General features: G+C 36.3%; 1 long non-coding RNA gene and 1 pseudogene across 3 annotated transcripts; one reads left to right on the top strand and one right to left on the bottom strand.

Moving 5' to 3' along the window:
• Nucleotides 1–5,766: 5,766 nt before the first annotated feature.
• On the bottom strand, nucleotides 5,767–6,356 carry LOC147917413 (transforming acidic coiled-coil-containing protein 3 pseudogene; annotated as a pseudogene).
• Nucleotides 6,357–45,082: 38,726 nt separating this feature from the next.
• Nucleotides 45,083–128,171, top strand: LOC147917412 (uncharacterized). Of its 3 annotated transcripts, XR_015549615.1 has the most exons (4): nucleotides 45,083–45,293; nucleotides 66,875–66,970; nucleotides 126,397–126,570; nucleotides 126,677–128,171. It is a non-coding gene; the product is annotated as an uncharacterized LOC147917412 (long non-coding RNA). The 3 variants fall into 3 exon arrangements; XR_015549618.1 differs by lacking the exons at nucleotides 45,083–45,293; nucleotides 66,875–66,970 and adding an exon at nucleotides 99,979–100,266 and having other exon boundaries at nucleotides 126,366–126,570; XR_015549616.1 differs by lacking the exons at nucleotides 45,083–45,293; nucleotides 66,875–66,970 and adding an exon at nucleotides 99,985–100,266.
• The last annotated feature ends 16,008 nt before the right edge of the window (nucleotides 128,172–144,179 follow it).

Raw genomic sequence — 144,179 nt, 5'->3', positions numbered from 1 at the left:
TGATTACTATCGCTTTGTAGTATGTTTTGAAGTCAGGGATTGTGATGCCTCCAGCTTTGTTCTTTTTTCTTAGGATTGCTTTGGCTATTCGGGGTCTTTTGTTGCCCCACATGAATTTTAGGATTCTTGGTTCTATTTCCGCGAAGAATGTCATTGAGATTCTGATTGGGATTGCATTGCATGTGTAGATTGCTTTAGGTAGTACGGACATTTTAACTATGTTTATTCTTCCAATCCATGTACATGGGATATGTTTCCATTTCTTTATGTCATCATCGATTTCTTTCAATAATGTCTTAGAGTTTTCATTGTTTAGGTCTTTCACCTCCTTGGTTAAATTTATTCCTAGATATTTTATTCTTTTTGTTGTGATTGTAAATGGGATTGTATTCTTGAATTCTCTTTCTGTTAGTTCGTCATTAGAGTGTAGAAGTGGAACTGATTTTTGTAAGTTGATTTTGTACCCTGCAACTTTGCTGTAGTTGTTGATTATTTCTAATAGTTTTCTGATGGATTCTTTAGGGTTTTCTATATATAAAATCACGTCATCTGCAAACAGCGAGAATTTCACTTCTTCATTGCCTATTTGGATTCTTTTTATTCCTTTTTCTTGCCTAATTGCTCTGGCCAGAAATTTGAACACTATGTTGAATAACAGTGGCGAGAGTGGGCACCCTTGTCTTGCTCCTGTTCTCAGAGGATGGCTTTCAGTTTTTCCCCATTGAGTATGATGTTGGCTGTGGGTTTGTCATATATGGCCTTTATCATGTTGAGGTACTTTCCTTCTATACCCGTTTTGTTGAGAGTTTTTGTCATAAATGGATGTTGGATTTTGTCAAATGCTGTCTCTCCATCTATTGAGATGATCATGTGGTTTTTATTCCTCATTTTGTTAGTGTGGTGTATCACATTGATTGATTTGCCGATGTTGAACCTTCCTTGTGTCCCTGGTATAAATCCCACTTGATCGTGGTGTACGATCTTTCTAACGTATTGCTGTATTCGGTTTGCCAATATTTTGTTGAGGATTTTAGCATCTATGTTCATCAGGGATATTGGCCTGTAATATTCCTTCTTAGTATTGTCCTTGTCTGGCTTTGGTATCAGGGTGATGTTGGCCTTGTAGAATGTGTTAGGAAGCGTTCCATCTTCCTCTATTTTTTGGAATAGCTTAAGAAGGATAGGTATTAAATCTTCTTTGAATGTTTGGTAAAATTCTCCAAAGAAGCCATCCGGTCCTGGACTTTTATTTTTTGGGAGGTTTTTGATTACTGTTTCTATCTCTTTACTTGTGATTGGTCTATTCATGTTCTCTATTTCTTCCTGATTCAGTTTTGGGAGGTTGTATGAGTCTAAGAATTTATCAATTTCTTCTAGATTGTCCAATTTGTTGTAATATAGTTTTTCATAGTATTCTCTTATAATCCTTTGTATTTCTGTGATATCTGTTGTGATTTCTCCTCTTTCTTTTCTAATTTTACTTATTTGAGCCTTCTCTCTTTTTTTCTTGGTGAGTCTGGCTAAGGGTATGTGAATCTTGTTTATCTTCTCAAAGAACCAACTTTTTCTTTCATTGATCCTTTCTACCATTTTTTTTTGTTTCAATTTCATTTATTTCTGCTCTAATTTTTATTATTTCCCTCCTTCTGCTGACTTTGGGCTTTGTTTTTTCTTCTTTTTCTAATTCTGTGAGGTGTAGTTTAAGACTGCTTATTTGGGATTTTTCTTGTTTGTTAAGGTGGGCCTGTATTGCTATGAATTTCCCTCTCAGGACTGCTTTTGCTGCATTCCATATGAGTTGGTATGGTATATTTTCATTTTCATTTGTCACCAGATATTCTTTGATTTCTCCTTTAAGTTCTTCAACGATCCATTGATTGTTCAGTAGCATGTTGTTTAGTCTCCACATCTTTGTCACTTTCCTAGCTTTTTTCTTGTAGTTGACTTCGAGTTTCATAGCATTATGGTGGGAAAAGATGCTTATTATGATTTCAATCTTCTTAAATTTATAGAGGGTTGCCTTGTTTCCCAACACATGGTTTATCCTTGAGAACGTTCCATGTGCACTTGAGAAGAATGTGTAATCTGTTCTTTTTGGATGGAGTGCTCTATATATATCTATTAAGTCTATCTGGTCTAGTTTTTCATTTAAGTCCACTATTTCCTTATTGACTATCTGTCTGAATGATCTATCCATTGATGTAAGTGGGGTGATAAGGTCCCCTACTATTATCATGTTGTTGATACTTCCTTTTAGGTTTGTTAATAGTTGCTTTATGTACTTTGGTGCTCCTGTGTTGGGTGCAAATATATTTATAAGTGTTATGTCTTCTTTGTGGAGAATCCCCTTTATCATTATATATTGCCTCCTTTGTCTCTCATTACCTTTTTTATCTTGAAGTCTACTTTGTCTGATATAAGTATGGCAACATCTACTTTCTTTTGTTTGCCATTAGCTTGGAGTATCATCTTCCATCCCTTCACTCTGAGCCTGTGTTTGTCTTTAGAGCTGAGATGTGTTTCCTGGAGGCAGCAAGTTGTTCGGTCTTGTTTTTAAATCTATCCAGCCCCTCTGTGTCTTTTGATTGGGGAATTCAATCCATTTACATTTAGAGTGATTATTGATATATGAGGGCTTAATGCTGCCATTTTATCTCTTGTTTTTCAGTTATGTATTTCCCTTGTTTCTCATCCCATGTATTTTGGACTGCTAATTCAGTTTTGTGGCTCTCTATGATGGTTTTCTCATTATTTATCATTTATGTCTTTGTTCTGATTTTTTGTTTTGTGGTTACCATGTGGTTTGTATAAAAGATCTTGTAGATGAGATAGTCCATTCCCTGATAGATTCTTCCTCCCTTAGTCTAAGCAGGTTTCATCCCTTTCCTCTTCCCCTTCTAAGTTGTTGTTGTCACAGCTTATTCTGTTATGTGTTGTGAATTTGTGGTTAAAATGAAGTGATAATATTTATTTTTGATGTTTTCTTTTCCTTTATCTTTAGAGTTAGTTATAATTGTTTGCTAATCTATTCTGATAGAGAGTTGCAATTTCTGATTTTGTCTGCCTATTTATCTGCTTGCTCAAGGCTTTGCAAACCCTTTTTTTCTTTTTTTTTTTCAGGTATGAGGGCTTTCTTGATCAAATATTGTAAGGGGGGCTCTTGTGGCAATGAACTCCCTCAGCTTTTGTTTATCTAGGAAAGTTTTCATTTCTCCATCATATCTGAAGGATATTTTCACAGGATATAGTATTCTTGGCTGAAAGTTTGTCTTTCAAAATTTTGAATATATCATTCCACTCTCTCCTAGCCTGTAAGGTTTCTGCTGAAAAATCTGCTAAAAGCCTAATAGGGCTTCCTTTATTATTCTCTTCTGCCTTGCTGCCCTTAATATTTTTTCTTTATGGTTGGCTTTTACTGGCTTTACTAATATATGCCTTGGAGAAGGTCTTTTTACATTGATGTAATTAGGAGTCTTGTTGCCTTCTTTTACATGTAATTCCAGCTCTGTCTCCAGGTTTGGGAAGTTCTAAGTTATTATTTCTTTGAACAAGCTCTCTGCTCCTGTTTCCCTCTCTTCTCCCTCTGGAATACCTATGATCTTTATGTTGCATTTCCTAATTGAGTCAGATATTTCTCAGAGAATTTCTTCATTTCTTTTTAGCCAAAGTTCTCTCTCCTCCTCCATCTGAAGCATTTATGTGTTCCTATCCTCCAGATTGCTAATTTTATCTTCCATATTATCAGCCCTGTTGTTTAAGGACTCCAGATTTTTCTTTATCTCATCCATTGTGTTTTTCATCTCTAACAATTCTGTTTGGTTTTTCTTTATAGTTTTGATATCTTTTGTGAAGAATTATCTCTGTTCAGTAATTTGGTTCCTGATTTTATTGAACTATCTTTCAGAATTCTCTTGTAGTTCATCAAGTTTTCTTATGATGGCTGTCTTGAATACTTTGTTATTTAGATAATAGATTTCTATGCCTTCAGGATTGGTCTCTGGGTATTTGTCTTTTTCCTTCTGGTCTGGAATATTAATAAATTTCTTTACCGTTTGATGGAATGGATTTGTACCAGCACATAGTGATAGTTTCTGAATGCAGGGTCTGCCTGCTGCCACTTGGGGGGGCGAGGAGAACAGGAGCTGTGCAATCTGAGCCCACTGCCATGATCCCTGTCAGCTGTGCCTGTCCAAGCCTGGGTCACTCCTTGGGATCGCAGTGGCCCTTTGGGGTCTCCCACCAAATGGGAAAGTAGTCACGTGGGAGGCTCAGGGCCACTGCCGCCTGCTCCCACAGACCCTGAGGGTTGTGCTCCCTGCTTCTGGGCCACAGTGGTACTATGAGTGTCCACGGCAGCTGGGAGCTTGTTTGCCTGGACTGGGATCTCAGCCACCCTCTGCTCCTAGGTCGCACCAGCCGTTGTGCTTGGTGGGCCGGAGCTCCCCTCTGGGACCAAACCAAAGCCACTCCTTTGGACCACAGTGGGGTTGTGGTCTCTCCTACTAGATGAAAGAATGATTACATGGCGGCTCGGGGCCACTGCTGCCCGCTCTCACAGTCTTGCTGAGACACACTTCCTCCCTTTGGGGCCGCAGCAGTACTATGGGTGTTCACGGCAGACAGGAGCTTGCTTGCCTGAGCAGCAGCTCAGCTGCCCTCTGCTCCTAGGTGGCACTGGCCTTTGTACTTGGTGGGTGGGGCTTCCCCACTGGGTCCAAGCCTGTGCCGCTCTCTGTGGGCTGCATGGCTCTGAAGGCTCCCCCACTAGACGGGGAAGTGATCACACGGGGGGCTCAGGGCTACTGTCACTTGTTTCCATAGTCACACTGAGGTATGCCCCCACCCTTGGGGCCACAGCAGTGCTATGATCACTCCAGCCAGGAAAAGAGTCACACACTTGCGCTGGGCTGTCTGAAGTCCAGAGGGTGCTCACCTATCTCCACCACCTCCTGGGGGTAGGGCAGTCCCTCCACTTTCAGATATACAGTTGCTCGGGTCTCTCAGGCATCCTGGTGTGCTGTGTGGGTATCCTCCACTGATCGATGAATGTCCTTTTATTTGTAGTTTGAAGGGGGAGAGACATGGAACAGCTCACTCCACCACGTTGCTGATGTCACTCCCCGTCAGCTTTTTAATTGCATTTGGATCTCGGCAAATAGCTTAACTTTGTGAAGGTTCATTTTATGAAAAAATGTCTCTTTTAAATGCTTATGGAACAAATGAGTAAGCCCCTCACCTGAGATTGTTTTAAACTTAGTTCAGATTAGTAGAATTATGCTGTATTCCCCCGAACCTCTAAAGTCATTAATGATATATTGCCCATACGTAACAAATTTAAATTCTAGACTTAAACTTGTTTTCTCAGTTCTACATTTGTTCTCCTTTTTATTACTTAGAGAATTTTATTTCGAGATTTTTATTATATCTGTATTTGTTTGCATCATCCCTTCTCTTACTCTTTCATTTTAAAATTAGTATAAAGAAAATTGTCAAAATATTAGGATCTTGGTCTATCACTGCCAAGGGCAAGCTTTTTTATTATTTTAAGTTTTAATACTAAAATTCTGCCTCACACCCTGACTTACGTAGTAATATAAAGCAGAGTTCATGAGATCTAGATCTCAGCATTTCTCTGATATTTACAATAACCATAATAAGTCATAAAAGGCCAAGAAGGATATACTCTTTTAGTTAAATATAAATACAGTCATACTTTTTATGTCTCTACATGCACAGATTATAGTATGGAGTTGAGTTTTGCTCTTCTTTCCCAGTTTCCTGACTTCCACGTCAGATCGCCTCCATCTTGGAAGTGAAGTCGTCACAGTTTATGGTTAGTGTTTTCTTTAGTCTACTGCTTGGTGGTCTTCTCCAGTTTGTGGATGCGCATCTGGTCCTAACTCAGTCTTGCTTGGAAGGCCAAGGCCTCCTCTTGAGCCTGGCTCCAGACCTGGGCCACCTCCTCCTTTGCCAGCTTGACTTCTCTTCTGCCTTCCTTTTCAATACTTACTAGGTAATCCTCAACACCTCTTCACCGTTCTTGATTCATGTGGTAGCCTTGGATTACCTTCTGTTTCTCAAACCGCTTGAAGAGAAAGATTTTTCCATGGAGTTGAGGTCTGCTGTAAGTTGGTCTTTTTCTTTCAGAACCTCTGGATTTCTTTGGCCAGTTTCTTCCGTTTCTGAGCCTCCTCCATCGCCCTGTACATGATCCCCTCAAACCCGTCTGTGACGTTCCCAATCTCCAGGTTCTCCTCCTGGAGCTCCTCACACCTGCTCTTCACCAACGGGTTCTCCTCTTGTGTCGCTTCCACTGCCATGTGTCTGTCCTTCCTGCAGTCCTGCAGCACGTCCATGACCGGCCCCACGGGCAGCAGCTGACCCCCAGGCCGAGGTCACATGGGGGCAGCCGAGCTCCTAGGAAATCGAGTTCCTCCAGCTTCCTCGGGCGGACTTCGGAGGAAGGGGCCTCGCATCAGGCACAGGGCTTGGCTCAGGGGCCAGGGGCTCGGTCTCTGCGGGCCGTCCTTTAGGAGCTGGGCGAACTCGAGGCGTAAGGACCGTGTCCTCGAGGCCGACTCCTTCAAGAGGAAGCCCCAGACTGCTCCAGGTACCCCACCTGGCCGGGCCGAGAGCTCTGCCGGTCCCGGAGGCCTCGCTCCCTGAGGTGGGAGGCAGGCTCGCCCCGCTTGGGGGGCGGCTCACTCCCTGGACTGCGGGCGGGAGCCCCGGCTCGGGACAGTGCACGGTCCCCTCCTCACCCCCTCTCGGGCTCCTGCGGCCCCACGGGGCCGCCGCACAGGAGTGTCCCGTGAGGCTGGCGGCGCCCGGGCTCAGAGGTGAGTTCTCGGGGCGCAGGCCCGCCTGCTCCGGGGCGTCTGGGGGCCGGCCTCCGCCACCTCCAGGCTGTAAGTCCAGACGCAGGTTGTGAGACCCCAGGGAACGGGGATCGGCCCCGCCCTCGCCCGCCTCCAGGGCCGTCTCCTGCGGCGCCTCCCGCCTCCTGCAGCGGGGGTCGAGGCGGGGTCTCTCCCCAGCGACCTCGGTGGAGGTCACGTCTCAGCCTCCAGGGCCCACTCCTCCAGGGGCCGGCGTTTGGCCTCTTCCTTCCGAGGACTCGGGCACGCGGCCCCTCCCGCCTTCAGAGGGCGGCGGCGGCGGTGTGCTCGGACCACGAGCGTCCCGGGGCCCGGGGCCTCGCCAGGGGGGATGTGAGGGCGGGAGCTCGGACCACGAGCGTCCCGGGGCCCGGGGCCTCGCCAGGGGGGGTGTGAGGGCGGGAGCTCGGACCACGAGCGTCCCGGGGCCCGGGGCCTCGCCAGGGGGGATGTGAGGGCGGGAGCTCGGACCACGAGCGTCCCGGGGCCCGGGGCCTCGCCAGGGGGGGTGTGAGGGCGGGAGCTCGGACCACGAGCGTCCCGGGGCCCGGGGCCTCGCCAGGGGGGGTGTGAGGGCGGGAGCTCGGACCACGAGCGTCCCGGGGCCCGGGGCCTCGCCAGGGGGGTGTGAGGGCCGGGAGCTGCAGGGGCCCGGCCGGGAAGCGGGCAGCGCGGGCGAGCCCCTCCTTCGCTCTGTGCGGTCCTCTGTGAGCCGGCCGGGAGGGGTTTCTAGGATCCCGGAGGTGGGCCTAAGGCTTTCTCTCAGGGATAAGAGCTGATGTTTCCTCTCCGGCTTGCTCAGGGCTGTCAGACCTTCCTCCCGGAGATGCCGCTTGCTTTTCAGGACTTCCCGGGGTCTGGGGAGAGCTGGAGGGATCTAGGGATTTCTTCAATTCCTATACAGTTTTCTCTAAGCCCTACTTTACCTGCCTTTTGCAAATTTCAGTAAGTTGTGTTTTAATTTTCATTCGGTTAAAATATTTTTAAATTTTTCTTGAGGCTTTTTCTTTAACCCATGAGTTATTAAGAAATGTGCTGTTTAATTTCTGAATTTGGGGGGATTTTCATTTATCTATTATTGATTTCTAAATTAATTCCATTGCAGACTGAAAATACACTTTATATAATTTCTGTTCTTTCAAAATTAAGGTATGTTTTATGGCCTGGAATGTAGTCTGTCTCAGTGAATATCAATGTACGCTTGAGAAACATAGGGATTCTGCTGTTGTTGAGTGGAGTAGTCTATAGATGCCAGTTATATCAAGTTTATTGCTATTCAGGTCATGCAAATCCCTACTGAATTGACCTATTAACTACTGACAGAGGGATGTTGATGTCTCTGACTATGATAATGAACTTGTCTATTTCTCTCTTTAGTTCTTTCAGTTTTTTTTCCTCCGGTATTTTGATCTTCCATTGTTAGATGCATATGTATTTAGGATTTTTATGTCTTTTGGAGAAATGACCCTTTTATCATTATGCAGTGTCCTTCTTTGTCCCTGGTAATGTTCCTTCTTCTGAATATGCTTCATGTGAAATTAATATAGCTACTCCAGCCTTCCTTGGATTGGTGTTAGCATATCTTTCTCCATCCTTTTACTTTTCACCTATATATGTAGTCTTTCTTGTAGACAACATATCTTTGAGTCTTGTTTTATTTTTAACCCACTTTGACAATTTCTCTTTTTCAATTGATATTTTCAGACCATTCAGAACATTTAAAGTGATTATTGTTGTAGACCAGACAAGTTATATTGGGTAATAGGAACTGAAGTAAATAGGCTTTTAGTATGAGAATTTATGTTAATCTGGCTAGGAGTTGGGTTGTGTTTAATGTTTACTGTAGCTGCCAGGGGCTTCAAATTCCTCTAATGTCCTTGTTTTTATCGCCCCTCTTGACTTTGGGGCTTCTCTATACTGCTACTCACCAAGTATGCAGTTCTTTCAGTTATGACCTACTGGAGCAGCCTTAGTGTGGTGACAGAGTGTAGGGGAGAGGGAGCATTCTATAATCCAATTAAGTGTCAGTCTTTCAGTGGGCCTGTGTCTCAGGCCTTCAGAAGTGTTTCTGTCCCCCAAAGCCTACTCACTTCCCTGACTGCAAGGTTCACGAGCTATTTCCTTGACATCTTGAACCATTCTAACTACTTTTTCCCCTTAGGTGAGATGATAAGTCTAGGGGGGACAGTAGTTGGGAGGAATCCTTTTCCCCAGTTTGGGTGAGGGTTCAAAATTGTCCTCTGACAGAGTACTATCCCACGGAGAGTAGACCTTTGTTATGGAGAATGCTCTGGACATGTTTCACAATGTTACTCTTCCTCCTCCCCCTGCCTTGGTGCAGTGGATCTTTCTCAGATCCTCACCATAAGAACCTGGTGGGGTTCCTGGAAGGAAAGCTCATGAAAGTATGGTCCCCGTAATCCTGAGGCCACCAGGAGTTTCTCACTTTCGTGTTAGTCCACACTTGATGTGTAACAATTCATCAAAATTACCATTTAAGCACGCCTATCAGTTCCTATCAGCTCTAGTAGCTTCTGCTCCAGGAAGGCATATCTCTGCTGTGATTTCTCTGGATTCACCTTTCTCTCCAGATTTAGGAGTGGTGGTTTGCCCTGAGACCTCAGATCTCTAATGGATACAAGAAACATCACTGATTTTCAGCTTGTTCCGGTTTTTCCTCATTGTAAGGATGAAAGTGACCACTTCTAAGCTCTTTATGTTTTGGAACTGAAAGTAGAAGTCCCACCATACCTCTTTTTCTAAAATTTTTTTCTTGATTTTAAGTAGTCTAAATGTCTAAGCATTGTCATCTCAACTAATTTGAGTTCAGAATATCTAAGCAGTATCAAGAATGCTGTAGCAATCTAATTTTTGCATTAAATATTTTGGGGCATGCTTCTGCTAACATTTGAATGGAATCTTAAATAGAAATTCATGCTAAAAAGTTCAAGGATATCTATTGAATGTTTTAAAGTCTTCCACAAATATAATAGATATATATGCAAAAACATGCTTGGTTTAGTGCATTGAACACACTTTTACGGAATGTGCTATAGCAATTAGCTGTGATTTCCTTTATACAGATTTATTAAATACTCAAGGACTTCTCTATCACTGGCTTTGCTGAAGTGTTATTATCCCTTTTCCAAATATGGGCTAAGTGAATGTGGTTTGAAATGCTGGTAGTCTAAGGCAGCTGAGGCATTTGAAGTTTGCTGGCTCTGCTACTTTGGAGAGAGCATCTACATGTCCCAGTAGTACTCTAGGCATTGACCACAAGAGAAAGACAACTTATTTTCTTTTCATTTTAAGGGTTTTGCTAACATTAAGAATATAAATTTCATGTTACAGGGTAAGATAAATCATTGTGACACTATAACTGATTCTGCAGCAAATTCTATTCATTCTGCTACTGTACAAGTTGGAGACCTCCTAGGATGAATTAGAGATGCTGACTCTATAGGTTTCACAAGTAAAAATGGGAGCCAAAAATAGAATCACACACAAGCCAGTAGAGAATTACAGCAGCATCTTATAATGTTGATTTTTTGATATTTTAACAAATAGATTTTAAATTATATTAAAGATTTGAGAGATTTTCCACATAGGTACTATAAATAATCTGATGCATACATACACACACATTTAAAAACATATCTTAAATCATGTGGAATAATTGCATTATCAAGTGATATTTTTCCTGCTTTTATATATTACCTCGTCTACATTTCAATTTCATTTTCATATGACTTTAGTTTAGAGATATAGTAATTCAAATGTAATTTTCAAAATGACCCTACTTTAAAATCCAATTTCCTTTTGACAGTGTATTATGCTCAGTGTCTGACATGTTTCCAGTAAATTCAGAACCAAAAACGGCTAGGTTTCTTTAGCCTAAATTGCTAATTTGTCCATAAAATTAAATCACATTCAAGTACCTTAAGAAAAAAATCCTGGTGGAAACTCAATTACTATTAAAATAATAAACAATTATTATTAAATTAATTAAATGTTAAATCAACCAAAAGCAAAACCCCTAGCCACTTATTACTTTGACAGAAATTTTATAATTTCTTGGATTATCTTAGTTTTAGTAATGCCACCGAATTTTTATAGAGAAGCACATGTGCTTTGATATATGACTCAGATTGTAGATATATTTAAGAAAACATTGTTCGCTCAGATTAAAAAAAAAACACCACAGGAAAGATACAATAAGTTTTATGTGCTGTAGTAACTAGAAAATTATGACTAAGTTGATGCATACATGTGACCACTTTCCACCTAAGAACTCAGGATGCATGAGCCTCGTTTCACAGGGACCAACACTTCATCATTTTCAGGCTTGGCAATGAGAGTCTCCCCAAAGAAGCAAGAAGTGTCTTGTTTGCCCAGTTCTAGAATTATGTTTGACTGGTGCTGTTTCTCAAAGTCACATCTTAATTTGTTTCCTAGGCTTCACTGGAATTGCCGGGTGCACCGTTGCATGGATGTTTGCATTGAAAGTGTGTCTTTCCAGAATAAGAAGACTGGAGAGAGCTTTTAAAAAGGATTTAAAAATGAAAATGTATGAGAAAGATAAAAATCATGGAGGAAAATAATTTTCAACAAATTTGAACTCACACGATGTGTAATGACTTTGGGAAACAGTAATGCAATGTTATTTACGCTGTTCCATGCTCAGTAGAGGTTTACATTCAAATCATTTTAGTTCACGGCAGAGTTTAGTAATGTTTTAATGAATTTAGTAAAAATAAATTTTTATATGTAATAAAATAGAGGCACAGTAGAAGAAGAGGATATCTCTGTCTGAACTTACTTTTAGCACTCTGTATGAAGTGGCAACTGAGCCCTGACTTCAAAGTTTCATGTAGGCAGGGATAAAGGAAGCATTAGAGGCTGAGAGCACATCATGAGCAATAGCACATAGCATAAGAATGTGGAAGATATTCCCCATGATAGAGAAGACCTCACTTTTGCTTCAGTGGAAGATGCATGGTCACTAGAATTTAGAATTGGAACTTGGATATGGCCAGTTTGTTGAAGACATGGCTTCAGAATTTAGAAACATTCTAGAAGCCTTTCTGGCTTAGAAGCAGTAAGGAGGTAATTACAGTTGTCCAGACAACAGGAAAATATTTTTTGGCAATATAAATAAAAAAATAGAAGATTGAGATAGGTAGAGATAGAATTAATATTGTTTGGTAACTGATTAAAAACGAAAGTGAGAAAAGAGTCAAAGATAACTGGCTTCAAACTTAGATCACTTGGGGCTGTTATGCCTTCACAAAACGGGAGAAAAATGAAGCACAGATTTTAAAGAAAGAATTATTGTTTGTTTTGGATATCCCAGTTTTTAGGTGTTGGTGTCTATCAGAGAATCCTTGCATTTATCCGGATAATTTGCCTATATTATAGATGATAAATTATGTCTAAAAGAGACTAAGGTCACATAATCTGTGAATTACTCAGCAGATATTTAAACTCAAGAATTTCGTCTACAACAAGAGTTCTTTTCTATCATCTACACTTCTGCTTCTCTTTTTGTAAATCTAAGTATGGCAGGTCGTATCCATAAAGGACTGGAGAATGTGCTAAGGGGATAGACAGGCCAGGGTGCATGCTCTCACTGCCACTTCCCAGTTCTGTTACCTGCAACATTTTACTCAACCATAGTGAGTTTCAGTTTGTTCACATGTAAAAATATGGATAACAACACCCACCCATAAGCTTGTTGAAAGGATTATATGCAATAATGTTGTAATAATTAAAGTAATATAAAAATAGGAGAAATTTATATAATAAGACTGGAAAATCAGTGGAACCTATCAACAGGCCATAAATATCAAAGATTTTTTGCAGAGTGGGTGTACATGGCATGACATTGAAGGGTGACATCAACCATCGATTCACAACTCATCTTCCTAAAAATGTGAAAACAAAATTAGACCCTGTTACATCTGTTTGGAGGCAACAGAGGTGAAAACAGTGATACCATAGGACAGATTGGGAAATCCAATGTTGGCCTTTTTGCACTCTGCTGTATTGATTGTTTTGAAAATGAACTGCTGTTTACATGTATGGCAGTCAAATACCTGAGAAGCTATTTGATAGCTGATAATCACACCATGTATTTAGAAGATGTGGACCAAAGGTACATGTTTCAATAAAGATAGAAATTGTGACCTCCCCCTGATGTGAGTCTTTGTTGGTACAACAGGGCTAATACATATTTCAGCAGCTCCAGGAAAGAAGTTGAACATGGTCTCATTATATTTGTGTCATGGAAGCTGGCCCTAGTGCATGGTACTCTTTAGAGACAGGGGAGAGACAACTCAGAGAAAACAGTTACCTACTGGGACAGCCCATGTCCTGTCAAGAGGCTGGGTTACTTAACGGGTAGTATAAGCTGGCATCATCTCCCAATATGGCAAACATAGACCTCCCATTTTAGGGATAAAAGAGACAAGAAGAAAACTTAACGGACTTAGTCTTTGTTCCTAGGGCTTACTCAATAATCTTCTTGGCCTTACTTCTCCCAAGAAGAAGAAACACCTCTGCTTATAGGAGAATAGTGATGATCTTTTTAGTCTCTCGTGATATTATGTGGTAGGAATAATCATAGCCCTTCGTGTCAGACAAACCTGCATGTGGATCTCTGATCTGCCACTAATTTGTAGGTGTTTGACTTTGGGTAAGATATTTAAGTTCACTAAGCTTCAATTTACTTATCTGTTAAAGAGGAATAATAAAAATAATATAAAAATAACACTTACTTCATGGGTTGCTCTATAGAATAAATAGGGTATTCACGTAAGCAATTGGTATATAGCTTGGCACATAATGAACAGTTACTGAATGTTAGTTCATATATCAAGATTATTATCCATGGAAAAGTGAATTTTATTCCCTATGGGAAGAGCTATCAAAGGGCTGAAAAATTCAGCATAATTCTCAATATCTCTCTCTTCCTGTTGTGGTTTTCTCTTCCAGTTATTTATTTTTGTCTTAACAAACTACCTCAAAACTTATTAGTTTAAAACAACATTTTAAAACTGATCATCTCTCACAGGTCTATTGGTTGACTGCACTCAGCTAGGTGGCCCTCTGTTGGAGTCTCTTGTGTGGTTGCAGTCAGACATCGGCAGGGGCTGAGTCTGCTGAAGCCTTGACTGGGCTGGATGTCCCACACGGCTCACTCACATGGCTGGCAGTTGATGCTGGCAGTGGGTGGGGAAATCAGACTCTCCATGTGGCCTACACGCGGCCTTTCTGTGTACCTAGGGCTTCTCAGAGAATGACAGCTAAGCTCCAAAAAAGATTGTCCCAAGAATATTTCAAGGAAAGAAAGAAGTAGAAGCTTCCAGATAAGTTGGGAGTTATGTTCAGAACTGACACAGCATTTCTTCAGCCAGATTCTGTTGATCAAGGCAGTTGCGAGTCCTGCTTATATTCAAGGGTGTGGAGAAATACACTCCACCTTTTTGGTGGAGTGAGAAGTGCGCATTGCGGAAGAGCATGCGGAATGGGAAATATTGTAGCTTTTTTTGGAAAATGCAATAGGTTACAGTCTGCTTTCTTACCAAAATAATCCACATCCCTCCCACAAACAGAATACGCTCACCTCCTCCCTTAACTCCACTAAAGTTTCCTAATTAAGGCATCAAAGCCATGAATGCAGGATCTCACATCTAAACCAGGATCATGTGCCTATTCCTCCGGAATGGTTTCTCAAGTATTTCCTCTTGATCAAAAAGCTATAAAAAATGTGGTTTATCCCCTACAGACCCAGCATACAGTATACATAGGATATCCACAATAGATCGTCCTGTTCAAAAATGGGCATGAAATAGGAGGCTTATGAGCAGTCACTTATCTATAGCAGTATTGGGACCCAGCACAGCACGTCACCACTTCTTCCATTAGGGCCCCGTCCTGCTCTCTGGGCAGCAGTGCTCAGGGGACCTTGGCTCTGTCCTTTGAGTTATACTTCATTCTCCATATGAAATGGTCCGTGTTTGGAGTGGAAACATGAGGGCCCAGAGACCTCTTCATAATGAACTGTCTCTGTCATTTTTAGTCTGAGCTGATATAATTCCTTTTAAAACTCGATGGGTTTCTTACATATGGAAGTAGAATCAGTTTCATTAGACAGAATGCACAACTACATTTTTTTCCAAGCCAAACTCCTTTCTACTTTGGCCTGACTGTAAAGCTACATGGGACAAATATCCTTAAGATTCTTAGAAACTTTTTTGGCTAGTTCAAAGAGTCTATGAGGCAGCACCTTAAATTTCTGAAGTCTCAAAAAAGGGGCTAAAATTCATACCCTTGATGTTAATTTTACTCTGAGACCATGTTTTATCGCCAGTCCCCTGGATTTGTTTCCCCCAAGTCCATTTCTTACTTTGAGAACTTTTTGCTGTTTGGAAACACTGAGGATGAGAAACTTCTATTTTATTCCTTCTAAATTCTGCTCAAAATCTAAATAGTCCCTTCTTTAAATCTTCTATAAATTGATTATCTATATTTTAATTATATTTAATACAGGATTAAATTATATTTAATTCTATCTCTAAATTATCATATGAAGCTAAAAGAAATCAGGTGCCTGAAAATGTCCTTCTCTAGAGCCATGGATTTATTAGGTACATTTTCTTTATTCCATGTTGCCACAGACAACAATTTTACTAAACTTCCTACCACTATGTACATGACTCATCTTTTCTCCATCATCCGATAACAATTTCCTCACTGTCATTTCAATCACATGCATAGTCCTCTTGTGGCCTTCAAGCCCCTGCTCACTGCCCAGTGCCAAAGCCAATGCCATATATTTTAACTTTTTGTTGTAGCAGTACTCCACTTCTAGGTACCAAATTCTGTTCTAGTTATACATTGGTGGGTAATAAACTACCACAAAGCATAGTGCTTTTAAACAACAATTTATGATTATTTCTCACAACTCTGTGGTTTGCCTGGTCTCTGCTAGGTGGCTCTCCTCTGGGGTCTTGCTTATAGTTGCAGTCAGATGTTGGCTAGGGTTGACGTCAGGTGAAGTTTTGACTGGGCTGCACATCCCAGATGATTCTCTCACGTGGCTGGCAGTTGATGTTGGCTGAAAGCTAAACTGGGCCTGTTGACTGACGCAAAGCTTCTTCATGTCACTTTGGCTTTTCACAATATGGCGACTGGGTTGTGAGAGGGAGCATCCCAAAAGTGTGCAAGAAGTGTCAGGAAGCAGGAGCTGCCAGACCTGATAAGGGCTGTGCCTAGAATTGGTATAATGTCACTTCTGCCATATTCTATTAGTCAAAGCAGTTATAGGGCTTACCCAAATTCAAGGTGGTGGAGAAATAGACTTCACATCTTGTTTGGAGAGTGGCAGGGTCACATTGGAGAAGATCATAGACACTGAGAGATTTTATTGCAGTTCTGTTTGGAAAATACATCTCCATAGATGGTAAGCAGGCCAGGGCTGCTTGTTAAAGTGAGTCCTTCTCTCTGTCAGTCTGTCTTCTTCTTACCCTCTTCCTCTGTGTTCACCTTTATTGTCGCCTCATTTTCCATTTTGTTCTCATGTAATAGCCTTGTCAAAAGTTGTTGCTACAGTTTAGGAATCAATGGGTGGGAGATTCTAGACCTTGGGGATGAACTTTGTTTCCTACAGTGTCTCTCTAGGTAAATTTTCTTAAGTGCTGGTACATCTCATCTCAACGGAATTGTAAATTTTGATATTTGCGTGGCTTAGGGCAAATAGGTCATTTTATTTACTTTGGCTTTGGGTACTACTCTACCACAAATGAGACAAAAGAGTGTTCTATATACGTTATATGTCAGATCATTTACATCAGTAGTGCACTGCATAGTGGTTTGGGACCAAAGGTAAAGTTATAATTAATATACTATTTTGATTCCTTTACTTCTTGGTGTGTATTTCTCTGTTTGAGTCCTCTTGGGAAATAATGTGATAGCCCGGACCAAGTCAGCACCCAGGTTAGTATGGATTTCCTGGTCAAAGACCTGATGACATCTCATGAAGATCATATGAATATATTCACATGACTTTTAAAAAACTTAGTACAAGGTACAAAGAAAAGGAACTAATCTCTGTATTGGGACAAAGTCATGGCCCTTTGAAACAGTGTTCTGTAAGAAACAGGAGAAATTTATGTCTTCAACTCGTATATTTAATAAAATTCAAAAGGACATTTGATGAGATTAAATAGGTTAAAAGGATAGTCATGAGAAAAAGTATAAGAAAGATTATTGTAGAAGGAAAACATGATTGACTATTTTTGTTTAAAAAGCACACTGGAGGGAGTAAATATAAGATAGGGTAATAGGAAAACCAATTTGTGAAATAGAGGACAGAGTTAGGAAATTGATGAATCATGAAAGCAAAATATGAAAGACACAGAGAATAGGTCTCAGATATCCAATATAGTCTCATTTAATTAATCTTTTCACATATTTAGTGAGCATCTATTATTATTTTATATCCAGCAGTGTCCTAATTGCTTGGGACACTGTCCTTTTTCTGAAAGAGATTAAAGTCAAGCAAATGAAACAGAAAATTAAGTAATTATGGTAAAACATGATGAATTATCTGATTGAGGAAGTACAGGTTGCTAAGAAGAGAGTGAATAATGGCTATATGAAAGTACTCTTAATAGGGTCAGAAAGTCTTCTTAGAGGAAGTTTAAATGAGCTCTGAAAATGAGCTCTGAAATATGAGTAATAGGTAAAGAAGGCAGTGATATGGAGAGAGAATTTCAAAGGAAATACCGTAGATATACCCAATTAGGCCCATGTAGAGGAGAGAACATGGCACATTCAAAGAAATGAAAGAATTTCTGTTGATAGTTGAACAGTTGATCCATTTCATTCAGCTCTGTGATTCACTGGGTTAAGCTGAGTTAGGCCAGATACTTGCAAACTCTGAGTCAAGCCCCAAACTAAGAACCAACAGCAAGGCCCAGTGTCTAGAGACCTGCATTTCTTAGTATGACAGCACAAGAGTTGAGTGCATACAGTCAACAGAAAATTCTTAGATTTCACAGGGTTTGCCCACAGCATTAGAATGGCCATATAGCTTGTTGCTACTTATTTTTGACCATAGGTCTCATATTCTTGGATCTATGGACATCCTCTATTACTTTGATTAGAATAAATTCAAAACAAATGCTTTCCAAAATTAACTTTAAATTAATTTAAAATTTTCTGTTAGATATCTGTATATCAAATATATCCTTTTGCTCTGAGCCTTGAACATTATATTTTCCATTTTTTACTTTACCAAGTACTATAATATTAATAATAACAACAACAACAACTAATATTTAGTGAATGTGTCAGGTACCATTTTAAGCATCTTATATGTAATAAATAAATTAATCTTCACAATAACCCTGTAAAGTAGGTGCTTTTTTTTTTCATCATTAATGCTTTACAAATGAGAAAACTAAGACACAGCAAGCTTGAGTTACTTGCCTCAAGTCACCATAGCTAGAATACGGTGGGGCATTTAGTCTGAGCACAGAGCCATGTTTTTAATCATTATATTAAAAAGCCTATCTTGGGGCCGGCCTGGTGGCATAGTGATTAAGTTCGCATGCTCGGCTTCGCGGCCTGGGTTTTGCAGGCCTGGATCCCTGGCACGGACCTACGCACTACTGCTTATCAAGCCATGCTGCGGCAGGCATCCCACATAAAATAGAGGAACGTGGGCATGGATGTTAGCCCCGGGCCAATCTTCCTCAGCAAAAAGAGGGAGGAGGATTGGCAACAGATGTTAGCCCAGGGCTAATCCTGCTCACACACATACAAAAAAAAGCCTATCTTTTTGTAGAAACTTTTTTTTTTTACAGTAGTATCATTGCTGATTTAGGAAATGCAGAGGAAGGATAAAAACAAAGAAGATAAGGAGAAACTAGTGAAGAAGAAAACAGAAGAAATTTCTCTGAGCTAAAGAAACAAGTGAAGCTTGGGGTTGGCCCAGTGGCATAGTGGTTAAGTGCCTGCGCTCTGCCTCGGCTGCCTGAGGGTTCGCAGGTTCCGATCCCAGGTGGGCACCGAGACACCGCTTGTCAAGCCATGCTGTGGCAGAGTCACATATAAAAGTAAAGGAAGATGGGCACGGATGTTAGCCCAGGGCCGGTCTTCCTCGGCAAAAAGAGGAGGATTAGCATCATATGTTAGCTCAGGCTGATCTTCCTCACCAAAAAAAAAAAAAAGAAGTGAGGCTTGAAATTTCTTACCAAGTGTCACCCTAAATTTATAGTGAAATGTGTGTAGTTTATGAGAATATTAAAAAGAGAATGTCTCTTTTAAGCATCTAGACCAAAAATATACAAATTATATTTAAAAAAGAAGTAGATTGATAACAGGTTTTTCTATTGCCATAAATTTACTGAGGCAATGCTTGCATATTTTAATTTAAATTATAGCAATCTGGGAATTTTGTACACAGAAAATACATTAGTCTTGTGTAAGACACATATGTCATGAAAGAGTTTAGAAATTGTACTACTAACCTACGCTTCATGAAAAATGTCTCAGGAAAAAGAAGGCAAACGAATAGAGTGAGAGCTAATTAGATGAAGCTCATTGTCCCTATAGTGGTAGAAGTATTGTGAAGGGAGTAATTGAAAGGCAGCCAGGATGGCTGGAGCCAGGCGAGAAGGAAATGATATGGCAAGAAATAGACCTGAAGAGATGGAAATGGTAAATTAGAGCAGACAGGGTCTTGTAAGCCAAGTTAAGTGGTCTTGCCTTTTATTAAAAATAGTGGGATGGCTTTAGAAGATATTAAGCAAAATCAGATTTAGGTTTCAAAATAATCTGTTTTCATTGTGGAGAATGGAAGGGAAGGTACTAAATGAATGAGCAGAGAGAAGTCAAGATGTTACTAGTAATATAGATGGCTTGGACTGCAATGTTTGTGGTGAAGATAGGTAAAGAGATTTGCGCATGGGTTGAATATGTTTAGTCACTGTATTGAACACAAAATTTAGGTGCCTTTTCAAATTCCTTACCAATGCCAACTCCCTCTGGGACAAGACTACTGACGTCTAAGTGAACTTGCTCTGAGATATCCTGGTCCTTCTAAATGACTGCTGATGCAGCCATCCGACCAGCCATGTACCTGGAGTTTCTCAGAGATGTCAGAACTTTCTTGGTATAATATTAAAAAAGTGATTGGAAAATTCAAGGAGGTTGGAGTGTTAGAATTGATTTATTATTTACGGCTTGAGAATCCACCAGATTCCCTTAGTAGATACTTCTTTACTAAGGCAATAAAGGATGCAATAGTTTAGGGGACACTAGCACCCTCTCCAGACAAGGATTGATGGTGGAGAGGTTGCCATTAATCTGGGATAATATTGTGAACAAATAATATTGTTATTATTACCTTAGAGTGGCAAATCCTAATAGCATTGCAATTGTCAGAGGTGACATGAACTGTGATTACTGAAATTGTCAGCAGGGCCAGAGTAGCAATCAAGATGATTAGATCTACAGAGACCTGTGAAATAGCCAGTAGAGCATGATGTTCTTATGGCAAGGTAGACAGAAAACCAACTGGATTTTTATTCAGTTTGTATAATCAGAAAAACTCAGAGTTGGAAAACAGGTCTACATCAGCTGCTACAATGGAGAATATCATCTTTGTAACCAGTTTCCATATTTACGCTAGTTTACAGACCCACTGTTCATTGATTGAAAGGGAGGTCAGATCTTCTTAAAGGACCCTACAACTCCATCAAACACACACGCAGTAAATACTCCTCTGAACTTTCCCCTAAGGTGTCTGAGGGCATTAACCAAGGTAAATCCATATTGGGAAAAGGAGGAAAACTCAGGTTTTCCTGTGTCTATTAGATATGGCATCTGACACTAAATCTAGATTACCAAAAATGCCGTATGGAGACCAAGTGATAAATGGAGTTTTGGCATTAGTTTATCTCACAGTGGGTTCAATAGGTCTGCAGACTCACTTTGTCATTATTTGCCTGTTTCTAATTTTTTGAATGAGATAGCTCTACCTAGCCTCTGGAAGAAGCCTCACAGTGATACTTTAATCATTGAAATAGGGCATATTATGGCAAGAAGGGCCAGGTGGAAGACCCTAAAACTGCAATTCTTTCCCTGCTAACAGGGTAGTAAATCAGAAGCGATACCACATTCCTGGAAGAATTGCAGATATTGCCTTTAAAGATTGAAAAGGTTCAGGGATGGTGGAACTTATCTTTTTCCCATCTTCAGACATAGAGTGAGAAAAACAAGGGTAGACAATAAATCTGATTTGGGAGCATAGACTGAAAATTACCAACAATATTTATCAAATAACTACTATATCTAGCTTAAATGCTACACTGAGAAATCTAAAACAATTACTAGCATTATGTCTATACTTCATCTTAGTGAGAGACTAGAGCATCATTGAGTGAAATAATTATGTCTTCATATAAAATAATTCCTAAAAAGTAGAGGATGAACAATAATGTATTCATTACAAAAATATTATTTGTATGCTAATATTTTTTGCAATTTGATTAAATGCTATCTATGACTGTTTTGTTTATTAAAGGAATAGAAACTTTAGTTATTTTTCTCTAAAATGCTTAATTATGTTTATATCTGTTCCATAAATATCAATTAGCTCATTTTGGTTAATAAGTTGCTCACATGTTCTATATCTTTACTTGTTTTATTTCCCAAATATCCTATTAATTATCAAAAGAGACAGATTAAAATTTCCAAACATTACTTTGGATTTGTCTATTTCTCCCTTCATTTTTCTCGATTTTTGTTTCATGTATTTCAAAGCTCAGTTACTAGGCACATACAGATTTATGACTGTTATGTCTTCCTGACGAATTGACCTTGTTACCATTTTGAAATGTCCCACTTTATCTCTAGTAATAATCCTTTTCTTGGAGTCTTATTTTGGTTGATATTAAAGTAGTCTCTCCAGCTTTCTATGGTTTCTCTTTACTTGTATGTATTTTGTATCTTTTTACTTTCAAGAGATAGGCATCTTTCTATTTAAAGTTCATCTCTTATAGACAATGCATGGTTAGATCTTGCTGTCTGAAAATCAAAGCCTTTAGATTGGAGAGTTTAGGACATTTATATTTAATATTTTTTTGTTTTGTTTGCACTTATGTCTGCTAATTTACTAATTACCTTCTATTTGTAACATCATTTTTGTTTTTTTTTTGTTCTTGTGTATTTTTCCTTTCTTGACCTTTTTGGACTGATTGTTTCTCAATATTCCATTTTAATTTCTCTACTGGCTTTTGAGCTACAGTTTTTTGCATTAGTTTTTGAGTAGTTGCTCTAGGCAGGATTATAATACTTAGAGTCCTTAACATAGAGTCCTTGAACATAATTGTAATTGTAAGTTTGAAGCTTTTTCTGATAGTTCCAACATCATGATTATCTTTAGATTTGTTTCTATTGGAACTGTTATTTTCTTACAATGCAAAGTTTCCTCTCTCCCACCCTCAAGAAAATGCTAATTAACAACAACCAAAAAAAAAAAAAAAAGAAGAATAAGAAACTGAGAATAAAATAGGAAAATGATACACATTTTCTAAAAATTAACCCAAAGTTTCCAGCTCAGATAACTTTAAAGGCAATTTTCATCACCTTTAAAGTACAAATAATTCTTCAAATAATCCAGCTCTTCCATAATATAGAGAATTGTGGAAACTTTATAATTCTAGCAGACTATGATTTACACAATGAAGCTAACAAATGAAGGTTTTAGCATCTTGAATTAGAAAAGTTAGTCATATTTTCATATCACAACAAATAATCTCTAACAGTCACCATCATAGTTAATGGTAAAACATGATAGTCAAGTTGTTCTGGAATAATTCAAGGGTGCCTGATATCACCATTTTTATTTGCTATTATTCATATAATTCTATCTAGTGCAAAAATAAGAGAAATATTTTAAAATTAAAATAATATTGGAAAAGTGACAATAAAATCCTCATTTTTCTATAATCATATGATTATTTTCTGGATAAATCCAACAAATGAACTTAAATATTATTATCCTAAATTAAATTTCAATGAGATCATAACTTAGAAATAGATATACTTTGTTTAGAGTGAACTAAGCAAAGCTTTTTTACCTCACATCTGTCATAAAAATATATTCCAGATAAACATATGTTAAAAGAAAAAATTGTTTGTAGAAGAATGTACCTGCCAATATTTAACAAACTTTATATGTATTTGAAATGCCTTTTTCTTGTACAAAACTAAAGGCAGAACCATAGAGGAAAGTAATTATGTAGTTGATAACAAAACAATGAAATATTTATAAAAAAAGAAAAAACTAAAACAAAAACCACCATTGCTAAAGAAAAGTTTGGGGTCATCTCCATGAAGGTGCTAGGGCAATCTGTGAGCGTTTATGGAGCTGTGGAAAAAAGGAAGACAGTCTCTGAGTGGATCATTGAAATTATATACAAGGAGAACAGAATAAACGAGAGCAGCTGGCTATGGAGACAAAGAAGATGCAGTCCAAGAGATGGGAGGATAAACAGCATCACAGAACTCAAGGGATTGGAATTTCAGCGGGAAAATGTGTTCAAGTGATTTGAAGGCTGAGGAGAACTTCAAGAAAAAGTTTGCAGAATTTGTTGTTGAGAAGTCATTGAGGACATGTAATTATATAGTATATTTGGAGATATTTAACTAAACTAAGTAAAATAGATTATTAATTATGTCAATCAACCAAAGTAAACATATTATCAAATTTTATGGTATTTCTAGTTCAATAACACTTGATGAGTATCTTTTCACTGACACTTGATAAGCCAAATCAAATGACAAGTAAAAACCTTGAATTATGGACGTAATTGCAAAAAAGAAAGAACAAGATCAAGGCACATGAGTTTTCATTACATTCTTTAATTTACTTACAATAACTTTATCATTAGCTTTTCTTTATAAAATGGAGTTCTGTCTGTTTTACATCCTCTAAGAGAAGTTTTAAAAAATAAATCATGGTTGTGAAAATACATTAAAATATTTTTAAGAACTCTGTAAGTATATGGTATCCCTCATATACCTCCAGTTTCTGATTGCTGTGAACCCAGAATGGAATAGAAAATTCCCAAATCTCTAAAAACTGTCAATGGGAGATTTTTGTAGTCCTTACACTGAAATGCTATGTAAAACTTAAATTGTTATGTAAATTTACAGTAAATAAACAAAAGCGATTAAGTCAGAGTTTGAAGAAATAACCACAGACGAAAATAAATTTGGCTAATGTTCCATTCTCCTCCTTTTTTCATACTATGGCCTAAATTTTCTTTCTCTTTACTGTACTGAAGAGATAACGAATATGAAAAGTAATATATCAGCTACACTTTTTCCCCTAAATTTGCTTGTCTTTGCCTGTCTTGGGAAAGTTAAGCCCACTGACTGGATTGCAGGTTGAGCTAGATAAATAAATTGAACGAGAACTAGGTGGTAATTCTGTTATTAAAGGAATAAACGAGTCTATTTACTGCACTTAAATATGCTAATTAACATTTTAGGACAATATAGGTTACTATGGTGGAAAAATTGTTAGTTTCTCTAAACCTCAAGTTCCTATCAGTAATTCGGGTATTATCTAAGTTACTGTATTGTTATAACTTTTAAATGAGATAATATATTCATGTTACTAGGGACTAGCACAATGCTTGGCAAAGATTAGATACTCAATAAGTGAGAGCTGCTGGTATTTTTATTGTTCTGTTTTGTTGATCGTAAATTGAAAATTACTAGTAGTTACATTTAGTTTAATAAAAGCAGCTATTTCCCAAAACTTACAAACACCTCTGCTGAGATACAGACTAATGACATTTTTGTTCCTTGGATATCAGTTTCTTCATTCTTTGAGAATAAAGGGTATTTGCAAATTGTACCAGCTTTTGCAAATTCCAAATAAAGTCCTAGTTTAAAATATGGCTTTCTTTTGTTCTCCTTGGGAACGTGGCTCGGTTCTACATCACTATCTGCCCTTTCAAATCTCACCCATAAATATACAATAAATACTGCTATCTTCATTTAGAAAAAGTATTATCCTGAATATTGTTATTTTGAGAAATGATTATTTTTAAAACTATGACTCCTTTCTACTGACTGAGTTTGTTGACTGCATATCCAAATATACCTCATGCTATTCTTAGAAGATATTTAAATAGTCAACAATATATTTTATTCATCTGAATTGAAATGAGGTTATGTCATATTTGTAGTGAAGTAGGTCTCATATTTAGGAAAAATAAACTTAAGATTTGTTGTTAGATTTATGGTATCTATTTTACATCCACAAATGTAAGCAATAAATGTATTCCAAAATCTTTTTTTTTAAAGGATAAATCAGTGAAAAAAGAGGTTGGTTGATTTGGTCAAAGCATCTAGATGATCTGTTTAATTTTTTATTTATTCAAGTGATTTTTGTCACATGACTTAAGCCCAATCATCATTTCGTGTATTAATTTGCATTTTATCTCTTATAAGAATGTATCCATTTTCATATTTCATATGCTTCGTATTTCTGTAATACATTTTATACACTCTAGATTATTTTCTATAAAATTTTAGTCTATGCTGTTATTTCTAGAGCAAGATATTTCAAACTACTTATCTTGCTGTTATAGTCATCCTAGTGTCTTAATATCGATTGCTTATACAGAAGATGAAAGAGGTTATTTTCAGGGTGTCATTGTTTTAGTGGCCTTGTTAAAACTGCTCAGCAAAAAAGGCCAATCTGAGTGCCGTTTACTGCATTATAAATTGCCTATGTCTTCTATATTGGCATTAGGGACAGACTGAAAAATGGATACTCTAAGGTGGAACTTCTTAAAACTGTAAATTTCTGAGATCCCAGAACATCACACACCCTGGAGAGATCTGTTTTGCCTTGGAATGTAATTTAAAGACTCTGTTGATAATATTGTAGGAATTTCTTCTGCCAAACATTTGTATGAGAAAGAAGGAAATCCCTTTATATTCTTTATGAAATTCAGATGGGAAAGTTGAAGCTAAATCTGAGATACAAAAGCTATAGTTAACCTTTATAAAATATATATATATTATATAAAAGATATTTTTACAAAAATTGGCAACAAAATGTTAAAACTTATTTTACTCTTGATTATAAAATTCGAATAAAGCTGCATTGCAGAGAGGGATAAGATTATTTTTCTCTTTTTGTATATTGATGCATATCTTTGATATGTCATATTTTTGTATCTCTGGCAGTTGATTATCTTCCTTTCAGAAAGACAAGAAAAAAAATATTTTGTCGAAATTTACTAAATGTCGCCTCCTCTGTGGAAGAACTAGTGTTTAGTGACTCAATTGAATATGTTGAAGTTAACTTTCAGAGAGTTATGAATAAAATATTGATCCACAAATTGTCTGTGAAAAATTCATTTTATAACATTTTACATAAGCCATATTCGGTGTATTATTTCTTGATGAAAGTCTTCATGTATCTAGCATTAATTTAATGCAAACTTTTGATCTTGATGGTGGGGAACAAAGTTTGTGTTCTAGAACATTTTATTTCTATTATCTTAGTTGTGTTTCCCTGATTCCTACAAGGTAGTTTAGAGAAACTGTATTATTGTCCCAATTTTACATATTGGGAAACTGAGCTAAGGACCGTCAAGTAACGGACCCAAGCTCATTAAACTCTGTTGGCATAATTCTCTATCAGTTATATAACTGATACTGGAAACTCTTGCTTCTTTTCCCACAGAGAAAATAAGTAATATGCATTTATTTTAAAATGATAATAGTGAGATGCTCCAAAAGCTAAATCCACATCCTGTATATGTTTGTTAATTGTGCTATTTTGTTGGACCCTAATGTTTGTGAGTCCCTTTAGCATCAACTAAAATGATTAAGAAAATAAAATGTTTTAATGGTAAAACAATCCCTATTTCTGTTTGTTCACTGATGTGGATGGAACTGCATCTTTTGCCTTAGAGGTCATGACAGTGTTATGTTAAGGATTATTAAGTATGGAAAATTTTCGAAGGAAGAAAGAGATTGAAAAATATCCCTTGTCCAAATCTCTTCTCTTGTAATAGATGTCTATTGTTTTTGATACCCAGCATCTGTTTAGCTTTCTGAAAACCAGCACTCTGACTTTTTATGTGGGAAATTACCCTTCTCCCATTAGATCTAGTGATAGAGTTTGTCCATGCCTTATCTCAGCTAAGGAATGGGAATGAGACCTAAGCTGGACCAAACCGACTTTCTTCCCTGGGAATTTGAACTTTGAGCAAACTGAATGTAAAAACACTGAGCAAGATTGGAACTTATTCATCTACACTAATTCTTGGTACCTTGAAGACTTACATTGGTTCCCACTACCTACTGAATTACCCTTGGTGTTGTACAGTATTTGTCTTTCTCTGTTTGACTTATTTCACTTAGCATAATACCCTCAAGGTCCATCCATGTTGTCACAAATGGCAAGATATCCTCCTTTTTTATGGCTGAATAATATTCCATTGTGTATTTATACTATATTTTCCTTATCCATTCACCTATTGATGGGCACTTAGGTTGCTTCCATGTCTTAGCTATTTTAAACAAAGCTGCAGTGAATGTGAGGTGCAGATATCTTTTTGAGTTAGTGTTTTCATTTCTTTCAGATAAATACCCAGAACTAGAATTGCTGGATCATACGGTAGTTCTATTTTTAATTTTCTGAGGAACCTCCACACTGTTTTCCATCGTGGCTATACCGATTTACATTCCCACCAACAGTACACAAGTGTTCCCTTTTCTCTTCATTCTCGCCAAACACTTGTTATTATCTTTTGGATAATAGCCATTCTAACAGGTATGAGGTGATACCCTATTGTGGTTTTGATTTGAGTTTACCTTAGATTAGTGATGTTGAATGCCTTTTCATGCCTCTGTTGCCCATCTGTATGTCTTCTTTGGAAAAATGTCTATTCAGATCCTCTGCCCATTTTTTAATTGAATTGTTTTTTTGCTATTGAGTTGTATGAGTTCTTTATATATTTTGGATATTAACCCCTTATCAGATATATGATTTGCAAATATTTTCTCCCATTTGGTAGCTTGCCTTTTCATTTTGTTGATGGTTTCCTTTGCTGTGCAGAAGCTTTTTAGTTTGATGTAGTCCCACTTGTTTACTTTCACTTTTGTTGCTTTTGCTTTTGGTGTCAAACGAGAAGAATATTTCTGAAAAACCCAAGCAGACTTGCAGTTTCTGGTCTGTTATATAAAAATCTTGGAAATCACTACTCCATCCTAACAACAAATAAAACGCTGAACAAAATAAAATATCAGCGACTCTTCTTAGATCCATAAGAGAAGTGAAGTCACAGGGCAAACTGCTGCCCCCAAAATTGGAGAGACTGACAGGCCGATACAGAGAATCATAACTCACTGGAGCCAAACTCACTAACTGAAGCTTCCGCGGAAACCAGTGCCAGAGTAGGGAAGCCTGAACTGTGATGAATTTCAGGAGGCTCAGTGTGAAAAGCGGGAGATAAAAAACTCTAACGGGACCCAGTCATCGGGGTGGACCCCACAGTTTTGTGAGTTTTGCCTCCTTGAGCTCTGTGAGATTCTCAAAGTGAATATCAGAGAAGGGTCCCCTCATGCTTCCAGGGGGAAGAGGGGAAAAAGGAGCCATTTGGAAATACGCCAGATCATTCTGTTCTTCTTAATGAGGTTTGCCCTTGGGAGAAACTGTTTGACCAGAGCCTGACTGCTGGGGTTTTCTCAGGGCCTAGCTGACCTGAGGGAAGGGAAATACCCAAATCTAGCTGGCTCTTGGCCTTCAAGCCCACTCCAGCCATCCTGTCACACCTAAGGAGAGGAGGGACTAAGAAGCACCTGTGAAGTTCATAGTCCAGAGGCATGGGCTCACAAAAAGACTGGGACCTAATTATAGGACTATAGAATGCTTCCCATCCCGCCACAGCTTACCACCACATTACTAAAGCCCTATTTATAGTAATGCCCGAGTAGTACCTTTTACCTAGTACATCATGGGCAGCTATCAAGAAAAAAATCACAAGACATACTAAAAGTGAAAAAACCACCACAGTTCAAAGGGACAGAGCAAGCTTCAGAGTGAGACATGGCAGTGATGTTGGAATTATCAGACCAGGAATTTAAAACAACTATGATTAAGATGCTAAGGGCTCTAATGGGTAAAGTAGACAGCTTACAAGAATAGATGGGCAATGTAAGCAGAGAACTGGAAATTCTAAGAAAGAGCCAAAAAGAAATGCTGCAGATCAAAAACATTGGATGTTTTTTTTCACAGAAATGAAGAATGCCTTTGATGATTATCAAATGGCCTTTGACGCACATGACTGAGGAAGGAGTCTCTGAGCTTGAGGTTATCTCAATAGAAATCTCCAAAACTGAAAAGCAAACAGAAAAAAGACACTGAAAACCAGAACCGAATATCCACGGACTGCGGGACAACTACAAAAGGTATAATATATGCATAATGAAATTGGTATAATTTCTTCCTTAAATACATAATTATCTATACAGACAACCTAAAAGAATCACCAAAAAAACTTCTGCAACTATAAGTGATTACAGCGAGATTGCAGGATACGAACTTAGTTAGCAAAAGTCAATCACTTTCCTATAAGCCAGCAATGAGCAAGTGGAATTTGAAATTAAAAATTCACTATCATTTACATTGGAACTACCCCAAATAAAATATTTAGGTATAAATCTAACAAAAGAGGTCTAAGATTTATTTATTTATTTTTTTATTATTTTATTTATTTTTTTCCCCCAAAGCCCCAGTAGATAGTTGTACGTCATAGTTGCACATCCTTCTAGTTGCTGTATGTGGGACGCAGCCTCAGCATGGCCGGAGAAGCAGTGCGTCGGTGCGCGCCTGGGATCTGAACCCAGACTGCCAGCAGCGGAGCGCGCGCACTTAGCCGCTAAGCCACGGGGCCGGCCCCGAGGTATAAGATTTGTATGAGGGAAGCTACAAAACTCTGATGAATGAACTCAAAGAAGAACTAAATAAATAGAAAGGTATTCTCTGTTCATGGATAGGAAGACTCAATATTGTCAAGATGTCAGCTCTTCTCAACTTGACCTATAGATTCAGTGCAATCCCAATCAAAATCCCAGGAAGTTATTTTGTGGATATCAATAAACTGATTCTAAATGAAAAGGCAAAAGACCCAGAATAGCCAACACTGTATTGAAGGAGAAGTAGAACGTCAAAGGACTGACAGTACCCAATGTCAAGACTTACTCTGATGCCACTATAATCAAGACAGTGTAGAGTTGATAAAAGAATGTACAAGTAGATCAGTGGAACAGAATAGAGAGCCTGAAATAGACCCACATGAATGTAGTCAACTGATCTTTGATAAAGGAACAAAGACAATCCAATGAAGCAGAGGTATTTTTTTCAACAAATGGTGCTGGAACAACTGGATATCCATGTGCAAAAATATGAGTCTAGATACAGACCTTTCACCCTTCACAAATATTAACTCAAAATGGATCACAGACCTAAATGTAAAATGCAAAACTATAAATCTCCTAGAAGAAAACATCCGCAAAAACTTAGATGACTTTGGATATGGTGATGACTTTTTATATATAACACCAAAGACATGATCCAGGAAAGAAATAATTGATAAGCTGGATTTCATAAAAATTAAAAATTTCTGCTTTGTGAAAGACAACGTCAAGAGAATGAGAAGACAAGCCACAGACTGGAAGAAAATATTTGCAAAAGACACATCTGATAAAGGACTGTTATCTGAATATACAAAGAATCCATACAACTCAATAATAAGAAAACAAACAACCTGATCAAAAAAGGGGTCAAAGACTTTAATAGACATCTCACCAAAGAAGATATACAGATCCAAATCATATGTCATAAGAGAAATGCAAATTAAAGTGACAGTGAGATACTACTGCATACCTGTGGGAATGCCCAAAATCTAGAACACTGACAACACTAAATACTAGTGAGGATGTGGAGCAAAAGGAACTTCTAGTCATTGCTGGTGGGAATGCAAAATGGTACAGCCATTTAGGAAGACAGTTTGACAGTTTCTTATAAAACTAAACATATTCTTACTATACCATCCATCAGTCATGGTCCTTGGTATTTACCCAAAGGATTTGAAAACTTATGTCCACACAAAAACCTGCACATGGATGTTTATAGCAGCTTTATTCATAGTTGCCAAAGCGTGGAAGCATGGCCTTTAGTAGGTGAGTAGATAAATAAACTGTGGTACATTCAGACAGTGGAATTTTATTCAGCCCTAAAAAGAAATGAACTATCAAGTCACGAAAAGACATAGAGGAACCTTCAATGCATGTTACTATGTGAAGAAAGCAATCATACATACTATAAAAGACGTACCACTGTATGATTCCAACTATATGACATTCCAGAAAAGGCAAAACTGTGGAAACAGTGAAAAGATCAGTGGTTGCCAGGAGTTAGTGGGGATGGGGGTGGTGTTTGGGAGGGATTTTTAGGGCACTGAAACTTGTATGATACTATAATGGTGAATACGTGTCATTATGCATTTGTCCAAATCGATAGAATGTACAACACAAAGAGTGAACCCTAATATAAACTATGGACTCTGGACGATAATGATGTGTCGTTGCAGGTTCATCAGTTGTAACAAATGTTCCACTCTGGTGAGGGATGTTGATAATGGGGAAGCTGTGAGGGGCCAGGAAGGACAGGGGGAGTATGAGAACTCTCTGTACCTTCTACTCAATTTTACTGTGAACCTAAAACTTCTCTAAAAACAAAGTCTATTTAAAAAAAAGCCCTCAAATAGACTACCCCTTATGTCATATTGTCTACTCCAAGCTGTAAGTGCAGTGGGAAAAGGTTTGGAATTTTCAGCCTCTAAAATGGGAGGAGGCTCTGCCAGCACAGAAGTGTATCTGTTTTATTCATGTTATCATAAAGTCCTTCCTGGTATATTCCCTCCATCAAATCAGGTGATCAGTACTTGGTAGTAGGACTGTGGGAAGTAATATTTTATTGTGAAAAAGAACTAAGGTTTTAGTCAGAAGTCATTGGATCAAGTCCTCTCTCTGTAACATACAAGGCATGTGACATTGCATAAGTCGGGTAAGTTCTCTAAATCTCTTCATGCTCATTTACAGTATGAGGTGATCTATAACACATGCATTTATGGCACTCGAAAGAGAGAATGCTTATAACTGCTTTTATGTTGAAAATGTTGCATAGGTACCACTTTTATTATTTATTTTTTATTCATTCATTTTTTTAGTAGATGTTTGTTGAATAACCACAGTTTACCAGGTGCTGTTCTAGGTTCTAGGGATACAGCAGTGACAAAATGATATCACTGCTTGCATGGAACTTACTTTCTGAGGGGTGTGTGTGTGGCAGAAGATGGGCAATAAAAAATAAATATATCTCATCTGATATTAAATCAAAATATAAGCTTTATGAGAACAGGGATTTTTGTCTGCTTTGCTTAGCCATTAAAACATCATCTGACACACAGTAGGCGCTTAATACGTAAATGGTGATAAAAGTTATCAAAATAAGTATACCGTGATAAGGTGATAGTGACAAGTGGGTGCTACTTAAGCTGTGGTGGTTGATTTAGTGTCACCTCTTGGGTGAGATGACATTTCAGCAAAGACTTGAATGCACTGAGGATATCTGGGAGAACATTCCAGGAGAGGGACTAGCATGTGCAAATTTTCAATGTAGGGAGTGTGCTTGGCACATTTGAGGAACGGTAAGAAACCCAGTGTGGCTGGAAGAAGGGAGACAGTGGTAGCAGTTGAGACCAGATCATGTAGGTCTTCATAAGTCATAGAGAGGACTTGAATTTTATTAACAGTGATGAGTGGATAACTTGAGATGTGTCATGATCTGATACATATTTTTAAATATCATTCTGGTTGATCTCTTGAGCAAAGGCTGTAGAGGGGTAAGAATGAAAATAGAGAAACCAGTTCTTATGCTATGATTATCATTAATATCACACTGTTTATTTTATTTTTAACTTTTTTTGTCTTATTGAAAAATACTATTCTTTAAAAAATGTCTTCACCCTATGTTCTCTGGGTCTACCAATTTCAAAGGAAGAAAACATGTATTTTTAACCATACCAAAAGCTTTTGCTTTCAATAACCTCAAGCTAATGGGAGGTAAAGAAGTCACTTTGTTTAAAATGAATTTTATTCCCAGAGCCCCTGTTAAATAAAGTATTACTTAATATTGCTTTTGAAATAAAATTACGCTATAAACCTAGGGTGAGGGCCAAATTTTATTTCCAGCAGAACAAGTATTTTATAACAATGGCTGCATGAACATATGAACATATTTTTAGACAAAAACTGTTTACTAAATCATGTAAAAGTCTTAAAACTACTTTTCAGAAGGACTAGTTCAGAAGTGACTACTTATGTAGTGCAAAAGCTATCCAGTTTTATTTTATGGTCATCGAAATCAAAGACAGAAATGAATTTCTGGTTAAGTTTTTAGTTCTTTACTGTGTTAATAAATTGAATATGCTAACACTCATTCTATAGAGCACTAAAAAAGAACAAAATATTCTAAATATTCACTAATGAAAGAAGTCAAATATAACTACTTCTTGACAACTGTCACATGAATATTTAATATGAAAACTATCAGACTAAGAAAAATCACATAAAAATTAGAATGGCTTTAGTTACGTATTTTTACTTTAACATACATTTATAGGATTTATTTTGTTATTTAAGTGGTATGGGGACTAAGTTGGTTACCATGCTATATAAATTAACAGGTTTTTTAATGTAAGATTTTTAACTGATAGCCATTCATGAAGACTGTGATGCATGGAGCATACGGTAATAAAATATGTGTTCTTGCTAATTCGACCATGAACTTTTCTCTACTACTTTTGAGAAGATAGTACTGATAATGAAAGTTATGCAGTTGTAAAGTGATTAAATGGAGGTTATTACAAGACTAACGTATATTTAACTAGTACTTGCCAAGTGTTGGCTTTATAAATGGAGATGACGTGAGCTAAATATGTTTGTGTTTATAAGCACCTTCTTTTCAAATGAAAGTAGTCCTATAACTTTTTGTGAATGTGTTTAATCAGATTTCCTTATAGCAATGACATCAGCAGCACTCTGAAAATAGAAATTTTCAGCTGGAGAAAGGGGAGCAGGAGGATGGTTCTTGATTGTGATTAAAATGTCTGAAATCCTGCTCATTATATGCAGATTTAAAGGCTAGAAAAAATAAATATTCTGTTAAATGAACAGTTGGGCTCTTGGGAGATAAATGGGAAATTATTTGAAACAGACACAGAAAATACCAGAAACTTGATGCTGGCTTTCTTGGTGGAGTGAGTTCCATTTCACTGCCCTGGGAATTGAGTTATTAAAACATCCATGAGGCAGGACATTCCCTCTAATATGAAAATGACATTCCCTCTTAAAGCCACAAAAAGCTAAGATCCTGCAAGTTCTGCACACATAATAAAAGGATATGTGTTCCTCCCCCTCCCCCCCACACACACCAAAGAAATCTTTCAGCCATAGAAGATTTCAAATGAAGAAAACTTTTCTGTGAGAATTGTTACCCATAGCTACATTTCAAATGTGTTAGTGTTGAAATTTTTGGTATATACATTGTCTTAAATCCGCCAAAGAAGAATTCCGAAAAGTTCTCAGCTATTATATCAACAGTAATTTTTACTAGTTCGCTAGAATTTTTTTCCTGTAGCTTCTTTTGGATTTTACTCTTCTATCGTCCATTTATCTTAAGTTCGTAAACAGTTTTCGTTTCTGCTATACAAGATCCCCAAATATAATGTTTTACTAAAGATTAACTCCTATTTAATTACATACATATTAGAAAACAATGTACTAAGAGTGAAAGTAAGCGTGATTACAAAAGAAAAAATAGACAAATATTTTTCAAACCATTTATATGTTAAAGTCAAGAGGAAAGAAAACACATAAAAGTTCAGATCTGGAAAAGAACTAAATGGAACGTCGAGAAATAATTAAAAAAAAAACTACTATTAACAAAAACTTAGTGCATCAATTAAACAATAGATTGGACACAGCTGAGAACAGAGTATGTTAACTGGAAGTTTATCTGAGATAATGAACTAAAATGCTGTTTGAAGAAATACAGAGGTGGAAAGTAAGGGAGAAATTAAGAGAGATGGAAGATAGGTTGGCAAGGTCCAAACACCATCTCAGAGGAAGTAATAGAATTAGTGAAAGTAAATGTATATTGGCATAGAAGCTGAGAATTTTCTGAAGAATAAAAAGTTAGCATGTTTACAATCAACAAACACAGGAAATCCTTAGCAGAACAATTTAAACATGAAACCATCCTATAAAATTGTAGTGAAATTGCAGAACACAAAAATAAAATACAATGTTACCAAAGATAGTGAGAAAAGACATACTACTTATAAATTAATCTGACAACAGATATATCAACAGCAAAAATAGAGTCCAGAATTTAAAGGAGTAACAACTTCAAAATGCTGAAAATGCTAAGATAAAATAACTGTCAACCTAGAACTCTGTACTCAGTTAAATTGTGATTTAAGATTGAGAGTGAAATAAACCTATTTCCATTAAATCAAGACTGAGAGTCTGTCGCTTGCGCGGCATCCCTGAAACAATTATTTGAGAGGAAGGAAGTTGAATACCAAAGGAAGAATGAGATGCAAGTAGGAAAGGTGAGCAAATAAATTAGTAAACCTAAAACTACATGAGAAAAGATGAAAATAGTGACTCATTTGAGGAGTGAAAACAAAGTGAAATAAAAGTAATGGGAAAAGAAGACATGAAGTGAAAATTGTAGTTTTAAAAAAAAAATCCTTATCACTTCTCACTTCTCCATAAGAGAGATAATTTAGTAAGGAGTAATATCTGCTTAGTCTAGTTGATGTAGAAAGATTGCTGTTTAAGTTGCCAGATTTTTCATAGAATATTACTAGGAAGGAGATCTCCTACAGTCTCTAAAGGATCACTTGAATGACCCTCTCAGTTATATAAATATAAGATCTGAAAGCAGTCATTGTACTGGGAGAGAGGTATGACAAAATCTTGTGTGTTAACAAAAATGCTACCACTCATAACACTACCTGGTCTCCCGAAAAGGATTAAAAACATATCTGCCTAGGTGCCCACTGGCAGGAGAGAGTTGGCGAGTAGGAACCCCTTGGTGAGGTTCAATATTATTAGAAACTCTCTCATGGATGTGGTCATCCAGAATGTAGTTCTATGGCCTCAAAATGGAAACTTATTTTGGGCATAATTGGAGTGAATCTGGGCCCAATTGAATCCCAAGTAGTTGTGTGTGTGTAGGGTCAGTGGATGAAAGCAGGTAGAGTAGCACTGAGTCTGGTATTGCTTGTGACTGAGTGGAGAAGTGAGTGATATTTCCAGTTGAAAGTAAACTTCAGATTTATTAACTTAGGGAACCAGTCAGATAGGCACTGTTGGTTGAATGCAAGACAGGAACTATATAACCTTCAGAGACTTGGGCAAACAAGAGCAACAACTTAGTGGTGAAGGATGCACTGAGTTGTTCAAAAACTATTTTCCACAGCAAAACTTGTATGAGAGAAGAAATAGCAGCCCAAAATGTTTCATTCTCTAGTTTTCTCTTTGGCATGAATTTGGAAAGGGGATTAGTTCCTTTGGATTTTTATAAGGACAAAAATGAGGTGAGAGGTTCCAAAAGAAAGAAATTGGATGTTCTATTAATATTAGCGGATGAGGGCCCCAGAATTTAATGTAAATATTAAGAAGAGAGGTGATTGAATTATTCCCGAGGCTAGTGAGTTGGAACCTACCGGTAGTACTGGAATTGTCTACATTTGTGTATATAATTCCTCTTTATTTAAAGCTATGAGTCTAAATAATTATTAAATTCTTCAATAAAAGGTGGGAAAAATCGAGTTTAGGAGATTTGTTTGCATAACACATTAGCAGGCTACTTGGAAATACATATCACCATTTAGCCTTTGAGAGCTAGAATTTCACCCTCCCTTTGGTTTTAGTTTGGAGGAGGTTATTTGGAAGCATAATTTATAAGCTGTGTGAACTGCGGGTTTTTCTTTGTCTCTCTCTCTGAGCTTTAGTCACCACCCTGGGACTGATATGAGATTGTATAACATCATGTTTATGGAAATGCTCAAAACCAAACTGGTTCATTTTGAATTACTATGAGCAAAGGGTATTTTCCATAATGCATTATGTAAGAAAGCTGATAGCTAAAGAATTGAAATGAGATCAGGAAAGTTCAAAACAAAAATACGTATTATTTCTTTGTCGTGTGAACTTGTTACCATGTTATCTCTCCTTTGTATTTTACCTGAATGACAATCTCATGGCAGGGGGAGGAGAGGGCATCATCCGTGATAGTGATGGTTGTCTTATCTTTTCTTAACTCACATTTTCTTCAGTATTCTTATTCATTTCATTTTCTTATTCGTCTGCTGTTACCAGCATTTTCTAATTGTAGAAATTTGAGGAGCACATATCAAATGTATATGAAAAATGGAAACTCTAAAAAGAAAAAAAAAAACGAGGTGCACTTTCAGCCAGTTATCCACCCACCTCATATTACTAACAGTGCAGAACACTCAATTTTAAATGTAACTCTCCAATTCCACAGCACAGAAAATGAGCCCATGTATATCATTACAATCCCCAGTAGAGATAATGAGAGCATATGCACAGCTACAGCTATCTATTGAGATAATGAGATTATAAATACTATACTCCTACTGCTTCCAGGTATAATGAGAAGCTACCATTTTATGGTCAGATTTGTGCAATCATCCTTGAGACCAGGAGACAGCAAATTCAGAGATAACCTAATGAGGAATAGAAACAGATAACCATTTATCACAGCCTTTCCAAAAATCGGCTCCTGAAGAAAGGCACACATGGCAACAAAGTTCCTGAATACATCACTGGTTAACTAATATCTGCTGTTCTTAAAACACCATGAAAGATGAAGGCATTATTAAAGAGGCAATGACCTGAAATACTCCTTTACAGGGTTAAAGGTCATACCAACAGCTCTCGAAAAAGTGGGGCACAATGAAGAACCTTCTGGAAATACTCATTTAATGTATTTCTATTCTCTTTTAAATTAAAGAAAAATCAGTGTCTAACACATTATCAATAAATTATGTTTTTGGCAGTAGCATTGATTTTCTGCAGCCAGAGGGTATTTATATCCTCTGGTACATCCACTTTCTTGGAGATATTTATTTGTGTTCAAGAAAGTTATGTGGAGAGAAAGAGCTCCAGGCTCAGTTTGGGGATGAGGCAGAGGATTAATTGCCATTTATTCCAAATTGGAAAAATTTTTATGTACTTCTGCTTAGTTTTGATACTTGTAATCTAATTCCCCATAGTAAAACATCCCTGCATGTAAGAAAAGGTGACGCTAGTTTCAGGATGAGGGAAGTAAAATTTCCACCCTCTCCTGCATGTATTAAGTTGCAAATTTTTAATCTCTGATTATTTTGAGCCTTTGCTAGAATTTTTGAAGTAAAATCTAGATTCTGAATGGTCCACAAAATTATTTCTGCCTACCTAAAAATTTCATGATGCACCACTCACTCCCCTCTCTTTAAGATCCAAGCACAGTGGTTTCTTTACTATTTGTCCAATATGCCAAAATCTTTTCTAGGCTTTGTTCACAAAGGGCTTGACTCTACTTCCCCAGCTAAAAATAACTTCTTACTTCCTTTAGGTACCTAAGCAAGAGAGGTTGTTATTTCTAATCATCTTATTTGAGAAGACACTATTTCTCCCTATCAACCCAGTCAGGTTACTGTCTCATGACACATTTTCATTTTGTTTTCAGTAATTATTACAATCGGAAGATATATTTTATTTGTAATATTTAATAACTGTCTCCCCTACATGAACATAAGAGTCAGGAGGAAAGAAGACTTTTCTGTATCGTGTATGGTTATAAAACCAATATAACACATTCCTGGGACATTATAGATATAGATGAAAGATAGGTAGATAGGTAGGTAGATAGGTAGATAGAGTGAACAACTATGTATCATTGACCATAAAGACTTTAAAATAAAAAGAATCGAGGCTATGCTTACCTTATGTTGGATGTGTATTTCTAGATACCTAAAGTGATGTATATATAATCAAAATCTGGGCATTTGGTGTGCTCATTGCTCATTGCTACTAGGGAGTTTTTGCTTCTAGGCCCTCTCTTCAGACAGAACTAGGAAATATATGCATGTATTCTAATTAATAAACACGTGGACGTCTATATTTATTTCTGTGTCTATCTGAATGCATATAGCTTTAACAAAAACATAAATTTATATTGCTACCTCTAATTCAATCTGACTCTACTAGGTTCATTTTAGCCTTCCACCCATCTTTACTTGTAACTTTTTTCTCTGACAATGAGAAACCTTTCTCACTTTCTTTTTCTGTAATATTTATTTGCCAATCCTAGTACATATCTAAAGTAGCTTCAGAGTTACTAATCTATAACCCATGAAAATGTGCTAGCTTTAATTAGAGAAGCATTCATAATTCTAAAACAAAGATAATGAAAGTAGGTATTTGACCTTCTTCAAACTGAGAAATTAGTTTTTAAAAAGATTTTGGAGGAAGCCCATTGTTTACCAAAGTGTTCTTCAACAAACCCCCCTTGCTTGCTGCTAACTTCGTCTTTAGCTTTCTTGATTCATTGATGAACATTTCCAATCTAAATCTTCACTTCATCTCTTTATCTAACTTTATGGAATCACAACCTTTTTCCGTAGTTGCATTGTACTTGGACATCTCTATAGCACCCAATTTACCATCTTTGGTAACAGGTTCATTTTAGAGCAATAGCTAGTAAGAGTTATTCCTGCTCCTGATTTAACATTTAAGGAATCAATCCCAAACCAAATGGAGGGGGTAGCAGAAGCCTTTTTAATCCTTAATCCTTTTATCTTCTTACTTCCACCATTCTCAGCCTCATTCAAGCCAATTATTCTTTAGTATTCCCTCTTTCCCTTGATGACGTAGCTAACTCATTTCACCATCTTTATTCAGGCTAAAACTTTAGAGACATTGTTGATTCTGCCTTTGCTTTGTTTTTAAATCAAATTAATGGCTTCACAGTTTAAATTTTAAGTTATCTTTCTCACCTATGACTTTTTTCATGTTTTTATGCCCACGAGAGGCTTTTGTAATAGCACAAACCAGCAGTATGTCCTGCATCGGAAATTGCAATTAGTTGGCCCTGTGCCCCAAAGTATTCTTCATACTGCTAAAAACAACCTTATTAAAATAGCTGATCATATGTTTTCTAGGGCCAAGTAGATCATATTAGAATTAAGTACAATTCCTTAGTCAAATATTCAAGTCTTTTGCTGTGATTTCAGCCAGCGTTTCTGGAGGCGACCTTTGCCCTTTCTCTTGACCTACACACCACTCAAGTCAAAACAGAAAACTCTACGTTCCCTGGACCTTCTTTCATTTCAATTTGGCCTATGTTATTTCCTTTGTATTTAAGAGGAAAAGTTATAGCCCTAAAGGCATATATTAGAAATTTAAAAATTTTGGGATTTAGTGATATAAACGTCTCTCTTAAAAAGCTAGAAAAATACATCAAATTATTCTAAAGAAAGTAGAAGAAAATAAATTATAAAGCTGGGAACAGAAATTAATTAAATAGAAAAAATTAATGAAATAGAGAAAATCCCCAATGCTAAAAGTTGGTTTATTGAAATGTTTCATAAAATTGACAACATTCTGATAAGATTGGTGACTAATGAAAATATATGTATAATCTCTCTCTATATATAATTTCAGTAGATAAAAAAGGCTATGACTTAATAGACCCTACAGATATTAAAAAGATAACAAAATGATAGTAAACCATTTTAAAGGTAATAAACTTATATTATGCATAATTTTATGACTATATATATATACCCAAAGTGACAGTTGAAATTAAGAAATGTATATCTATGGAAGAAACTGAAACTCCAAAAATCTTTCCCTCGAAAAAGTAAAGTTTATATGATTTGTCAACCTTAAAAATAGAACAGCCAGTTATTTTACCAGCAAAATGAGTTTATTCAGGAATAGCCAAAGAATTGCAATTCGAGTTGTGCATGCTATGGTGGACCATAGGCAAATCCAACAAATGAGGGATAGGAACATTATGTCATAGAGAAAAAGGAGGAAATTGGAAGGGGTTGTTTTGAAGGAGAGTCCATTGGAGAAAAGCAAGAGTTCAGGCTGGTGATGGTTTCTCATTGGCTGAATTGCTGGAGTAGTGATTTCTGTCTGGGATGCAATGTACATTTCTTCCTGTAATTAATGATTCTTTTCTGTTGACAGCTTTGGTTGGGGTCTGTAATTGACTATCTTTCCTGTAATTGATCTTGAGTGGTACTGTGTGGGAGCTCCCCCTTCTGGCCTCCTGACTCCATTTTAAATAAGGTTTCCCTTTATTAATTTTCAGAGATTTTACTACTGAATTTTTCTAAATAGTTAAGGGCAAAACAAAATACCATTTTTACATGAGTTTTTGAGAATAGAAAAAAGGAACACTCTTTCTTTTTAGAGGTTATCCTAATTTTTATATCAAATAATGACAAGAACATTACAGAAAGGAAAATAAGTTAATTTCCTTGTGCATGTGAACATTCATGCACACATGCAGATAGCCTAAACAGAATATTTCAAATAAATTCCAGACACATAAAAAGGTAGTATATCATGACCAAGTGGGACCTATTCCAGAGATGCAAGGTTGGTTTAGTATTCAAAAATCAATCATTGCATTTTACCTCATTAAAAAGATAAAGGAGAAAGCTCAAATGATTATCTCAATAGATGCAGGGGAAGCATCTGATAGATTCAATCTACACTTAAAACTGTTAAAAAAGATAGAAAACTTGGAATAGAATGGAACTGTCTTAATTTGATGTATTTTATTTAAAAACACCTAGAACAACCATTGTTCTTAAAGGTTATATGTAGAAAATTTTTTCCTAAGACTGGAAAATTAAAAGGATGTCTGCTAAGACATATTCAATATTATATTTGAGTTATTAGCCATTGCAGTAGGCTAGGAGACAAAAGATATAAACATTATAAGAGAATAAATAAAACTGATGAATATGACATTATAATGTATACAGAAAATCCAAAAGACTCTACAGATTCTATTAAAAAAAATTAATAGTTAATTTAATCAGTTAATAAAAGTCATTATGCAAAATATAACTAATATTTCTGTATACTAACAACAAATAATTAGAAAATAAAACTAAAATATTCAGCTCAATAGCATCTAAAGAGAATTAAATAACTAGGCATAAGTCTAGCACGAGCAGTGTAAGTCTTCCCGGCTGAAAAAAACAAAATTGTATTGAGAGGAACTAAAGAACTTAATAAAGTCTCCTCTATTTTATTTACAAATTCAATGCCTTTCCATTCAAATTTTCACTGGGTTTTTAAATTGAAAATTGACAAGCTGATTTTAGAACATACGTGGAAATGAAAATGGCCAAGAAAAGCCAAATTATTTATATTAGTTTTCTATTGCTGTGTAACAGTTAACCACAAACTTAGAGGCTTAAAACAAAATCCATTTATCTCACAGTTTCTGTAAAACAGAAGAGCAGCACGTCTCGGCTGGGTTCCTTGTTTAGGATATCACAAAGCTGTAATCAAGGTGTCAGCCTGGCTGCGTCCTCATCCGGAGGACCGACCAGGGAAGACTCTATTTACAAGCTCATTCAGGCTGTTGGCAGAATTCAATTCCTTGCAGCTGTGAGACTGAGGTCCTTGTTTTCATGCTGGCTGTCAGCCAAGGGTGACTCAGCTCCTAGAGGTTTCCCTCGTGTCCCAGTCACACGGATGTCACATGTCATGGCAGCTTATTTCTTCAAAGGCAGGAACGTCATCTTTCTCCAGTTTGCTGCATGATAGTCTTATATAATGTAAGGTAATCATAGCAGTGACAATCTCCTATGAGTGACAATAAATATGTCCATATAACATAAGCTAATCAAGGGAACAATTATTCCATCATATCCTCAGGTCCTGCCCAAACTAGTGGAGAGGACCATGCAGGGTATGTATACCAGGGGTTGGGAGACTTGAGGATCATCCTAGAACTCTGTCTGCTACAATACTCCCCAAAATTAAGAACTAAACTGGAGGACCTACACTGCCAGTCAAAAAGGCTAATTATAAAGCTGGTTAATAATGTCAATTACTGGTTCAGTGACAGACAAATATAGTAATACAAGAAAATCCAGCAATAGGAAACAGACCTACACACATAGAACTGCTGTTTGGTTTAAAAATGACAATGTAGTGTGTTGAAGAAAAGATGATATTTTCAACAAAGAGTGTCGTGTCAGTTGGATAATTACCTTGGAAAAAATGAAAACATAAGCAAATCTTTACCTCCTACCTTACATCACACATAAAAATTAATTCCAAATGGATTGAGTATTTAAATGTGAAAATTTAAAAAGTTTATAGAAGATAAAGTTTATAGAAATATCTTTAGAACCTTGAGTTAAACAACAATATTTTGAAAAGGAAACAAAAAGTGTTAATCATAAAACATTGATAAATTTGGCCATCTTAAATTAATAATTTATGTTTGTCAAAAGTACCATTAGAAAGTAAAAGTACAATGCACAAATTAGAAGATATTTTCAACATATATCTGATAAAGAACAATGTATCAAGAATTCTATAAATCAATAAAAAAACATAGCTGTGTCCATTTAAAAAATTTTTGTAGTAGGGGCTGGCCTGGTGGCATAGTGGTTAAGTTTGCATGCTCTGCTTCGGCGGCCCAGGGTGCGTGGGTTCAGATCTTGGGTGCAGACTTGCACACCATTCGTCAAACCATGCTGTGGCAGTGTCCCACATACAAAATAGAGGAAGATGGGCACAGATGTTAGCTCAGTGGCAATCTTCCTTAAGCAAAAAGAGGAAGATTGGCAATAGATGTTAGCTCAGGGCCAATCTTCCTCACCAAAAAGAAAAAAAAAACTTGAAAAAAAATTTTGTAGTAGACTTTTGGGGTGCAAGAAAAGAGAGTATCTAAGTAGCCAATAGACATGAAAATCTGTTTAACCTAATTAATTAGTAATATGAAAATTAAACCCACAGTGTTATACCACTGCACAATCACCAGAATGGCTAAACTTAAAAAAAAAAAAATCCAAGTTTTAGACAGTATATAGAGTAATTGGAAATCTCATACATTACTATCCGGAATGTAATCTGATAAAACCACTTTGGAGAAAAGCATGGTTGTATCTACCTTATAGACATATGCAAACTTTATTAGTCAGGCATGCCACTTCTAGGGATTTACCCTCATATATGCATCAAAAGATACAGAGAATATTTATAGCAGCACTATTCATATTTGCCCCAATTTGGAAAAAACCTAAGTGTTTATCAATAGTCGAATGGGTAAGTAAATTGTGGTATATTTGTACACTGTAATGGAATGCTAAAGAGCAAAAAGAATTCATGAATTATTGCTACTTTGACAAGAAGTATGAATCTCATAGATATTGAGCCAGAAAAACCATATGCAAAAGCAGGCATTACTCTATGATTCAATTTATATGAATTATAAAAACAGGAATATCCAATTGATTGTGATAGAAGTCAAGATAGAGATTACTCTTGGCGATGAAGGAAAAGAAAGTGGGAGGGCCATGGTTACGCAAGTATGTACAGGTTGTGGAAAATTTGTTGAACTGTACTTTTGTGGTCTGTGCGTTTCCTTGTATATATATTTCAATGAACATTATCTTAAAAAATCTTTAAGATTATGTCTTGACATGAGTACAGCCACGTTTGGCCACTTCATTGACCTACAGCCATGAGCACAAAGAAATATAAAGCTGCTTTCTGTGTGATGGGAACTGGCCCTTCTCCCATGGAGATAGTTGCCATTTGTAAAAATTCCAAGGTCCTTTGGGCGTCACAGCCTGGGGCAGACTGGCCATCTGTGCCTGGCTGGGATGATAACCAGGAAAAACAATGCATGTACACAACTGCCGGGCTGGGACGATAGCCAGGAGACTCAGTGCACGTATGCCACTGATAACCATTTGTGTATGGGAACAGTGAATGCTTGCTCTGTAAACTCTGTAACTGCTTACTCTGGAAACTATTGATGCCATATAAACTGCTGGAGATTGAGGTCTGGTAAGAGTCTCACCTGTGGAGGGGACGCCCGGCCCAGGACCTCTGATGATCGAATTCCCACCCAGCCAAGTCAATCGAAGGGACTCTCCCCGGCAGTGGGGCGTGGATGTTGTGAGTAACCGATCTGATGTGTTCTCTTTTCGGTCAATCTGGTGTTTCTCTTTCCGGTTGATTTGTGTCATTTTCCTTCAGTCAATGTGGATGTTTTCCCTTTCCAGTCGATCTGATGTTTTTCCCTCTCATTATATGATCTATTCGAATCTGCTGCTATCTCAGTCAATGTGGATCTTTTCCCTTTCCAGTCGAGCTGATGGTTTTCCCTCTTAATATTTGACCTGTTTGTGGACTATCGCCTTTACTATCATCTATATAATAAAATATACCTTCAGTCCGTGTGTTTGGAGTGGAAAGTCTCTTTTACGTCTCCGATTGAATCCCCAAACCTCTCATAACAGATAAATCTTCAACTTTGTAGGGTAGGGTTTAGGTAATTTTACTTAACTTTTAATTTGCACTAAATGTACATATACTTCAAAAGTCAATGATTAACTGGCATAATTAAGATGTTATCTGTTAATGTATTTATTTGTACCTTAAATACTACTGAAATCAAGCCTGTGCTATTACAAGTAGATTAGAGACTACACAATCTGACTACAAATTATTCAGTTTAAATTGTGATAGTGAGAGGTTTCTTGTCAGCCTGAGCCTTGATGCTGACAGTAATTTCAAGTAATTTACTCCAAGTTTCGCCAAAGTGCACTGCATTTGCGGTCACATGGGTACTATAATATATTAATTTTATTCTTTTTTCCCCCAAGATAAAAGCAATATATGCTTGAAAAATTTTCCGTGTTGATTTATGTAATGCCTTCACATTGACTACAGGCAAATTCAATTTAAATTTCAAAGTTAAATTTGAGTTTAAGGTTTTTGTAAATTTGAGTTTAAGGTTTTTGTAATTCTGGTTTAGTTTATCCATCAAGCAAGCACGTCTCTAATCAAGAAAGATATCACTTGGTGGTTTTGCATCAAATACCCATAAAACATTTTTAACCTGAGTTATAACTTTTTAGAAGCATTGTTTTCTATTCTATGCTAGTCTGACAGCTAAGAGATTAGGAAAAAGGATTTATATCATTTCTAGAACACTTTCTTAGTCCATTTATGTTTATTTCTGATACTTGGTGACAAGTAAACTTTGCACTTCAGGGGACTCATTTTAAGAAACTTTTTTCCTGCTTCCAAGAATAAAAATTTCTCCAAGCGGTGTAGAATTTACAGAGTTTACAAATCATTCATTCATAATAATTCACAGAAGTATGGTAAACTGTAACCATTACATCCTCCAGATGTTGAAAAAAACAGTATTTAAACTAATTCTAACTACCCTTACTTACCCTTACACATGGGCTTAATGCTTTAGGAATAAAATCTTGAAATTTTGTTAAGATCTGTAATGTTCTTACAAAATTATGTAGGATTTTTAGAAATTTATTTTGTTACTTTAAAACATATCAGACTCTAAATGTATTTTTATCCATGCATTTTTTTTTTTTTTGGTGAGAAAGATTAGCCCTGAGCTAACATCTGTTGCTAATCCTCCTCTTTTTGCTGAGGAAGATTGGCCCTGGGCTAACATCAGTGCTCATCTTCCTCTACTTTGCATGGGATGCCACCACAGCATGGCTTGACAAGTGGTGTGTAGGTCTGTGCCTGGGATCTGAAACCGTGAATCCCAGGCTGCTGAAGCAGCGCATGCAAACTTAACCACTACGCTGCCGGGCCGGCCCCCTAGCCGTGCAATTTTGAGTAAAGGTTTTAAGGAACAGGAAAAAAAAGATTTTGGTTCTCTAGCCTAATCAAAGAAAAACTCAGTGTGCACAGTAGCATTTTCCAGATAACTGAAGCCTAACTAAACATCAAAATGTTTAATTCTATTATTTTTAATGGAAATAAGGATGAACTATTTCAAAAATCTTTCTGCCCTCTTAGAGACTAGTGAGAATAATTGGGCCATTTCTAAGTGTCTTAGACAACTCAGGCTGCTATAACAAAAATACCACAGACCAAGTGGCTTAATAGACAACAGAAATTTATCTCTCACAGTTCTAGAGATTGGAAGTCCAAGATTAGGGTACCAGCACAGTCACATTCTGGTGAGCACCCTTTCTGGGTTGCAGACTGCAGAAGTCTCCTTGTATCCTCACATGGCAGAGAGTAGAGAGGGGAAGCAAGTTCTCTCATGACTCTTACAAGGGAATTAATCCCATTCATGAAAGCTCCATCCTCATGACCTCATCTAACCCTAATTACTTCTCAAGGGGCCACCTCCTGATATTATTAAATTGAGGGATAAGTTTTCAATTTATGCATTTTGCGGGGGATACAAACATTCAGTCCATAACACTTTGATGGGTCAGCAAAATTCCACGCATTATCTAATCTGGGTCTATGTTATAATGAACTATAGCTGATCTTTTCACCCGTCTACTGTCTTATTTTACTTGAACTAAATATTTGTAGTGTAACTTTTTCCATTTCAGACATTTGAAATAATTATGTTTGAGGGAATGTTTAATCTATGTATCATTGAATTCAATGAAGAAACATTTATTGAATGCCTTCTATATGCCAAGCACTGTGCTAAGGCTTGGGGATACACAGATGAATTAAGAAGGGCCCTAATCTAAAGAGCACATGATGATATCATCAAGTAAATTTTAATAAAGCATAAATTCTATAATATAGGTAGTTACTAAGCACAGTGATGGTAAAAAAACAGAGTGATCTACCTAAGTGGAAAGATGACACAATTCTGCTGGGTCTTCTCCTTCTAAGTTTAGAGTCATGATACTTTAAGGATTCGTCAAATCAGTCCAGTAAATTGTGATCAGTGTTTAAAAAAAAATAGATGGGGCCGGCCCCGTGGCTTGGTGGTTGAGTGAGCGCGCTCCACTGCTGGCGACCCGAGTTCGGATCCCGGGCTCCCACCGGCGCGCTGCTTCTCCGGCCATGCTGAGGCCGCGTCCCACATACAGCAACTAGAAGGATGTGCAGCTATGACACGCAACTATCTACTGGGGCTTTGGGGGAAAAATAAATAAATAAAATCTTTAAAAAAAAAAAAAAAAAAAAAAAATAGATGAATAGAAATTATAAGATGTATTACATGTAGTAAGATTAAGGATTTTTATATGATACTTTTAAAATACACATATACACAGACATACTTGTTTGTGTATTTGGCTGATCTTTAAAATATGCATCTTATTGGGAGTCAACATCTAAAAACTAAAGTATTTCTTAGTGTTACTGGGATAAGAAATCCCAGCAAAACAGAGAAATAAAACAAGACACCACATTCAGTTTGGTTTGTCTAGATTGTAGAGTACGTGTTAGTGAAATAAATGGAGGGAAGATGTAGGTAGAAGCCCCATAATGTAGTGTGGTAAATGCTCTATAATGAATTTACACTTTTAGGATTTGTTTTTATCAATATAGGACATGATGTTTCCAGTGCCACAACGTAGGGCACACTTTTCTTCAATTACACATAAAGGTTCAATTTTAACAGCGTGATGAAGTTAAGAGGAAGGGTTTATTGCTTATGTGTTACTCCAGGAATTCAGGGATTTAGGGGCAAGATGATGTAATTAATATTTTTTTAGCAGGGGTACCCAATCATTTATGCCAGGGTCAGCTGCCACCTGTCAGTCAGAATGAGACAGGAGCAGGTGGAGTGGAGAGCACAGTTCTTAAGCTCCAACAGAGTTTGCCTGAGGTGAAAGAGACTCACCTGAAGTGAAAGAGAGGAGCAAGAGTGCTTCAAGAGGGCTCAGGAGCACGTGAGACCTGCTGCTGAGAGTGGGTGACACGGATGTCCTGTGGGATGCCACTCCATTTTCTTTTGACCCAGTCTCTGGAAGAATTTGAGTCAAAATATTATAATATGAAGGTTATATAAACGTCAGAAAATAGTCTGAGTTATATAAGAGGTTGTAAGAAACTAATAGGGCCCTATTTTTGTCCTAGTAAATGAATTTTTAATGCATTTCAGTGCACTAGGAAGAAAATTGTCATTTTTGAATCAGAAGACAGGATCTTGACAAACATTTTCTTGTCTGCACTGGTATACACAAAGTCAAAAATAACCGCAAGTGTTATGAGGCAGCAACAGAACCAACGTATAAGCCAGGAGGAGAGATGACGTGACCACGGGCGTTCCTAAGCCACAGGCACAAGAAATAGCAGAGAAAAAGGGACCAGCGATGCTTTTGGAAATGGCATTCATTTATCAATATTCATTCATTTATTTATCAATCATTTGCAGCACACAGGATAATTATGTGATATGTTTATCTCAATATTATTAATATTAGTTAAACTTTAATATAGAAGAATCTTCAAAGTTGTTTTGTTTTTTAATTACTTCTGCTCAGCACCTGTCTGAATGTAATTAATAAAGCACATTCTCATAAGTATCTAATCAAATCCTCTGCACTGCAATACACAATCCATTCCCTCATGGAAAGTTTCTGTCTTGAAAAATGTTCCAGTCATTCACTTAGAAATATTACTGCATTGCATGCAAGCCTAAGCCTAAACCATTCTATTCTATTCATTTGAGTGAAGTTTTGCTTTTGGCATTTTAGTGTGTCCATTTAAATTTCCATTGTGTTGGTAGGAATTACTTATCTGAAAAAGTGAAATTCCTACATTTTTATGTCTAAGGGCAGCAGTCTCTTCTGCATAATTACCAACTCAGCCTTGAGCAGGCCTGCTGGCACACTCAAGACAAAAGGAGACACCACCACTTCAATTTGGTTACATTGCTGTTTGATATGGGCTGGAAATTTTGCAAAAAGTTGTATCTATATATTTACACATTCTTGTGAGTGTTGTGTTCACAATCATTTTGTAGATTGATAGAAAACAAAACTCAAGACCTTTATTATATGATAGGTGTATGTACATATTTTTCATGAATATCAAAACAGAATTTTCCTTGGCTCATATTGCATGCTTTTTATTCATTTGTGGTATTCATTTCATGCTGGATCTTAGGGGCATAGATTTAGATTGATTCACCTTATCATCCTCTTTAGTTGAGACCCTATTTTTGTGTGTGTGTGTGTGTCCCATTTCCACACCTTTTCTTCTCATCATAAAAACACATTATCACAAATTAAATGCCTAACCTGCCACTTCTCCATCACTGCCTTTATTTATAGATATACATATAAGTAAGCAATACTTAATATTGTGTCATATGTGCTTTTAAAAATTATATATATTTAATGTACATATTCTACTGCAACTTACCTTTTCACTCAGGATTATTTTATGTGACATAATCATGCTGAAAAAAGATGAATAGATGTTGTGATATATTCCATTAATTACATAGTGTTCCAGCTCATGTTACACCACATTTTGTCTATGCATTGACCCCATTAAAGCATCAGTTGTTTCTTGGGATGCCACAGTGGACATCTTCCCACTTATCTCCTTATGTGCTGTGTACCAATTTCTCTAGGATATACGCCTAGAAGAGTACTGGTAGGGTCTAAAGATAAACACATTTTCACTTTCCCTACATTCCCAAATTGTTCTTTAATGTTACTGTGTTGTAGTTTTACCATCAGCATATATGAGTTTCTCTTTTCTCCATACCCTCAAACTTTGGTGTAATCACATTTTTTAAAATTTGCCAATCTTGGGCCTGCCCCATGGCTTAGTGGTTAAGTGCGTGTGATCCGCTACTGGCGGCCCAGGTTCGGATCCCGGGCGCGCACGGACGCACCGCTTGTCCAGCCATGCTGAGGCTGCGTCCTACATACAGCAACTAGAAAGATGTGCAGCTATGACATACAACTATCTACTGGGGCTTTGGGGAGAACAAGGGGAAAAAGAAAGGAGGAGGATTGGCAATAGATGTTAGCTCAGGACCGGTCTTCCTCGGCAAAAAGAGGACGATTGGCACAGATGTTAGCTCAGGGGTGATCTTCCTCACACACACACACACAAGTTGCCAATCTAGTGGGTGAAAAGTGTTTTCTCCTTGTTTCCGTCTGCATTTCTTTGAGTACTAGTGAGACTGAGCAGCATCTCCGTGTTTCCTCTATGAACAGCCTCTTCAGAGCCTCTGCCCATGTTTTCTTTAGTTATCATTTTCTATTTATATGAATTTGCATATTCACGTAAATTTGTTTTCTCTCACTACTAATCTTTCGTTACACTTTTCAAACACAAAATGTTTTCTTTACCTATGGTATATTTCTACCTTCCATAGTTAATCAAATCGGCTCTTTTATTTTCCTTTAACTCTCTAAAATTCCCTGTTATGTACATTGTAGTTTGTTTCAACAGATTTTGTTTCGTAGTGCTCTCACTGGAGTTCCCTTCCTAAACTTCCATAGATTTCCTCTGCATCCTTAGATTACTCAAAGGTGAGTGTGACATATGGGTGGGTTTTCTCTTCCCCCTGTGGAGTTTTAACAGCTATCTTTCTACTGTTGATTTCTAATTTCAATGCATGTAAACTAAGAATTTATCCTATAATATGAAAACTCTTAGAATTTCTTGAGACAGCCACTGTTCTCTAATACATGGCCATTATTTCTCAATATTTTTATTATGTGATAAAAATTTTTATTTTCTATTCCTTGGATATAAATTCTATGGAATAAAGGTCATGTAACTGTATCATTTCTAATTTTTTGTCTGCTTGATACATTCGCTTATGGGAGAAATATGTTAATTATGAAACTAACAGTTGTCCCCTTTATGGCACTTTAGCTGCTGTTCCTCCTCCTCATCCTCTTCCGTCTTCTTTTCTCCTTTTTTGGTTAGTATTTGCCTGATATATATGTTTTCTATTATTTTATTTCCAAAGTCTAAAGACAGATATTAACTATATTCTATCTCTTAGCATACTTTTCTGTTTGTGCTTATTTTGTATTATTTCCCTTCCCTTTGCTCCCTTCTACCCCTTACCCCTGTCTCCTTCCTTTCCCAGCATACTCCAATATTTTTAACCTTTGACATTGTAGTTCTGGACTTTTATGGAAAAATACTATTATTATTGGATAGGCAATAAACAAATTTTAGTAATTTACTTTTGCTCTTTATATGTCTTAATATTCCTCCTGGATTCATTTTTCTTTTCTTCTTGGATAGCACCATTTAACAATCATTTTGGAGAGGGTCTCTGGGTGGCAAACTTCCTGAATCATCTGTATGTCTGAAAATAACTACGCATATTTAAATATTACTCTAGCTGGAAATAGACTTGTATTTTCAAAGCTTTTTTTTCCAGCTTTTATGCCATTGTTTGATTGCCTACAATGTTGTTGAAGAGGAATCAGATATCCCTCTTATGCTAATTAACTGTAGGTATTTTAGCAATCTCTTTGATATCTTTTATAAGCTTCACTTTATTCTTGACTTCAAGAAATTTCACTCCTGTGTGTCTAGAAAGGGTTGCTTTTAATTTATTTCTTTTTCTTATACTAGCTTGTCCTTTTAAATATGCACTATGTAAACATATAGAATACTTTAGTTCTGGGAATCGTTTACTATTAATTCTTAAAATACTTCCTTACTATCTTTTTTCTTTCTGAACCTCCTGTTAATGACATTAGACATTAGCATTTATTCTTTATTTCTCCATTTTTAATTTATATTTTCCATCTTTCTGTTCATTTCTGCTTTAAACTAGGCAAATGACTCTCTTTCCTAACTTGCTAATTGGATCGTTGTCTATTCCCTTATACTGAGTATTTATTTTTTCATTTTAATAATTTTGCTTTTCATTCCCAATATCTTTAATTGTTTCTTCTGAACAGACCCTGGAACACTCTACCATCACAATTTCTGGATTGCTTCACATCCTATACTTTTCTCCACTCTGTTTCGGCCATTGTCATACTCTGGATCATGTTATCATCTAAAATTCTGAAGAATAAGAATATTAAATTTTATTATCCTAGTTCAACAACAATTTCCAAGTGCTTAACTCTCACCCCTTCTGTACCTGTTCTTTGATCTCAGAAATATCTCTCGGGCTATTTTTTTTTCGGGCTATTTTTTTTTTTTTCTATCTTTTCATCTTGGCCTCTCTTTCATAGATATTAATCAATGGTTGAACTTCACAACCAGAGAGATGTTTTAACACATCTCTTTTAGAAACCAACAAAAAAATGTAATAACCCTATCAAAATTAACTATAGTGGAGCCATTTTAAAATGGATTTGGAGCTGCCTTTCCAGAGAAACTGCTTTGCTGTCTTGAACCTTGGGCTGGGCCAAACCTTTGGACTGGGTCAAAATGGCAATTGTTTTACAAGCAATTATTTGAGAAGTCAGCTGGGGAATGGACATCCTGATCACAAAGACTGATGATTGTGGACTCTCTGAAGATAGAATCAATAGTCAATCAATGTTTAGTCCAGACTAATTCTCAGCCTCCAACTCCAATCAAAATTCTTCATAATACAAACCTCCCTTCTTTGTCTTTAAAAGCCCCTGATTTTTACTCCTTAGTGGGACACTATTTGGGTTTCCACCTGAATCTGTGCTCCCCAAATTGCAATTCTTTGACCCCAAATAAACACTTTGCCTCTTAAACTGGTTTCTGTTTTTGAAGGATGACAATCCCAAAATTCCGAATAAAATATATGGTCAAAAATAGAGTACATATACAATTTCCTGTTTATAAAAATGGAAAACCTCCTAATGACGACTGTTCCATATTATTTGCTAAGTATGCTATATGCTGGTTAGAAACAGTAAGAATCATTTTTCTGGCAGTGGAATGTTCATTGATCAAAAAATCTATTTGGGCCTAGGCCTGTCCTCTAGAAGACTCTTCATTTCTGGGTCCACAACACTTTATCAATGCAGTTCCTATTGTCACAATTCCGGAGGTCTGAGAATTGTGATTGTCATTATGTAGCAGTAGTTGAGCAATACTCATCTATTCAATCTCTGAGAGGATTATGGTCTATTTTGTTTTGTTTTTACTTTATTTTCTTAGGAAACTCTATGGACTGGTAACTAAATTTGGAAATCTTGCTTCATGGAGTTTTATCAGTGCTAAAGTTAGTGTATGGAAAGATGCTCATCTTTAAATGTCTTAATTTTTTTCCATATTTATTTTTCTGTTCATTTTTAACACTTTTGGGGGAAAGTTAAGAATATATATATAATAATATAAGTGCCTAAAATTATAATTTTTATATTTTCCAAATTAGTTTCCAAGATAATGAATATTGCATGTTTTTTTTACATTTTAAATTGTTTATATTCATAGTTAAAGTATTTAGTCATTTTAATGTGTATATTTTGTTCTTAACTTTGTTCTTTGGATTAAGCTTGCTGAAAAAAACATATACATTACATAAAATCATAAATTCTTAAATTCAATGATACTACCTTTATTCCTTTTTTATTAAAAAATTATATCTATATCTATATATCATTTAACATTGCTCAATTCTACTTCCATTACTTTTTTAAATTATAAATATTAAAACTAAGTTCAAATTTAGTTACGGTTATTATTATTTTTGTTTAATAATAAAAATGATTAAAGACTGCATTTTTCTCTGAAGACAATTTTGGGGAAAGTCTGTAAGCTTTAGCAGGTTTTGTTCTTATTATTATATCCTTGAAGACTGCAGTTTACATTAGGATTTATACTTTTAATTTGAATCTTAATGTATTATCATAGTTTCTTGTTTAATAACAAAAATCATTAAATATTGTATATTTTTCTCTGAGAGTACAGTTTTGGAAAAAATTCTATACATTTTGACGTTTTGTTCTCATTGTTTATTTTTTAAAATTCTGTAATTAATGTTTGGATTTACTCATTAAGCTAGACATTAGATAGATTTTTTGCTCCTAAAAGATATATCTTTTATTTGTTTATACTTTGTTATTAATTCTTGTTGCTTGCATTACTTTTGATTTTTGAAGTCAGTCAATTTTATATAAATATTCTACATATACAGGAAAGTAAACTCTGTTTCTTAGAGACAGTTTGATATATTTATATTTAATAAAACATAAATTTTCTTACTCGTATGACCAAAATTCTTAGTAATTTTTGCTGCTTAATCTATAAATTACTAAACAAGTATGGTATCATCTTCAGTATTACAATACCGCTATCCTTTTCCTTGTATTTGTTATCTATTTATGTACGTCTATAGGGAGGTACATATGCATTGATTGATCAATTGATTGATTTGCTATTTTAAAGTCCAGTCGTTCCCAGCATTAATAACTTCATTGTGGACTAACTGCTTCATACAATTTTCTACATGAGTTCAGGTAGTAATACTGAAATTCTTTTTCTTTTGTTTAATGTCTCATGAATTTCTTAGCTGTTCTTTAAACTACTGCCCTTAAATTAGCGACTAATAGATTTCTATGAGTCTTCAAAGTGCATATCAGCAACTTAGTGAAATTTTCTTTACTGGGAAATCATAGAAAGATGAGGTTAGGAGACTCGAAATCTTCTAAACTGAGTCTTCAAGGTTTTAGGCAACTTTGAGGAGAAGACGCATGTAGTTAGTAAGTCATAAATAATTTTGGATCTAACTGCTTTTTAGAAGGGCTGCCTGGATTCTCAACGTACGTGAATTTATTCAAGGATTGGAAGAAAACAGGTGCATATCTCGCAGTGCCACAATGAGCAGGAGCTAGGGCAGATACAGGAGGCTGGACATGTGTGATGCTAGGGCACCTTCTCAAGATGGACTCTGTACCAGTAAATACAAATCTAAATAAGAAAAAAACAAAACAAAAAACGGAAATTTTCCCAGTGTAGAAAGGGGAAGAGATTCCCTATCTCCCTTTTCTTAGAGCATTTACTTTAGAATACATGTAATTGTGAATTCTTTCTCTGCCCCATTGAGATATATATAAATATTTTAAAAAGCTAAATAAAAGCCTTTTATCAGCTTTACAATCGAGGTATGTCTTTTTTAAGGACCTGGGAGCCATCTCTGGAAAATGTAATTATCAAGGATGATAGCACCCCTATCTCCCCATCTCCATGATAGTTCAACTTAGGTTATCTGGCTCCAAATTCTACCTACCTTCATGGAGATATGAGTGAGAAGTTTTATTATTCCTTTGGATAAAGGCAATTAGCAAACACAAATGGCCAACCCAATTGCCAGGTGAATTTAAGATGAACTATATGTGACAAATGGTGCTGTCATATCTTAAGAATATGTCTGTAAATGTTTGTATCTGTTTGGTTAAACGGGTAAGATTTCTTTCTGTGTTTGCGAACTCTTCAGTGGTTGCCTATGATGTACATTACATTCTGGTTTAATGTTTATTCAATAATAGAACTATTTTCTTTCTCTTCTGTTTTGGAGAGGTTTTCTGGGTTGGCAGGAGATTTGGTTTTTAGTTATATTTTCCCCAAAATTCCCAATCAGTATTCAGCAGGTAGGGATAGGATGGTCAACAAATTCCAACCAGGTGCCTCTAGAGCCAGTTTAGCATCTGGAAAATGGGCTACAACACGTGATTTGAGTTCAGAGGGGCTAAGAGCCCCAAATTGGACAAGTAGAATTATTTGGCCATTTGCCCATGATGTTCCACAGACCCTCATGTGTAGAAAATAATATGAGGTTTTACAGGGTGAGATAGTCTAGAGCTTGCTTCAGAGGTGGGAAAGAGGGATAGCCTGTAGCTGTTGGCTCTGGGCAATTTTTTCCTCCCCAAATTAAAAAATATAAGTCTTTATGTTAGAGGAGATTAAACGGTAATAGTCTGTACTTGCTCCTTGAGAAGTCGCCCATTCTCCAGTTTAAAGGTTTATGAGAAAGGATTGTGTTGCAGTCAGCCACACTCTGAGTTGCAGTACTTACAAATCTCCAAGAGAAATGTTTTACTCTGTTAGTAAAAGAAGACAGATGTTGGGCTGTAGATGGAAGGAGTACTCGGGGAGAAAGTACACTCATAAATATTGAGTATATTTTTAGGATCCACTGTCTTCATGCCTGCTTAGTTAAAACTTTCTAGAAGAACAAAAAGAAAAACATGTTTTACACTTGGGAGGTAAATCCATAGTGAGGAGCTTCCAGCACTGGGAGTGAAGCATGTAACCAGGGGAGAAGATGACAAATTGCTAGGATTCAGTAAATAGAGAGGAGTGACAGTCCAGTCAGCAGCCTAGGTTTGGATGCGGATACAAGAATGAGCACAATGTAATACAAGACCTTTCCACTCGAATCCTGCTTACTGTGAATTCAGACTCTTTTCTGTGAAGGCTGAAGTTTCCAGCACCCGAAGACAGACCTTTTTTCTAAACTTTAGAGGGCAGAACCATGCAACATTACAGCCTAAAACTATGCACACAACCTTTTTAGTGCTGAGAAATATAGGAAGAGTCCACAATATAATGTGCCTTCCCTGTTGGCATCATCAAAGCTAAACATCAGTGGATTTCAAATGACTTGATTTTTTTTGTTATCCTGACATCAGCAAAAATTACTGTTTAGAAAAGATTTCCAGCTCCATTGTGTGTGTCTCATATTGCTGTCAGTTGTACCCTTCTAAGCATATCACAATCTTCCCATAAATGTCTTAACCTGGCTTTGCCAACAAAGCAGCAAGAATACTCTAATACAAAACACCGCAAGGACTACACATGGAAACAAAAGGATGTGGAACTTCCTCATCTCTTTGTCTTGTCAGTTTTAACAAGCTGGCAGGCAATATTCCTTGTAGGCCCATTATCTCTCATCTACATCTGAAAGTGTACCAGAGCATTCTGAATAGAAATTAAGGTCATTCTGTCAGTGACCCAATTGAATTGCAATGCACATCATTTTTATCTTAGTATAGCAAGCTTTTTTTTTTTCTTTAATACTTCACAATGCATTTAGCTTCCTGATTTAGTTACAAGCAGCAGGAAATTAGAATTGACCATAAGTATATTTTCAGATAGGCAAAAATGAAAGAAAGTGTGGATTGCATTCTCTCAAGGGTTAGTGTTGGAGAATTTCCTGTTTCTAATTAGTGTTAAGGACCTGAATTATGAAACCACTTATAAATCTATTAAATTAACTGATGAGAAAAAACTGAGAGAGCAGTATGTGCTCAGCATGAAGCAGAGACATCCCCAGCAATTTAATATTGACATGTATATTATAATGGGGCAAAATTGTGCTAGTAGGTAACAAGGAAATAGGCACTAAGAAAAGCAGATAAGTTTGGATTACTTTAGAACAGGTGTGGACAAAATAAGGCCTGTGTGCCAAATCTGGCTTGCCACTTGTTTTTGTAAACAAAGTTTTATTGGAACTCAGGCACACTTATTGGTTAGTTATTGTCTATGGCTGTTCTCAAGCTACAACAGAGTTGAGTAGTTGCAACAAAGACCTTAATGGCCCACAAAGCCTAAAGCATTTACTCTGTGGCTCCTACAGAAAAAGTTTGCAAACTTTTGCTGTAGAGGATATTTTAATACATCCAGATCAAGAAAATAAGTAATGATTAAGTTCTTAATGAATATTTGCTTAATTAAATATGATATCTGTATATTGAGAACTCCTTGAGTAGGGCACAAAACTCTCATAGGTGCTGAACAGGTATACTGATTTGGTTCTAAATTAGGCTAAAATTTAATTCTGTGAATAGAAAAATACAGCATGCCAAAGCCATTTTAAAATGGGAATTACATAATATATTTTAGAATGTCAATAAATAATTGATATTATAATTATAAGAGTAACACAGGCACATGTTAAAATATTCAACAGCAAAGAAAGTAAAATTGAAAGTTGTTTTGTCCCCCTTCCTTACTCAGAGACACTACCTAAAATATCTATTGTTAATTTCTGTTTTTATTTATGTAGCTAGACATTGTTTTAACTTTAAATATACTCATTTCTAAATTTATTTATTATCAATGAAAACAGTTTTTGTTCTTCAATAATAGACTTACTCTTCCTTTCATATCCTCCCCAACTGTCTCCTTTAGTGTATGTTAATTGTATTTGTCTTACATATTTTTAGTTATTTATAATATTTTTAAACAGATTTATTGAGGTATAATTGACATATAGTATTTTTATTATTTGCTAGAAAATATAATTTTTAGCCTGTGTTTTGTTTTTAGGTTGATGATAAAATTGAGAATAAATAAATAGAATGAAATATTATAATTACATAAATATTTTTCACTGAAGAAGAATCTTTCCAGCATCAGGATCCAGCTATCAACACCAATTCTAAAACATACTCAGTAGCTCCTAGTATTTTATCCTACATTCTCAAAATTCTTGGATTCCTTTTCCAGTTTTTTAAAAAATTGTTTTCTGAGTAATATAAAATTCATACAGATCTACACATATTTTTATTTTGCTCTCAAACTTTACAGAAAGATTGGCCATGCAAGAAATTCTAATTTTAATGTAATTTTCTGTCAGAATTAGCATTCAGTTCTGCTGGATAGAAGTCTGGTGCTAATTTGAATTTTATTCTTTTAGGAAATTTTGTTTTTCTCATTAAAAATGTTCAGTTTTCTCTTAATGGTTGGAATTAAAATCGCATAGCATTTTATCTAAGTGTGATGCTCTGATCATTTATCCTGCTTGGTCTACGTGGGCCTTCTCAATTCAGTCTTTTTTTCAGCTTTGAAAACTTTCTTCTCTTAAATTCTCCCCTGAATTTGCTGAAACTACCCTTAGGCAGATGATAGATTCAATGACAATGGTGGACTTCATGAATATTAGCTTTTTTCTTATATTTTCTATTTATATCCTTACACTCTATGTTCTGGTAAAGATTTTTGATGTTAACTTGTATCACCAGCTTGTTTCTCATCTGTGACCACTTTATTATTTTAGTTTAGCAATTATATATATTAATGTCTTGCAGTGTTTGTTCTCTGCTATTTTTTCTTAGGAGTCTGTGCTTATTTTATGGATTCATTGTGCTCTTAAATATCTCTGACATCAGTAACATGAATGAATTAAAAGTTAATTTATCTTTCTTATCTCTAGGAGTTAGTTCTTTGTAGTTAGTTCTTTGTTCGTATTAATCCTTCTCTTTCTCTTTTTTTAGTAATCAAGTAACTATATTGATTAATAGAAGTGGCTGGTAGTGTTTTGTCTGTAAAAGACTACAATTGATTTCTCAACAGGCCTTTTCCTTGAATTAGACGGGTGACTGCAGATTGGTCTAAGTGAACAGACGATGTTAAGTAATTAGATTCCCTTTCAGGCATTTAGGTAGGATACACACAGGCAGGTTTTTTCCTCTTGCTGTTGCCAAAGTAAGGAATGCTTTTACTTTGGCAGCAGAGATATTTGAGGTTTTCGTTCCTGGTTAGAGCTGCATTTTCTTCCTTCATTTTATCCATTTCTCCCTTTTTCCTAAATACCTATAATAGGAATCTTCAATAGATTACTCATATCCTCTAGAAAATAATTCTCAGAGCCCTGACATGGGCAGTTGAAAGAGGGAATAGGCTGAGTAACTCAAGTTTTTTTGTGCTCAGTTCTCTGGTGATTTATCTTCCTATCTAATAGATGATGCACAGCTGCTCTTCAATGTGTTGACTCTGACCTTGAAGCATCTTGTAGGGCTTTCTGGAAAGAATTTATATCAGATTGTGGTTGCCTCTGTTATTACATTCCATTAATCCAACTATTCCTTAAAGTTTTGGATTTGCTGATCTCAGGCTTCCCTATTTTCAAATATTATTATGGTTTCATTATATATGCATGAAAATATACACACATTTATATGTGCCTGGATGTGTATGTGTAAATGTGTGTGTCTATATGTATATTGCTGCCATTTCAATGAGACCTCTGGAGAGATGGGACATAGAACACTCTCAGTCTGTCCTTTTGAAAATAAACCTTCCCGAAGTGATTTCAGTCCATCTCAAAGAATAGGCACAGGATATATCAAATAATTGTACGTTTGTTTCAATGTATTTTATAAGCGACAATAACTAGATTGGGAAGCAGTATTTCTACCTAGAGACAATTTAAAAATTCTTGAGCCAGATCATCTTGGTTCTACAGGGGAGCAAAATTTGCTTCCTCAAAATGTGTCTCTTTGGCTTGATTATTTTTAAGAATAAAAGACCCAGGACGAAACTTTGGCCTTCTCCCTAACTGCCTGAAAGAATTTCAACAGAAGGCCTTTTCCAGGAAGGAGCAATCATCATGGATAACTATAGTATAATGCCACCTAGGTGTGGTAGACACAGAGGAACTTAGCAAGGCCCATTTGATCAAAGTCCTCTCGATGTCCCATTGTCTTTGCAAGACGTTGCAAACATTTATTTAGCAAACGTTTGCTTTTTCATCTCCACTTGAATTGCTTTCCTTCCCTTTGAAGTCCCAAACCACTACCCCCAACATTCTCTTTTGTCTTTAGCTGAAGATGGTATTTAAAATGGTGGCGTAGGCCTTTTTGGCAAGTTACTCAGTTTTCCTGGGATTCTCCCATGTATACATATTATTAAACTTTTATTCTGTCTTATGTCAATTTAATTCTTCAACCAGCCAGAAGAACCTAGAAGGGTAGAGGAAAATTTCTTCCTCCCCTACAGTTCAAATCATGTCTCTGCTATTTAATTGCTGTGTGATCAACCATAGGTGCCCAGTGTCCCAATCTACTCATTTTTAAAATAAGGATAATACTTGTACCAGCATCAAATGTTGTTGTAAACATTAAATGAGTTGGTTTATTAGTGCATGGCATAAAGTAAGTGAATACGTGTTTGCTATTATTATTATTATTTATTATTTCTTAATATAATCAAATATCCAGTCAATATGGTAGTATTCAAATGTTCCCGACTGGGAACATTGAACTGTAATACACAAACATTACCAATTGTTAGAGTAGGCGTAGAGTAGGCTTTCTTTCTTTCTTTTTTTTTTTTTGAGGAAGATTGGCCCTGAGCTCACATCTGTAGCCAATCTTCCTCTTTTTCTTTTTTCTCCCCAAAACCCCAGTACATAGTTATATATCCTAGTTGTAAGTCGTTCTAGTTTTTCTATGTGGGATGCCACCTCAGCATGGCTTGATGAGTGGTGAGTAGGTCTGCATCCAGGATCCAAACCAGTGAACCCTGGGCAGAATGCATGAACTTAACTGCTATGCCACTGGGCCGGCCCGAGCTCTTATTATTATTATTATTGATCTAAGACATATGCCGTTCTTACCTAGAAATTAAGAAATTTTCACAAGTATTGTGTATGCATAAGTATTTTTTTTTTTTGCTGAGAAAGATTCACCCTGAGCTAATATCCGTTGACAATCTTCTTCTTTTTGTATGTGAGCTGTTGCCACAGCGTGACCACCTACTGATGAGTGGTGTAGGTCTGTGCCTGAGAACTGAACCTGGGCTGCTGAGGTGGAGCACGCAGAACTTAACCACTAGGCCACCAGGGCTGGCTCACATAAGTATTTTTTTTAGGAAAGTTTGTATCAATAAATAAAGACCATTTATTGTGTCCAGAATCTTCATTGTCTATGCTGAACTATACAATGTGGGAGCCATTAGCTACATATGCCTATTTAAATATATATTTAAGTTAATTAAAATTAAATGAAATTGAAAGATCAGTTTTCAGTCAGACTGGCCACATTTTAGGTACTCAATAGCCAATCAATACTGGATAGTACAGTTATAGAACATTTCCATCATTTCAGAAGATCTATTACTAGCACTGGTCTATAGTCTTCACTGATCTAATCAATTCAATTAATTCCCTGACAAAATGTATGACATTAGTTTAGGAGTGTATGGGAATAAACTTAATGTAATTTTCATTTTTACAAATTTGTTTTTTTGTCATATTGTAAGATAGTAAAAACTAAAATCATATACTTAAGTCTTATTCAGGCATAAATATATTTTCTCTACTGATTACTTCAATTTAACATATGATGGATGAAGGAAATTGAGTTGTCATTTTTTTCCCATTTAAATTACGGGATTGTAAAGATATTAGAAATTTAATTGGATTTATTTATTTCTATGTATCATAAAATTAGTATTTGAATAAACATTTAATAAATAAAGATAAGAAGTAGACCTATTACTGTAAAAATAAAACCTTTCTGAAGAAAAATCATTCCGTGAACAACTGCTGAATACAGGAATTCTATAGCAGTTACTTTGAGAAAAGACACTGCATGACAGCATATGGTATGGATTACAGTAGGTTACACCCTAAGTGGTAAAAAGCATAGAAGAAGAAATATCATCAACATAGCAAAATGTGTCAATGTTGCACTATTAGACATGGAGGTATGAGGAAAGGATAACTTTGAAATATGAAATTTAAATAATTTGGTGATCCCAAAATAAAAGGTCAGTTTAAATAATTTGGGTGAAGAGTCCATATACAGTAGGAGGGTTAAGAAATTATGTGAAAGGGGCCGACCCCGTGGCTTAGCGGTTAAGTGCGCGCACTCCACTACTGGCGGCCCGGGGTTCGGATTCCGGGCGCGCACCGACGCACTGCTTGTCTAGCCATGCTGAGGCCGCATCCCACATACAGCAACTAGCAGGATGTGCAACTATGACATACAACTATCTACTGGGGCTTTGGGGAGAAAAAGGAGGAGGATTGGCAATAGATGTTAGCTCAGGGCTGGTCTTCCACAGCAAAAAAAAGAAAAAAGAAATTATGCGAAAGAAATAACAATTGATTATTTTTGCAGGAAATTAATTTAAGTGAAATGTTGAAAATGTTTTAAGGTTTGCCTTGAAATCAAGCAAAATATATTGCTTGTTATAAACATATAGTTGCATAAAAAGTCCCATTATTTTAATATTATTTTTCCAGTACTCTACATTTTATATATGTAAAATATTAACAATTATTTAATAAAACACCTAAAAGGCAACTACCTTGTTAAAAAGAGATAATGTTTACTGAATTAATTTTCTGTTGTAACCCAAGTTTCTTTACTTTAAATCACATTTTCCAGCTAATTATCCACAAATAAAAGCTTACCTAAAAATAGCTAATTGTTGATAACATTGTACTTTATTTTATTTTTCTGCTTTTGTTAAAAATTTTTATTTTGGAAGTTATTAAAGGGTTGAAAACAGAAAGAATATTACAATGGACAGTCTTATACACGCTATCTTTCTCCAAAAATTGCCGATAATTTGTGATATTTTAAATTAATTTACAAAAATTCCTTTAATATCCTGCCTTTGTTGAAATTTCTATGATTGTCCCAAAATATTATTTTGGAGCTTTTTTTGTTTGCTTTTTTTAAATCAGGATCACTGCCTTTCCATCCTCTGCATTTCCAAGATACTAGGATTTTTATCCCCAGGCCAATCAGATTAGAACTAACAGCGATTCAGCTTGCATATTCTTGGTTATGAGTTACTTTTTCATTTGGCTCCTGAGGATATTTCTTTCTTAAGAGCCAGGTACATATGTTTTTATATATTTAATCTAGCATTTCTATGTGTTGGCAGCAAGGGTGTGAGAGAGAGGGCAGGGCTGTTACCTCGTTCTAAATTTTTCATAAAATGTTTTATCAATCTCTATTGTCAATCTGTATATTCTGTAAAATATACAAAATTGTTTATTCTGTAATGATATAATTCCTTGTAAAATGTCGTGAGTAGAAACCTCTTGGTCGATAAAAAAGATGGAGGTTCATATTATCTTTCTTTTCCAATGCCACTTCTTTTTCATCATTCTTTCATTATCATTAAATCCATTCTCCCATTGTGACTCATGTTATTCAGCTATACCATTCTCTTTCCTCCTAGCCAGTATGCTCTCTCCTGACCTCTAAATCACTCCAGCACAATGCACTTGACTTGACCACCCCATTCCAATCATCACAACTAGAACAACTTTAATATGAAAATTTAACAATACTCACATCTCCACCCACAACCTCCAACATTTTCTGTTCTCTATCTTCTCTATCTCACTTCAAAAGCAAGTTGACATTATCAGTATTTTTTATTGAGATGCAATTGACATATAACATAGTGTAAGTTTAAGATGTACAACATGTTGATTTGATATATTTATATATTGCAATATGATTATCACTGTAGTGTTAGCTAATACCTTCACCATGTCATATAATTATCATTTCTTTTTTGTGGTGAAAACATTTAATATCTAGTCTCTTAGCAATTTTCAAGTATATAATACAGTATTGTCAACTAAAATCACAATGCTGTGCATTGGATCCCATAATTTATTCATCTTCTAGCTGCAAGTGTGTACTCTTTGACCAACATCTCCTCTTTTCCCCCACCCTTCAGCCCCTGGTAACCACCATTCTACTCTCTGTTTCTATGAGTTCAGCTTTTTTTAGATTCCACATATAAGTGATATTGCATAGTATTTGTCTTTCTCTGTCTGACTTATCTCACTTAGCATACTGCCCTCAAAGTCAATTCATGTTGTCTCTCTCACCAGCAAATTATCCCTGTTTTTACCTCTTTCGCTTTATCCTTTACTCATGTGTTCATCATAAACTTTATTCCCCTTTGCTGCCCTTTCCTTCTATCTCAGCAGTTCTCTAACCTAACACCAGAGAGCGATACTTCCATCTACAATATCTATTCTATTTTTAGGCTGCAGAGCACAACTATAGACAATCACAGACCCACAGATTGGTGCCACTATGCATTTATTTACCCACTTAACTGGATTAAAGTCACCAGGCATTCTAATTGTCCCTGATATAAACAAAGAACAAACAAAACAAAACCAACTAAAGAAACAAGCAGAAAAACAAAAGCAAAAGAAAACTTTTTCATTCCTCATGGCAACTATTCAATCATTTATCACAATTCTCAGACTCTATTCACACTTGTTCAACATTAGTAGATAACTCTGCTTATGACTTCATAGAAAGAAAGAGATACCTTTTGTGTAAACTTGCTTCTCTAGCTTGCAAATGTAGCTCTGTGGCCTCCAGAGTGTTCTGTTCTCTCAGGGACTTCATTCCATTCCTTGTCTCTTTCTTTGGTATCCTCAAACCTGCCTTCTCTGATTCCTCTCATATAGCCCATTAACTCTCATTTCTCAACTTGGTTTTCCCCTCAATTATTCAAAGAATATTTATTAGAGACCAACTCCAAGCCCGGCTCCCTATAATTACAGGGTCTTAGTGTTTCAGTGTTGTACAGAGCCAAACTTTCTACTTCTATAGGACATATCAAAGTAGTACACACACTCACACACACAAGAAAATATAAGAACCTCGTCATTTACCACTTCTTCCTCTATTCACAATTCTGACAAGCTTCCAGGAGACCTTATATTACATTATTAATTATTAAAGTTTCATCTTTTGGTAACATAGAAATGGCCCTGGGAAGATAGTAAAATACCAAAAAATTTATCAGTTATTAACAATTTAGTGTACTGTATTTTTAGCAAAACTTTTTACAATAATGAATACAATTTTGCAGAAGTTTCTGCAGGATGTTTCATTAGGGGTAAGTTCCAATGGTCATTCTTGATTAGGAGAAAACCCCTTGCCACACACCTTGCTCAGTGTGGGCCTGGTCATTGCGAGCACCGTGAATAAGTGTGCAGCAATAATGAGCAAGAGAGAAATGGGAACCACATGATGAGCAAGAGAGAAATGGGAACCACATGGATGGTGGTAATAGACTCTTTTTATTTACAGATTTACCCAGAACAAGCTTAACCCTAGTGGATTTTGTACTCATTGCCTGTATCAGTATCTTCTGATACCAACATCAGGCCTGCGGAACTGGAATCGGTAAGTGTGAAACTGGGGAATCTGTATTTTTAACCAGCTCCCTGGGGATTTTTATGCACTGAATGTTGAGAGCCATTGCACTAAGTGGTTAGCGTGATAAATAGATGAGTCACTGTTTATGAGAATTTTCTCTGCCATTCATATTCTCAATATTTACTTCACTATTTTTCAGGTAATTAGTTTCAGTTCTGTCACAGTGATTAACATTAAACTATTAATTTATACCATTGTTTGGATGTTTGAAAAATAAAACAAATTATATATGTGTGATTACTGTTCATTTTATCAATCATAAATTTGTTTTGGCATGTCATTAACCCACTAGAATTTTGTTTACATGGTAATGCCTACCTACCATTTATATGGCATTAATTCTGAATTTAGAAGACATTGAGTGATAATGTTATAATGAAAATTAAGCAATTGTAGGTATTACCAAGATAACATTCTGGAAAAGGCAAATAATTCCTAGTAGTTGAGTCCTCAAATAATAAAAAAAAAAGAATATTTGTTAATTTATGTTTGAAAATCCACATTTTAAAAATTCACAAAGAGCCATTAAAATTCAATTGAAAAACAAAGTTATAAAACTTCATTTTCTATCAATAGCTTGGGAGAACAAACTAAATTCAATACAAATACCTACTGTAGAGTCATAGCTTCTATATTAGTGAAGCTTTTCACTCCCAGATATACCAATACCACAAAAGTGCATGCATACCTGCCACCCAACACATATGCGAGAATGTTCTTGGCAGTTTTATTTGTAAGAGCTTCACATTGGAAATCATCCAGATTTCTATCAGCTATAAAATAAATTGAGATATATTCATGGAATGAGTACACTGCAGCTATGAAAAATAAAAAAAAAAAACACAAATGAATCTCACAAATATGATATTGAGCAAAAGAGGCAAACACAAAATAGTATAATATTGTATGATTCTACTTATGTAAAATGCAAAAACAGACAGAATTTTTATTTTGAAAGAAGTCAGAATAATGGTTTCCTTGGGAAAAGAGAGCGAGTCTGGCGATTGGGACAGCACAGGGGGAAGTCCTCCGAGATACTCGTTTGATTTGTTTAACGGAGAAGTGGGTTCATAATTTTAGTCACTTTGTGATAATTCATTTGTGCACTTTTCTTCTGAAGGCTACACTAATAAAAAATTAAATAATTTAGCTTATGATATGATTATTATTGTGCAACTCAGTAAATATAGTCCAGATGCAAAGAATTTAATCAACAAGTTGGATTGAACAAATTTTAAATTTGTGATACATTTAAGGAAAACAATTTTCTCATTGCCTGAGATGGTCCCGCTTACACTAGTTTAAAACAACGTAAAATAAAGTTAAATTAAGTAAAAAAAAAATAGCATAGAAGAACCTCTAAATCTTGTCATTTAACTGAGAATGTAAAATTCTCCTCAATGATAGTGTACATGTGTATTCTGCTTTAGTAAAATATGGCCCAATTTACAAAATGTTTATTGAATTCTTAAATGTGCAAGAGACACTGTGTTAGGGAAAAAACAAGGGACAGACCTAGTACTTCTCTCAAGGACGTAGCTATCTATGTGTATATTTAAGGACCATTCACTCTTTTATATGTTGATGTATAATTTCAACACAAGGCATAAAGTAATCATTGTTACAGGTTCCAATATGATGTCCTTTATATGTCTAAAGAAAAAGTAAATCTCTTTAATCCAAAGGTGAAGTTCTTGCTACTAGTTTAAAAAATTGTATCAGTGTGAAAGCAATTGAAAAGGATTTTAAGAGATTGGGAAATGGTTGCACTTGTTAAAGGAAATAATTAAGGGTAAGAGTGAGAAAAGGCACTCCAGGAAAAGATGATAACTTGAGCTGAAAAGGAACTGTTGAAAACTGTGGGATATTTCCAAATAACAGCTGGTCATACTGTTTGCCAGCTTTGTAAAATAAAAATCTGAAAGAAATGTAAGACAAGATTTGGAAGTTAGTGGGGCTACTTTACAAAGGACTTTATTTAAAAACTAGGATGGAGATTACCTGTTTAATTTGTTATGCAACAGAGGGATCCCTTTGAAGAATTTTGATTTAAGATCATCTGTTTTGGAGTATTCAACTACTACTGACATTTTATGGATTAGAAAGGAAGTCTTATAGTAAATTGATCTTTTAGGAGGATATAATAATCTAGATGAGAGTAAATAAGCAAATTACCCTGAATTGTAAAGGCAGGAATAGAAAAACATCCAAGGACCATTGTAGAATCTATTGGTCCTAGTGTTTTTTTTTTTTTAATTGAGATATAATTGACATATGACATTATATTAGTTTCAAGTGTACAACATAATGATTCAATATTTGTATATATTTCAAAATGATCATCACAATAAGTCTAGTTAACATCTGTCACCATACAGTTACAAATTTTTTTTCTTGTGATGAGAACTTTTAAGATCTACTCTCTTAGCAACTTTCAAATATGCAATACAGTATTATTAACTATAGTCACCATGCTGTACATTACTTCCCCATGACTTATTTATTTTATAACTGGAAGTTTGTACCTTTTCACCCCCTTCATCCATTTTGCCCACTCCCCCCTACCACCTCTGGCAACCACCAATCTGTTCTCTTTATCTATGAGCTTAGTTTGTTTTTTAGAGTCTGCATATGAGTGACATCATATGGTATTTGTCTTTCTCTATCTGACTTACTTCACTTAGCATAATGTCCTCAAGGTCCAAGGTTCATCCATGTTGTTGCAAATGGCAAAATTTCATTCTTTTTTAATAGCTAAATAAAATTCCATTATATATATGTGTGTGTGTGTGTGTGTGTCACATTTTCTTTCCCCATTTATCCATCGATGGACACTTAGGTTGTTTCCATGTCTTGGCTGTTGTAAATAAAGCTGAATAAACGTGGGGGTGCATATATCTTTTTGTTTTTGTTTTCTTTGGATAAATACCCAGAGGTCCTAGTGTTTGGTTGAAAATCAGAGAAGAGAAACTGGGGTCTCAACTGACTTCAAAGTTTGAGATGCATATGACTATGTATCAAGCAGTGAAAGGGTAGACCTAGCCAAGTCAGCAAAATGAATTGTTTTCTTCATGTCCATAGAAACTTGCCAATGAATGGAGAGAGACTGGAGGATGGGGGAATTAAAGGCAGAGAAGAGTCTAGGGAAGAGATTTTCTTCTTCGAGTTAAATTAATGCTTTCTTTTTCTCTCATCACAATTTTTAAAACATTCTTTATATTTCAAATGTGTTTTATTTAGTTGAGAAACAAGTTAGTATTTGGAATAGTTTTCAAATACTTTTCCAAAAATCACCATTTATTTTTGCTTGCATCAAAATTGATATATATTTTATGAAGACAGGGGGTTTCCTAAGTCTAAGAGAATCTAAATAGACTTTTGTATTGTTGAATTAATTATTCAATTATTTTTTTAAAAAGTACTTTAAATATCAGTGTGACCAAACATGATTTGGTCTTCTTCATCTTCTTTTTTTTTTTACCTAAAATCTTTCTTTTTAACATTTACCCATTCTTTCTTCTTGCCCTCTTACCTCAGAGAAAGTTGTATATCATCTAATTTTCAAGGTGAACCACTTTCCCATTTCTATGTTGAGAGCTACTCATCATCCAGTTCTTCTAGGAACGTGGTCTAATGTTAACCAGGTCTGTTTCTTGTACTTTTGATTTCTTCCTCTATTTTAGATCCTTTCCCTTGCATGCCAAGCATATATTTTCCAAATTCTCAAAACTGCTATCCCTTGGTGTGCCACATTTCTGTACATTCAGTGAAAAACTTTCCAAAGACCAGAATTTATATAATTTTACTTTCTTGCCATTTTCTTACTCTTCAAAATTTTGTAATATGACTTATTCTCATGTCACTTTAATGAAATTGCAGTCTCAAACCATTAAAATCATTCTAGTCTTCAAATGGAAGATCTTTCACAATACTTCCTTCTTTGACTTTCTTCAATGTTTATACCTGTTGGTTATCCTCTCCCTCTTGAAAACAAATTTTATGCAGATCTAGATCTTCTCCATACTCTGATGATTGCTTCTCTTATTCAGATTCTGTGTTGGGCCTTCTCTCTCTATAGTCTTCCACCTATGATTAGGTCACTTCAAATATCATTTTTTGTGACACTGTCACACATTTTTTTCTATTAAATTCCACTATGAATGCAAATCTGCATTTGTATTAACAGCTTTATGTGAATAACCCATTCACTTTTCAAATTTAGTAATTGTAAACAAACTTGTTATTTTCTCTTCAATATCTGGTACTCCTCTAGCTTATTTCTGTTCTCTAAATGACACCACTATTTGTTTTGCTTTTACTTGTTCATTTTTTCTGAAATACTTCGAGATCATTACGTCTCAAAGGATTGGTGGGAGAGGGATATGTAAATCCTGGGATAGGGTGAAAGCAGATTAGATTGGAGTGGGAGACTCTGACCATGTGATACGGGACTTCTGAGAAACTTTATGGCATGTAGCTAAAATACACCAACTGGAAGAATAGAAGGGATAAGCATTTAGGCAACATCTTTAGTGTTTTATTGGGTAAGGATTGCTCTACTTGTTAACTCTTCCAGACGTCTAAGTGTCTGACTGCGAGGGATTCTTCAGTTATCTGACTTCCATATCTCTGAGAAGCCTCAGCCTAGAAAGAAAGAGGCTCACAGTAGGCAGCCAAAGCAGGCACACTTGAGTTACCCTTACAAGCTGGCCTATGCTGGTCAAAAATGCTTGGAGCTAGTTGCTGCAGTCATTGCAAAACCAGAAACGCGTGAAGAGAAAGTGAAGCAGTGTGTAAGAAATGTCTGGCTCACTGTAGTTATCCTGCATTTTAACAGACCAGATTACTTTCCATTTCCCAAACCTGACCTCTTCTTTCCCACTTGTTTTGATCAAGCTAATCTGTACTTTCAGCTGCCCTTCTTCCCAGTTCTGCCTGTCCTCATCCCACCTGTCCTGTAATTCCTGGCTCAAATTGTCCCTCCTTGATTTTGCCCCATTAATAAGGAGCTGTTTCCTCCTCCTAACTCTTATATCCCAATACAGCCAACTCTGGTCGCACTAATGAAATGAATCTTTGCTCAAGACAAGAATATTTTTCTCTTCTTTGTAATGTTGAACTAATGAATTTGGAAAAGTTTGTCATGTAGATATTATATCTGTGACCAGTTATTAATTCCATTTGAGCCCCAACTGTCTCATCTATATAATCTGGGTTAATAATATCTATTTTGCTGGGTTATTTCAAATTTTAATAATAAACTATAAGGAATATGCTTGCACAGAATCAATGCCCTCTGAAATTCTCCCACCTGCAAGGCCACACTAAAGTCTAGACAACTGATTGTTCTTTTTTTTCTTTATGTTCCTCTGTTGCAAATTTAGTTGTCCACAGCTAAAGAATGTTTTACTCTCCAGTGAGGATGACAATTTTTTTCAGTTTATCTGATTTGCTCATCGCCACACAGATCATAGTCTAACTATCTTGGGGAGGGGTGGCGCAGCCTCCGAGAAAGCTGATGCTAAGGCAGGCAGAGCAGAGAGCAGAACGATCCCACTGTCTGGCCTGCTTCTGGATCCTGCTCTACCTCTGAACTTCTAATTTTGTGAAATAATGTATTTCCTAATTTTTCAGCCCTGTTTGAGTTGGGCTTTCTGGTTCTCGTTGTTTAAAGTGTCTAAAATGACATGTACTTCAATTTAGCTCTACTCATGTTTAGTCTTTTCATTTATCTCAGGTTCTGCTGCTGTCCCCTCCATAAGGTCAGGTGTTGACAAAATATTAAACTACAGGAAACACAACAGCCTCAGAGAAACATGACTCAACATGCGTGTAGGGTGGGACAGCTCGGGGCCCTCCACTGTGCACAGCACTCGTTCTGCTTTCAAGGCTCCCCCAGCATCCGAAGCTTTTCATCCCTGGAGGCAACTGCCCATATGTTCACCTTTATTAACAACCTGCAGTTTCCAGGCATCTGCTAAATTACAACTTCCAGTGCTCGATGGCAATTTCATTTGCGTAAAAAAGGAGATTCTTTGCTCCTCATTAAGTTAGAATGGCATTGTACCACAGCGTTAATGCTTGCATATAGGTATATTAAAACTCTAGAACTAAGAGGATTAGAAGCTTATGTGTGCAATTAGGAGGTGAGGAATCAGGTTGTGTTCATGTGTGCTTATTGTTCTTTCTCAAAACAATAAAGTAAACAGATTCTCTCCTATGAAAGAAAAAGAAGTTTCAATAATGTAGAATTAGCTTTGCTTCTGTCTACAGCCCTTATGTCTTTTTAACCCCAAGGAACGTATCACAGTGTATGTGGGAGAATACTGACCACATATGAAGGCTATAAAGGCCACAAAGGCCACAGAGCTACAGATGTCCCGCAACCCCACGCATGCTGATTCTTCATGGTGGCTTCCTTTCTGCAAAGCTTCTAGCTTGTTCTGTAGCAACACCTGATTAGGTAGCAGTGCCTGCAACATTCTTGGCTGTCCTTTCTCTCCTTGGTTAACTTCTCTTGTCAGTGCAGTTGAGTTATCAAAGGGCATAAGTGTTATGTCAATACCTTTCAAATATAAAACACTCGCTGTGCGAAGGCTGAGGCACATTGTTTTCCAGCTGCTGCTGGCAGCTGCTCTTACAGATTAAGACCAGGTCTCTCCGCTGAGCACCGGAGCAGCAAATGTAGAAGGAGGCAAATGGAACATAGACTATTCGGCATCAGAGAGAAAACAGTTCGTTACCTGGTTAATGTTTGCATTTTCCTCGTTTAGAGCAAGCATAAAATTACAGATAACAAAGTGACACTTAATAGGCCCTGGACATTTGAAGAGAAATGTAGTTTTTAAAGACATTTCTCTTCCATTCCTGGAAAAATTAAGGGGACAGGGAAGGAGATTGCGTCAGTTACAAATCTCAAAGGCAGAAAACATAGGAAAAGGGACTAAAGTCTAGCCCAATTCTACGAATTATTAATTATGGAAATCTGGCCAAGCCACTTTGCTCCTTGCAGGGACTTACTTTTCAAATTTATTATACACAAATTAAAACAGCTGTGTTCTCTACACACAGTGTTGTGGTAAAAATGAAATGAAATCACGTATGCAAAAGTGCATTAAAAACTCTAAAGCAGGGGCCTACCGGTCGCGCAAGTGGTTAAGTGCGCGCGCTCCGCTGTGGCGGCCCGGGGTTCACCAGTTCGGATCCCAGGCGCGCACGGACGCACTGCTTGTCAAGCCATGCCGTGGCAGCGTCCCATATAAAGTAGAGGAAGATGGGCATGGATGTTAGCCCAGGGCCAGTCTTCCTCAGGAAAAAGAGGAGGATTGGCAGATGTTAGCTCAGGGCAGATCTTCCTCACACACACACAAAAAAAACTCTAAAGCGTAATGGCAAAATTTAAGCCACTCTTTTACGTGGAGATCCACTAAATTACGTCGAGTTTGCAATCTCAGTGTAATAACCTGAGCAACAAAGACACGGAATATGCAGCTGGGACTGAGATAGTCATGATTCACAAGGACATTATATTTAATCTAACTCAGCCTCTCAGAGTTAAGTGGCACTGTAGAAACTAGTCCATCTATAGCTGTGGTCCCCTACATGTGGAAAGGAGTTTGTCTGCCTGTAATTTGGACACATCCTGTGATAGGGAGTTCAGTAGTTATTTATTCGAGCCCAATCTCTGCTCTCTGAAGTGAACTGCATCATGCTATGCATGAGGCATGGCATTTTATAAGAAAAGGGTTCAAGCCCTTGCTTTGCCACTTATTGTTTTCATAATACTGGGTAAGTTCGTCCAGATTTAACTTCCTCATTTATAGAAGTGTAATAATAATACTACACGTGTCATGGGGTTATCATGAGTACCCAAATCCTTTACAAATGTTTGTGATTATTCTGAAGTGAGAATTCATCTTATCTTACTAGATACGTTATCTTATTTATTGACTGAACACATGCTGCGATAATGTAGTGCCAAAGATGATATGTGCCATTTGAATCATCTGAAGTACCTTTCAGAGGTGTACCATTCATAAATGTTACCTTGAAAAATAAAGGTTATTCCATTAGCATTGAGAGAAAATGAGGAACTGCACGTGAACTCTGAAATCCCCTTAACACAGCTTAGTTAAATGCCACTGTGCATTTTCTTTAAAACATAATACAACAAACAAGAAATAAAAGTGTTTGGACATCAAAGATCAGTAACTCATAGAATAGAGTGTAGGCTAGTAATCTTACTTTCAAAAGGAGGAGGCTACAGTTATTTGACATGACAAGGTACAGGCTTGAGTGAGCCAAAATTGTAATGTAGACAATTTATCTGTCACTTTCGCCTGCCTCTTGCCTTCCTCTCTGCATTGGTCAGACTTACCTTCCCACTCCTTTTTCCGTCCCAACCCTAGGCATGGAGCTTCTCTTCTTCCTTAATAGGGGCCTCAACTAATGTAATGGATGTAACAAATCAAGCTAATTTCATTTGTTTGTGTTGGGTCATTAACCTCTCAAAGTCTTCATTCAGTTACTTCATCTATAAAATGGCGACAATAATGTCCACAGCTTTGTTTAAGAATTAAATGAGGAAATCCGTAGAAAGCATTTAGCATATTTTCCCACTCATGGTGAGGTTCAATGATTTCTAGACATAATTACAATGTCATAATTAAGATATAGTTTTATATTATGCTTTCAAAAGTTAGATGTCCAAATAGAAATAGCTTTAGAGCCAGAATTACTATATTTGAAACTTAGATTTATCAATTATTAGTTGTGTAGTATTAGGCATTATTTCAACTCTATGATTTTCAGCTTTTATATATGCAAAACAGGGAAAGTAATAATATCTACCTCAGTATTATTGTGAAGGTTAGGTGAGAAAATCCTTTCAAAGAACTTAGCAAGGTAAACACTCATAGTAAATAAATAAATGCTACCTGTTATCATCGTAATAGTTTAGGAACAATTTCATATTCTATTTTCTTAAAAATAAAGTGTTAAAGTAGAAAAGGCTGATTTTATATTTTGCTTATTGCTAAAAGTCTTTGCAAAGAATGACATCAGAACTACAGGGAAAAACAACAACATTTGTACAGGAATTAGGAGAGAACTCATTAATCTCAACTGAACTTTCTTCTTCCTGACCCTCTATTTCTACTTCCAGAAACTGAGACTCAGATTAGTATTTCCTCATCAGCTATTTATCTTATCAAGGAATGACATAGATCTTACTGCATTTCTGTAGGGAGGAGATAATGGAAACAAGAACATGTCTTGTCTTAATGGAATGATATTAACTCTTAATTAACATTTGGTGTTACTATAGTTTTCTAATGAAATCCAATTGTTTTCAGCTTTCTTCTGCCATCTACCCTCCTTCTTAGTGATTCAGTAGAATCAAGATGATGTAAAGTGTGTGCTCTGTTCTTTACTCTCCCTAACTTATGTAGGTGTAGTGGGTAGCCCCTATCAGCTGAGTGAAGTATAGGGATGATTTGCAAAGTTGAATTGCGTACGTTAATAGTGACAGTGCTAAAAACTGAGTAATACACAACTCAGTCATTGAATATTTATCACACGGTATCTCAAAGTTCTCAACTGGATTCTGACACTATTTATTTAAAATCCTCTGTAATATTTTAAATATCTCTTCTCTATTTTAAGTTATTTAAATAGTTTGTATATTCTCTTTTTACTACAAAACAGAGAATAAATAAGAAAAATACATAAAAAAGATTTAACTGTTTAAACATAATAAAACTTTGAGACAATTTCATGCAATTGATAGTATATAAAGAATTAATATTTAATTAAATTATTTATAATTAATTAAAAAATAAATGTAGCAAATTAGTATGGATGCTATATATTGAGATGTTATTTTATTGTTATTTACACTTACTCAATGAGGGCTAGGAGTGTTTTCTAGGAGGAGAACTTTCTATTTAAAAATTGTAAAAGATCATATTTATTTCTATTTTTAAAAAATCATATGAGGAGAAGCTTTATACCCACTGTAATCTCTAGAGCAAGAAGTCTTTATGAATTTATGATGCCCAAATATCCAGCCCACATTTTTTTTGGTCTGCTGAGCTAGGGCAGAGTGGGAAAGAGAGAGGTTTTTGGGCTGGGAGTATAGATAAATACAAAAGAAGATTGCTTAATGTAGGAAAAACAACAACAGTGAAAACACCATGTAGCAGTTGTCATTTTTCTGGCTGTCCAGCATCTGAAAATCCTTAATATATTTATGCAATTGCCATTGTTCATTTGCAAATTAATTAATTTAACAAATATATGAGTGCTAACTTTGTGAGCATTGGACTGGATGTGCAGTGAGGACAAGATAGGCAAAGCCACTGCCTTCACTCAACTTACATTCTAGACATTTATTATAGAAAAGAGAGGTCACCACCTGTCATAACCAAAAGCAAGATGCTGTGTTTTTCAAGTCCCCTCTGTGTTCCCTTGCCACACATACATGCACATGGACCATTTGCAGCATGGGCAAGAGCTTTAACCTAGCCTTGGCCAGTTAGAAACAATCATCTAGGATTTTGAATTAGAAGCTACTGATGCAAAGAAACAAGAACACTAGCAATCCATTCTAGTCATGTCATTAACGAAGATCACAACACCCAACTACATGCCCATAAAATAGATCCCCTATTCCACCCATTACAAGGATTATCACCAAACATATGTGTAATTTACCCATGTTTGATGATTTATATACATTTTACCACATTCTAACATTATTTTTATTCAGATATAATATTTCCTGTTTTATATTTTGAGATATGAATATTGCTTCACTTTTACAAATGTCTTTACAAATTTTCCATCTAGAAAAAAAAATTAAGCTCACCTCTACATACTTCCATAGTTTCTTTATCCGTATTCGCCTATTAATTAACACAATGCTTAGAGCGGCATGTTTGATTATCAAAAGGGCAAAAACTGATGGAATAATGACCTTGTCCCACTGGGATCCCTAGGATTACAGTAGATGTTCAGTACATTAAGGTCCTATCTAATTTTCAACTTGGGGGAAAAGACATGTGTCATAAGTCCTAATGCTTGAAATTCATGGCTGTTCACCTGATTCTAAGGCCTGAGTGCCTTTACATATTCATAGGCCTTGAAAGGGTGACCAGGTATTCTTGAGGAAAGTCCTTGCTATAACATTACAGATACATACTGTGAATCATTTTCGCCGAAGACTCCTATGACCATTTTCTCAGTTTCTGATTACATGGCTGATATATACACATACATGCATATGTATATACTTAAAATTAAATACAAACTGGAGACCAGACTTGAAAATTCCCTGAGCAGACAAAACCATTTAGGCCATGTAAGCAAATCTAGTCTAGCTTATAGGTTATTGCCTGTAAATGCCTCTGAAAATCATAAAGGACACTTAAGCTGTTCCCCAAAATTTTAACCAATCTCTTATAACTAGGAAGACTCTAATGCTATAATCAATCATTGTAAAGAATAAACAGCCTGTCCTATAATAATATACCTCTGAGCCTCATTCTGTTGTTGATTTAATATGGATACATATATAATCAAAAATCCAGAACTGGATGTATGTATCTCCTCAGAAAGTGGCAAAATCAGTATCATCACATCAGTTGCATAGGTGAATAAAGTGCAGAATAAAGGTGAGTAAAGTACAGTAAAGATTGGAAAATCCTATAAGTCCCTAGATTTCCCCTTTTACCAAATAATAAATGAAAAAGTGATATCACATTCCTGAGGGAATAGTAGAGATTAGTGTAATCATTAAAGGCTTAAAAGATTCAGATGTGATTATTTTTATCACATTGACATTTAATTCTCCAGTTTGCTGATTACAGAAGATAAATGAGCCATGGAGAATGATGATGGATTATTTTAAGCCTAATCTGGTGGTGACTTTAATTGCAGACCTTGCACCAAATGTGGTATTCTTGCAAGCTGGAACAAATCAATACTGTCTTACACACCTGAAATGAAACCATTGATCTTACCAATTTTTTTCTCTATTCCAGGAAGACTTGAACTTTAAAAGTAATTTGTTTTCACCCAATAGGGACAGCAATACACCTTCACCATCATGTCTTAGATCACAACTGCCACCTATTTCTGTGCCACACTTTAGTTTGCAGTGACGTCGACACCTCACTATCCTATGAGGAGGCGTCATGCTGGTTCACTATTTTAATGATACACTGATCATGGGAACTGGAGAGCAGAAAGTAGCAGGAATAAAGTTGCCTTGGTAAGACTTATTTCAGTAAAGTTTCTGCTCTTCACCATAATGGGGCACACAAGGATATCACCACTAAGGTGAATGACTGGTTCTGCTTCAAAGGAAGAGAAACAACTTTACGTTGATACCTTTGATTTTGTGTGCAGCACATACTAGGTTTGAGTGTATTGCTCATAGTAATTTACCTAGTGTCCTAAAATGCTGCTAGCTTTGACTGGATCAGAGGGATCTTTAATGGGTTCAGGTTGCACTATAATCAATGCCAACTCATCCTGCATGACCCACTGGATCTTGTGGTAGTTGAAAGCTCTGTGGCTAATTATGATGTTGTATAGAATCTGTAGCAAACACAATAGGAGAATCACAGAGGAAGGCCCCAGTGTTTTGAAATGATACCAAACTTTCTTGGGTAAATAACCACTCTGCTCCTCAGAAATACACCTTGGCTTACTGCTGCTACTTCACATACGCTGAAGAGTTAATTACAGGACAGAAGATAAACTTGTGGCCCATCATGTTACCATATCCACCTAGTCATAAACTTGATTACAACCAGCATCCCTACAGCAGGGCTTCAGGATGTGTAAAATAGTTTGCATAAGCAGGATCTTCCAAATATCCATTCTGCCACACTGCTGCTTCTCCCTCAGTGCACAGCTGGGGTTTCATGGAGTGTCCCCTATGACCGTTTGACTGAGATGGAGGGGAAACTGAGTCTGAATCACAGTTGACTCTGCGTGATATATTGGCACTAGCCACAGGTGGCTCTAAAGAACAATGGAAAGAAAAAGCTACACTGAAAGCAGACCTCTGAGCATTACATCTCACTGCTCATCTTAGCTAGCTTTAATAGAAGTCCTTCAGGATTTTAACCACAAGTCAGATGAACCAAGGTGAGCTATCCAAAATTCAATTAGAATATCATAATAATTATTCTTATTGATAGTAACTATTGGAAAGAATGTAATATTTCATGACATTCAAAAGTCTTTGTCATTAGTTTAAAAATAAACCTTAGGATCCCATCATCCCTTTAAGGGTCATTAGAGATAAATGGGTATATACAGGCATACACTTGAAGAGCAACAGATAATCAAATTTCATTCTATTGATCAGCCTAGATAGGAGTTATATGCTTCTGTGATTAGATAATCACCCTTTGACTGTTGTAGCTGAAGATATAGTAATTATTTTTAAAATGGGTCATTGAGGATATTCAGTTTACATGTCTGCAGCTCCGGCTCTCACACTCGACTGAAATCTGATTGTGAATAACTTCAGTTACTGGGATGATGCCTGTGTTCTTCCTGGATGGGAAACTCGTTTAAATGGGATGTGTTGTGGAACACTTGAAGGTGTTTCTTTAATATTGTAAAATGGAACCAAACTCCCTAGAAAGTGATTTTTAAAATATACTATACCTGTAAACAGAAGAAAAGTGATTTTCTGGCTGAATTTAATAGCCTAAAGAACTCATTTTTAAAATTTATAACTTTAATAAGTTGAACACTAATTGTTTAAACCAAAAGCAAACTTCTAAATATTTTAAAATAAAGCTCACTTAAGGTAAGTATCTATACACCTAATGGTTTTGGTGAGTTGATCACAGACTTGGAAGGGACAAGATTGGAGCGTTAATTACACAGAAGTCTGGGCCAAAAGCGTGAGTGTATTTGTATTTCACATAAAGGCATTTAGTTCCCCACTATAGAGAAGGATCTTAGTGCTCTAATGCGGGTACTGGCCATCTACAGGCTGCACGTCAAATCTGGCCCATTGCCTGTTTTGGTGTGGCTGAAAAAAAAAAAGACTATTTCATGATGTGGAAAAATTATGTGAAGTTCAAATTTCAGTGTTCAAATATAAAGTTTCGTTAGCCCACAACCACCCATCCTTTTATGTATTGACGATGCCTGTTTTTGTACTATAAAGGTAGTTGAGTAGTTGTGATAGAAACTATATGGCCTGCAAAGCCTAAAATACTTACCATCTGACCTTTATGGAAAAGGTTTGCTGATCCCTGACCTAGTGAATAAGATGACGTGTTCTGTGGGCTTCATTCGTTACTGTGGATTCCCAAGAAGAATAGAAAATTATTCTGGATTTGGTTGTTTCCTCCAGCACCGCGGTCTTTGCCCTTGCTGTGTGCGTAGTATTTGCAGCAGGACCAGCAGCAGCTGCATCCGGGTTTCAGGAGCCGCCCTGCCATGGGGCCGGCAGCCTGTGTGAGGCCAGTGTCCTGTGCTGAGCAGCAGTGTCTTCAGCTCCAGGTCTAGCTGACCAGTCTCTCAATTTGTCTGAGCCTGCCCGGAGGTCTCCTGCTTTCCCAGAGATTATGTGAACTACCCAATATTCTCCCAATTTCTTTCTTTTCTGATTAAATCAAACAAGTAGTTACTTGCAACTAAAGACTGACGGGTACAAAACCAAACACACCAGTAAGCAAACAAAATAGGATCAAGCAGATATAAAGATCGTAGAGTGTTTAAGTAGATTAAGTGGTTGTACACAACGGTCCTCTGAGTCATGTATGAAGAAGCCAGCATCCAAGGACCCACGCTCGTAAGACATCAGAGTGAGTAAAATAGAAGGGTGGCCCACCATCTTCCAAGATGAAAAATAAAAGAATTGGCTAAAATTGAGGAATAAACTTGAACAATTTGTAAGATAAATCAAACATGAATAGCGACACAATGCAGATAGTTTTATAAACATTTGCTACATTGTTATTTTGCCTTAAAGGGAACCTATTTCTGAGGAGCTGCTGAATGTGAAGGAGTCAGTGAGTGTCAGTGAGCAGTTCAACCAATGTCCTGAAGCAGGAGAGACCAAGAAAAGACTGGCATGAAGGGGAGGGCAGGAGGAACTGCTGCTCTCTACATGACCTCTCAATCCCCCCGACAGGCAGGTCACTGTCTCTCACGGTCTCAGTTCCCTCAGCTTCACACCTAGGATAGATCCACCTCCTTTTAGGGTTAATGATGACGACGAAATGAGTCTGGTTAAGACCATGAACTCAGTCTGGGGATTACGTTCTCCCCCTGAGATTTATTATCAAGGTAATTTTGGGTAAGTGACATATCCTTTCTAATTTGCTTTTCCTCATCTTTAAAGGAGATTACATTAGTATCTACTACATAGGTTTTTGTGAGGTGTTAAATAAGAGAATGTGTTTTAGTTCTTGGCAGAGTGCCTGCACATAAAAAGTACCCCATAAATGATAGATGAAAGGAAAGAGGCATAATGGTTTGTATGGGGTGGTCAAATGAAGAAGTGTCCACCTTGAAACCACAATGAAATGCTCTTGTGATCTGGGCATATTCCTTTTAGATAGATGAGGCTGACAATAGATAAAATGCAAATAATTCTTTTTAGACCATTCAATGGCATTTCTCAAATTGGGCCTCCCTATCCAGTTGCTGTTTTAGAAGTGGGGAATCTCACAGTCCTATGAATAAACCCACATGTTACAGAAGCCCTCCCACCCCGTGTCCAGAACTGAGTCTTCTCATAGCATTTCCCAGCCCTATCCCTCTGCTATATAGCATGGCCTGATCCTCATTGGCCCGTCTACTCTATAAGGTTACCTAGGATGCCAGGATTGACTTTTCATTGGCTTATTTGCTGTTAAGGCAACCTCTCTAGAAACAGGAGCCTATTCATTTTGGCTCACTGCTTATCTGATCTTGTTTGGTGAAGAAAAAGTTTAATCACACTGTAAAATCAAATTTTTCAGTCAACAATTGTCTAGGGGTACATGAAGGAGTTTCTGCTTCCTTATCACAGCACTTGGCATGCATAAATAAGCACCTATTCTTTTGTCCTCATTTCTTATTTCAGAAAATCACAAAAAAATTTAAGGATTTAAAAAAAATCATGCACAGTTAAGGGTGAATATTTCGCAAATATATTTGAGAATTAAAAGTAACAAATAACAGGGCCGGCCTGGTGGCGCAAGTGGTTAAGTGCACGCGCTCCGCTGCAGCCGCCCGGATGCGCCGATTCGAATCCTGGGCACGCCCTGTTGCACCGCTTGTCAAGCCATGCTGTGGCCGCGTCCCATATAAAGTGGAGGAAGATGGGCATGGATGTTGGCCCAGGGCCAGTCTTCCTCAGCAAAAGGAGGAGGATTGGCAGATGTTAGCTCAGGGCCGATCTTCCTCACACACACACACACAAAACTAACAAATAACAAATGCCAGACATTTCAGTATAACTATGCTTAAGTACATGTCATCAAAGTACTTGGTCAATCTACTTTAGTTCAAGCTGCTTTAAAAATCTAGAAATAATGGTTTTGTCATTTCTCAGAAGCTTTTCAAAAGCTGTAGTGAATCAAAATGACATACTTTTTAAGAGGTCTTTTAATTTTCTTCTGATCATAGATACTTGGCATAGCATGAATATATATTTAAACTAAATTGCTTAATTCCAGGCTTATCTATTTATAATTACCTGCTTTTCATATAAAGAAGACTTAAAGCCTATCAAAAGCTGTCTTTAATAAACTTGCAATTACTGTTACAAAATTTTTGCATTCATTGGACCTATTGATGAACACCAAATCTGAGGCTACCCAGAGCTAGTCCTTTTTGTTAGGTAAATTGAATTCTCTTTATGCTGTCTCTTCTCAAAAAGCATGTCTGGTGGAAAAGATGGAGATTTCTAAAAATCAGTATATTTAGTTTTATAAAAATCAGATATTATATTTACTAAAGATATTAAATTTACAGATGGTTTAAATTAGAGTGAAAAATTATAATTTATTTTAAACTTTTATTAGAAATGAAAGTTTGTTTTCTCATCTAATTGGATATTGGCCAAACTTCTACAGTCATGCACTGCATAATGACGTTGCAGTCAATGATCGACTACATATACGACAGTGGTCCCATAAGATTAGTACCATATAGCCTAGGTGTGTCATAGGCTATACCATCTAGGTTTGTGTAAATATATTCTATGATGTTCGCACAATGAAATCACCCAACGACGCACTTCTTAGAACGTATTCCCATCGTTATTGACGAAAGACTGTACTTGTAATTATTAAAAAGCAGGAGTATTAATGAAAATTTATTAGTCTCAACAGCAAACTAAACTAATTTTAACCTTATAAGTAAATAGCAAGCATTAGACCAGTATTAAAAAACTTTCTTCTGAAAAATAGATTAACTTAATTATCAATAAGAGAATATTAAATTAATTCTTTGTTATAGAAAATGAAGGGCCAGATGTCAGTAACAGTGATGAGCACCCTACAGTGGAAAAATGAAACTCATTCATAGAGTGGAGGGACTGCCTGTGCCCATAGAGGAGTAGGTAAGTCTACCTGAATTGCATAGAGGAGTCAATCCAGATTTCACACCTGGGGGTCACTTATATTAGTTTTGAGTAGGGAAAGATTCCAGTGGCCCTGTGTATGATTGATTGGCTCAGAGTATTTGTTTTTGGTGGAGATGGGTGTTGACGCAAATAATCTACAACCAATCTATAAATCAAAATTGGGGTGAGTTTATTAAGAGCCAGATCTGAGGACTAGCCTGGGGCCTTCCTTCCCCGCTGAAGGAAGGGCACTGAAGAAGTGGGGTATACAGAGTGGTTATATACCATCAAAGAGCATGTATCACATATGATTGGAATGTCCCTTTTATGACAGTCACGTGGTTGCCTAGCCAGCACAGTGATTCACACAGCAATTGATGAACACAACAGGTAGTAGGTCTGTGGTCTCCAGCTGCGTGGTCACAGCAGGTCGGCAATCAATCCCTAGCCTAGGGAGAGAAGCTTATCCTTAAGTAAATGCCAATGTGGGCGAAGTTACTTTATCTTAAGGGCATTTGTTCTTGTCTTTGGGACATAGGAAATGCTTAAAGCAGATATACAATGCATGCTGAACAGCCACATCAGGCCCTTTTGGAAAAATGTCAGGCCAAATTAGTTTTACACCAAATGGCTTCCTCATATACCCAAATACATCCTACTGCTTGCCATTTATTTATCATGGGTAAAATAACTTTATCTAGAAACTCTTATGTCCTTCTTTAGATATGCTATGATATTAAAAACAAATAAATAAACAAACAAAAAAACACCTCATGCTAAATGTCTGTGGAGTCCTAGGGAGCTCTTTTTCTTTAATAGATTAATAGCTTAGAAGCTATTTAGAAAAGGTGCTGATTACTGATTGAGGAACTCTCTTCCTGGGAGTTTTTAGTCTATTAAGAATGTGCACATGGCCCTTTATTCTTCAGGTGACAGCCTGAGAGAGGACATTCAAACTCACTGGCAACAAGTTCAATGCGGAAAAAAAATTCCAAACCCTTAAGCATCACTGACACACGTTTATTATGTCTCTATCATTATTAATGAAACAAAGGTAAAAAAATATAGATAATATTTTTAAGAAAAAGTGCTTACATTACTTTAAAAAACAGAGAATATATATAAATCTTATCAGAAAAAATGTAAAGATAAAAAAAATCCTCAAAAATATGCTAATCCCAGATATTTAAGATATATGACAGGTTTCTTTCTAACCTTTGAGTGATGGAAAATGACTACATTATGTAAATTGTTTAGTTATGGAAAAGACAAAAAAACTCCACAAATGTTAAAAAATGAATATAACACATAAAAATACGACAAAAGAGCAAAAATTAGGAATCAATAGAAAAGTTTCACTGAGGAATAGTGATAAAAACCTTGAACATAATCATAGTAAGTAAAGCCCAGCAGTATATTAAAACAACTATACCAAATCCACGTAGCGATTATTCCAGTGTTATTATATTAATGTATAAAAACAAAGAAACTATTACTTTTACCTAAATTTTCATCATCTAGATGAAAATATCAACAGTGGTAGGAAAATATCATTACAGGCAACCCTCAATGTACAAAAGCATATATGCATGTGTATACAGAGACATACAAACACATTTTTTTCTGTAATGAATCACAGAATTTACACAATAACATTTAATATTTTGTTGAATTTAAAGGAAGAAACTGAACGGGAGGAATAACTTGAATTCAGATTGATGTTTTTCCTCTACAGAAATAGGTTTCTAAAATCAGATAAGGAAGAAAATTATCTTGAAAGGGGAAAGAATAATAAAAAATGTTAAGAATTTGGACTAGTTTAAAATTAATTTTTTATGCTTTAGAAAATATCTATTGAATTTCTGTTGTGAAAGATGAAATTTAGAACTGATTAAATTATGTAATGTATACATTAATAATAATAATAGTTACTATTAATATCAATATTATTAGCTATTTACCATTCAATAACATAGGAAATGTCTATGACATATTTTAAGTGAAAAAAGAGAAAGTTTTACAAATAGTTTGTTAAAGCTAATTGGTTATATAATATTTACATTGGGAAAAAAACAAGTAAAGTGATATCCTCAGTTTTACAATTAATATCTTTGACCGGATATCTGGTTGATTGTTTTTCTTGTTTATCCTTTGTGAATTATTTCTCTTAACTTCTACAATGACTATCTAATATTTAATATTTATAGTGGTAAAATATGTTTTTAAGTGTGTACGGTAATATTCCAAGTATGTACATGCGTGCATATATTTATATATACATGTAGCCCCCATGAGAGATCAGAATTTGCCACCCCAAAATGAGGTCTCTTTACCTCAATTATTTTTAAGAACAAAAGACTCAGAAAGAAACTTTGACCTTCCCCCTAACTGCCTGAAAGAATTTAAGACAGGAGGCCTGTCTCAGGAAGGAACTAATACCATAGATAACTAGAATATAATAAACTAGGCGTGGTACACAGGGAGGAACCCGGCAGTCCTCATGTCTCATTCTCTCTGCATGGCATGGCAAACATTTGTTTACCAAACCTTGCTTTTTCGTCTCCCTGTGAATTGCCTTCCTCCCTTTTGGAGTCCCAAACCATCATGCCTAACATCCTCCTTTGTCTTTAGCTGACGACTGTATTTAAGGTGGTGGCTTTGGCCGTTTTGGTGAGTTACTCAGTTTTCCTGGGTTTCTCTCATGTATACATGTTATTAAACTAGTTTGATTTTCTTATGCTATTCTGTCTCATGTAGGTTTAATTCTTAGACCAGCCAGAAGAACCTAGAAGGTAAAGGAATATTCTTTGCCCCCTGCACCCCATTCTTGCTATATTGGTAACCCTTCTCAGTGTCCCCTAAAGACTACCAGTACACACCTGTAGTCAAACAAAGTCGGGTTTATTACTTGCTGCAGAGGAGAGACTGCATACTGTAGGGAAACATGGGTATCTCAATCAGAGGATATTGGGGTGGGGGGTTGTTACAGGATTTAGGTTTGGGTTAGGGGTTTGGGGCTGATATTGGGAGTCTTTACTGGATTGGCTCATACATGAAAGTGGGAGTAATGCTATGGTTGAGTAGCTTTGTAATTTTTACATAGGAGAAAGAAAGGAAGGAGAGGGACTGAAGTAGTCATGGACAGAGAAACAGCCGTCACTGATGTTAGTCAGCAGGGGAAGATGCTTGATCATCTTTGTGGTTTGCCTCAAGTTCCAGTTTTTGTCTGCTGAGACAGTTATATAATGGTTTTGTTTTTGTCTTGTTCATTATGGACACAGTGTGACTTAAAATCATGTTGGTGTATATGAAATTGTTTAAGTAGGAACATCATAGCCTAGCTGTTAATGCTAGCTGTCAAGGCTGTTTTTTCTTTTTCACATTCTTTAGTGTGGTGGAGTTGTTCTCAGAGTGTAGGCGCTGGACTGTAACATCACCTGGGAACTTGTTAGAAATATAAATTCTCAAGCCCCACCCTGGACATACTGAATCAGAAACTCTGGGGATGGGGCCAAGCAATCTCTTTTAACAAGCCCTCCAGTCCAGATGATTCTGATGCTAGCTAAATTTTTTTTTTTTTTTGTGAGGAAGATCAGCCCTGAGCTAACATCCGTGCTAATCCTCCTCTTGTTTTTTTTTTTTTTTTGCTGAGGAAGACCAGCTCTGAGCTAACATCTATTGCCAATCCTCCTCCTTTTTTTCCCCAAAGCCCCAGTAGATAGTTGTATGTCATAGTTGCACATCCTTCCAGTTGCTGTATGTGGGACGTGGCCTCAGCATGGCCGGAGAAGCAGTGCGTCGGTGCGTGCCCGGGATCTGAACCCGGGCCGCCAGTAGCGGAGCGCACGCACTTAACCGCTAAGCCACGGGGCCGGCCTGCTAGCTAAAATTTGAGAACCACTGGTGAAGTGGTTTTCCACCCTGACTTCGCATTAGAATAGTCTGGGGGATAGGGGCTTTAAAATCATACTGATGGCCAGGACAAAACTCCTCCCCAATTACAATCAGAATCTCTGGCACGGGCCTAGGGCTTGGTAATTTTTAAAATTTCTTTGGCTATTCAAATGTACAGCCGGGTTGGAGAAACTCTGTTGTGGAGTATTTGGGAAAACGGGAAAAAAAATCTATTTTTCCCCCTGCTGCATTCACCCACAATGCTATTGCTTCTCTTTGGAGAATAATTTTGAAGTATCAGTTAGAGTTGAAAATGCACATAACATACAACTTAGCAATTCTATTTTGAGATATAACCCATAGAAAACTTCTTACATGTGCATAAAGTAATCTGAATAAGGATGTTTATTTCATCATTGTTTGCAATAGGAGAAGGTGTAAATATGATACAGTGCACAGCTGAGGGATAGATAAATTGTAGGGTATTTATAAAATGCTACAAAACCTTGTGTTTAAAATAAACCATATAAAATATATCAAAGTGAGTGAATATGATGATGAGAGAATACAGCAACTTGTAAAATATTACATATAATTTTAGTAAATCTTAAAAACACACTGAATAATGCCACATCTTATTTTAGGCACAATGTGTTGTACAGTAAAAAATTTAAAAGCAACAACATGAATGATTTGAGGAGTTTCAACAGAGGAGTTACTCCTGTGAGAAGTCGGATGGGGATATGATTCTGGGAGATTGAGAAATATCTGTAATATTTTATTTCTCTGATGAATAAGTGAAGCAAACATAACAAAGTGTGATATTTTAAAATGAGCTAGAGACTGCCACTTAGAGTTCTGGGGCTACCGTCCTCCTTTAATGCTGTGCTGACACGGCCAACCTGGCCTCCTTCCTTCAACGCCTCATCTATTAATTCTGCATAGACTGTCAAGTTGTGTGTTTATGCCTTTTGGAGTAACCAGATGGAATTGCAGGAAAAAACAAAACCAGTAAAACAAAAACTGGAGGCTGAACGTTGGATATGACTGTTTCTGGACTCCAAGATCAGAGAAAAAATGGCAGACTCCTCATACAGGATGTCTTAATGGGTAACCCTCAGTATCTCGCCTAGAACCCCCTTATTTCCCTTCTCTGAGAGTCCCCACTCCCACTCAACTCGCTTCCCTGTAGGAGAACCTGCCTTATAACCATAGGAAATGGTCCCACCCTGGGATTTGCACACAACTCTCTCCCCTACCGTCCCTCCAGCTGTACAACTAACTGCCATAATCCACAAGAGCAAGGCAGGGTTCAAGCAGGGGTGATGCTTTAGGTTAAGGGCGCAGCTTTGGCAGAATTGTTCATAGTGGGCATTGCCACTTTATGTTCAATAATTCTTTGTGTTTACTCCACCAATATCCTGTGAAGATATATTCTGTCATTCCTTCATTGGATTTCCAGTCTTTTATGGAAAATAACTCATATGCAATCACACACACACACACACACACACACACAAACCCAAATTAAAAAACAATTATTATTCTTGGTGATATTATAGTCTAAATTTGTGTTAAGGAAAGTTAACATTTCTCCAAGAGATGAGAATCTTAAAAAATTTACCCTGCCCAAGATGAGGATAGCATTTTACATCATTGTTCAGAGAAATTTCGTTGATTTCATTGACATTTGGTTGATTTCATTTTCTTATTCTCCTTTCACCCTCCATGCAATGAAACCTTACTGGGCTAAAAATAATGCCCTGTTACTGTACCATCTATCCGAAATTTCTCCCTTTTACATTATAAAGACAAGAGTGTTAAAATAGATATTTTCTCTCTTTAACTTCAACCAGAAAATATTTTTAGGATGACTTTACTTCCAATCGTCATTAATCTCTCTGATTCGTAGAAAAATAGAGTAAAAATTGATTTTTTTTCTCATTGTCTAGAAATTACCTTGTAATTTGAGAAAAAGTGCATATTTTTTATAAATAACTTAGGAGGAGACATATTAACATGACTATAGAAGAATTATGAATGATTTTCATTTTCTTTTTTAAAGGTTTTTTTACAATACATATATATCTTACCTTATCAGTGAAAATAAATGTTATGAAAATAATTTGTAGGAGGTCCAGTCACTGATTTAAGTATATTGACTTATTTAGTTAAAATTCATTTTTGATCTCTATTTGTGTATCAGTCATCATGCGATAAATAATACAGTCTTTTCCCTCAAGAAGCTTGCAGTCTGAAGGCGTGGCAGACACATAAAAGGCACTGATCTCGGGTGCACAGCAATATGCGTCTGAATCTCCCTGTATTTGTGTCCCTCTCTGTCACTATCCCTGTTTACAAAAAAGCTGTTTTATAAGGCAGGAGATAATTGTCTTTTCTTAAATACTGTTTAAGGAAAGTTTTCTAGATTAGTGGGTACCTGATGTGGGTTTTCAAGAATGAACAAGAACTAGCCAAGAATAGGAAATATAGCGATGACTGGGAAGCCATAATGGGGGAGAGTAATGGGGAGTCAAGAAGTACTTAATCCAGTTAGTCACATGAAGTTTCTTTGTAGTGTCCAGATACCATCTCTTCCTGTTCAGGTCCAGGAACCACCTCTTTGTGTTCTTCATTGTCAAATGTGTAATTTATGACAAATTTCACTTCTCCTACCATGAGTAAATAGTAGTAACACATCTTACTTTAACGCCATGGCTCTTGGGGACATGTTTTACTGAAACAACAAAAATCTTGCCTCTGCCAATCCCAAACCATTTATTTAGAGCAGGTTCTATTGTTAGTCATGACACTGCATCACCCATGATGCCGCCCATGAATGCACGCTTCCAAGACTTGCTCCAGCGTTGTTGCTCTGCGTAGTTGATGATGACTACAAATGTAAGTCTTGCCCAGACCGTGGAGCAATATGTGAATGATAATTTGTTTTCTGGTCATGTTAAATCCACTGTTCATCATTTTATAGTGTGAAGGTAGGACTATGCCTTCTCTTGAACTCTTTAGGCTGTAATCAGTGAATTCTTAGAATATGATCTCTTTCAAAGTTTATGTCATCCCTGCTATGGAAAAGCCAGTGGGGAAGACAGGAAAGGGGCCTTCGGGTGGAGTGAGAAGAATGGTGTCATTCATGTAGCATGGCTACTGACTGACCTGGGAGGGAAAGCAGGGTGGGGAAGGTAGGCACAGGGTAAATGACACTTGAAGCCACTCCTGCTGCCCTCAGGTGCTGTAGACTGGAGATGTCACCAGGTTGGGAACATGAACAGGAGGGAGCTGATTCATGGATCTACACCCAAAGTTAAGCTCAAGTATTATTTGTGGACTGTTAATAGCATCTAAGCCCTAGGGCCCTGAACTTATCCTATATCCAATGTGAGTAAGAATCACTAAAACCAGTATATCAGCACCATTCTGGTAGCCTAATCTCATGCAATCCCATGAAAGAAATATCACACCTATCAGCAGGAGCAATCTTGGGAAGTAGGGTCCTGGATGACTCCAGAGGCATGAAGTCTAAAGCTCTTTGGAGTATCTGATTGACGCCATGTGGTGAGGGGTGTGTGTCGGGGGAAGGGGCAGTTATAGAGTTGAAGGGTTTAACCAGACTTGGGCCTAGGTGGGCAATAGGCCGGTCTCCGGGCCCCTGCTCAATGACACTATTGACCCTGGTTAGTCTCAGCCACCAAAGGGGTAGTTAACATTTTTGAGGGAAGATTTCAAAGCACAGGGCCCCTGAGGCATAAGACCCAGGACAGGGGCCTCACTTGCCCATTGTAAGGGTGGTACTGACTGCTGGAGTAGATCAGACAAGTGGTGATGTGGGCCTTAGAAGGATAAAATATATATCGAAGAGGTACAATTTATAGTTTCCATGTGAAATGAGACAGTGAGGAAAGTCTATAATTAGACTCTAGTTTCTGACTTAGGTAAATTGTATTTGAGGAGCCATTAGTCTAGATAGAAAAGTTTCATTTGGTTGGAAAGGTAAATTCATATACTATCAGGTAATTGTGTGATTTAATTTTATCAGATCCCTTATTATTAGATCCATGTGCAAACTAGTCACCCAGGGATCATGCTAAAATGCAGATTCTAATTTAGTAGGACCTTGTGGGGCCTGAAACTCTGTAGTACTTCTAACAAGCTTCCAGATGATGCTAATTTTGACAGGTGAGAATTGTATTTTGAGTAGCAATGTGGTAGATTATGGTTCTAAATTACTAGGTCAAAGATCTCCTAATTCCTCTTAGAAGAGCATAATCATATAAGAGGAATTAACATATTGCATCCTTTCTCTGGGCTGTTTCCAAACTGTCATTTATCTTTCCTTGTCTCAGGGACTCACTGACAACAGAAGCAGTCATCGTAAAAACCATGAGTAACAATGGCTCTTCCGTAAATCTAAGCATTCACTCTAAAGTTGTTGTTTTAGTTATCTGTTACTCTAAAACAAACCATCCCAAAACTTAGTGTCTTAAAACAGCAATTTATTATCCCTCATGATTCTGTAGGTTGGCTGGTTTGTTCTCCTCCACCTAGTGTCAGAGAGGGTGTGGGAGTGGCTACAGGCAGACATCTGGAGGCTGAACTAGGGTCTCAGCTGGGACCATCAGTCCAGAGTCATGGTTCTCCTCCACGTGGCTGCTTGGGCTGCCTCATAGCGTGAGGTTGGATTTCAAGAAGGAGCATTCTAGAACAAGCATTCCAAAGAGGAGGAAGTAGAAAGTTATCAGGCCAATCAAGGGTTAGGCCCAGAACTTCTGCTGCCTTTTTCTATGTCAAAACAATCACAGTAGTGAGAGGGGGCTTACATAAGGCTTGAAATCTGGGAAGCATGGTTCGCTGAGGAATCTCCAAAGTAACACTCCACAACAGATGTTTAGAGAAAGGAGTGTAGTGAGAAGCTGATGGAGTTTACTTTTTAGCTAATTGTCATTTCCCTTCTAACATTTATTTTCTTTTTATCTATCAACCATTTGATCACTAGAAAACAAAATAGATTTTCTTATTTGAAAGTAGACACATAAAGAGCAAAAGAGAATGAATAAAAAGAAAAAGAATATGATAGAGGTGGGAGAGCACACAGATATGTATACACTCAAAAAACAAAATAAAAACTAGGATTATCTTTCTTCTATCTCATTTGTAAAAAAGGTGTTCCACATATAATACTATAACATTTAATTTACTGTGATTATGTGGATCTGTGCAACTCTATGATTGTAGCATCCTCTTGCTTTAAATTACACTCTGCATCGCCTCATGATGAGGATATGTTCTGAGAAATGTCATTATGTTATTTTGTCATTGTGTGAGCATGATAGAATGCACTTACACAAATATAGATAGTATAGCCTGCTACACACCTAGGCCATAATGGTGCTAATCTTATGGGACCACTGTCGTAAATTAGGCCCTTTGTTGACTGAAACACCGTTAAGCGGCACATAACTGTTATTGAAGAGCCCATTCAGTTGACTCAATATCTAGATCTTAACTAGCTGAAGCCTTAAATTTTATTTATTTTTTTATTTTTTATTTTTTTTTTTTTTAAATTTTTTGTTTATTGCAGTAACATTGGTTTATAACATTGTAAAAATTTCAGGTGTACATCATTGTACTTCTATTTCTGCATAGATTACATCATGTTCACCACCAAAATACTAATTACAACCCATCACCACACACATGTACCCAATTATCCCTTTCACCCTCCTCCCTCCCCCCTTCCCCTCTGGTAACCACCAATCCAATCTCTGTCCCTATGTGTTTGTTTATTGTTGTTATTATCTACTACTTAATGAAGGAAATCATACGGTATTTGACCTTCTCCCTCTGACTTATTTCACTTTGCATCATGCCCTCAATGTCCATCCATGTTGTCACAAATGGCTGGATTTCATCGTTTCTTATGGCTGAGTAGTATTCCATTGTGTATATATACCACAGCTTTTTATCCATTCGTCCCTTGATGGGCACTTAGGTTGCTTCCAAGTCTTGGCTATCGTGAATAAGGCTGCAATGAACACAGGGGTGCATGTACCTTTGCAAATTGGTGTTTTCAAGTTCTTTGGATAAATACCCAACAGTGGAATAGCTGGATCATATGGTAGTTCTATCGTTGATTTTTTGAGGAATCTCCATACTGTTTTCCATAGTGGCTGCACCAGTTTGCACTCCCACCAGCAGTGTATGAGAGTTCCCTTCTCTCCACAACCTCTCCAACACATGTTGTTTCCTGTCTTGTTAATTATAGCCATTCTGACGGGCGTGAGGTGATATCTCATTGTAGTTTTGATTTGCATTTCCCTGATAGTTAGTGATTTTGAACATCTTTTCATGTGTCTGTTGGCCATCTGTATATCTTCTTTGGAGAAATGTCTGTTCAGGTCTTTTGCCCATTTTTTAATTGGGTTGGTAGTTTTTGTTGTTGAGATGCATGAGTTCTTTATATATTTTGGAGATTAAGCCCTTATCAGATGTATGGTTTGCAAATATCTTCTCCCAATTGTTAGGTTGTCTTTTCGTTTTGTTGATGGTTTCCTTTGCTGTGCAGAAGCTTTTTAGTTTGATGTAGTCCCATTTGTTTATTTTTTCTATTGTTTCTCTTGCCCGGTCAGATGTGGTGTTTGAAAAGATGTTGCTAAGACTGATGTCGAAGAGCGTACTGCCTATGTTTTCTTCTAGAACTTTCACAGTTTCAGGTCTTACATTCAAGTCTTTAATCCATTTGGAGTTAATTTTTGTGTATGGTGTAAGGTAAGAGTCTACTTTCATTTTTGCATATGGCTATCCAGTTTTCCCAACACCATTTGTTGAAGAGACTTTCTTTTCCCCATTGTATGTTCTTGGCTCCTTTGTCAAAGATTAGCTGTCCATAGATGTGTGGGTTTATTTCTGGGCTTTCGATTCTATTCCATTGATCTGTGTGTCTGTTTTTGTGCCAGTACCATGCTGTTTTGGTTACTATAGCTTTGTAGTATATTTTGAAATCAGGGAGTGTGACACCTCCAGCTTTGTTCTTTTTTCTCAGGATTCCTTTAGCTATTCGGGTCTTTTGTTGTTCCATATAAATTTTAGGATTCTTTGTTCTATTTCTGTGAAAAATGTTGTTGGAACTTTGATAGGGATTGCATTGAATCTATAGATGGCTTTAGGAAGTATGGACATCTTAACTATGTTAATTCTTCCAATCCAAGAGCACGGAATATCTTTCCATTTCTTTGTGTCTTCTTCAATTTCTTTCAGAAATGTTTTATAGTTTTCGGTGTACAGATCTTTCACCTCTTTGGTTAAGTTTATTCCTAGGTATTTTATTCTTTTTGTTGCAATTGTAAATGGGATGGTATTCTTAATTTCTCTTTCTGCTACTTCGTTGTTAGTGTACAGAAATGCAACTGATTTTTGTATGTTGATTTTGTATCCTGCAACTTTACCATATTCGTTTATTACTTCTAAAAGTTTTCTGGTGGATTCTTTAGGGTTTTCTATATATAAAATCATGTCATCTGCAAATAGTGACAGTTTCACTTCTTCCTTTCCAATTTGGATCCCTTTTATTTCTTTCTCTTGCCTGATTGCTCTGGCTAGGACTTCCAATACTATGTTAAATAGGAGTGGTGACAGTGGGCATCCTTGTCTGGTTCCTGTTCTTAGAGGGATAGCTTTCAGTTTTTCACCATTGAGGATGATATTAGCTGTGGGTTTCTCATATATGGTCTTTATTATGTTGAGGTACTTTCCTTCTATACCCATTTTATTCAGAGTTTTTATCATAAATGGATGCTGGATCTTGTCAAATGCTTTCTCTGCATCTATTGAGATGATCATGTGATTTTGTTCTTCATTTTATTAATGTGGTGTATTACGTTGATTGATTTGTGAATGTTAAACCATCCCTGCATACCTGGAATAAATCCCACTTGATCATGGTGTATAATCTTTTAACGCATTGTTGTATGCGATTTGCTAGTATTTTGTTGAGGATTTTCGCATCGATGTTCATCAGTGATATTGGCCTGTAATTTTCTTTTTTTTGTGTTGTCCTTGTCTGGTTTTGGTATCAGGGTAATGTCAGCTTCGTAGAATGAGTTAGGAGCTTCCCTCCTCAATTTTTTGGAAGAGTTTGAGAAGGATAGGTATTAAGTCTTCTTTGAATGTTTGGTAGAATTCACCAGGGAAGCCGTCTGGTCCTGGACTTTTATTTTTGGGGAGGTTTTTGATTACTGATTCGATCTCCTTACTGGTGATTGGTCTATTCAAATTCTCTACTTCTTCTTGATCCAGTTTTGGAAGGTTGTATGATTCTAAGAATTTATCCATTTCTTCCAGATTGTCGAATTGGTTGGCATATAGTTTTTCATAGTATTCTCTTATAATCTTTTGTATTTCTGAGGTGTCTGTTGTAACCTCTCCTCTTTCATTTCTGATTTTACTTATTTGTGCCTTGTCTCATTTTTCTTGGTGAGTCTAGCTAAACGGTTGTCTATTTTCTTGATCTTTTCAAAGAGCGAGCTCTTGGTTTTATTAATTTTTCTATTGTTTTTTGGTCTCTATTTCATTTATTTCTGCTCTGATTTTTATTATTTCCCTTCTTCTACTGATTTTGGGCTTTGTTTGTTCTTCTTTTTCCAGTTCCTTTAGGTGCATTGTTAGATTGTTTATTTGAGATTTTTCTTGTTTGTTGAGATAGGCCTGTATTGCTATAAACTTCCCTCTTAGAACCGCTTTTGCTGTATCCCATAAATTCTGGCATGTCGTATTTTCATTTTCATTTGTCTCCAGGTATTTTTTGATTTCTTCTTTGATTTCTTCATTAACCCAGTCGTTGTTCAGTAGCATTTTGTTTAATCTCCATGTATTTGTGGCTTTTCTGATTTTCTTCCTATAGTTGATTTCTAGTTTCATACCGTTGTGGTCAGAAAAGATGCTTGGTATTATTTCAATCTTCTTAAATTGATGGAGACTTGTTTTGTGGCCTAATATGTGATCAATCCTGGAGAACGTTCCATGTGCATTTGAAAAGAACGTGTATTCTTCGGTTTTTGGATGGAATGCTCTGTATATATCTACTAGGTCCATCTGTTCTAGTGTGTCGTTTAAGGCCAATGTTTCCTTATTGATCTTCTGTTTGGATGATCTATCCGTTGGTGTAAGTGGAGTGTTAAAGTCCCCTACTATTATTGTGTTACTGTCTATTTCTGTTTTTATGTCTGTTAATAATTGCTTTATATATTTAGGTGCACCTACATTGGGTACGTAGATATTTACAAGTGTTATATCCTCTTGTTGGATTGTTCCCTTGATCATTATGTAATGTCCTTCTTTGTCTCGTTTTACAGTTTTTGTTTTAAAGTCTATTTTGTCTGATATGAGTACTGCTACCCCAGCTTTCTTTTCATTGCCATTTGCGTGGAGTATCTTTTTCCATCCCTTCACTTTCAGTTTGTGAGTGTCTTTAGGTCTGAAGTGTGTCTCTTGTATGCAGCATATATATGGGTCTTGTTTTTTTATCCAGTCAGCCACCCTATGCCTTTTAATTGGAGCATTTAGTCCATTGACGTTTAAAGTAGCTATTGATAAGTATGTACTTACTGCCATTTTTTAACTTTTTTTTTTTCTCAGTGTTTTAGTAGTCCTTCTCTGTTCCTTACTTCTTCTGTACAGAATTGATGGTCACTTTAGTTTGACCTCTGTCTGAAAGCTGTACTCTTTAACTACCCTCCTCCCTCCTTTTATGTTTTTGATATCATATCCAACCTCTTTTTGTGCATTTGTATCCAGTACGTTCTAATCATGGAAATAGATAATTTTTCCTATTTGTGGTCTTCTCTTTTCCCCTTAGATCAGTCCCGTTAACATTTCTTGTAACACTGGGTTCTTGGTGACAAACTCCTTTAATTTTTGCTTATCTGGGAAAATTTTGCTCTTTCCTTTCATTTTGACCGATAACCTTGCTGGGTAGAGTATTCTTGGCTGTAAGTTTTTTCCTTTTAGCACTTTAAATATATCATGCCATTCTCTTCTAGCCTGTAAGGTTTCTGCTGAGAAGTCAGCTGATAGCCTTATGGGGTTTCCTTTGTATGTAACTTGACATTCTCTTGCGGCTTTTAGGATTCTCTCTTTATCTTTAATTCTGGACATTTTGATTATGATGTGTCTTGGTGTGGGCCTCTTTGGGTTTATCTTGTTTGGGGGCTCTCTGTGCCTCCTGTACCTGGATGTCTGTTTCCTTCCTTAGGTTAGGGAAGTTTTCATCTATTATTTCTTGAAATAGATTCTCTGCCCCCTTGTCTCGCTCTTCTCCTTCCGGGACACCTATAACACGGATGTTAGTGCGCTTGATGTTGTCCCAGAGGTCCCTTAGACTGTCCTCACTCTTTTTAATTCTTTTCTCTCTTACCTGTTCACCTTGGGTAATTTCTTCTAGTCTTTCTTCCAGCTCACAGATCCGTTCTTCTGTATCCTCTACTCTGCTTTTGAGTCCCTCTAATGAGTTTTTCATTTTCAGTATTGTATTCTTCATTTCTGATTGGTTCTTTTTTATATCTTCCATTTCTTTGTTGACATTCTCACTGAGTCCATCTATTCTTCTCCCCAGATCAGTGAGCATCCTTAACACTCTTAGTTTGAACTCTCTGTCGGGTAGGTTGCTCATTTCTGTTTCACTAAGGTCCTTTTCTGGGGTTTTGTCCTGTTCCCTTACTTGGAATGTATTCTTTTGCCTCTTCATTTTGCCTCTTTCCCTGTGCTTGTGTCTACGTATTAGGTAGGTCAGCTCGTCTCCTGCTCTTGGATAGGTGACCTTATGTAAGTGATGGCTTAGGAGGCTTCCAGTGTGCTTCCCTCAGTTCTCAATGTTCCAGGGGTGACCCCTATGTGGGCTACGTGTATCCTTCTGCTGTGGCCTGTTTGCTCTCCCTGTAGGCGCCCAGGGAGGCTGAGTTATGCTCCTGGCCAGCTGTTGTAATGCTCAGCTGCTTGTAGTTGTTGTGGGCCCTTCAGTCTCTTTATCAACTGTGGGGAGCCCCAGCACAGTTGGCTGTAAGTTCTAATACCACATTTGTGTTGCAGTATTTCTTTTAACTGAGTAGGCCCCAGCGTGGCAGGTTGTTAGGCTCAGGGCCTTACAATTGCTGTAAGCCTCTAGCCTATTAGGTCTCTTGTCAGCTCTCTGAGGATTGCAGCTGGGTGGGGCTGGCCTCAGGCACAGGAGCACCCAATTGTTTCAGGTTTTGGAAGGTGGAGCAAACCTCCTATGTGGGTCTTTGAGAAGCACAAGTCTTCTGCAGCTGACAAGCCCTGTTGCCCACAGGTCCACACACACAGTCAACACAGTCCTGCCCCGTGTGAGCGCCCCAACCTCCCCAAGCGGACCCAGTCTCTCCACGGCGTGAGCCCCACACACTCTGCCACCGCCCCACACTCTCCACCCGCTCCTTGTGCACACCCTGCCCCGCTCAAGTCAGCTCAGTTGCCAGGCTGCAGAGAATCCAGTCACCAATCTATGCAGGCCCACACGTTGCCTGAGGGCTTGTTGTTGGGTGGGGCTAGTCTCTAGGGTGGGCTGCCTGCCCTGGCTGAGCTGGATTAAATCGGTGCTCTAGCGGGTGGAGCAGACCCTGGGCTAGCAGGTCTCAGGGAGAACTCCAATGGCGTCTGTGTCAGCACGCTCACACCAGGCCACAACAATGGCCTCCGCCAATGTCCCAGTCCCTGGAGAGGTCTCACCCCTCACCGAGATGCACTCAGGGCCTATTAGGTGAGTCTCTTGTCACCGAAGCACTGTGCACCTTTCTTTCTGGTGATTTTAGGATGCTTTCTGGAACGGGTGAGTTTGTGCGCGGGCCCTTTAAGAGCCAGTTTTAGTTTCTTTGTGAACCGGGTTTTCTGGGGGTGCTCCCCAATGCTTTAGTAGCAGGCACAGTCAGATATTATGCCGCTGGTCTCAATTGTGCTGGGTCCACAAAATGCCCACAGCGGGGGTGCTCCCCGGCTCAGGGCCCCGCGCCTCCAGGGAGGCTGTGTACCTGTGCGCTGCTCCCGGCGGCCGTGAAGCTGGCGGCTTGTGAAGGTGGCGTTTTTCCTCTCCAGATGGGAGTCTCTGCCTCTTCTACCCCAGTTAGGATTGTCCGTTGTTGCAGGAGTTCCTCTTATCCAGTTTTCAGTTCTGTCTCAGGGGTAATTTTTCCAAGAGTAGTTGTAAATTGGCTGTGTCCACGGGAGGAGGTGAGTTCAGAGTCTGCCTACGCCGCCATCTTGACTCCCTTCCCCTGAAGCCTTAAATTTTATGCAGCAGTCTTTCACCCAATCCTTAGGCCCACTATGGTTTAGTAGAATTGAAACGTAAATAAAGTTGAAATGTAATTTGTGGAACATTTTCTAGCCCGAGCAGACTCTAAGACCTAAATAAAATTCCATAGAAGCGTTGTATGCTGGAGCAGTGGCAATATGAAACTACACTCTATTTCTAAAGAAATAATGTTGCAAATTGAAATCAGTTTCAAGAGATGTTGAGAGAAATAAAATTCCATCTGATAGATCCTGTGACAGGACATAGCGTTTAGACTACTGGTTTCCTCCCCTTGCTTCAATGTTCTTAGACTCTCAGCTACACAAAAGAGCGAGACAGGCTCTGAAGGAGGCCTTATCTAAACGGGTGTTTAGTTTCGATGCTTGATTTATGCCCAGAACGAGCACAGCACATGCGCTCGAGTAGCGGCGTTGGGAATAGTGTAAAATACAATTTTACTCATTGTGGAAGAGAAATTTAGGTTTTAATGGCTATCACATCTCCTTCTTTTTTGAATGTACACTTTAATAGTGGAAAAAGAAATCTTTGTGGTGCCTGTAGTAGTTAAATTTGTTAATCCATGTTTCTATACTGAGAGGAGTCTCTCTCCAATTACACAGATTTTTAATGCACTTTTACTTTGGAATAATTTTTGATTTTCAGAAAAATTACAGACACAGAGTGGTCCTGTATACCCTTTGTCCCACTTTCCCTGTTTTTAACGTCTTACATTTTTACAGTACGTTTGTTAAACCGAGAAACTGACCTTGACACATTTACTTTTAACTAAACCACAATTTTAGTTTCCATTTCACCAATGTTTCCATTAATATTCTCTCTTTGTTCTAGGACCCAGTCCAGAGCACCGCATTGCATTTAGTTCTCACGTCTCCTCAGTCTCCTCTGGGCAGTGACAGTTTCTCAGTCTTTCCTTGGTTTTTAATACTTTGAACGTCAAGAAGTACGGATCACATATCCTGTAGAACATCCTCCAGTCTGGGTTTTTGTCTTGTTTTTCTGATGATCAGACTGGGTTTATGGGTTTATGGGAAGAATACCACAGGGGTGAAATGCTCTTCCTTGCACTTCACATCAAGGGGTGGATGATGCGCGCCGGGCATCGCTGGGGATATTAAGCTTCATCACTTGATTAAGGTATTTTGTTTTCCAGGTTTCTCCAGTGTGAAGTTATTATTTCTCCCCTTACCTATTCTGTTCTTTGGAAGCAAGTTACTAAGTCAGGCTCACCCTAGAGTGTGTGTGTCTGTGTGTGTCTGTGTGTGTGTGTGTGTGTGTGTGTGTGTGTGTTATAAGCTCCGCCTCCTGGGAGTGGGAATATCTACATATATTAAATGGAATTCTTCTGTAGGAAAGATTCATCTGTTCTCCACCATTTATTTATCCAATCATTTATTTATATCAGTATGGACTCATGTATATGTATTTTATACTTTGGGTTTATTATTTAACACTATGTTATTTCTTTTGCTGCTCCAAATGTTCCAGCTTTGGCCACTGGGGGCTCTTTACAGTTGGCTCCTTTGTCCTGTAACATGTCCTCATCCCTTTGTATTTTGAGTACTTCCTTACTTTCTGTTACTATTAGATGCTCAAAGCTCATTTTGTATTTTGCCTGCCCAAAATAGCCCTAGAACCAGCCATTTCTCCAAGGAACCTAGTTCCTTTTATTAGAGAATGATATTTAGAAACTAAGATCTGGACACTGGGGGCGCTTGTTGCTGGAGAGTCGCAGTGTGGACGTTATGTGCCAGTCAAGTTGGCTCTGACTCCTGGCAACCCTCTGAATGAGTGATGTCCTGTCCACAACAGCCCTACTCAGCTCCTGTTGACTCATGCCTATGGCTTCCTTTATAGAGTCAGTCTATCTCACATTTGGTCTTCCTCTTTTCCTGCTGCCTTCTACTTTTCCCAGCATTATTGTCTTTTCTAAAGAATCCTGTGTTCTCATGATGGGCCCAATGTGGGACAGCCTCAGTTTATCATTTTTGTCTGCAGTGATACTTATCCACAGACTATAAATATATATAGATATAATAACCTATGCGAAAAACGTATCTATAATTATTTTGCTATCTATCCGTCTATATATTAAGCTAAATGTTATTGCATTCTGATGTCCCTGACTCTGATTTAGTACCACTTGGTTTATTCTAACCTTCCATTTTGTTTACGTGTAACTTCTCTCTCTGAAAGTGAGAAACTTAGCTAAATATACTTTATTTTAAAATTTTGATTTCAAATTTTTTCTCCCATTTAATCTTTTTGGCACCACCTATGAGTAGTACATTCCTTATGTAGAACATAAGATTCATTAATTAATACAAGATACATTTATCCTGTGAATGTGTTCTATGATATTCATATGTAGGTTGTTAATTTGAAATACTTTATTATTAATATAAGTACCAGCCATGCTTTGCATTCAAGGGAGGAGTATAGCAAGAGTCTAAAAATAATGTTGAGTGAATAATCAGACAATAAAATTATCCTCATGTGAACTGCAGTTATTTGAAGCTGTAGATCAGTGGTTCTCAGCCTCAGCTGCACATAGAAATCACCTGGGGAGTTTAAAAAAAAAGCTGATGCCTGGATCTCACCTCCAGAGATTCTGATTTAATTTGTCTGGGTTAAGAATGAGCTTGAAGACTTTAAAAGCTCCCCAGGTGATTTTGATATGCAGCCAAGGTTGAGAACCTCTGTTGCACTTGGCTAAGTTAATGCTGATTGCAGCATCTTCTGTGCTGTCTTGTTTTCTAAATGGATATATTCCAAGCTAAGTAAATGGTAATCTACATTTGAGTTTGGATAATGGGGCACATTGTGTTGTTATAGGAGGTGTGATCACTGATGCACAGTTATAGTTGTTATTATAGGGCTATCAAATGTATGTGGTGATCTAAGTCTGAGGAGTGATATGTTGTGATGTTGCTTTCTTATTTTGAATTATAAAACACAGGGCAGACACTACAATTAAAAGCTTCAAAATAAGGTACTGCAAAAATTTATATTTCCATAAAATTATGACCTGGACATGTAAGGGTCTATGTCAACCTCAATCCAAAAAGCCACCAAGCAATTCCAAGATACCTTTTTTTAATCAAAAAACATGGACACTATGACCTAGTGTGGTAGACTGAATTGTGTACCCCCCAAGTTTACATGTTAAAACCCTAACTCCCAACATGACTGTATTTGGAGATAGGTCTTTAAAGAGGTGTTTAAGGTTAAATGAGGTCATACAAGTGGGGCCCTAATCAATAGGACTAGTGTCTTTATAAGAAGAGGACGAGACACCAGGAGTGCGCACACACAGAGGAAAGGCCATATGAAGACACAGCAAGAAGGTGGATGTCTACAAGTCAGGGAGAGAGGTCTCGCCAGAAACCAACCCTGACAGCACCTTGATCTCAGATTTCCAATGCCCAGGACTGTGAGAAATTAAATTTCTGTTAAGTCGCCCAGTCTGTGATACTCTGTTATGGAAGTCCTAGCAGATTAATACAACCAGCAATTTCACTTCTCATGATATAATCAACAGATACGTATGCACGTATTTAAAGAACTGTTCAAAAATATGCATAATAGCCTTATTCATAATAGACCCCAAATGGAAACATTCCAAATGTCTAATCTTAAGTGTAAAATTCAATGAGTTTGACATATACACAGGGCTGCGTAATCTGCACAACGTCACAGTATAGATCATTTCCACTGCACCAGAAAGTTCCTACGTATGCCTTCCTGATTAATGCTTCACACTCAGAAAACCTCCCTTTTTGATTTTTTTCACTATAGTTTTACCTGTTGTAGATTGTAATATAAATGAAATCGTAAAAACATGGAGACCAGAACTATATAGTCATTTGCCAGACAAAAGGCTTTAGTGTTTCAATAATACTTTTACTAAAAAGTTCAATAAAATTTTGACAAAACATAGTCTATAAATACTTAAATGTATAAATCTAACTGAACAGAAATAAATTTAACACTTTTTTTCCGTAGTTATTTATTTTCATGCTTTAGGGCACTTCCTTACCTTGAAATTTAGGTATTTATCATGTATTATATTATAAATCTTAGATATGCCTCCAAAATTCACTTTGAAGTAAAATAATGCATCATTTTAACATGTTGGTGATTTACAGCAGGAAATACATGGTATTTGGAGTTGATTTATTCTATTTAATAATATTCCTGCTGTATATAAGTGGTCGATGCTTTCTGTGTTTCTAAGTGTTCGTTTGGGACAAATATGGATGTCCATAATATCTGAACTCAGTACATTTTAAGTATTGCTTGAACGCATTGAATGTCAGTGGATTTACTGTGGTCTTTACAAAATTAGAAGAAAAATGGTGCAATACTAGAGTACATTTTTTTCCCAGCACTGTTACTTTTAAAAAGGTATACTTTTAAGTGTTTTAAAGGACTTACCTTTAAATTTTGAACAGTATTCACTTAAATAAGTAGTCCTAATAATAAATACTAATAAGGATACAAATTTAGGATGCCAGCTACTTTCTGGCTGTATAGTAAACATTAGTGGTCTATTATTTTGCATTGTTTTTACCTGAGGGGAAATAATGACTCTTTGATGGTTTTAATTCTGATAGCCACACCAATAAGCATTTTTCTCTGAAACACTCTATTTCCTATGTATATTCCTGAAATAAAGATTTCAGGAATAAAGTTTATCACTAGGTCTTGAAAATAATTTCCAAGTCTGGATATATATTTAAAATGTAATAAATCTACCACTATGGTCATATACAAATGTTACATATTTTTAATTGAATTTCAGAATCAATAATAAGACATTTCTGATGATATTTGTAATTATTCAAATTAACACCCAGCAAATATTTACTTTCCATGCTCGCCCTTGAGCAAAGTACATCTCCTTGCTCCCTTGATGTCATGGACCGCGTGACTCACTTTGGCCTGTGGAATGTCCACACACGTGATTTAGGCAGAATGTGTTTGCAGTATTTGTCTTGGTTCTTGTGCTCTCGTGATCCTCCACAAGAAGAGAATGACCTCAGCAGCTGCTGCTGTTCAGCCTTCGCCTCAGAAGAAAAACATACATAGTGGGCCTAACCTACGCCCCCAGCCTGAATACGGGTCCAGATAAACCGCAGCCTGATGCAGAGCTCTGTGGTTGATCTCAGCCTTCATCAGCTGAACTGCAGTCAACCTGCTGACCATGAATCTGAGATTTTGAGTTGAGTTTAGTGCAGCACTAACTGACTAATATGATCTTAAATCTAGGTAATAATCAGTTATCCAGTGGGAGATATGGAAGCAAAATAGGACACAATCCCTTCCTTCCAAATATAATCTACTTGGAGAGCTAAGTGGAAAATACAGGAAACTGTGGTGAGGAAACAAGGATATTGATAAACCCAGAATTAATTGGATAAGGATAAAGATAAGTTTGTTTGGTGGGCCACAGCTCACTAAAGAAAGTCCTTGGAAAACTAAATAGGTAGGCTGTTCTAGTTTTGTATACTGCAGAACTAAACACCCTACAACTTACTGGCTCAAAACTACAATTTATTATTATCTCTGATAATTATATGTGGTAATGTGGCCCAGCTGAGCAGTTCTTAGTTGGGTCTCTCATGTGGTGGTAATTGGATGTCAGCTGGGGCTGTAGTCATCTGAAGGCTTAACATTGCTGGATGCATGAAAGGGTTACAACATGGTACCAGATGCTGGCTTTAAGCTGGGACTTCAGTTGGGCTGTCCACTGTAGCACCCCACATAGTCTCTTTATGTGGCTTGGGCATCTCACAGCACAGAGACTGGGTTCTGAGAGGAAGTGTCCCAAGAACAAGCATTTCAAGAGACCCAGGCAGACACTGCAAGGCTTTCTATGACCTAACCTCAGAACTTCCAGAATATCACTATTACTACATTCTTTTCATCAAGGAAGATACTGAGATCAGCCCAGATTCAAGGTGGAGGGATGTAGACTCCAACTCTTCATGTGGGAAGCAGCATGTACAAACAGGAAGAAAGAAACTGAAAGTGGCCATCTTTGGAACCTGTTTATCGTAGAGGCTTTGATTCAATTTGGATAAACAGCTTTACCTACAGAGTGCCCGTATAATTTGTCATCCACATCACGACATGTTTAAGAGTAAAACGGACACTAAATATGAATACATTGGAACTTAGAAGAAGAACTGGGGTTTCTTTCAGTGTGTTGATTACTAAGCTATTGTGTATTAACTTTAACTCGTCCTTCTATATTATGCTTTGTGATGCTGGGGCTGTGATTCTGCAAACCACATTTCTCCTTCACCAGCTGGATCCCTCTTAAGCTCTGCAACTAGGAGACACTAGAGGGAGGCCTAAAGGCAGGTGGAGAAGAGACTTGCCGCTTCCTATTCCTATTAACATGTTCAGCAGTCACAGTAGTGGCAATAGGTTCCAGTTCCCAAGTTTGACTTTTCCATATTCTCCAAACCAGCCTCAATGCACTCCCTCAGATATATCAACGTCAACAGATGGCACCTCCTTATCAAAGATATGAGGCTCCTATAAGCTCCTAGGTTCTAATACCTCTAACCTCTTCCCTTTGTTCTCTCTGCCCTAGAGGTGGGAGCTGATCTTGTTAATCCTTCAATACCTCTTTAGCCAATTCTTTATAGTAAATTCACTGCCGGAAAAAAGGTGTAATGTCTGTTTTCCTAACCTTAATTGATACCATTATCTTATATGCCTGGCTTCTTTCCTGGCTTGAATATATCATATTAATCCAAAAGTTTTACTAAATAATCAGAATTACATTGGCCATGTTTTGGGTCCTAAAAGATAAAAAAAAAAAAAAAAAAGAGCAAAAACCCAATTCTAGGACCATTTTACACATTGCTTAGAGTGAACTTGGAATCACTGCAATACTCAATGGCAAGAGTTGGGCTCAAAGAAATAAGTTCTGTTATTGCTGTAGTATAATTCATTTAGTTAAATATTGAAAAATGTCCCTAAATTACTCTATCAATTTATGTTATGATATATATGCCACTGGCTTCTTTAATATAGTACAAACTGATTATATTCTAAAGCAATCATTCACTGATTAATATGTATGTAAACATGACATTATGTCATTATGTACATAAAATCATTTTCATTCTTCTATTATCTGATTAACATCCAGTAAAAGATATTGAACCAGTGTCCTGATGTGTAATCTATAAGAGAACAGAATGTATCAGCACAAATCCCGAGAACAGCAAGCAGATACAAAGCTGGGCTATAGGCTTTAGGGATCTAGATTCCACATGGAAAACACTTTGTAGATAAATTCAGTTGTTCAAACCCACTCATATGATCTAAGCAATGGATATATTCTTCTATAAAGTCAATTATTTGTATTTAGAGAACCAAGACAAAATATAAGTGAAACATTTGTTAGCAATTAAAAAATACCTTAAGGGTTAAATTCATGTATGCACTGGGAAAAACATTAGAAATGCAACACCTTCTTTATTTTCCTAAAATTTTCAGTAGTACATCTGCTTTTCCTAGTGCGAAATCCATGAATTGTAATGGTAGAAGATTTCTTCTCTCAGATTTTATTTGGACATTACCTTTTGTTTTTTGTTTTGTTTTATCTCTGCTCGGTAGAACAAGAAAACCTGCTGACCCAGGTGACTGCATGATTCCCTTGTCAGATAGGCCACTTAGGGTTCATGCTGTCTTTCTCTCTGCTTTGATGGAGCCAGAATAGCACTGCAGATACACAATAAACAAGTGTTTTGATGGTTCTTTTATGAAAAGTGCTATCCATCTTTCATATGAGATCTGTTTATTTAAAAGCATTTTAAAGTGATATTGTCAGAGGTCCTGCTGTTAGAGTCTGCCACTTAATTATGCTACGGCAGCAGGACCTACCTATATTCTATAACAGATTATATCAGTGGGAGTCATAGCAACATAATTTTAAAAAATAGAATCGAGTGATTTTGTTTCTTCAGTTAGCAGGAGGGGCTCCTTATAGACACACAAATCTGTGTCTGCAAAGGTGCAGGTGATTTGTCACTCAACGGTTATGAACTTTTGGGAATCTGGGCAAAGATTTGAGGGATACAAAAATAGAGGGATAGAGAAAAGATATCATAGGCAAAGAAAGGAAAATATATGTTTGAAAGGAGAGAAAACAAATGTTTAAGAGAGGAAGGTCGGCATTTGGGAGCTGGTTACTAAAAATAATATGTCCATATTGTATACCCTACTTCTTTTTTGTTCTTGTTGAGATGGATCATTTTCACGTGTGCCTTTTTAATGTGAGTTGATTATCAATGAGAGCAAATTAGCTGATATTGAAAAATTATTGTTTATCATATCTTTAGTAAAATAATATTGGAGAATGATATTTTCTGACTAATATTTACCATCTGTGTTTTACATGATTATGGCAATCAAGAACCACAATATATTTATCATTAAAACCCTAATTAAAAATCTGTATTTATTCTTTAGTAATTCAGAGGCTTTTAGAATTTTGTCGGTTGGTAAGGTTTTCCAGGATTCCTCATTCACAGTAAAGGTTGGAAGGGAATGGATGGCTGGGATGACAGATTTAGGGTGATATAACCCCATTCCTCTGAGATTTGCAGCGTCATCATTCAGGAGGCACCCAGGAAACATCTCTGAAAGCCTCTCACTCAAGCAGCATCCCCAGCCACACACTCCAATTAACGCACTGATCTTGATGTTTCTGTAGACAGTGGGTTTCCTGGTGGCCACGGGCATTCAGCTTGGCTCACTTTTTTTGTCTGTATCTTACCCATGGCTACTAATCACACATTTCAATCTTAAAGCTTAAAAAAGAAAAAAAAAGGATCTAACTCATGCTTAGCAAACTGGGGGCTTCATGAAAACACTGCGAGAATATATCTACAAGGAGTATCTCTTTGTAGGTCAAGTACTTTCCAATACAATCATTGGTTAAATACTTCTCACTAGTATATCATTTGTAATTCCTGTTCAACTGGCTGTAGTAGAAGGAACAACCTTTTCAGTTCTTAATAACTGGCTGGGCCACGTATATTGAACACTCCAATAACACTAACAAGTCCATTTATTTGGAGAATTGCACTCAAACAACAGGTTTAGTTTAAATTTCCCTTCTTGACTATGGCACCTTGCTTGCTGCACTTCACAATACACATAACCACATGTATTCTTCTTCCCTGCCCCTCTCTCCTCTACCACCACGCAACGTTTCTGCCCCATGTGTTATTCTTCATACTTATCCTGTTGATTTCCATTACAATCTATTTTCTTAAAAAATATAGAGATGGTGATTCTATTGCTCCTTCCTTTGGTCATACTTTTATATTATTATCTAGACCATGTAGAAATGGCGAAGATGCAAAATGAAGTTCTAACTGGGGATTTTTGTTACCGTATGTAACTATTTTGGGAGGGGTGACTGATTTTGCCTAAGATTTAGATAACTCTAGAATTACATTATGTTGAAGAGCTGTCTCTCTGTGGAAAGGAATAAATGATACTGAAAGAGAGTAAATGAATTTGAGTTGTGATTTTTAGAGGAATGTTTAGTAAATATACATCCCAAGTGCACTGTAAAAATCTCAAGATGTTCTCAATAATTTGGGTGGTTTACAATGGAAATAAAATGAAAATTTATTTTTTTCATCTGTTGGCCTTTGGCCTTTACTGTGTCTCTTCCACTCCAAAAATAAAAAAATTTTTAAAGAATTATTTTCAAATTGTTGTGGGAATATTTGAATGTGGGTCATTTATTCAAGTTCTACTAAAATATGGGGAAATCCGAGGAGAGAAAAATAAGTGAAAATAAGAGTTAATGTTATCAGGAGTTAAAGTGTGACCAATAGAATTAAACTTCATGTAGAGTGTGATGGAGTCTCATTGCCTTATGGAAAATTCCAACCCTCTGCAGGTAGGTATCAGGAATTTTCTTGCTGTGCTGAAGTTAGTATTCAGGAGATGGTGTTTATCCCTTTGTCTTTGGCCTTATCACCTGCTTTCTGTACTATTTAACTTAGGAAAGTGTCTTTAGTAATTAAAATTTTGATATACTTCTTCTAAAATATCATCACTTCCATTATTCTGTGTCTTATTACACATATGAAAATATAATGAAAACAATCAAAGAGAGAAAAAGACTCCCAGAATTTTAACTAAAATTCCTCACATGTGGTTTTGTCTCTGTTTAAGATAAGACTAATGGTATTTAAATGCACTTGTCACAATTTAAATTCTTAATGTCTCTTTATATAATAAAAACTGTTATACTACAACAAACAATGCACCAGCATTTCCATATCCAGATGAATATTTTTATGAAAAGTTGCTTCTGCAATAAGGTGCCTGGTTCAGCATGATTATGTTAAAATTGCTATCCAATATAACTGTACTAACTGGTCATAATATATAACTTATAAAGAACGCTATCACATTTTCAAAATAAATTACATAGGAAAAGTGAAATCTACAGAAAAAAATACTGAAAATTCACATAAAATGATAAAACTATCATTTTAAGCAGAGAATTGACCAAATGGAAAGAATATTCCTTGTTGTGGATTGTGATGGTTAGTTTTATGTGTCATTTTTGCTAAGGAATAGTACCCAGTTATTTAATTGAATACTAATCTAAGTGTTGCAGTGAAGGTGTTTTGTTGATGTGGTAGGCATTTACAATCAGTTGATTAAAGGAGAGTTTTCTTGCTAATATGGATGGGCCTCATCTATCAGTTGAAATGCCTTAGGAGGAAAATTGAGGTTTACCTGAGGAAAAAGAAATTCTCCCTCAAGGCTGCAGTATCAACTCCTGCCCAAGAGTTCCAGGCTGCCAGCATGCCCTATGAATTTTGTAAGCCAATCCTTGAGCATAAGCCAATTCCTTGAAATAAATCATACGTACGTGTGTGTGTATATCTGCCTATATATCCTACTTGTTGTGTTTCTCTGAAGAACCTTGACTGATTTGATACAGGGATGCTTACTAGTGTGAAGATATTAATCTATCCTAGAAATATATACATGTTTAATTGTATTCCAGTTAAATAATTCTGAAATATGATTAAGTTTGACAAAACTTATCTGGAAAAACATATAGAAAGGGTGAATATACAAATGGACAACGGTCAGATCATATATGACAATATATGACCTACAACCTCTGTAGCAACCAGCCCAGGAAGCCTCTGGGCTTCCTCTGCAGCACAACCTCTGCAGCAATTGGTCCAGAACGGACGGGACTTGTTCAATGGTTGCCAACTTTGCTCCTGCTTCCAACTCAGGACCAACCAGATAGAGCCAAATATGCTCCCCAAACCAACCACTTAAGAGGCTGCACTTCTAGTTAGCCCACTTTTAGCTTCCCTGTGTGAGCAACCTACAATCAGAGCATACCTGGAGCCTCTCTCTCTCTTTTTCTTTCTCTCTATAAAACTTTCCTCCACCTGTCTTTGAGTTTCTGCCAAATATAGGTCATGGGGGCTGACTCCCTTGATATAGCAAGCCCTGAATAAATAGCTTCTGTTTATTCTCATTTGAGTGGACTTTGTTTATTTCTGCAGTTTTCCTGGAGGTTCCATGGAGATACAACCTGCACTGCCCATTGCTGTGGACTCCTGTCTTCCACCAGGGATGATATTTACAGAGGCCGCTTGTGGCTTGCTACTCGTGGCTTGTGGAGTCCCTGTCAATGTACTAAGTCAGCACCAGGTCTGAACTCCACTCTCCTTGCATTAAATACCTCAGCTATTTGTTCTCAGTTTGGTACTCAGGTTTTCTTATTAGTTGCAATTTGTTTACCTTCCTTAGTAGAATCAGGCAATTTTTCTCATCCATTTTTGCTCTTTTGTGCTTCTGTTTTTGTATTATGCTATCTAACAGTGTTACTTGTCATAAGAAGGAGAATCACAGATTGAATCACAGGTTAGAACCAGGCATAGGCCTTATAATAACTGTTGTTAAAGCTGGCCTTACACACTGGTGAGTTTGTGGTTCTCATCAAACCAGCATCTGTTTGAATGAACATTGGCGTGTGTCACCAATAAAACGGGATGAGTTATCCTTCCATCTCAAATTTTTGTCCTGAGAGTTTGGCGATGATCTAGAGAGAATGTTCTCTCTCATTTTCCATCTGCTGCGGGGTGCAAATTCTCAGGTCTGTGTTCAGAGGTAGCCAGCGATCAGGTTGGGGAACCAAGAAATAAAATATACAAGTATTGCTTCAGAGTTACCATTGTTACCTCTTTGAGTTCATCTAAATCTAAATCCTATCCTCCTCCAGGAAACATCTCCTCTTCTTATATGTACTCACATTACAATCCTAATTGTTGTTTCTGGCTCTCTAAATGACATAATTTCAACAAGAATGATTCGCAGGAAACATTTAATTTGAACAAAATTGTTTATTTGAGAGGCTCCTTAGAAAAGAAAAGGAATAAGATTTCTCAGGCCCAGTGGACAGCATTATTTATTAGTACACAGGACTCTCCAAACAAAATTCTGGTTCAAAAACCGCTTCATTAAAAAGAATCCTTGGCCAAAGCTAATGAGCAGTTTGAAAAACTTAAGCAACTAGAAGCTAGACTCATTTCCCTAGTAAGTCCTCTCCCCTAAATTGTTATTAGATTATAACTCAAAATAGAAAATAAATATCCATGTGTCTGTACTGATATAAATAAATGATTGAATAAATAAATAGTTGGAGGGAACAGACTAGTCTCTTGTTCAGTTCAATTCCAATTATTTTATGTAGAAACTCCATCCACAAAGAGGTGGAACATAAGTCCATCCCCTTAAATTTGGGCTGGCACGGTGACTGCCTTCCGAAAAGTACAGTATAGGAAAGGGAGAAGAAAAGAATAACTTTACAGTGGAAAAACCTGCCAAACACTATGTCAGCCAGGTGATCAAAGTCAAGATGAATAGTGATATATCATGTTGATAGAATGTTTCCTTGATAGGACATAATGAAAATAATATCTTACCTCTATGGTCTTCCTCCCAGAAAAAATGTAACCCCAGTCTAATCATGAGAAAACCAGCAAGCAAAACTCAATTGAGGAACAATCTATAAAATATTTGACCAGCTTCTCAAAACCGTCAAAGTCATCAAAAAGAATAGTCTAGGAAACTGTCTTAGCCATGGGAGCTTAAGGAGACATGACAAGTAAAAGTAACATAATATCTCTGATGGAATACTTTAACAGAAAATAGACATTAATGAAAACTAAGGAAATATGAATAAGTTATGGACTTCTACTTAATAATAATTTTTCAATATCGATCCTTTAGTCGTGACAAATATACCATACTAATGTAAGATGTTAACAGCAGTCAAACTGGGGATAGGGGATATGGGAACTCTTTGTACTGTCTTCTCAACATTTCTGTCAATCTAAAAATATTCTAAAATAAAAATTTTAGTCCCCCAAAAAGCAGTTGGAGTATATTTTTTGTGGAAATATTTTTAATAGCATCAAATATTTTTTAAATTTTCAATATAATTGCAGATAGTTCAGCCATGATTTCCTTTGCAAGGCATGGGATTTATAGACTTGGGAGGAATATGTAATGTAAACTAGAGTCTTAGCAAAATTATATTTGCATGTTTATTCATGGGACTCTGAAAAATTTTTATTCATAGGAATAAATATATTTATTTCTGGGTTAAATTCAGCCATTTCCTTGGTTTTTGTTTATGGATTACCTAAATTTCTTGATCTTTTGATAAAATATGGTCAAGGTTACAGGATAATTATAATCATAGTATTGGCTAGGTGAAACAATGCTGTTTGGTGAAATGGAAATGAAATTTTTATTTTTAGAATAGTATATCCATTTTATTCCCACTCGTCCTTATAGGGAACTTTAAAGAATATTTTGAGGTTCTTTAGTCAGGAGAATGAGATTAAGAGCATTTGTCCTGCTGCTGCATCTGACTTCCCTCTAATTCTTAAGTCTTTGGTAAATCTCTTATAGGGACAGCATGGCTCTTAACATCTAAAGTAATGGGTTAGGATTTGAAACACTTGGAATGCTAGTAGTCTATGAAAGCTGTAGTTGGATTAGTTCTTACCTATTTTTTATTACAAAATAATGGTTATATAAATTTCATATCTGATTTTTAATATATCAAACTCTATTAGGCTGAAATTAAATAAGTATATGAACCCCAATATCATGTAATGAAAAGTTCTCTTTAACCATTGATGACATTACATTAATTTCAAGGATATTAGAATGCTATGAAAAGACAGTTTCTAAAATTTAATATAGGTAGTATAGCACAGATACTGAATCTTTATTCATAGACTGAGTTTAGATTATGCTCATTACATTCAGTATAAAGATGGATACAATATTCTTCCTTGCCTTCAAGAAGCTTATTGTGGGAGAAAGGGACAAGTTAACAGAGCAGTGCAAAATCCTATAATAGACCTCTGACAAGGGAAACACTCTGTCCCAGAGGAGCACCTAAGAGGGATCCTTAACCCAGGTTGAGTTAGGAATTGAGATAAGAACTGGTTCCTAGGCAATGCAATGCCTGAGCCCAATCTAAAAGGACAATCAGAATTTAGGTAGAAAACAATAAGTTGATTGTTACGCATAGAAGATATGTAAAGACGTTGAGGCAAGACAGAGCATCACTTATTGGGGCAAATTACAAGGATTCAGTGTGCTTCAGGGCAGTTGTTAGAGTTGAGGCTGAAGAGGCACAGTCAAATTTTACAAAGTCAGTCACAATGTACATTAATTTATGGTTATTTACTTCATATTCATTATTAGCATAATGCCAACAGGTATTTTTGTAACTTTATAATATTACAAAAATCTGTGTCATTGATGAAGCAGACAATAATAACTTCAATATAATGGCTAATTTAGATATAACTTCTTAATACATTCCATTGCTCAGAATTATTCAGAACCTGGAGTCCTGGTTGTGAAGGAGGGGAGAGGAGAGTCAATTAAACTTATTTCTTTATTTCATCTAGAGGATTCCAATAACTGAATGGAATTGAGGGGTGTCGTCCACTGCTCTGTAAGCTGTGGATGGAGAGAACAATTTACTTAAATTGCAGGTATCCTTTAGTGAAAATTTTGCTAAAGTTTCCCCAGTTGCTGGTTTGACTTCTGAAACTTAATAGGATCATCATGTTTTAATCTGCCACTAGAGCGTTAAGATAATATTCTTCAAAACAGAGCCACATATTTATATAACAATGGACTTAAGCATGCCTGTTTTTATTTTTACACTTTTTAGGGGATGCTTGATTGAAGATTAGATTCTTTGACTTCTGCTCTTTAAAACCTTAGAATGACTAGATACTGTAGCAAAACTTCAGAAGGTTTTACTGAATGTTTATATAAACATTATATGATTTCAAATGAATGTGGCCATTGGTGCTATATTGTTAGTCGTTATTATAAAGTAAATGTTTATAAACTAGAAATGTTTATAAACAGGAAAAACACTTCACGGAGAGATTCATTTCACAAATGTATTATTTACTAGGATATCATATCACAGGAAAGTGTAGATTTTAGATGTTAGATGTGGCTTTAGGTAGGGAACTGAGAGCCCATTAATGAAAATATATTTAGAACTTTATTTACCCATGTCTGAAAGCCCACACTCTGTAATTCTAATTACTGCAACATCATCGTTGTTGTCTAATTTGATCTATAATTATACAACCACTTTTAATCTATGTTTGATTTTCTTTGATTGTAAATGGAAAGATAGGGATTTATATTCTATATGACTTTATTTCCTTAAAATAATGCTGGAGTTTTCACCATTACCATCATTTACTCTGGCAATGCCCCCAAAATTGAAGACTGCATGAAACAAACATTCAAGGAAGTTTAATGCTTTCACAACAGGAAGGCCATATGGGAACAGAATGATTTTTACAATGAAGCAAACTGACCTGACCAGGTGGCCAATTAACAGAGACTATTTATTAAACAATACTCTTTAACAGCTTCATAAAACCCAAGCCAATATTGGAACAGAGCCATATTCATGGGTATCTGGGATTAGATTCAGATAATTTAGACAATTTTATTCCTGCCTACATCAGAAACGTGATTAAACATTGTTGACATTTATTTCATTCAATAGTTACTTTGGGCTTTTTGCCTGCCTGTCTCCAAAAAATATGAATTGTTTGACTCTGGTTCAGCCATAATAGCAGGGTTTGGAGACAAAAGAGCTTATGGTGTAAAATAGATGCTCTCTTATCCTAGGGTAAGTCCTAGCAATACTTCACTGATAATGGAATAAAACACACGGATAGCTAGAAGGCCAAGCGTATTAAAAACAGGGATGGAGGGGTATCATATTATCATCAGTATAATTAGGATAGAGAGCTGTATAATGAGTGTAATCATTTTCTAAGCTTTTTCTCATTCAACATTCATAAGAATGAGTACTTATATAGTACAACGACATAAACACTGAAAATACTAAGGAAATAAAATATTTCACCAATTTAAATGAGATCACAACTCACTAAAGGAGACCAACAATAAAACAAGTAATTAGAATTTACTTTGATAGTGGATAGTTCTCGAAACATCTGTAGGAGTGGTAAATAACCCAGATTCAACTGCAGAGGAGGATGTCAAGGAACGATGCTGGGAGGTGCTGCTTAAGCTGAACGTTAAAGGAAGAGAATTAGGTTTTCAGAATAGAGGTAGAATAACATTCCAGTGAATGATAGCAGAATAGACAAAATAGCAGAGGCATGAAGAAGCATGGCTTTTTTGGGTGGGAACTTATTTGGGGGTAATTTTTCTGGAGATAAGGCTGAACAGGTAATTCAAAGGAAGTCAATCAACTCATTCTCATCGACTTCTTTCTTCATCCATAAAATAGAGATAACCTCCTGTGTTAGTCAGGGTTCTCTGAGAAACAGAACCAATAGGAGGTGTGTGTGTGTTTTGTGTGTGTGTGTGAGAGAGAGAGTTATTTTTAGGAATTGACTCACACAATTGTGGAGGCTGGTAAGTCCAAAATCTGCAGGGTAGGCTAGCAGGCTGAAGACCCAGGGAAGAGTTAATGCTGCAACTCAAGTCTAAAGCCAATCTGGAGGCAAATTCCCTCCTCTTTAGGAGAGCTCCACTTTTTTTCTCTTAAGGGCTTCAACTGATTGGATGAGGCCCACCCACATTAAGGAGGGTAATCTGCTTTACTCAAAGTCTACAGACCATGGCCTATCCAAGTTGACACATAAAATTAAGCATCCTGATTCCACCACTTGTGAACTTGATACCCGTAAGTGTCTCCTTAAACCATACTTAATCTCTAAATAAAGACAGTAACAAGATCCTGTTTTTGCTTAACATGACATAACTATCCTGTGTACAACTGAAAACACACTAACCCTTTGCATGGAAGAGGATGAAAAGTCCTTGGATGATGTTCACTCTTCGTCTCGATATCTGTAATTTAAATACTATGATGTAAAGTTAACAATACTTAAATACTGTGATATAAAGTCAGTAAATCTTATGTTATATGTTTAAGGAAATAAGAGAGGGAAGAAAACAAAAATATTTGCTAGATAGACAGACACCCACACATAGACACAAGCATATTCATAAAAAATAAGGTAGAAATACTCCTGATAATTACAGTCCTCATTTCTGTAACTGGTCATGTGGTCGTAGCTGGTATTTATATCTACCTTTTTCCCTTACACATTCCATGTTTCCTTTATCCTCAACAAGCACCTCAGATGTCTGTGGTTCTTTACCTGGGGTGGGGGTGGAAATGCTGCAAACCTTCATTCCTGAAGGGTCTGGGCCCTTAGTCGTCCTGCCTGAATTGGGTTGTTGTAGTTTTCCGTTGACTTTAATCACAGGTCATGGTAAAACTAAGGGATGTCCTAAGCGATTTCCTGTATTCCAGACATACTCTTCTTTTCTTTCATTGTGGAGTAGCAGTCCAATTTCCCCTCAGTAATCAGGATCAACCACTTCAGCCAGAACAGTCACTCCTTTCTTTGCCTGTTGATTTCAGAGGCATGAGGAGCCCAAATGGCTGGGTGGCAGTCTTAACTTCCTGTTCAGTGGGATCATTGTTCTGTCTCCTGGTGGAAGCATTCCTCCTTTTGGAACTAAGACCTCTAGGCCTGCAGAGCATTAAGTCATGGGAACAGGAAGCAGCAGTTTTGCTGGTGGGTCACTAAGGGTAATAGTGAGGGGTGCCACTTCCATTTCCACCCCTTAATTCCTGGACCTGTGAATCTTGGCTATGGGAGAAGTAGCACCAAGTATTGGATGCCAATTCAGGCACAACCAGCCTTCTGGAGAATCTTGCCCCAACCAGTCATCTAACTAATGCAGTAACTGAGTCTTCAAAAGGCCAATCTACAATTCTATCAAGCCAGCTGCTTCAGAATGTAAGTAAGAGCAGTGAATTCCATGAGCATAGGCCCATTGCTGCACTTATTTTGCTGTGAAGTGTGTTCCTTGATCAGAAGCAATGCTGTCTGGAATACCATGACAGTAGATAAGGCATTCTGTTAAGACCATGGATGGTAGTTTTGGGAGATGCATTGCATGCAGGGAAGTGAAATCCATATCCAGATTAAGTGTCTATTCCGGTAAGAAAAAAAACGGCCCCTTCCGTGATGGAAGCTGTACAGTGTAATTAACTTGCCACCAGGGAGCTGGCGATCATCCCTGGGGAATTGTGCCATATTGAGGAGTCAGCGTCCTCTCTGTTGCTGGCATATTGGGCACTCAGCGTGGCTGTGGCCATTTTGGCCTTGGTGAGTGGAAGTCCATGTGCTGAGCCCTTGAATTACCTCTATCCCTGCCACCATTTTATTAATAGTAGAATATAGCAGCAAAAGTATCTTATTTTAATTATAGTCCATATGTGAGAAAAAAATGTTTGTCAAGGTTAATGTTGAACTTTATTTTATCACCACTTGCAATATTATGAAGTATACTAATGCCCAGCTTTATTTGTTACGATACTTTCACAAAGTAATATTTGGAAATATTTATCTCATTTGTGTAAATCTCACTTTGGCTTCTGATGAAAGAGTTAGTGTCTTAATTCAAAGTACTGTATTCAAAATCAGTTAATAAGATATAAAATGTTTGGAAACCTCTCAGAAAAAAATATGCACCAACCAACAAACACAAGCGTATTTTGTGTTTGCTTGTGTAATCTGTAATCTGTGATAAATGTGCAGGTTAAAGCACAGCCATCAACAGCACTGCTTTTGTTCAGTGTCAAACAAACCCTGATGTATAAATAATGGTGGTATTGCATCTATCAAGCACTGATGTCTTTTCAGGCTTGGAATTATTAGCTTAAAAAGCATCAATAACTTGGTAATTTTATTATGCATTTTTCTTTATAGCTTTTTTAGATTCATTTTCTGTGCATCATGTCAAGAATAGCAAATGATAAATCCTGGTCTTCCTGAATAATTGCAGTTTTCTTGCTTCGCTATAGTTTTAAAACTAATAAATCAAAAATACCTTCAAGAAGAAAAAGAGAAGGTAAAATATTCCCAAATTTTCTGGGGAAAAATTTCACTTAATTTGAGGATCTTAGAAGGAATCATATATTTTATACCAACAATGTTTTACTACTTAACTTTTAGAATTCAAAATAAAACTAAACAAACATGAAATGACCTAATTATTTGATGTAGTGGATATCCATGGTCTTCTGACGTGCAGAAACCGGGACGTATTAGACACAGTTGCTTCTGTGTCTGCGTTTAGATGACATGGGGTAGTAATGGGTGGTGATGGCATGTTCTAATGACAGAGAAGTTTACGTTGTGACACGATCTAGAAACAATACACTTATGTTTGCTTGTTTTACTGTATTTCAACCAAGAGAAAATCCCTTTTGTTATTTTATTCTTTAATATGATTGACTTGCCTTTATTTCATTTAGAATGGCTATTATATGACAGGTATTTTTAGTTCTTAGCCACATCAGGGAGAAAAATAGACAAAGGCCTTGCCTTTGTGAGGCTTATATACTAGTGAGGAAACATAAATAAGAGTAAGTATTACAGATACATAAATTTTATAGGATATTAGAAAACTATAATGCTATAGGGAAAAGTAGAACAGGCTAAGAAAAATTGGGGGTGTAACGGGGATGGTGTGAGTAGACCCAAGTGAGGAGATTGTGTTTGCTAGGAGGCCAATATTGCAGCAAAATGCACAGTGAAAATTCCTTTTGTTGATGTAACACAAGGCCTCAGTCATAACCAGGTTTATCAAATGTCTATAAAGTAAAAATGAATCTGTAATCTTAGAAATAATTGCCTCTTAAGCAGAGTGGGTTTCATAATGATTCTCTTAAAGATTCTTTTCCTCTTTGGCATTTGTGTTACAATTTGGTTTCAAATGTCTATTATACTTTGAGAATTATTTCTATTTTATAGAGAAAAATTGATAGAGTGAGTATCATGGGAAAGTTGCAGCATTTTAGTTAACTTCCAAGATTGTGAAATTTCCTCAGTGGTTCTCTGAGTCAAGGCCGTACCAGTGATATCAGATTCTTTTATTTTGTTTGTTTTTGTGTTTATTTTTGTTTTGTTTTCTTTAGTGAAATTTCTTCTTAATGACGCATGATGAAAATGAGGCTCCTGTCCTCGGATTTCTACTAATTACAGTTTTCAGGTTAAATTTGAAATAAATGTTAAAATGTGCTTCACAAAGATTAATTTATTTTTAATGAGACTTGGAGAAATGCTAATGGCTTTTAATCCTTGAACAAAATGAAGGTTAGGCAAAATATTCACTTTCAGATCTGAACTATTTATTTTGAATTATTATTTTGATTAAATATATAAGATATGTTTTTATATTCCTGTTATTTTATACTATACTCATGTGGATTAAAAGTAGTTGATATCAGGTGTTTTCATAGATAATCCAAGCGTAAGTGAGCACTGATACCAAAATAAACTATAAAGAGTGAATTAGAAAATGGAGTATAGAAGAATTTGTTCATTATTCTTTTATAATTAGGCACCGTAGGAGTCAAGGATGAGCCAGATGAGTGTGGGTGAGTGGAGGAGGAGAGCAGAAGGTATTTTAGGTACATGTGGCATCTCTGCAAAATTACTGAGGAAAATAACATAGTGCATTTAGGATATATCAGTAATTTGATGTCTGGAACATGGGATTCCAAAAGGAAAGGACCAAAAGGAGAAGTTGGAAAGATAAGTAGAAACTCCATAATGATTATTATGAGAATATATATATATTCTGTTATGAGAAAAAAAAATATATGTGTATTATATATATGTGTGTGTGTGTATATGTATATATATATGTATATACGCAGATTTTAAAGCCTACTTTTTCAGAGCCATTTTAGGTTCACAGCAAAATTGAGAGGAAGGTACAGAGAGCTAGAGTGGTACATTTGTTACCAAGGATGAAGGTACATTTATATATCATAATCATCCAAACTCCATAGTTTGTGTTAAGGTTCACTCTTGGGGTTATGCTTTCTATGGATTTGGACAAATGTATAATGACATGAATCCATTATTGTGGTATCATACAGAGTATTTCCACTGCCCGAAAAATCCTCTGTGCTCTGGTTATTCATGTCTCCTCCCCTTCCCCCACCCCTGGCAACCACTTATCTTTTTACTGTGTCTGTAGTTTTGCCTTTTCCAAAATGTCATGTAGTTGGAATCATACAGTATGTTGCCTTTCCAGGTTCGCTTCTTTCACTTAGTAATATGCATTTAAGGCTCCTCTATGTCTTTTCATGGCTTGATAGCTCATGTCTTTTTAGTGCTGAATGATATTCCATTGTCTGGATGAGCTATAGTTAATTTGTCCATTCACCTGCCGAAGGACATCTTGGTTGCTTCCAAGTTTTGGCAATTGTGAATACAGCCGCTGTAAACATCTGTGTGCAGGTTTCTGTGGGGATCTAAGTTTTCAACTCCTTTGAGTAAATACCAAAGAGTGCAATTGCTAGATGGTATTGGAAAAGTATGTTTAGTTTTGTAAGAAATCACCAAACTGTCTTCCAAAATGGCTACACCATTTTGCAGTCCCACCATCAATGTATGAGAGTTTCTTTTGGTCTACATCCTGCCAGAATTTGGTGTTGTCAGGGTTCTGCATTTTGGCCATTCTTATAGGTGTGTAGTGCATCGTATTGTTGTTTCAATTTTCATTTCCCTGATGGTATATGATGTGGAGCATCTTTTCATATACTTATTTGCCATCTGTGTATGTTCTATGGTGAGGTGTCTGTTAAGATATTTGACCCGTTTTTTTTTTTTTAATTGATGTTTTAATAGTTTTTAACATTGTGAAATTTTGGGTTGTACATTTTTGTTTGTCCATCACCATATATATGTCTCCCTTCACCCCTTGTGCCCACCCCACACCCCCATTGCCCCTGGTAACCACAATACAGTTTTCTCTGTTTGACCCATTTTTTAATCAGGTTGTTTGTTTCCTTATTGTTGCATTTTGAGAGTTCTTTGTATATTTTGAGTAACAGTCCTTTATCAGATGTGCCTTTTGTAAATGTTTTCTCCCAGTCTGTGGCTTGTCTTTTTCTCTTGACACTGTCTCTCAGAGCAGAAGTGTTTAATTTTAACAAAGTTCGGCTTATCAATTATTTCTTTCATGGATCTTGCCTTTGGTGTTATATCCACCTGTAGTTATTTGTGTGTAAATTTCTCGGTGTGGTTCCATCAGTTTTTAGTTTATATACCATACAACTGGGATATTATGTGCCTATTTCCATAACTGTCATATTTTCTTGATGAATTGCCTTCTTGCCAGCATTCTATATTTTATTCTTTTTAAAGTGCTTTACCTTGAATTATATTTTTGTTTTCTTTCCTTTTGTGAGCACTTGTGTAGTATATACTTTTCATCTTTTTTTAACTTTCCTGTTTCATTTGATTTTAGGATGCTTCTTGTAATGTTATATAGGTGAATTTTGTGCCTTAACTCTTCCTTTTAATAAAGATCACTTCATCATTTCTTTGAGTATTCCCTCTATCTCTATTCCTTCAACATTTATCTTTTTTTATCTTTTTCCTCTTTTTTTTTAAATTGCATAGTTTTTTTTTTTCAGGGAAAGATTTTCCCTGAGCTAACCTCTGTTTCCAATCTTCCTCTTTTTCTTTTTCCTCCCCAAAGACCCAGTGCATGGTTGTATATCAAGTTGTAAGTCCTTCTAGTTCTTCTATGTGAGCTGCTGCCACAGCATTACAACTGACAGACAGGTGGTATGGTTCCGAGACTGGGAAACAAACCTGGGCTGCCAAAGCAGTGAGAGTGCTCAACTTTAACCGCTAGGCCATCAGAGCTGGCTCAACATTTATCTTTTTTTTAGAACTACTTTTAAATAATGTTGCAATGCCTTGATTTACCCTCTATGTATATTAACATTTCTCTTAAGATTTGTCACCTCTGTTTTCATCTTATTTGTCCTAAAAATTTCTTCAACTTAAACTTTGAACATGCTATATGCTCCTCAGCCATGTCTATTCTGCTACTGGTGTGTTAATCTAATCATTAAATTTTAGATTGCAAGTATGTCTCTTTTAAATCTTATGGAGGCAATAACTTCTGTCATCTTGCTGAAGACAATCATTATACCTATTCTAATAATATATTGTATGTGTTCATATAATCTTACTTGCTCTTAACGTAATTCTGGTTGTTGAGTGGTGTGAGTCTCTTTTATGACATATTTCCTCAATTGTTTGGTCATTTTTCCTGGTAGTAGCAATTTCTAGTTGGAAAGCTAAGATGCATTTTTGCCTCTGCAAATTTTGATGGATAGAAACAACAGAAGAGCTGTGAAGTCTTCTATGTATAATTGCTTGTCTATGACGAGAGTGAGGGAGGTGTTGGACACCAAGTTTTATATAAAGAGTTTGCCTATTTCTCCTGGGATCACCAGCCATCCCAGATACTGCACTGACTTTTTGATCTCACCTTCGTGCCGTACTGGTTCTGCACTAGCAGCATCCTGATTGCTGTGAAAACCAGTAAACAGTGTTTATTATTCTCTGCTGAACCAAGAACTGTGATGGGACCCACAGAGGTTAGAATATAATCCCAATTTCCTTAATCTATAATGATCAAAGAAGATATTCCAAGTTTTAAGGTCTAGAGGCTTCTCTTTTCTATAATTCCATTTATTGATCAAAACAACATCACTATTTAATTTTACAGTTTACCATAAATCTTTCCTCTCCCTTACAACTTGTTTATAGATGTCATATTATGTCAGGTATCTCTGTGTAAACGAATTAAATGTTAGAATTCTTTTCTTTTCCCTGTGCTACCTGCTACTCTAGTGGAAAATAATTGCCGTTTACTGGTTAGATTTCTGTTAGATTTCTTCAAGTACCTTTTGATTTGAAAGAAAATGCTCCATGAAATAACACAGTGGCTACATAATTTTCCTCTATTTTTGTATGTCTCTGCCCTGAATGAAATGATTGACTCTGAGATCTGGGTATGTGATGGGATGTGTTAACTTTCCATACTTCAATTTAACTTATCAGGAAGTGGTCTCCCAAATGCAAAAATACAGAATGTTTTATTCTAGGTCAACAGTGTGCGTGATGAAAGGCTTGGCCTTTCTTAGATAGATCCTTCAAATTTGGAGAGATTACATTTTGATTTAGTGCTGCCAGTCTTTCTATAACTGGGGTCCTGGGAAGGGGATTAAGAGAACAGCTGGTCTTCATGGTGTGAGTTAATTTCTCCGATTACTTTCTCTCCCCACCCCCACACCCAGTCTCCTTCTGATGAGTTACAGAGAGTCCCAGAGTCCTCACCTGGACTCTATACATGCCAAGTTCAGCTCCAAGTTTAGAGCCCCTCTGGGATCCCCCACTTAGATCTTCATCCCCCACTTCTCCTTGCTGCTTACTCCCCAGGGCACTCTCATTGTGCAGCTTTTTCTGCTCTGTTTTACCCAACAATATGATTCCATATGTTTTCTGAATTTCCTCACAGCCTGGGGTGAGTCCTCTTTCCTTCTGTGTGCTATTATGGACTTTTGGCGGAATATCTTTACTGTTGACACATGAGATTTGTAGGGAAAGAGGGAGAGAAATGTACTACAATCTCCCCTTTTGAAACAGAAGTCTTTTATTAATTAATGCTTTTTAAAAATAAATGATTTTATTGTTTTATCTCGGTTAAAAATGGAAAAATAAGACCAAAATCCTATTTCCCAACTAATCATAATTACCTCCAAATTATCATTTGGATATATATTTTTTTAATTCAATAAAATGCTAAAAGAGGACAGTTTGGGAAAAGGTGTTTTGAAATAATTTTGTCACTTAGATAAGCACCTAAATTCATTGTGGTTCTCCTCTCACTGATCTTTAATCATTCTTAATCCTTTGTCTTTATAACTTCACAAAGTGAAAAACTTAAAACATTCTAGTGTTAAAATTCTTTAATTGGCCTTTGCCTCTGTTGAGGAAAACTTTGCGAGAAAAGGAAAAACTGTCTTCTATCAGTTTACCAGGTCCTCATTGTCTTGAATGCCAGTTCAATTTGCAGAAGCATAAAGAGAGAAAGCAAAACGTTCTGCTGCAATTCTTTATGAACTGTGTCAAACTGCAAAGCTGGTGATTTTCTTGAACACGAGGAAATAATTTTGCAATCCCATCTAGAGAACAGAGAAGACTGGAGCATAGTTCTTAACCATGCAGTACTTAAAAGGTGAGTACAGTCGCATTTTTTTTATTTCCCACATCTGTTTATTTTGCTTCTTTATTACCTAAATTTGGTAGAACTCAAATTTATTATGGTTCACTATCTTTTTCAGAGATTCAAATTATCCAAGCAGATGCCAAAATAAACATTAGTATGAACAGGACTTAAATGTATATCTCAAGAAGAGATTTCAACTGGATTCACCACACCAGAAACGATCTACTTAAAAGTACACATCAATTAAAATACATTTACAGTGCTGCCAGTGCAAATCATTTTTTCTTACTCTCAACAATGTGGGTTTTTTTTGAAGAAAATCAATATTAGAGCCCTAGCACATATAACAACTTTCAACACAAGAGTAACTTCTACAGATAACTGTGGCTCATGAACTTGTAGGACAGACAGATGGTCATTCTCAGATATGATCCTACTGCTTGTGTCAGCAGTATTTGATGCATAGTGTCACTTCCTCCTGGAAACATTCTTCACTTGGCTGCTAAGACACATTATCTTTGTTTTCTTTCTCTATTACTGGCCTTTTCTTCTAGTTCTCTTCGAATTCCTTCTATCCAGCTTCTAAATCTTTTCTGTCTGCACTCAATTTCCAGGTGACCTGATCCAGCTTCATGGTTTTAAGTGCCATCTATATACTCCTAACTCCCAAAGTTGTATCTAAAACTAGGACCTCTCCCCTGACCTCTAGATTCTTCCATCGTTAATATCTTCACATAGATATACAATAGACATCTGAAACTTAACACACTGAATCAAACCACTTTGCATACTTCTAAGGCCACCAACTTGGTTCAAACTCGCATAATCTTTCACCTGCATTTGTTTCTTTGTTCCACTCTGTCTGACTTCATCTCCCGCTACTTTTGTTCACTCTACTCCAGCCACACTTTTCTCCTTGGTTTTCTTTAAACACGCCTAATTCATTCTTTCCTCAGAATTTTGCTCTAGTTATTCTACCTGGAACCTTGGGACATAGCTATCTTCATGGAACTCTCCCTCTCTTCTTGCAAACCTTTTCTTAAATGTTAAATACTTCATCAACCCTATCCTGACTACTCCTTTTAAACTGCAAGCTGCCCATGCCCAACCACTCCCAATCCCCATGCCATGCTCTCTTTTCTTCCAGAGCATTTGTTGTCTACTATACTATATCATTTACACGTTGTGTTTTTCATCTATCTCCATCCACTAGAATACAAGCTCCATAGAGATGTGGTTTTCATCTGTTTTGTTCACTATTTTGTCCCCAGAATCTATCCCAGTACTGGGTATATATGAGTAATTCAATAAATGATTGTTGAGTTAGTGAATGAACAAATTGCTATCTTTATGCTGAGTTAAAGCCAGTATAAGCTAATTGGCATGAAGCTACTCACTTATTAAGACGCTGAATTCTTTTTTAGCTATCATTGTTAGAGATAGGGAAACTAATGGTGTTGCTCAGATGCGTAATGGCACACATATCAATAAATCAAAGAGACAACCATTTCACCTTAACTCTAATTAAAATGTGGTTCTTTCTGTCAAAATAGTTTAAATTATTTTTCTTTATTTAACATGTAAACTTGAATATACATATTTCAACATTAGCTCTGTCACAAAAAATTGTTGTTCAATTACGTTAATTATTAAGAACATGGCATTTCTCATGGTGCTGAGAATATACCAAAGTCACATTCATATTTTCACTACAAAATTTTTTGTTTGAACTTTTTAACTGAATTTACAGTAGCAATTATCATTGTCTATTATTTTATCTTCTAGAAAATGAACTTCCAAAGTTTTAATTCCAAGGAATGAAAAGATCGAATAATTCATGGAATTATCTTAACAGGTCAATTATTTGAAGCATCAGATGAAATTTGTAAATAACTTGCATCATTAATTCATTCATGAATTTTTCTGTTTTTTTGGAAAAATTCCTTCTGTGTGTCTCCTCTACTCTCCATACTTAACCCACGGAATACTTCACTTCTGACACTATTGATCACCAAACATGTATGGGAGAGTTTCCCCAAGCCAAGTAATTCTGCCATACCAGGTGGGATCCTATAATTTAATTTAATTCTGACACTGTCAACCTGGAGATAGCATCATATCCCACAGGTTTAGGGCTCAGTCCCACAAGATGCCTCCCCATCCCCAACCCTACTTTAGATGTCCAGTCAAAAGTCCAGGTTGTTACCTGTGCTTCTGAACCAACAGGCTACAAATTGGATGTTCCTGTGACCCCCTCTTTAGGTTCAATCATTGGCTAGAGTGGCTCACAGAACTTAGGAAAACATTATACTTACTAGGTTACCAGTTTGTCATGAAAGGATACAACTCAAGAACAGCCAGTTGGAAGAGATGCATAGGGCAAACTATAGTGAAGGGGTGCAGAACTTGCATGCCCTTTCTGGGAGCATCACCCTCCCAGCAACCTCCATGTGTTCACCAGTCAGGAAGCTCTCTGAACCCCTTTGGTTTATAGTTTTTATCGGAGGCTTCATTACATAGGCATGATTGATTAAATCATTGGCCATTGGTGATTAATTCAACTTCCAGCCACTCTCACTACCTTAGAGGTTGAGGGGTGGGGATGAAAATTCCAAACTTCTAATCACTGGGTTGGTTCTTCTGGTAACCAGCTCCCCCATCCTTAGGGGCTTTCCAGAAGTTACCTCATTAACACAAACTCAAGTGTGCTCGAAAGGGCCTTGTTATGAATAACAAAAGATTCTACTTTCACCTTTATTATTCTGGAGCTGTTTTAGGAGCTGGGGACAAAAACCAAGTGTTATAACAAAAGATGTTCCTATTACTCTTATCATTTAGGAGACTAAAAGGGTTTTAGGAGCTCTGGCAGTGGTATGTTATACAGCAATACATAAGTTATAATTGTAGTAATGTAGGACAGAGGGAGGAAGAACTGATGGCATGTTTAGACTAAATAACGTAATCTTTATGATTTATTGTTTATAATTTTTTTTAAAGTAAAAAGAACACTTCAGATATTGGTTATATGTGGATACTCTGTCCAGGGGATCTAAACTGATCATTTAAGTCAAGGTTCTGAGTCCCAGAGTGAAGACAAAAGTTAGGCACCACCTTTATTGAGTTCTAGGGATTTGTATTTTATGGAAATATATATTTATAACCATCTAATTTTATTTTATTGAACACATGGGTAGGAGTATCAAATTTAGAAGACTTATTAAAGATAATTTAATTTTCATACATTCACTTAAATTTTCTTCACGTATCCCCTTTCATTTTTAAAAATATTTTAGCTACATTCTGTATATCTGAAAACTCAAAATAACATGTGTTCTAGTGTTATATAGTAAATCTAAAGTGAGAGTTCACTTTCTACAGAGAAATAGTGTTACACATTCTAGTTCTATTTAGGTTTAGTGTCAATGCATGAAAACAAGGAAAATATTCTAAACAGGGGTATCATTTCTCCCTATTTAAATACTGGTCTATTGGTTTGGATACCAAACCTCTTAATCTCAAGTTTGTGTGCCCCATCCACAGTAAGCCAAACACTGAGACATCGGTGCTTGGAGATGGAGAAAGATTTATTCAGATTGGCCAAAACGAGTAGGTGGGAGCCTGGGTTTGCTCTAATCCACCTCCCCAAGAACAGAAAACAGAGGGGTTTTATAGAGCTAGGGGGCTTGGCAGGAGGAGCTTCAGGGAAACAAAGGGGTCCCTTCCGATAAGCCCCTGGGCAATCGGACTTCTGGGCTTCAAGGACTGCAGATGGCCAGCCATTCAGTGATGGCAACCTCCTTGAAGGCATTCTCTTTCTTCTGCAAAACAAGTTCACAAATCATCTAGAACACAAGCTCACAAATCCTCGAGACCCCTGAGTCACCCCTGAAGTTAAATAGGAAAAACAGCACATTGGTTTAATATCTACAGTAACTCATAGGTATCCGACTTCAATTCTTTGAATAATACAATACATATATTTTTTGCTTTCCCTGAACCATGCCTGTAACAATCTCTGTGAAAGAGATATGACTTGATGAATTTACCTCATTCTATAATTATACCATTTTCTAAACATAAATGCCAACGCATGATAAAACCTTCAACAATGGAAGATACAGGATACATATCCATTCTTTCTGATTTTGTGACAACATGAAAAATTGCGTGTTTTCATCTTTCTTTAAAATTCAGTGAAATGTGTCCACAAAACTTCAAATGTGTCTCATTTTCTGTGAACAGTTTGTTTTGGTTCATTTCCTTTTGCAATTACATTAACATTTAATAAAATACAGATTATGAAGAAGTACTCAAAATGGTAATTTTCAAAAAGATTGTGTCTATGAGGTGGAACAAACACTAAAGGTAAGAAAATGAATTCTAATGAATACTTCAAGGTGTATGGTAAAGTGTAAGTCATTTAATGGATTCTTTTTATATAAATTAAATTCTATTCCTAATGAATATCTTCTTTGGAGCATTTTGCTAACATTTACTAATTATTTTCGATGTCTATCAGTGTATTGTTAAGTGGAATGAAAGGTTTTATTAGAAAGAGATGACATCAAATAACTTTTCAAGAAAAATGTTCTCAGTGCAATTAATGGAAAAACTGAGGACCATCAATTTCCTATAAAAAGATAATGGTTCATTTGATTCATAGTAGTTAAATAGAGCTCTTTTTCTGAGAAGTCAGATCCCTTCTTGACACACTATTTCAATTCTGTTATTCTGTTTCCTGAATTCAAATATAATAGTATGAAATTTATTTAGCTTTATTAGCATCTTTATTGTTTAAAATAATAGCAAGGCCTGTGAACCTTCTTATGCATGTCTGAGTCTTTAGCCTATGAATACTGAGCAATTCTGAAATATTATATATTTTATTTAATGATAAATAAATAAAATTTCCTATTAGGTAATTTTCTTATTTCCTTCTATTTCCTCCTAGGAAGTAGAAGAACGTTAAGGCATTGGAGAAGCCTAACTTTTCTACCAGTGAAAGGGTCTATGTCTGTCCTCTTGGATTCTATAAATCATGAAGCACTCATGTAATTCCTATAAATTTATTTTTACTCCCATAAACTTATCCTACTCAATAAGTTAAAAATCAATGTTAAAGTAATCCAATAGTCAAATTTAACCTCTATACAGCAAATTGAATAATCATAAACTATTTCAAATATACACAATTTGTACAAGTTTCTTAAGATTTCTCCAACTAAAATATTGTGATCTGAGTCGAATCAACTTGAATGTATGGGATATCATCAACAAAAAGTGAAGAAATAGATCAATTGTGACTAAATTCTAGGCTGTCCTAGTAATTTTCCTGGTCATTGCTGTTCAGTATTTTTTTGACCAGGAAGAGTATGAGAGGCAGATAGTTACGAAGGTAGAAATCCCTGCTCCGAGAATATGCATAAATTTAATAAGAACATAGTAAAAGAAGTTCTGTTTTTCCATTTCCCGTGGGTACTTCTCTCTGCATCATTTTTTTCCTTTTGTTAAATATATATTTCTTTTCCAGCCTATATACCTGTACCATGATCCCAGTTTTATACGTACCAATCTGTTATTCGCAATTCAATTTCTGGGGATGGGATCGAGTAATTAATTAGCCTGTTTTTTTCAAGTCTTATGTAAGATAGAGTTTTGTGCTTATTCTAAGAGTGTCTGGAAGTCTAGTATTGACATCTGGCCATGGTATGGGTGGATTGAACTAGCAGGTGATTTATATGATGTTATTTAAAGATCAAAACTCTTCTGCTGACACTCAGGAACAGCTTGTTTGCATTACCTAGGGATGTATAGATTGAAGGTTTATACTTGGTTTAAATAGTTACACATCCTTACTTGACAAGGTGACCTGTAGGGCGTAAAGGACTCCTCTGAAAATTTTTCTCTGAGCTCTTCTGAAATGAAGATTCCAGTAGTTTGCAACCCTGAGATGAAGTTTATCCTGCAAGACTAAGAAGGTGCCAAGGGAATTGCATCTAGAAGTTGCTTGGGCCCTCAAAGCTTGCCTGTGCTTTTTTTTTCCTGTTATACTCTATACTTTACCCTTATTAAAGTGTTATATGAGTCCTTTCAATAATCTGAATTTATGTAATCATTGTAGATCCAAATACCCATTACAATAAACTGTAGTCATATTATAATGTTATATAAAGATAAAGAACATGACTGGACCTATTATTAACATACTGTCAGAATAGAAAAAATGAGCACTTTCCCTAAAGGAGAGAGGAAGCTTAGAGCGATCAAAAATAAATACAGATATCTGCAAGATGACAGAATAGGAACTCCAGGCCCTCATTATTGAAGCATCAAATAAACAACCAGAGACCAAAATGACTTCACAAGGCCTCCGGAGAACAATAAAAAATCTATAGCAATCAAGCTAGCACCTAATCAAGTAAAAACCACATTTAAAATAGTAGGACTTTTTGTGATGTTTTTACTTGGTCTTACGCCATCCCCTTCCTACTGTGTTGTGGCCCAATTCCCAATTGCCTCCCATGGGCTGGAAAAAACAGAGTAGAAATATTTTTGCAACATTTGAACTTGTCTGTGGGCTGCCTGAGGGACTGGTGTCTGTCTTCCCTGACTTGGAATTCGGACAGAAATGGCAGCATAGTTTGAATTTCAGGCTAGAAGCCACAGAAGGCAGTGGTAGGTGCCTTGGTGTGTGTAAATGGCAGACCCAGAGATGCCTGAGGGCAAGAGATTATGGGCAGAAGAATACAATAGAACATCTAAGGCCTTCAGAAGAAGACCAATCTAGATCAATATAGAGGCTCAGGTGAGACTCTGAATGAAAATTAATAATAAAAAATAATCCGAAAAAAAAGGCAGAAGGAGAGGAAAGAGAATGTAGGCCATGTGGGACAAAAGGAATGTAGCTAGTAATTGTGTAGATTTGATCCTCAAAAGTACTAGTAATTAAAGTAAACATAAATACAATATCCAATTAAAAGACTAATATAGTCCAGTGGGATAGAAAACGAAACCCAGCCACATGCTCTTTAGCAGATATAAGTAAAAAAAAGATGGTAAAAAGGTATACCATACAAAAGCAAATGAAAAGAAAGTTACTGTGGATATAGTGATATCAGAAAAAGTAGATTTTAAGGCAAAAATAATTAATAGAGATAAAAGGAAATTTTAAAAGTGTTTAATGCATTAGTAAGATAAAATAAAACTAAGTTTTATGGGACTAATAACAGCTCAAATATACATAAACCAAAAATTGAGGATCTGCAATGAAAAAATTGATAAATTTGTTATCAGAGTAGAACTTTTTAGGATATATTACTCAGTAAGGTGTAAGAAGCACACAAAAATCAGAAATAGGGATATAGCAGAATTGAACAACTTGAATATCAAATTTGACCTAATGAAATTTGTGATTAGACTCAACAGCTGGCGACTACCTATTCTTTTCACTCATACACAGTACTTTTAAATAAAATGACTGATTGGCGGTTTAAAAAGAGTCTCAACAGATTTCTAAGGAATGGAATCAAAAAGACTATCCTATGAGTACAAAGTGAAATTAAGCTAAAAATTAAAAACAAAATATCTTTTTATGTTTTGAAAAGGAAATATGCTTTCTAAATATCACGTGTCTAAGAAGAGATCACATTGGAACTTAGAAAATATTTTGATATAAATTTATGATAGAGTACAACATACCTAAACTTATGTGATGATCTCAACTGTGCGTTAAAGAAAATTTTCAGCCTTAAAAGCATGCATTAGAAAAAAGAAAAAGCTAAAGTGACTTAACATGTGTCTCAAAAAAAGATAAGCAATTCAACAGATGAAAGAAGGAAGAAATTATAAAAATAAGAGCAGATATTATGATATAAGAGAAAATAATATAATACAAAAAAAGAGATAAAAAGTTAATTTCAAAAAGGCATAACATTACCTGATCAAGGAAAACCGGCGAAAGATAAAGGAGTAAAAACACTAAGGGACAAAAAGGGATATGTGTAGAGATTAAAATGACCATAAATGGATATTATAAATAAATTTGAAAATTGGGATGAAATGGACATATTTCTAGGTAAATGCTGTCAGAAGGAAAAACAGAAAATCTGAATAATACAAAGAAAATGAATAAAATTGGAGAGATATTACAGAAATTGAATACATTATTAAAAACCTTCCTACAAGGAAACTTCAGACTCATATAATGTCACCAGTGACTCACTTCAAATATTTAAGGAGTAAGTAACGTCAAACACAGAAACTCTTGCAGAGAAAAGAAAATGAGAAGATATTGCCTAATTTAATTTATAAGGCCACTATAATTCTGAGAATAAAATCTGAAAGGAATATTAAAAATGGGGGAGAAAATTAAAGGCTGATCTCAGTCCTGAATATAAATGCAAAAATTCTAAACAAAATATTGTAGAACCAAATCTGGCAATGTATAAAAGGTATAACCATAGACACGTGCGCACACACACGGATAACACATCACATCAAATTAGATTTTTGAAGAAAGAGATTTGCTTTAAAATTAGAAAATACATCTAAACAAAGTAACACTATTAAGATAAAGATTAAATATTCCAAATAACTATGGCAATAAATGCAGAAAAACACTGAATAAATTTCACATCTAATCATGATTAAAACCACTAACTACATAGAAATTAGAGAGAAAATCCTTCATCTGATTAAGGATATCTGTAAAACATCAGTAGCAAATATCTTACTTTAGGAGAAATATTCAAAGACAAGTATGTCCCCTATCAACCTTACTGTTCGTCACACTGCAGATTTTAATCAGTGTGGAGGAAAGAAAAACAAATTTTAAAAATTAAAGTTTTCAAAGAAAAAACTAGCAAGTGATGTGATTTTTATGTAAAAATGGTAAAGGAATATGCAGTTAAATTATTAGGATTAATAAGTGATTTTTAGCATGTTTTCTGGATTCAGATTAAATATAAAAATATTTTGTATTTGTGCGAACAAATTTCACTAATGAAATAAAAAAGTAAAGCTACCATTTACAACATCATCAAATCCACAGAATTCCAACTAATAAGTCAAACAAAATATGGGCAATATCTCTATACAGAAACTATCAACTATGTTTCATAGAAAAAATTAAAAGACCGAACTAAATGTGGGAAGCTATCAGTTCTTACCAAAGTGATTTATGGATTCATTTTGGTAGCAAACAAAATTTTAATAGAGGTGTGTGTGTGTATGTTTGTATATGTATTTAAATTGCCAAAATATTTCTGAAATTTTATGGAGGAGCAAAGGCCAAGAATTAGAATAGCTATGGCACTTTTGAAGAAGGTGAACATATTTTGAGGTCTTGATTATTAAGATTTACTATAAAGACTTATTATAAAGCTATGGTAATTAAAGTAGCTTTTTATAGTACAAGAATACACACATAGAAAATTGGAACTAATTAGACAATTCAGAAACAGAGCCATGCATATGTGGAAATTTGATTTAAAACAAACATGTCACCACAGATCAATTTGGTATTAAACCATGCTGGGCTAATTAGATATCCATATGCGAACTGATGAAATCTGACCACTAGGTATATCATACAGAAAAAAAAAGCTCAATGCAAAACACAAAATCATGTTCTAGAAGTTACAGAAGAAGAATATTTTAAGGATTGAGGGTCTGGAAAATTTTGTTTTCTTTATTTTCTTAAAGTGACTGGACTACATTAAAATTAAAAACTTAGGTTCATTAAAAGAAACTATTAAAAGAATGAAAATGCAAGGGACAGAGAAAGAGAAGTTACTTGTAAGATATATAATAGGCAAAGGGCTCATTTCTTGACTATATGAAGAATCTGCACAATACAATAAGAAAAAATAATACAAAAGAAAAATGGGCAATGGATACAAAAAGGTGCTTCACAAAAGAATATATTAAATGCCCCCCAAAATATGAAAATGTGCTCAACCTTATTAGTAACAATGAAAATGTTTATTAAAATCATTGTGATATACCATAAAACATTCATCAAAATGGCTAAAATTAAATACACTACAGTACTTCATCATATTGAAGATATAAAGAAATGGAAATCTTTCCACACACCTGGTAGTAAATTCTCACAGACACTTTGAAAACTGGCATTATCTGCTGAGGTTGAGCATACAAATTCCCTATGACATACCACTTGCACTAATATTTGTATACCCAATATAAATCCATGTTTATGCATACAAGAACACTTATATAAGAACGTTCACAGCCACATTATTCATAATAGTCCTGTTTTAGTTTGCTAGGACGTGCCATAACAAGTATCACAAACCGGATGGTTTAAATGGCAGAAATTATTGCCTAACAGTTCTGGATGTTAAAAGAAGTCCAAGATCAAGGCGTTGGCAGTATTGCATTCTTCTGATGGCTATACGAGAGAATCTGTTCTATGCCTCTTGCCTAGCTTCTGGCAATCTTTGGCATTCTTTGGCTTGTATAAGTATTACCCAGATTGCTGCCTTTGTCTTCACATGGCCTTCACCCTTTGTGTGTGTCTGTCTCCAAATTTCCAATTTTTATAAAGACACCAGTCATATTGGATTAGGGACCACCTTAACGACCTTATTTTAACTCTGTAAAGACTTTATCTCCAAATAAGGTCACATTCTGAGGTATTGGGGGTTAGGACTCCAACATATGAATTTTGGGGGGACACAATTCAACCCATAAGAATCCTCAAACCCGAAACATTTCAAGTGTCCAACAATATGAGAATGGTAAATAAATTGTGGTATATCATACAGTGGAATAACAAATAACAATTAAAATTAATAAAATCTCACTCTATGTAACAATTATATGTCACAACCATATTTAGCCAAAGAAGGCAGACGCAAAAATACACATACTTAATAAGTATTGCAAGATAAGTTTTCAAAATCATAGATTGTTAAACTATAGTCTTAGAAAACAGCATAGCAATTAACCTTGGAATGTGGCTAGAGATGTTGATTGGTAAGAGCAAGAGGAAGCTTCTGGGGGCTGCCAATGTTCTATTTCTTGTTTGGGTGATGGTCATATGAGTATTTGTTTGTGATACATTCATTGAGCTGTATATTTATTTTTTAACACCTTATGTATGTGTTGTGCTTCATTAAAATTTAAATAAGAACTCTCTTGATAGGTAAGTAGATAGACAGATAATATGCATATATTTTATATGATTATGGGGCGTAAGTATAGGTATATACACACCAAACTGTTATATTCATTACTTTAAGAGAGTAGATTTGGAGAAGTGAGGTAAAGAGAAACTTAATTTTTTCTTTTATCCCTCTCAGCTCTTTAATTTGCTATAGAGAACATGCTTATATTCAAATTAAAAAATGTTACAGAAAGAAAGCAATATAACAATTTATGTATTAAGATTAAACTGAAAAGAGTTCAGTTACTTTTAGGGTCACAGTTAGAAGACAGGAAAATCTTTTAGAATTTGCCTTCCTTCAGTCAACCTCCTACGCCATACATTTGGAACTCGCAAATGTTATGTTAAATATGCATGCATTCTCTTCCCGTAGATAGAGATATAGTAATGAGACAATATGAATAGCTGAAGAACTCCTTGTATGTTGGACTCTCATTAATGTAAATATGAAATTGAAACATCTTTCAAAGTGATCTACTCAGAGTAATACAAAATAACATAAAAGCCTTTTCATAGTTTAAGAAAAAGAGCTAAAACATTTCCACATTGTAAATTGCAGTCCACATTTCTCAGATAATTATTAGTTTATTGGAAATGTTCTATCCATTTGAAATCTCTCCAGTAATTCTGAAATATGTAAGAAAAATCTAAACTTAAGTTTTGAAGTGGCAGGACTGCTTCAAGCCCGTTGTACTTTTCAGTTATAATGGAATATATTCATATGTAACTTTGCATATTGTGTCAAATTATTTTGCTATATATTTTGTAAAATCCAAGCTTAAGACATTTTGTAAATATTAAAAATTGGAGGGAGGAGACCCTGTGCTACTTCTTTTCTTGTCTACTGCATGCTTTAAGAATCCATGTTCTTGACTCTTTAATTTGATTTGTTCTCATAAGTTTATTATGAAGAGGAAGAAATGAGATAGCTTTACTGATAAAAATGCTAACAGCTCCGTTGAGCTTAGTTAAGCTGCAGTAGCCAGAAAGGCCACGGCCAGGATGTGCTGAAGGGGATGAAGAACAAGAGACCTCAGAGAAAAGGCAGCACACTAAAATGTCCCATGTCTAACAAGAGTGCTAATGAGAGACATACTCACCCTGAATCTTGAACCGCAGACTGGGACTTGTGCCCTCCTTCTCTTATTCCTTTGCAGCTTGCTTTCACTCAACAATGATGTTGTTAGCATATAGCAAAATATTGTGTGCTTTAATAAATCACTTACTAGTTATTTATTCAAATGTAATTAGAAACTTTGAGGGAGGCTAAGTAAGTTAAGTAGTAGCTATGATTTCATTAACTAAATGAAGAAATATATATATATTTTTTTTGGTGAGGAAGATTGGCCCTGAGCTAACATTTGTTGCCAATCCTCCTCTTTTTGCTGAGGAAGATTGGCCCTGGGCTAACATCCATGCCCATCATCCTCTACTTTATATGTGGGACGCCTGCCACAGCATGGGTTGATAAGTGGTGCATAGATCCATGCCTGGGATCTGAACCTGTGAATGCCGGGCTGCTGAAGCGGAGCATGTGAACTTAACCACTATGCCACCAGGCTGGCCCAACAAATACATTTTTTTACTACAGACAACATTTGCTTCTATTGCCACGTAGAATACATTTAAATGGAAATATAAACAATAACTACCTTTAGGTGTCAAGACTCCTCATGAGATTTAAAAAAATTTTTAAAACCCTTTTAATTTAAATAAATGTGTATTTTTTAGTAAGCATTGTACTAGGTGATTGATATACTATGAATATGGATAATATATAAACCCTGGGACCACAAATAAAGAACAAAGTTGACTCACTCTAATATTATGTGATAAGAGCTTTAGCCAGGCTATATACAAAATGTTATGAGAGCACAGGGAGAGGCAATTAATTCTATGAAAAAAAACAAAAAAGGAGAGGGCTTTTCAAAGATAATGCATGACCTGAGATATTGGGTAGGGTTATATTTTTAGATTTAAATATATTTTGTGTAGAAAACAAAATATGATCAACTACATGGAAATATGAGACCAAAACATAGCAAGTATTCTGAACATGCTGGAGGTTGAATTGAAAAAGACTGATAGGGAAATTTCAGTATGGAGCATTAGCTGTGAGGCCTAAATATAAAAGACAAATATGCCACGTGTAAGAATTTGAAGTATTTAATCTAGATATTAGAGAGCTATTAAAAACTTTTATTTTAATTATCATGAGAAAAATATAATCAGATCCATAGTTTGGAAATATAATATTAGTACTTTTTAATAGATTAACTGTAGAGAGGAAGGAATTAGAAGCAGATAGAATTATTTGCTGGCTTTTATAATGTCAAAGCAAACAATAATGAAGGCCTGAACTGGATTACAGAAGTGGGACCAAAAGGAGGAGATACATGGGAGAAGCACTCAGAATGAGAAACAAGAGAATTGCTTTGAAATAATTCTCAGATTTCTAGCATTATATTCCTCTTAAATGAGGCTTTAAACAAGGCAAGTTTGAGGAGTAATTGTTGAATTTATGAGTCAGTAGGAAGCACAGTGGAGAAAGTGATACAAATATGATTTGTTACGTTAATGTATACATGGCAATTTAAACCATGAGATGGAATTGAATTGCCCTGAGTTATAACTTATATTCGTAAAACGAAAGGGAGAAAGTCACAATGAGGTAATAAAAATAAGAAGAGATGGGCCGGCCCCGTGGTGTAGTGGTTAAGTTCACGCACTCCGCTTTGGCGGCCGGGAGTTCGCTGGTTTGGACCCTGTGCACGAACCTGTACACCGCTCATCAAGCCATGCTGTGGCGGCATCCTACATACATAATAGAGGAGGATTGGCACAGGTGTTACGTCAGGGGCAATCTTCCTCAAGCAAAAAGAGGAACTTTGGCAACAGATGTTAGCTCAGGGCCAATCTTCCTCACCAAAAATAAATAAATAAATAAGAGAAAGCCAATGATGGATCTGAGGATAAAAACAGTATTCTCAGAAAACAAGTTGTTTTTCAATGGCTTCTCAATGTTAATTCTCTCGTAGATAGCCAAGAGATTTTACAATAAAGCAGTGAGGTTTCACAGGAAACATAATTCCTATTCTTTGTACACTAAATATTGTGCAAAAACGTTTTGAAGGACATTATTTGAAGCCATTTATTAACAGGGCTTAAAAGTAGTATATCCAAAAATATTCTTGATACTTTATCAAGATTAAAATCTATTAATGTAAAATACTGCACATCCGTCTCAATTATTTTTCCTTGTGAATTCAAAAATTGCCAAAGATTAATTTTAAGTAATTCAATGAAATATAATTTGTACATAATCTTTGATCTAGAGAAAAACAATAAGAGAGAAGAGTAGGGAGATGTAAGGTAAATCTGAGCTCAATTGAAGCAAGAACAGTCATTGAGATCTCAGCTGTATATTATCGTCAGAAAGATTCAGAGGTCAAAAAGTTGTTCTTTGTACAGAGGCGAATATAAAGGGTATATTTAGTGGTATCTCAATATCAGCTTATTCAATAAGGATGTTTAATATAACAAAAGTTATTCAATTTAATGCTTTTGGGACAATTTACCTCAAGGGGCTAGGAAATTGTATTTAAGTTAATGGCCGTTTGTCATCTGCAAAATGTCTAAAATCATTCTTCTGGAAGGTGCATGAAATCTGTTATCAGGTGCTATTGAAAATTATATACTTTGAAATAACAAGATCTAGCGCTAAGATAGGCATATGCTCCATAAAACCTTTATTCAAAGATAAATTTATGTAAATTATTTATTTCTCTGTGGCAATTCTTGAAAGTGGAAGAGAAACTCTTGAAACTTATTTCTTTAGATCTTTTTAATATGAGGCATATCTTCAAATGCTGTAAAGCCAAAGCTTTTACTTTTAAATAAGGCAAATTTTTAGGCCAAATATCTTATGTGGTTTCGTGTTTTAAAGTGTTGACATTTTTAGTTGTTCTGCTCATAGTAAAAGGAAAGTTTGGTGGAATATAATGCAAACAAAACCCAAAATCAGTTGAATGCAGTTAGCAAACTGCATGGGAGAAAATAACTTCCAAAGTAAAAACTCTGGTATAATTATGACATTAATACCAGACATGATCATTTTCTTGCATTGCTCTTAAATATCAAAACAATGTGATTAAGTAGCAAAGTAAAAAAGCCTAAAATTAACTGCAGATTTGTAATTTTTTTCAAAAGAGTTAAATATTTTATAAAAGCATAGAGTTAATTATCATAACTTCCAAATTCATATTGACTTAGTGAAACCAGATAAGCAAGATAAGACAAAAATGAAAGTGTTTTAATAAATAATATGCGGGTAGAGAATTGAGTTGTCAAGCTTACTACATATAATTAAAAATAATTGTGCACACACACACACACACACACACACACACACAAGCTGTTCCTCAGGTTCACTTTTTCTCCAAACCTTAAAACTCCTGGAAAGGAGTGATAATTCACACTGATGTGTTTTATTCCTCTTACAGAAACACATGGCCATAAAATGTTACTGTGCCTTAGTCTCTTGAGTGGGTCTATTATAAGCATTAAACTTTGTATGAACTTGACTTTGTACACTTTTTGTAGAATTCTCATTCTGGTAATACCTTTTCAAGATGAAAACCACAATACCATTGCAAGTAACATCTGCTCACAAGCATTCAATGACCTCAGTTCAGATGACACAGCTTCCTAGGTCTTGTCTTCAATAAAATTCCAATTCATAAGCAGTCACATAAAATCTAAAAAACAAAAGAAAATGTCTTAGTTTTTAATGTTAAAATTCATCAAAAATTTAACTTATAATACTTAAAACCTAGAGAAGCAGAAGAGCGATCTGGTATCCAATAACCAAACCAGATTTTCCTAAAGTAAATACTATCAAACTGGAATACTAGCTAAATAAATTTTAGAACTCTTCACTTATAGGCAATTGTCATTGTGGAATTTTTGAGAAAGAGAATTGTTTCCTAAGTATTTTTACCATAAGGAATTCCCTTTCTAATCAACAGAACAACTTTTGAAAATGTTGACCTAGATAATCATTAATTATTTTAAAGATCATATATTCATATAAAGTCAGTTGCATATTTTTTTATGTTTTTCATATTTTGTACCCATTTGCAAATTGTAGTGCAGATCACAGCAACAGTTTACCTGACAAAGGGAATCAAGAGCGTCCGTGGTTATAGTAGTCTCTAAGGCTCTCACTGAGCCTGCTCCTTTCTCTCTCTCTGTCACATTTTCTGGCACCACTGCCCTTATTCATCGTGCCAAAGGCATTTTCACCTCTTTGTGTATCCACACTCAGAAAAAAAAGGATTTTTTTTAAACTTTTTTATTTTTTTCTCGTATTATTTCCTCTGCTCAAAGTTCTCTATCTACATATCTTCACCTGAGGACATCTCATTCAGTCTTCAGAGACTATTACATTCATTGATAATAACAAAAAATGCTATATAAAATACATTTTTAAAATGTATCCTTCATATTATTGAAGATCTGCTAATAAGATATAACACACCGAGGACGTCAAAGGCCAATTTCTATGTGAAGTCTGTGATCAAAGAGGTAAGGCAGTTTCTGAGCATTAAAGGTAATTATTGTATCACATAGGCATTTATCTATATAGCAAAGATTGCGACCAGAAACACTTAGCGTAGGAAGTCTCGTTAGAGCTCTCATCTCAATGAGGTGGGTCCGAGGGGACAGTGACTTTACAGTCAGGGCCCTTATATCTGGTCTATAATTCTCTCCTTGCCAAAAAGACATTAAAAGTAAAAAGGAGTATTTCTGGAATGGCAGAGTGTAGACCTTTAAAAACCCACTCCTCAGGAAAAGCAATGAGAACAATGGCAAAAATTTTCAAAATCAACTTCAAAATCAACTCTGAAATTAACTCAAGCTTGCAAAAACCCAAGAAGTGTCAAATCAAGAACAATTAGTGAATTTTGGTAAGAACAGCAAGCTTTGTGGCTTATTAACTTACTCCATTCTATTCTTTCTCCCAAAGCCTGCAGTAGCCTTGAAAACCAACAGCCTTGCAACAACCTAAAGAAATGCAAAGATGCCCCATTGTCATTTATTGGACTATTCTGCTTGGCTAAAATGGAAATACTCCCCAATTTGATGTACACATAACAAAATCTCTACAAAAATTCCAGCCACCTTTTTGCAGAAATTGAAAGCTGACCATAAAATTCATAACAGAAAGCAAGGGACCCAGGATAGCCAAAACAATCCTGAAAAAGAAGAAAAGTTGGAGGACTCCTATTTCCTGATTTCAAAACTTACTATGAAGCTACAGTGATCAAGACAGTGTGTGACTGCTACAAGGATAGACTTATCCATCAGTGGAACAGAATTGGGAGCTCAGATATAAACTCTTGCATTTATGGTCAATTGATTTTCAACA

This window comes from Ceratotherium simum, chromosome 3 (genome assembly GCF_057802395.1).
Source record: "Ceratotherium simum simum isolate JZ-2026a chromosome 3, ASM5780239v1, whole genome shotgun sequence".
Taxonomy (NCBI): domain Eukaryota; kingdom Metazoa; phylum Chordata; class Mammalia; order Perissodactyla; family Rhinocerotidae; genus Ceratotherium; species Ceratotherium simum.
This window is presented reverse-complemented; position numbering and strand designations above follow the sequence as displayed.